Source organism: Salmo salar, chromosome 13 (genome assembly GCF_965601325.2).
Source record: "Salmo salar chromosome 13, fSalSal1, whole genome shotgun sequence".
NCBI classification, from domain to species: domain Eukaryota; kingdom Metazoa; phylum Chordata; class Actinopteri; order Salmoniformes; family Salmonidae; genus Salmo; species Salmo salar.
In genome coordinates, this window is record NC_138303.1 from 108,830,959 (window position 1) to 108,975,137 (window position 144,179).

General features: G+C 45.6%; 1 protein-coding gene across 1 annotated transcript; it reads left to right on the plus strand.

Moving 5' to 3' along the window:
* The first annotated feature begins 1,357 nt into the window (after positions 1-1,357).
* Positions 1,358-117,405, plus strand: LOC106568530 (WD repeat-containing protein 7). Its single transcript, XM_082959762.1, is given in 23 exon segments — positions 1,358-1,525; positions 1,969-2,026; positions 2,029-2,067; positions 4,854-4,930; positions 10,150-10,263; positions 16,228-16,375; positions 17,698-17,798; positions 17,801-17,948; positions 20,390-20,589; positions 26,063-26,083; positions 30,033-30,228; positions 40,510-40,724; positions 71,806-71,934; positions 72,178-72,258; positions 73,650-73,744; positions 73,865-74,085; positions 74,212-74,236; positions 74,238-74,370; positions 74,372-74,406; positions 90,046-90,068; positions 94,377-94,469; positions 110,329-110,436; positions 117,392-117,405. Coding segments are annotated over 23 exon segments (2,433 nt in total). The 5' UTR covers positions 1,358-1,366.
* The last annotated feature ends 26,774 nt before the right edge of the window (positions 117,406-144,179 follow it).

A 144,179-nucleotide genomic window follows, 5' to 3' on the forward strand; every position in this document is an offset into this window, starting at 1 on the left:
GTCTGTGCTATTGGATGAAGTTCCCATGCTGCTCGGCACCCTAACCCTCTCTGTCTGTGCTGTTAGATGAAGTTCCCATGCTGCTCGGCACCCTAACCCTATCTGTCTGTGCTGTTAGATGAAGTTCCCATGCTGCTCGGCACCCTAACCCTCTCTGTCTGTGCTGTTAGATGCAGTTCCCATGCTGCTCGGCACCCTAACCCTCTCTGTCTGTGCTGTTAGATGAAGTTCCCATGCTGCTCGGCACCCTAACCCTCTCTGTCTGTGCTGTTAGATGAAGTTCCCATGCTGCTCGGCACCCTAACCCTCTCTGTCTGTGCCGTTAGATGGAGTTCCCATGCTGCTCGGCACCCTAACCCTCTCTGTCTGTGCCGTTAGATGAAGTTCCCATGCTGCTCGGCACCCTAACCCTCTCTGTCTGTGCCGTTAGATGAAGTTCCCATGCTGCTCGGCACCCTAACCCTCTCTGTCTGTGCCGTTAGATGAAGTTCCCATGCTGCTCGGCTCCCTAACCCTCTCTGTCTGTGCCGTTAGATGGAGTTCCCATGCTGCTCGGCACCCTAACCCTCTCTGTCTGTGCCGTTAGATGGAGTTCCCATGCTGCTCGGCACCCTAACCCTCTCTGTCTGTGCCGTTAGATGGAGTTCCCATGCTGCTCGGCACCCTAACCCTCTCTGTCTGTGCCGTTAGATGAAGTTCCCATGCTGCTCGGCACCCTAACCCTCTCTGTCTGTGCCGTTAGATGAAGTTCCCATGCTGCTCGGCTCCCTAACCCTCTCTGTCTGTGCCGTTAGATGAAGTTCCCATGCTGCTCGGCACCCTAACCCTCTCTGTCTGTGCCGTTAGATGAAGTTCCCATGCTGCTCGGCACCCTAACCCTCTCTGTCTGTGCCGTTAGATGAAGTTCCCATGCTGCTCGGCACCCTAACCCTCTCTGTCTGTGCCATTAGATGAAGTTCCCATGCTGCTCAGCACCCTAACCCTCTCTGTCTGTGCTATTGGATGAAGTTCCCATGATGCTCGGCACCCTAACCCTAGTCCGCTGGTATTCCTGTCACTATTGTCATTGTGTAAGGCCGACACTCAATGTTGTTTTGGGTGACCCCCAACTATTGACCATGTATTTGTGAAGAGGTTATTGGCAAGTGTACGCTTGATATGAAACTACTCTCACTTGCAAATAGTGACTCTAATGGTGCTTCACATCAGCCACTGTTGGGGCATGATAATACCAAGACTAGTCTGCACTTCAATACTGATAATACCAAGACTAGTCTGCTCTCTCTCTGTCTCTGTCTCTGTCTGTCTCGCTCTCTCTCTCGCTCTCTCGCTCTCTCGCTCTCTCGCTCTCAGTTCAAGAGAGAACATGTCAGGAAACAGCCTGGTTTTACCCATAGTGCTGTGGGGCCGTTCGGCGCCCACTCACTGCATCTTCAGCCTGCCGGTCATGGATGACCTCACAACCATCATTACTGGCTGCCATGACGGACAGATCTGCATCTGGGACATGACCCCTGACCTCGAGGTAATATCATGACCCCTGACCTTGCTCCTACTGAACACAATCCATATCAGTTGTACTTTACTCGTAGGTACCTTACCACTCATTGTCATTCTGAAGTAGTAGTAATTAGTAATTACAGTATTACTATAAGAGAAACATCATGTAAAGTGTTGGTGGTGTGACCCCCTGTCTTCTGATTTAATGTTGTTACTGTAGTAATTAAACAGTGTTACTAATACATTTACATGTTAGTCCTTTCACAGAAGCTTTTATTACATTTTAGGGTTAAGTGCCTTTCTCAAGGGCACGTCGACTGATGTTTCACCTTGTTGGCTCAGGGATTCGAACCAGCGACCTTTTCGGTTACTGTCTCAACTTTCTTAACCTCTAGACTATCTGTCATTACCTACTACACAGGTATAAGTGGTGTTCCTTAGTGACTCTGTGTCTGGTGCTGTTCACAGATCACTTCCAGGGCCATGTTGTTCATCCACACCGCCTCCATCACCTGCCTGTCTAAAGCCCCTGCAGTGACAAGCAGTACATCGTCAGCGCATCGGAAAGTGGGTGAGGACTGAGGGCAGCAGGCCTACACCGCAGTGAGGGCAGCAGGCCTACACCGCAGTGAGGGCAGCAGGCCTACACCGCAGTGAGGGCAGCAGGCCTACACCGCAGTGAGGGCAGCAGGCCTACACCGCAGTGAGGGCAGCAGGCCTACACCGCAGTGAGGGCAGCAGGCCTACACCGCAGTGAGGGCAGCAGGCCTACACCGCAGTGAGGGCAGCAGGCCTACACCGCAGTGAGGGCAGCAGGCCTACACCGCAGTGAGGAGTGAGGGCAGCAGGCCTACACAGCAGTGAGGAGTGAGGACAGCAGGCCTATACCGCAGTGAGGAGTGAGGGCAGCAGCCCTACACCGCAGTGAGGAGTGAGGGCAGCAGCCCTACACCGCAGTGAGGAGTGAGGGCAGCAGGCCTACACCGCAGTGAGGAGTGAGGGCAGCAGGCCTACACCGCAGTGAGGAGTGAGGGCAGCAGGCCTACACCGCAGTGAGGAGTGAGGGCAGCAGCCCTACACCGCAGTGAGGAGTGAGGACCGCAGGCCTACACCGCAGTGAGGAGTGAGGGCAGCAGGCCTACACCGCAATGAGGGCAGCAGGCCTACACCGCAGTGAGGGCAGCAGGCCTACACCGCAGTGAGGAGTGAGGGCAGCAGGCCTACACCGCAGTGAGGAGTGAGGGCGGCAGGCCTACACCGCAGTGAGGAGTGAGGGCGGCAGGCCTACACCGCAGTGAGGAGTGAGGACGGCAGGCCTACACCGCAGTGAGGACGGCAGGCCTACACCGCAGTGAGGGCGGCAGGCCTACACCGCAGTGAGGGCGGCAGGCCTACACCGCAGTGAGGGCAGCAGGCCTACACCGCAGTGAGGGCAGCAGGCCTACACCGCAGTGAGGGCAGCAGGCCTACACCGCAGTGAGGGCAGCAGGCCTACACCGCAGTGAGGGCAGCAGGCCTACACCGCAGTGAGGGCAGCAGGCCTACACCGCAGTGAGGAGTGAGGGCAGCAGGCCTACACCGCAGTGAGGAATGAGGGCAGCAGGCCTACACCGCAGTGAGGAGTCAGGGCAGCAGGCCTACACCGCAGTGAGGAGTGAGGGCAGCAGTCCTACACCGCAGTGAGGAGTGAGGGCAGCAGTCCTACACCGCAGTGAGGAGTGAGGGCAGCAGGCCTACACCGCAGTGAGGAGTGAGGGCAGCAGGCCTACACCGCAGTGAGGAGTGAGGGCAGCAGGCCTACACCGCAGTGAGGAGTGAGGGCAGCAGGCCTACACCGCAGTGAGGAGTGAGGGCAGCAGGCCTACACAGCAGTGAGGGCAGCAGGCCTACACCGCAGTGAGGAGTGAGGACAGCAGGCCTACACCGCAGTGAGGAGTGAGGGCAGCAGGCCTACACCGCAGTGAGGAGTGAGGACAGCAGGCCTACACCGCAGTGAGGAGTGAGGACAGCAGGCCTACACCGCAGTGAGGAGTGAGGGCAGCAGGCCTATACCGCAGTGAGGAGTGAGGGCAGCAGCCTACACCGCAGTGAGGGCAGCAGGCCTACACCGCAGTGAGGAGTGAGGGCAGCAGGCCTACACAGCAGTGAGGAGTGAGGACCGCAGGCCTACACCACACATAATCATATTGTGTGTGTGTCATCATAATATGTGCGTGTGTCATCATAATGTGTGTGTGTGTCATCATAATGTGTGTGTGTGTCATCATAATGTGTGTGTGTGTCATCATAATGTGTGTGTGTCATCATAACGTGTGTGTGTCATCATAATGTGTGTGTGTGTCATCAAATGTGTGTGTGTGTGTCATCGTGTGTGTGTGTGTGTGTCATCGTGTGTGTGTGTGTGTCATCGTGTGTGTGTGTGTGTCATCGTGTGGGGTGGTGTGTGTGTGTCATCGTGTGTGTCATCGTGTGTGTGTGTGTTCATCATATTGTGTGTGTGTGTGTTCATCATATTGTGTGTGTGTGTGTTCATCATATTGTGTGTATGTGTGTGTCATCATATTGTGTGTATGTGTGTGTCATCATATTGTGTGCATGTGTCATCATAATGTGTGCGTGTGTCATCATAATGTGTGCGTGTGTCATCATAATGTGTGCGTGTGTCATCAGAATGTGTGTGTGTGTGTGTGTGTCATCGTGTGTGTGTGTCATCGTGTGTGTGTGTGTCATCGTGTGTGTGTGTCATCGTGTGTGTGTGTGTGTCATCGTGTGTGTGTGTGTGTCATCGTGTGTGTGTGTGTCATCGTGTGTGTGTCATTGTGTGTGTGTTCATCGTGTGTGTGTCATTGTGTGTGTGTGTGTTCATCATATTGTGTGTATGTGTGTGTCATCATATTGTGTGTATGTGTGTGTCATCATATTGTGTGTATGTGTGTGTCATCATAATGTGTTTGTGTGTGTCATCATAATGTGTGTGTGTGTGTGTCATCATAATGTGTGTGTGTGTGTCATCATAATGTGTGTGTGTGTGTCATCGTAATGTGTGTGTGTGTGTGTCTGTCATAGTGTGTGGGTGTCATCATAATGTGTGTGATCATAATGTGTGTGTGTGTGTGTGTTTGTCATAATGTGTGTGTGTGTGTGTGATCATAATGTTTGTGTGTGTGTGATCATAATGTTTGTGTGTGTGTGTCTGTGTGTGTGTGTGTGTGTGTGTGTGTGTGTGTGTGTGTGTGTGTGTGTGTGTGTGTGTGTGTGTGTGTGTGTGTGATCATAATGTGTGTGTGATCATAATGTGTCTGTCATAGTGTGTGTGTGTGTGTGATCATAATGTTTGTGTGATATATTTTCAGAGGACAGAGTGGTAGCAGTATCAGTCACCGGGATACTGAAGGTGTGGATCATCACACAGGATGTCAGCAGGATGCAGGTAGAGTGGGACTGAGTTACATCAGACACTACTGGATGTTGTTGTTATCATGCTGTTAGCTACCACACAATACTCATATTAACCAGGATGCAGGTAGAGTGGGACTGAGTTACATCAGACACTACTGGATGTTGTTGTTATCATGCTGTTAGCTACCACACAATACTCATATTAACCAGGATTTGTTCCAGATAATATCACGAGTATTGGGACTAATTAGAGTAACTGGGACACACTCAGGGGAACCAATTGTAAGGGATAAGGAGGATGGAAATGAATAATCAAGTTCAGTCACCTCTAAGTGTGTGTTTCTCTTCCTGTCCTGAGTCTAAGCCCATCTACTGTGGGGGCTGTCAGAGCATCTCCTTCTGCAACTGCAACACAGCTCTCTGCTGGGGGTCTAATCCAAGTACAGAAGGGTAAGATGAAAGATCCCATGCTCCTTGGGTCTCCCTTACTGCCCAGGTTGGAATACCCATTCACTGTGATCTGTATACCTAGTACCCTCAGTAGACCTAGTAGACCTAGTAGACCTAGTACCCCTAGTAGACCTAGTGCCCCTAGTAGACCTAGTACCCCTAGTAGACCTAGTACCCCTAGTAGACCTAGTACCCCTAGTAGACCTAGTAGACCTAGTAGACCTAGTAGACCTAGTACCCCTAGTAGACCTAGTGCCCCTAGTAGACCTAGTACCCCTAGTAGACCTAGTGCCCCTAGTAGACCTAGTAGACCTAGTGCCCCTAGTAGACCTAGTAGACCTAGTACCCCTAGTAGACCTAGTAGACCTAGTGCCCCTAGTAGACCTAGTACCCTTAGTAGACCTAGTGCCCCTAGTACCCCTAGTAGACCTAGTACCCCTAGTAGACCTAGTGCCCCTAGTAGACCTAGTACCCCTAGTAGACCTAGTAGACCTAGTACCCCTAGTAGACCTAGTAGACCTAGTGCCCCTAGTAGACCTAGTACCCCTAGTAGACCTAGTGCCCCTAGTACCCCTAGTAGACCTAGTACCCCTAGTAGACCTAGTGCCCCTAGTAGACCTAGTGCCCCTAGTAGACCTAGTGCCCCTAGTAGACCTAGTAGACCTAGTGCCCCTAGTAGACCTAGTAGACCTAGTACCCCTAGTAGACCTAGTAGACCTAGTGCCCCTAGTAGACCTAGTGCCCCTAGTAGACCTAGTACCCCTAGTAGACCTAGTACCCCTAGTAGACCTAGTGCCCCTAGTAGACCTAGTAGACCTAGTAGACCTAGTACCCCTAGTACCCCTAGTAGACCTAGTACCCCTAGTAGACCTAGTAGACCCTAGTAGACCTAGTACCCCTAGTAGACCTAGTAGACCTAGTAGACCTAGTACCCCTAGTAGACCTAGTGCCCCTAGTAGACCTAGTAGACCTAGTGCCCCTAGTAGACCTAGTAGACCTAGTACCCCTAGTAGACCTAGTACCCCTAGTAGACCTAGTGCCCCTAGTAGAGCTAGTAGACCTGGTACCCCTAGTAGACCAAGTACCCCTAGTAGACCAAGTACCCCTAGTAGACCTAGTAGACCTAGTGCCCCTAGTAGACCTAGTACCCCTAGTAGACCTAGTACCCCTAGTAGACCTAGTGCCCCTAGTAGACCTAGTAGACCTAGTGCCCCTAGTAGACCTAGTACCCCTAGTACCCCTAGTAGACCTAGTACCCCTAGTAGACCTAGTGCCCCTAGTAGACCTAGTGCCCCTAGTAGACCTAGTAGACCTAGTACCCCTAGTACCCCTAGTAGACCTAGTGCCCCTAGTAGACCTAGTAGACCTAGTGCCCCTAGTAGACCTAGTACCCCTAGTACCCCTAGTAGACCTAGTACCCCTAGTAGACCTAGTGCCCCTAGTAGACCTAGTGCCCCTAGTAGACCTAGTACCCCTAGTAGACCTAGTACCCCTAGTACCCCTAGTAGACCTAGTACCCCTAGTACCCCTAGTAAACCTAGTGCCCCTAGTAGACCTAGTGCCCCTAGTAGACCTAGTACCCCTAGTAGACCTAGTGCCCCTAGTAGACCTAGTAGACCTAGTGCCCCTAGTAGACCTAGTAGACCTAGTGCCCCTAGTAGACCTAGTAGAGCTAGTAGACCTGGTACCCCAGTAGTTTATGTGTCGGGGGGCTAGGGTCAGTCTGTTACATCTGGAGTATTTCTCTTGTCTTATCCGGTGTCCTGTGTGTATTTAAATATGCTCTCTCTAATTCTCTCTTTCTCTCTTTCTGTCTTTCTCTCGGAGGACCTGAGCCCTAGGACCATGCCTCAGGACTACCTGGTATGATGACTCCTTGCTGTCCCCAGTCCACCTGGCCGTGCTGCTGCTCCAGTTTCAACTGTTCTGCCTGCGGCTATGGAACCCTGACCTGTTCACCGGACGTGCTTGTTGCACCCTCGACAACTACTATGATTATTATTATTTGACCATGCTGGTCATTTATGAACATTTTAACATTTTAACATTTTGACCATGTTCTGCTATAATATCCACCCTGCACAGCCAGAAGAGGACTGGCCACCCCTCATAGCCTGGTTCCTCTCTAGGTTTCTTCCTAGGTTTTTGGCCTTTCTAGGGAGTTTTTCCTAGCCACCGTGCTTCTTTCACATGCTTTGCTTGCTGTTTGGGGTTTTAGGCTGGGTTTCTGTACAGCACTTTGAGAATATCAGCTGATGTACGAAGGGCTATATAAAAATAAATTTGATTTGAAATTTGATTTAGACCAAGTACCCCTAGTAGACCAAGTACCCCTAGTAGACCTAGTAGACCTAGTGCCCCTAGTAGACCTAGTACCCCTAGTACCCCTAGTAGACCTAGTACCCCTAGTAGACCTAGTGCCCCTAGTAGACCTAGTGCCCCTAGTAGACCTAGTACCCCTAGTAGACCTAGTACCCCTAGTAGACCTAGTACCCCTAGTACCCCTAGTAAACCTAGTGCCCCTAGTAGACCTAGTGCCCCTAGTAGACCTAGTAGACCTAGTACCCCTAGTAGACCTAGTGCCCCTAGTAGACCTAGTAGACCTAGTACCCCTAGTAGACCCAGTACCCTTAGTAGACCTAGTAGACCTAGTACCCCTAGTAGACCTAGTAGACCTAGTACCCCTAGTAGACCTAGTACCCTTAGTAGACCTAGTACCCCTAGTAGACCTAGTAGACCTAGTACCCCTAGTACCCCTAGTAGACCTAGTAGACCTAGTACCCCTAGTAGACCTAGTACCCCTAGTAGACCTAGTACCCCTAGTAGACCTAGTAGACCTAGTAGACCTAGTAGACCTAGTACCCCTAGTAGACCTAGTGCCCCTAGTACCCCTAGTACCCCTAGTAGACCTAGTAGACCTAGTAGACCTAGTACCCCTAGTAGACCTAGTACCCCTAGTACCCCTAGTAGACCTAGTAGACCTAGTAGACCTAGTACCCCTAGTAGACCTAGTGCCCCTAGTACCCCTAGTAGACCTAGTAGACCTAGTGCCCCTAGTAGACCTAGTGCCCCTAGTAGACCTAGTGCCCCTAGTAGAACTAGTACCCCTAGTAGAACTAGTAGACCTAGTAGACCTAGTGCCCCTAGTAGAACTAGTATACCTAGTAGACCTAGTGTCCCTAGTAGACCTAGTAGACCTAGTGCCCCTAGTAGACCTAGTGCCATCGATTATCATCAACTGGCATGGGATGCTAATATGACCAGGATTATCATCAACTAGCATGGGATGCTAATATGACTAGGATTATCGTCAAATAGCACGGGCTGCTAATGTGACTAGGATTATCATCAACTAGCATGGGTTGGTAATATGACCAGGATTATCATGAACTAGCATGGGATGTTTATATGACTAGGATTATCATCAACTAGCATGGGATGCTAATATGACTAGGATTATCATCAACTAGCATGGGATGCTAATATGACTAGGATTATCATCAACTAGCATGGGCTGCTAATATGACTAGGATTATCATCAACTAGCATGGGTTGCTAATAAGACCAGGATTATCATGAACTAGCATGGGATGTTTATATGACTGGGATTATCATCAACTAGCATGGGATGTTTATATGACTGGGATTATCATCAACTAGCATGGGATGTTTATATGACTGGGATTGTCATCATCTAGCATGGGTTGCTAATATGACTAGGATTATCATCAACTAGCATGGGTTGCTAATATGACTAGGCTTATCATCAACTAGCATGGGTTGGTAATATGATTAGGATTATCATCAACTAGCATGGGTTGCTAATATGACTAGGCTTATCATCAACTAGCATGGGTTGGTAATATGATTAGGATTAACATCAACTAGCATGGGTTGCTAATAAGACTAGGATTATTATCAACTAGTAATATGATTAGGATTGTGCCTTTAGCTACTGGCTAATGAAAGAAAGTTGGTATGAATACCAATAGAACAGGAGAGAAATAGTCTACTGGTTTCTATGTCATGGACGTAATTCCCTCCACGTTTGTATGGTCGGATTTTTACTTTGAAGCAAGGTAAGACATGCCTAATAATATGAAGTAAAACGTTCAGTTTTCAAACAATTAATTATATGTTTTCAAAACACATACTGCCCTACAGCTGTTTAGAAGTAATAAAATACTTTTTGAAACAACAAAATGCTGTCCACCCCATTTTAATAGAACATGCTCTCAATAGATAGAATGAGAGCCACTGCCAGTATCAGCTTATTTAACTAGGTAAATCAAGAACAAATTCTTATTTTCAATAACGGCCTAGGAACAGTGGGTTAACTGCCTTTTTCAGGGGCAGAATGACAGAGTTTTACCTTGTCAGCTCTGGGATTTTATCTTGCAACCTTTCGGTTATTAGTCCAAAGCTCTAACCACTAGGCTACCTGCCTCCCAGTCCTCTAACTAGATACCAAAGTGTCTTATGTTCTTAGTCAATGTTCTCTTTCTATCTTATATTGTATGTTCTGTTTGCCTGGGTGTCAATCTGTTTATGCTTTCTCGCCAAACGTGACAATGTTTGGCGTGGCAATGTGTGACAAGGACATGGCAAGATGGCACAAACAGATGTGGGACCCATCAGGCTAGTGTGTTCTGTATTTTATTTAGGAGGTGTGTAGTTTTCTGTGTATAGATTTGATTAATGTGCTGTCTGTACCTTCTCAGTTTGTTGTTATTGTTCATATTCTTTTCTTACCCTCGCCACACTGCCTCACCCCTGATCCGAGGGCGTGTGCTCCTCCAGATTGAGGAGTCTGGTGAGGGGGTAGACATGGTGGTGCTGTGCCACCCTGCCAGCGAAGTAGACATGGAGCTCTACACACCAGAGCTGCTATTCCACCAGCCAAAAGAGGCACCAGTAAGCTCAGTGCTGCAGCGTACAGATGGAGAGAGGCACACACTGGCTCTGTCCAGCAGGGGGAGCCATTAGCTCTGTTACAGATTCACTGCATGCACTCAGGTTCACAGAAGAAGCATACAGACCAGGATGGCAAGATGTGATAGTATATTGTTGTGGCACGGGGCAATTACACAACATTTAGTGCCCCATGCATAGTACGCTGGTGATTTGATCAATATCATATTTGATGTTGATGAATTTCACACTATAAATCGGTATCCTAAAATGTTACTAATATAGTCTTGCAGATGTCTTGTTGATGAAGACTGATAACTGATCTGCAATACATTGATCTGAATTCTGATTGACTCCAATGCTTTAATTTATGTATTTTATTAGCCAATCGAAATAAAATCTCCTAAACCCCGTTTGGTCAGCTGAACAGTTATTGGTTGCCTGCCCCTGTGATGTGTGCACCTCTACGATGCTGTTTTTCTGATTGGTCAGTTTCCTCATCTCACTCTGGCTCACCTGGTTCCATGCTCCTCCCACTAACATCTCCAAACCATCAATCTCCCCTCATGTAGATCTTCATGCTACTTTTTCACTGAAAATCAGATCAAGACACAGATAAGGACATCTGATACAGTTAGCCTGTTTAGCATCTGATACATTCATAACAGGTAGCCTGTTTAGCATCTGATACATTCATAACAGTTAGCCTGTTTAGCATCTGATACATTCATAACAGGTAGCCTGTTTAGCATCTGATACATTCATAACAGTTAGCCTGTTTAGCATCTGATACATTCATAACAGGTAGCCTGTTTAGCATCTGATACATTCATAACAGGTAGCCTGTTTAGCATCTGATACATTCATAACAGGTAGCCTGTTTAGCATCTGATACATTCATAACAGGTAGCCTGTTTAGCATCTGATACATTCATAACAGGTAGCCTGTTTAGCATCTGATACATTCATAACAGTTAGCCTGTTTAGCATCTGATACATTCATAACAGGTAGCCTGTTTAGCATCTGATACATTCATAACAGGTAGCCTGTTTAGCATCTGATACATTCATAACAGGTAGCCTGTTTAGCATCTGATACATTCATAACAGGTAGCCTGTTTAGCATCTGATACATTCATAACAGTTAGCCTGTTTAGCATCTGATACATTCATAACAGCTAGCCTGTTTAGCATCTGATACATTCATAAGCCGTTCTTAGTGCTGTTCTTGTGTGGCTTCTTCCCTTTCTATTCTCTAGCCTATTCCTTCTCCAACAAAACACTCCAGTGCCTTTGTCTTAAACCTTTTAGGATTGTGTTTTTAGGATTGTGTTGAACAAAACATTTTTATATGAATTAATAGATCATGTCAATCTTTGCAAGTTTTTTTGCTAATGTGTGCATGCTAGACTGTTGGTACTTTGCATTGACCCTGTGGCTGTCTGTTCAGGATGCTCAGAAACTCTCAACTGACCTCTGAACTATGACCCATACTATTAGAACTCATAGACATACATATGGCCAGAGATGAAGAGACGAAGCGAGAGGGTTTACTCCGCCCAAAATACAGTGCATTTGGAAAGTATTCAGACCCCCTTGACTTTTTCCACATTTTGTTACGTTACAGCCTTATTGTAAAATGGATTAAATATTTTTTTTATATTTTTTTCCCCCTCATAAATCTACACACAATACCCCATAATGACAGAGTGACCATTGTGTTCTTGTTCACCTCTCTGACGAAGGCCCTTCTCCCCTGATTGCTCAGTTTGGCTAGGTGGCAAACGTCTTCCATTTAAGAATGATGGAGGCCACTGTGTTCTTGGGGACCTTCGATGTTGCAGAAATGTTTTGGTACCCTTCCCCAGATCTGTGCCTTGGAGCTCTACGGACAATTCCTTCAACCTCATGACTTGGTTTTTGCTCTGACATGCACTGTCATCTGTGGGACCTTATATAGACAGGTGTGTGCCTTTCCAAATCATGTCCAATCCATTGAATTTACCACAGGTGGACTCCAATCAAGTTGTAGAAACATCTCAAGGATTATCAATGGAAACAGGATGCACCTGAGCTAAATTTAGAGTCTCATAGCAAAGGGTCTGAATACTTAACTAAATAAGGTATTTCAGTTGTATTTTTAAAAAAAAATTCTATACATTTGCAGAAATGTCTAAAACCTGTTTTCGCTTCGTTATTATGGGGTATTGTGTGTAGATTGATGAGAAAATCAATTTTAGAATAAGGCTGTAATGTAACAAAATGTGTAAAAAATGGAAGGGGTCTGAATACTTTCCGAATGCACAGTATGTCCACGTTGAGTAGATAATACGTACGACCCTGCCTCACACAGGAAGCGGCGCAGGTCCTAATCCAGGCACTTGTCATCTTCCGTCTGGATTACTGCAACTCGCTGTTGGCTGGGCTCCCTGCCTGTGCCATTAAACCGCTACAACTCATCCAGAACGCTGCAGCCCGTCTGGTGTTCAACCTTCCCAAGTTCTCTCACGTCACCCTGCTCCTCCGCTCTCTCCACTGGCTTCCAGTTGAAGCTCGCATCCGCTACAAGACCATGGTGATTGCCTACGGAGCTGTGAAGGGAACGGCACCTCCATACCTTCAGGCTCTGATCAGGCCCTACACCCAAACAAGGGCACTGCGTTCATCCACCTCTGGCCTGCTGGCCCCCCTACCTCTGAGGAAGCACAGTTCCCGCTCAGCCCAGTCAAAACTGTTCGCTGCTCTGGCACCCCAATGGTGGAACAAGCTCCCTCACGACGCCAGGACAGCGGAGTCAATCACCACCTTCCGGAGACACCTGAAACCCCACCTCTTTAAGGAATACCTAGGATAGGATAAAGTAATCCTTCTAACCCCCCCCCCCCCCCCTTAAAAGATTTAGATGCACTATTGTAAAGTGGTTGTTCCACTGGATATCATAAGGTGAATGCACCAATTTGTAAGTCGCTCTGGATAAGAGCGTCTGCTAAATGACTTAAATGTAAATGTAAATAATGAATTATTAAGGAAGTAAGGACTTTTTGTATCGGGGGCAATGAATGTCGAATTTAGTCAGGACAAAAATAATTTTCTATTTTGATACGAGAGGCTTATTGGGTCTAATTGAAGTTTTGTAATGTTTAGGTTGTTACGAGTGTACTGATATAAGTAGGACACATGACATCCCGACAACTTTGAGAAAAAACACCATCAGAGATGTCCCTGTTGAAATTCGAGATGTATCCACCAATCCGCAGAGAGGAATAGGCATGAGCTTGACAGCCCACCGTTCCTCTGACGTGGACAATAAATCCCATTGTTAGGGTGGAGACACAAGCTTCTCATCATTTTATCTAGTATCTCTGATATGTTTGTGTCCCAAATGGCACTCTATTCCCCAGTGGTGTAAAGTACTTAAGTTAGTTTTGGGGGGTATCTGTACATTATTTATATTTTTGACTACTTTCCTAAATAAAATGATGTACTTTTTACTCCGTACATTTTCCCTGAAACCCAAAAGTACTCATTACATTTTGAATGTTTAGCAGGACAGGAAAATGGTCCCATTCACGCACTTATCAAAATAACTTCCCTGGTCATGCCTACTGCCTCTGATCTGGCGGACTCACTAAACACACATGCTTCGTTTGTAAATGATGTCTCAGTGTTGTAGTGTGCTCCTGGCTATCCATAAATTTAAAACAAGAAAATGGTGTCGTCTGGTTTACTTTAATATAAGCAATTTAAAATGATTTATATTTTTACTTTTGATACTTCAGTATATTTTAAATCAAATACTTTTAGACTTTTACTCAAGTACTATTTTACTGAGTGACATTCACTTTTACTTGAGTAATTTTCTATAAAAGTATCTTTACTTTTACTCAAGTATGACAATTAGGTACTTTTGCCACCACTGCTATTCCCTACATGATCCCTGGTAAAAAAGTAGTGCACTATATAGGAAATAAGGAGCCATTGGGATGCTGCCATATTCACGCTATGAGGACCTGAGGTGCTGCTCCACTCTGCTGCTTCTCTATGTCTCTGTCTCTGTCTCTCTCTGTCTCTTTCTCTCTGTCTCTTTCTCTTTCTCTCTCTGTTTCTCCCTCTCTCTCTTATTAACTCCCATATATACCATCAATATTACATCTTATAAGCCTGTTATAATCCCTTTTTATAATAAGCCTCACGTAAACGGTAGTGAACTTCTGATGGACCCTAGTTGATTGATATTTAGGCAGTGAATAAAAAAAAAAAGTGATTTTTGTTACTCATAAAAACAATAGGGCCTTCATTTAACCGTCATCTCAGCTTCCCAGTGTTAATTTCTCTAGGAAGGAACACAATTATAGCAGAGTAAATCGGTCAAATAAAAGATCAAAGGTACAGTCCCAAGAGGCACCCTATTCCCTACGTAGTGCACTACTTTAGATCAGAGCCCTATGGAACCCTATTCCCTATATATAGTGCACTACTTTAGACCAGAGCCCAATGGGTAGTGCACTACATAGAGAAGAGGGTGCCGTTTGGGACTCGTATGGAGTCCTACCAGTGAAAGGTCAGTTAGTGGAGGACCATTAACAACATGAATAACTATCGATGTTCAGTCCTGCTAGATTTGTTAGGTAGGCAAACAAAAAACAGTCTTCCAAGTTGAGACCTCTCTTATCTTTTTTTACATGGCACCAGGTTTCTCTTCAACAATTTAGCATCTTGTCTAGCTAGCTGGTTTGTATCCAGATGATTCAGTGCCTTGCTGTCCAGAGAGCTGAGTTAGGGGATATTTTAGTATGGGAGGGGGGGTCAATTCATGTGTTGTACTGTAGGTAACCCTGTTGGTAGTTGAGTAAGCAGTCTGTTCTTCCAGCTTGGCATCCTCTTAATATCACAGTGATGTTTTATAGTGCTAAACGTTAACAGCACATCCCAATGCTCCCATGGCATGAGATCATGTCCCCCTGCAAGCCCGGCTTCCCCTTCTTATACAGAGCAGAATAGAATATTCTGGAGTTTTTAGGTCCACGGTACAACAAGACTACAGTATGCTGTCCTGCGTTTAATCCCATCATTATTAACCTTTAACATAATCCCTGTATCATTACGACGAGACCATTTACACTTTGGTATCGTCATACTGCACAAATGATGGAATTGGCATGGATATATGCCAGCATATGTTGGTCCTGTATATATATTCTACATGACTTTGTCAAAGACTGAGTGACGGCCTGAGATAATGCCATAGATATGGAACTGAACACAGAGATAATGCCATAGATATGGAACTGAACACAGTGATAATGCCATAGATATGGAACTGAACACAGAGATAATGCCATAGATATGGAACTGAACACAGAGATAATGCCATAGATATGGAACTGAACACAGAGATAATGCCATAGATATGGAACTGAACACAGTGATAATGCCATAGATATGGAACTGAACACAGAGATAATGCTATAGATATGGAACTGAACACAGAGATAATGCCATAGATATGGTACTGAACACAGAGATAATGCCATAGATATGGAACTGAACAAAGAGATAATACCGTAGATATGGAACTGAACACAGAGATAATGCCATAGATATGGAACTGAACAAAGAGATAATACCATAGAAATAATGGGTGGACTCTGGCAGCCATTGTTAGTGGAGGAGCAAACTAGGAAGTCAAATCAGGAAGTGTAGCCATCAATATGTGCTGTGATTTGTTGATTCAACTCAACTGACATTACAAGAACTCCCTTCCATTGCATGAGCCACATCAGTTAACATCATTTGAATGAACATTCTACATTACCATGGAAATTATTCAATCGCAATCTCAGGCAGCCATTGCGAGTGTACAAGGCGAGTTGCCATGGTTAGAGGTTCCAAGCCCGTTCTATTCATTCTGTTTCTATGGATAATACCAGTGTTCATTGTTCTAATGTTCTACGTTCTGTGTTCTAGTTGCTCATATGTCCCTCGGTGACATGGTTCTTCTAGAGCCGTCGGGAGCCCTTCCACAAGCTGCTGGTCCAGGGAGATTCAGCAGGACGCCTCACCCTCTGGAGCATCCCAGACACCTCGCCCCTGCGGTCTCTCTCCACTGCAGCAGGTACCATTTAGTCCACTAGGTGGCACAAGAGCCCCACATCTGTACGGATACTGTGGGTGAGAATTGGAAGGCTTTTATGCCATTGGCTGGCTAAAAACCAGTCAAATCATCCCTCCCAGTGTAGGGAATGTGTAGTCCATTATTTCCCAATGTTTTTGTTATGATATCTGCGGCCTAAAATGCTTGATTTTTTCCAGCGGCTTTATTGACATTTTGCGATGAAATGTGATTAAAAAAAAATCAATTTAAAATGTATATAAAGTAATAAAAAGTAATGTGGTCAGTTCTAGTACGATTGTACGCAAAATACATTTCTAAGACTGTGTTTAGACAGGCATTGATTCACTAATTGTTCTTAATTTTGTCCAGCAGTTCAAACCAAAAAGACTCATGATTCTTGAGCGATGAAAAAAGTGGCTGTTCCGATGTATTTATTTTTGACATGCTGTAACGATCGTCGTGCAGGAAGGAAGAAGTGGACCAAGGCGCAGCTGGGAGCGAACTCATGTTATTTATTACAGACTGAAATAACACGGTCAAAACAGAGAATAAACGTATCGCTACTGCTCCAACAAAAAGAGACAACAACCCACAAACATCGTGGGGGGAAAAGGAACTTAAATATGATTCCCCAATCAGAGGCAACTAGTGACAGCTGTCTCTGATTGGGAATCGACAGAACCCAACATAGAAATACGCCCCAAAGCAAGGCTATACCAAAAACATAGAAAATAAACTATAGAAATGCCACACCCTGACCAAAATAGAAGAGTTCACCTGGTCAGGGCGTGACACATGCCTTGCTGATTGGAAGTGACTTCCTCTTGTGTTCCAGCACAAAGTTACACGGAGTACAAAACAATTTGCTCCCACCTTCATGTAAAACATTGGAAATGGGTTTTTGCAGTCTTTAACGGTGGTTTCTGTTGACGAATAAGATGCCTTCCTGTTTATTGTTCTGTCAGTCGTCATCATCGACTTCACACGCTGACAGGGGGAAAACGTTTCACATGTGGTTCTATTGGGCTGTTTCCTTCAGTAACAGTGGTCAAAATTGCCAACACTCTTTTGATTGGACCCTTTTGAGATAAAAGTGCGGGTAATGGTCAAAATCGCGAGCTGTCGCATAATATGCATGGCTTGGTTGATTTAATTTTTTTGCGTTTGAGTTATGTGATCGTGGATTCCTGGAGGGACTGAGTGTCACATTCCTCATGATTCCTCTTCATGCCATTTCTCTGGTCTAAGCCGGGTTAGTCAGATGGGTCTGTTTGGTTCTGTATATAGATAATACTGTGTTCTCTACTTCCCTGTCCCTCCAGAGCTCCAGCTGTCCTCCACCATCTCCCTCCAGGAGGCCTTTGATAAGCTGGTTCCTCTGTCGGCGGGCATCATAGACCAGCTGAGTGTGACGCCCGGGTCGGGGGGGGGCCCATCAAGGTGACGGCCAGCGTAAACATCCCCTCCCAGGGCAGGCTGGTGTGTGGCAGAGAGGACGGAATCATCATCCTGGTCCCCGCCACACAGACCGCCATCGTACAGCTTCTGCAGGAAGAACACATGCTGCGTGGAGGTGAGGGGGTTAGTGGAGAGGAGTGTGGGGGTGTACATGCTGCGTGGAGGTGAGGGGGTTAGTGGAGAGGAGTGTGGGGGTGTACATGCTGCGTGGAGGTGAGGGGGTTAGTGGAGAGGAGTGTGGGGGTGTACATGCTGCGTGGAGGTGAGGGGGTTAGTGGAGAGGAGTGTGGGGGTGTACATGCTGCGTGGAGGTGAGGGGGTTAGTGGAGAGGAGTGTGGGGTGTACATGCTGCGTGGAGGTGAGGGGGTTAGTGGAGAGGAGTGTGGGGGTGTACATGCTGCGTGGAGGTGAGGGGGTTAGTGGAGAGGAGTGTGGGGGTGTACATGCTGCGTGGAGGTGAGGGGGTTAGTGGAGAGGAGTGTGGGGGTGTACATGCTGCGTGGAGGTGAGGGGGTTAGTGGAGAGGAGTGTGGGGGTGTACATGCTGCGTAGAGGTGAGGGGGTTAGTGGAGAGGAGTCTGGGGGTGTACATGCTGCGTAGAGGTGAGGGGGTTAGTGGAGAGGAGTCTGGGGGTGTACATGCTGCGTGTGTCTGTGGTACCTGGCTCTTACCAAACTACATTTAATTGAATGCCCTGATTGTGTCTCTGGATAAGAGCATCTGCTAAATGACTAAAATGTCTCCTCTCTCTGCAGGCTCACCGGGTTAGTGAATGTGTTACTATCTCCTCTCTCTATAGGCTGGCCCCCTCACCGTACCCTGAGGGTTAGTGACTGTGTTACTATCTCCTCTCTCTATAGGCTGGCCCCCTCACCGTACCCTGAGGGTTAGTGACTGTGTTACTATCTCCTCTCTCTATAGGCTGGCCCCCTCACCGTACCCTGAGGGTTAGTGACTGTGTTACTATCTCCTCTCTCTATAGGCTGGCCCCCTCACCGTACCCTGAGGGTTAGTGACTGTGTTACTATCTCCTCTCTCTATAGGCTGGCCCCCTCACCGTACCCTGAGGGTTAGTGACTGTGTTACTATCTCTCTCTATAGGCTGGCCCCCTCACCGTACCCTGAGGGTTAGTGACTGTGTTACTATCTCCTCTCTCTATAGGCTGGCCCCCTCACCGTACCCTGAGGGTTAGTGACTGTGTTACTATCTCCTCTCTCTATAGGCTGGCCCCCTCACCGTACCCTGAGGGTTAGTGACTGTGTTACTATCTCCTCTCTCTATAGGCTGGCCCCCTCACCGTACCCTGAGGGTTAGTGACTGTGTTACTATCTCCTCTCTCTATAGGCTGGCCCCCTCACCGTACCCTGAGGGTTAGTGACTGTGTTACTATCTCCTCTCTCTATAGGCTGGCCCCCTCACCGTACCCTGAGGGTTAGTGACTGTGTTACTATCTCCTCTCTCTATAGGCTGGCCCCCTCACCGTACCCTGAGGGTTACTGACTGTGTTACTATCTCCTCTCTCTATAGGCTGGCCCCCTCACCGTACCCTGAGGGTTAGTGACTGTGTTACTATCTCTCTCTATAGGCTGGCCCCCTCACCGCACCCTGAGGGTTAGTGACTGTGTTACTATCTCCTCTCTCTATAGGCTGGCCCCCTCACCGTACCCTGAGGGTTAGTGACTGTGTTACTATCTCCTCTCTCTATAGGCTGGCCCCCTCACCGCACCCAGAGGGTTAGTGACTGTGTTACTATCTCCTCTCTCTATAGGCTGGCCCCCTCACCGTACCCTGAGGGTTAGTGACTGTGTTACTATCTCTCTCTATAGGCTGGCCCCCTCACCGTACCCTGAGGGTTAGTGACTGTGTTACTATCTCCTCTCTCTATAGGCTGGCCCCCTCACCGTACCCTGAGGGTTAGTGACTGTGTTACTATCTCCTCTCTCTATAGGCTGGCCCCCTCACCGTACCCTGAGGGTTAGTGACTGTGTTACTATCTCTCTCTATAGGCTGGCCCCCTCACCGCACCCTGAGGGTTAGTGACTGTGTTACTATCTCCTCTCTCTATAGGCTGGCCCCCTCACCGTACCCTGAGGGTTAGTGACTGTGTTACTATCTCCTCTCTCTATAGGCTGGCCCCCTCACCATACCCTGAGGGTTAGTGACTGTGTTACTATCTCCTCTCTCTATAGGCTGGCCCCCTCACCGTACCCTGAGGGTTAGTGACTGTGTTACTATCTCCTCTCTCTATAGGCTGGCCCCCTCACCGCACCCTGAGGGTTAGTGACTGTGTTACTATCTCTCTCTCTATAGGCTGGCCCCCTCACCGTACCCTGAGGGTTAGTGACTGTGTTACTATCTCCTCTCTCTATAGGCTGGCCCCCTCACCGTACCCTGAGGGTTAGTGACTGTGTTACTATCTCCTCTCTCTATAGGCTGGCCCCCTCACCGTACCCTGAGGGTTAGTGACTGTGTTACTATCTCTCTCTCTATAGGCTGGCCCCCTCACCGTACCCTGAGGGTTAGTGACTGTGTTACTATCTCCTCTCTCTATAGGCTGGCCCCCTCACCGTACCCTGCGGGGTCACCGTAACAAAGTGACGTGCCTGCTGCACCCCCACCAGGTGTCTCCTCGCTACGACCAGCGCTCCCTGGTCTCCGGCGGTGTGGACTTCAGCGTCATCGTCTGGGACGTCTTCACTGGAGAGATGAAACACATCTTTTGTGTCCACGGAGGAGAGATCACACAGATCCTGGTCCCCACCTGAGAACAGCTGCGTGAGTCGAGCTTCACAGATATATACACAATTGAATCAAAGTGAATTGAGTCCTTTTGAATCTTCTCCCCAGCCCTCATTCTTATATGAGTGCAATTGTGTAGGTGGGACTATAGGAAAACCCCAGGAAGAGTAGCTGCTGCCAAGGCAACAGATAATGGGGATCCATAATAAATACGAAAAAATACACCTTTTATTTTATGAGTGCAATTTTGTAGGTGGGACTGGAATGAGAAGTGGACTAATGCAAATATGCAAACCCTTTGAAAATACTGTAGTGGATTTCATCGCGGCTGTCCATCAGCGGAGAGAGGAGAGGCCTCCTTCGTCATTGATTCTAGTTCTGCCCTCTGATCTCGCACAGTGTGCTGCATCCCTGCTACTTCCTGTCGCACACAGCCTCATCTCTTCCTCCCTCGGCAGCCATGCCTCCTCTGCTCTCCTGGTGTGTGTGTGTGTGTGTGTGATTGACAGGTACCATACTGATGTCCATTACATGTGAGTGGTCCACCCTGTAAGTAAGAGTGTCTGTTCTGAGAGAGAATTACCTCCGGGGATCTTAATGACCTGTTTAGTTATGCGGGAGCTTTATAGCATGTCGATCCGCCTACTTAAGGAGCCAGGCCATTTAATTGATATGTGTGAGAGGGAGAGTGGAGCAGGAGATGGGTTAGCTCCAAGGCTGGCGGGGGGGGGGGGGGAGGATCCATAATATCGGTTGTACTGCGTACACTGTAGTGAAGAGGGCACGGCAGCGCCTCTTCCCCCTCAGGAGGCTGAAAATATTGAGAATCCAAAAGGACCATGCTAAATAAGTTCTACAGCTGCACCATCGAGAGCATCTTGACTAGCTGCGTCACCGCTTGGTATGACAAATGCACCACCCTTGACCGCAAAGCGATACACAGGGTGGTGCGGAAAGCTCAGTACATCACTGGGGTCGAGCTCCCTGCCACCCGGGACTTCTATATCGGGCGATTTCAGAGGAAGGGAGGAAAAAAATTGCGAAATTATAAATAAATATATTTTTATATAGTCTACATTATTACCCTATACGTCACATTGGATTGCACCTTTTTGTATCAGGAATAAAGAAACGGTCACAAGTTATACTTCCCATTGTGTTTGATTTATCATGGCTTTAACAACATTGTAACATCTGCAGTCTTTAAAACAGAGATAATAATATAACTCTTGAATCTCAGGTCTAGAACCTATGCAAGTGCCTAGGACAATGTGGTCATGTACTGTTTTTACTTAATGTTTCTTTGTTTTGCTCGCTCGCCTCACTTTTCTGGAGGGAAAATCTGTTGAACAGTGAATCATTTTTTTTCTGGCCTTATTGTGTGTGTTATTTTACTCCAGTTGTATTCGGTGCATGTGAAATAACATTTGATTTACTCCCGCCTCCTCCTGATTGGATATTAAAGAAAGACTTCCTCTAGAGCTGAATTGAGAGCATTGTTAAACTCTCCCTGTATTTGACTCGTCCGTCTAGCCTAGACCCCTGGTGTGTACAGTAACACTGGCCTGAGTAAGCTTGTTTCTAACCCTAGTCCTGGTACAGTAACACTGGCCTGAGTAAGCTTGTTTCTAACCCTAGTCCTGGTACAGTAACTAACACTGGCCTGAGTAAGCTTGTTTCTAACCCTAGTCCTGGTACAGTAACACTGGCCTGAGTAAGCTTGTTTCTAACCCTAGTCCTGGTACAGTAACACTGGCCTGTGGTGTGGAGTGGATCGTTAATTGCCCTGCAGCAGCAGCAGGTGTGATGACAGTGATGAAGAGTGATGATTCCTATACCTCCCTCATGGTCAAGGTTTCCTGTACCTCTCTCATGGTCAAGGTTTCCTGTACCTCTCTCATGGTCAAGGTTTCCTGTACCTCTCTCATGGTCAAGGTTTCCTGTACTCTGCTTTCAGTTCCACCACACATCCTCCTGTACCACCTCCCTCCCTCCCGGTCTCCCTCCCTCCATCTCTCCCTCCCGGTCTCCCTCCATCTCTCCCTCCCTCCCAGTCTCCCTCCATCTCTCTCTCCCTCCCTCCCAGTCTCCCTCCATCTCTCTCTCCCTCCCTCCCAGTCTCCCTCCATCTCTCCCTCCCTCCCTCCCTCCCTCCCTCCCGGTCTCCCTCCATCTCTCCCTCCCTCCCTCCCTCTCTCCCTCCCTTCCCCCCAGTCTCCCTCCGTCCATCTCTCCCTCCCTCTCTCCCTCCCGGTCTCCCTCCATCTCTCCCTCCCTCCCTCTCTCCCTCCCTTCCTCCCGGTCTCCCTCCATCCATCTCTCCCTCCCTCTTTCCCTCCCTCCCAGTCTCCCTCCATCTCTCCCTCCCGGTCTCCCTCCATCTCTCCCTCCCTCCCAGTCTCCCTCCATCTCTCCCTCCCTCCCAGTCTCCCTCCATCCCGGTCTCCCTCCATCTCTCCCTCCCTCTCTCCCTCCCTCCCTCCCGGTCTCCCTCCATCTCTCCCTCCCTCTCTCCCTCCCTTCCTCCCGGTCTCCCTCTCTCCCCTCTTGTCTACCTGACAGACAAATGGGATTATTGTATTTATTTTTGGGGCAATATTTTCTGTCCTTGTACCATGCCTCTTGTACCAGAGTGTGTGTTACTGTTTGTGTGTGTGTACTTTAATAAGTCCCAGACAGATTGTGTAGTGTTTTTGACATGCTGTGCTGAGTCTCTGTCGGTAGAAAGCGCTCAAGGATGTTGCTCCTAAAGCTGGCAGCAGATCCATCTCTCTTCCTGTCTGAGTTATGTCTGTGACAGCAGCGGCGGCTGGTGATTTACTCTCAGAAGGGCCTGGGCAGCCTCCTCATCAGACCAACATTATTAAAGAACGAATGCCCCTCCAAAAACAACTTCTCGTTTTGGCATCGATATGAGTCAGAAACATTTTTTTTTTATTGTCAAAATTTACTACAAAGTGTAAATAGATCCAAAACGTAGGTTTACAAGATGATAGGGGGGAAATTATGTCACGGAATGAAGGTCACCGTAAGTTTTCCTTGGGTTGGGTTTATTTCAAACCTGCCCACAGCTGGCAGTACCCAAGTAATCATCCCTCCTGCCCACAGCTGGCAGTACCCAAGTAATCATCCCTCCTGCCCACAGCTGGCAGTACCCAAGTAATCATCCCTCCTGCCCACAGCTGGCAGTACCCAAGTAATCATCCCTCCTGCCCACAGCTGGCAGTACCCAAGTAATCATCCCTCCTGCCCACAGCTGGCAGTACCCAAGTAATCATCCCTCCTGCCCACAGCTAGCAGTACCCAAGTAATCATCCCTCCTGCCCACAGCTGGCAGTACCCAAGTAATCATCCCTCCTGCCCACAGCTGGCAGTGCCCAAGTAATCATCCCTCCTGCCCACAGCTGGCAGTGCCCAAGTAATCATCCCTCCTACCCACAGCTGGCAGTGCCCAAGTAATCATCCCTCCTACCCACAGCTGGCAGTGCCCAAGTAATCATCCCTCCTGCCCACAGCTGGCAGTGCCCAAGTAATCATCCCTCCTACCCACAGCTGGCAGTGCCCAAGTAATCATCAAAACTGCCCACAGCTGGCAGTGCCCAAGTAATCATCAAAACTGCCCACAGCTGGCAGTGCCCAAGTAATCATCAAAACTGCCCACAGCTGGCAGTGCCCAAGTAATCATCAAACCTGCTCAATCATCAAACCTGATCAATTTGGTTTAACATTCCAGCATGGCCCTTGTAATGCCAGGTTAGTGGGTTCAATTCCCGGGACCACCCATAAAGCCCCAATGAGGCTAGTTACGGACCATCAGTAAATTACACAATGTAGATGTGACTATTTTTAAATGTCAACAGCTCCAAATTTCATTGACTTAAAAAAAAAAACTAGAATTTGTAGAAATTCCTATACAAATATTGAACACATCTAATGAGACAACTAAAAGATGTGCAACTTCAACATATTGTTCCATTTCCATTTGTGTAATTTGACAATCCCTAAATATCCTCAGAGAATCCAATGTCAAACTAACTTTGCCACAGTTGTACACCAGTCAGCTGATGCTAATTGGCGAAAGAAGTTGGCTGGCACTAGCTTAACCTAGGCGACTTCAATACGGAAAATTATGCCACATCAGGAAGTTCAGCCCCCCTTTAGCATCTGCCTCGAAAAACACTAGGGTTAATTTCATTGTTGTGACCAAGGAGATATTTGTATTCCATTCTATTGTCATCAACAGTATTGAGGGGTCTGTCAGTGTTTGACCTACCATTCACACATACACATAAGATACGCACTCTACACACACGTACACACGGATGTTGTATTGTAGATATGTGGTAGTAAAGTGTCATGAAATGTAATGTCATGTAATATTTTAAATTGTACAGTGCGTTCGGGAAAGTATTCAGACCCCTTGACTTTTTCCGCATTTTGTTACGTTACAGCCTTATTCTAAACTTCATTAAATTATCATTTTTCCTCATCAATCTACACACAATACCCCGTCATTTGCAAATGTATTAAAAATAGAAAGTATTCAGAACCTTTGTATTCAGAACCTTTGTGATGAGACTTGAAATTTGAGATCAGGTGCAACCAACATCCATGATGTTTCTACAAGTTGATTGGACATGATTTGGAAAGGCACACACCTGTCTATATAAGGTCCCACAGTTGACAGTGCATGTCAGAGCAAAAACCAAGTCATGAGGTTGAAGGAATTGTCCGATTGTGTCAAGTCACAGATCTGGGGAAAGGTAGCAAAACAATTCTGCAGCATTGAAGCATCCTCAAGAACATAGTGACCTCCATCATTCTTAAGTGGAAGAAGTTTGGAACCACCAAGACTCTACCTAGAGCTGGCCACCCGGCCAAACTGAGCAATCGGGGGAGAAGGGCCTTGGTCAGGGAGGTGAACAAGAACCCGATGGTCACTCTGACAGAGCTCCAGAGTTCCTCTGTGGAGATGGGAGAACCTTCCAGAAGGACAAACATCTCTGCAGCACTGCACCAATCAGACCTTTATGATAGAGTGGTCAGACGGAAGCCACTCCTCAGTAAAAGGCACATGACAGCCCACTTGGAGTTTGCCAAAAGGCACCTAAAGGACTCTCAGACCATGAGAAACAAGATTATCTGGTCTGATGAAACCAAGATTGAAATCTTTGGCCTGAATACCAAGCGTCACGTCTGGAGGAAACCTGGCACAATCCCTTCAGTGAAGCATGGCAGCATCATTCTGTGGGGATGTTTTTCAGCGGCAGGGACTGAGAGACTAGTCAGGATCAAGGGAAAGATGAACGGAGAAAAGTACAGAGCAATCCTTGATGAAAACCTGCTCCAGAGCGCTGGGGCGAAGGTTCACCTTCCAACAGGATGACGACCCAAAGCACACAGCCAAAACAACGCAGGAGTGACTTTGGGACAAGTTGAGTGGCCCAGCCTGACCTTGGACTTGAACCCATTCGAACATCTCTGGAGATACCTGAAGATAGCTGCTCAGCGACGCTCCCCATCCAACCTGACAGAGCTTGAGAGGATCTGCAGAGAAAAATGGGAGAAACTACCAAAATACAGGTGTGCCAAGCTTGTAGCGTCATACCCAAGAAGACTCAAGGCTGTAATCGCTGCCGAAGGTGCTTCAACACCTTTGGCAGCGATTACAGCGATGTACACAGCCAATCTGTAAATAGCCCACCCAACTACCTACCTCATCCCCATATTTGTTTTTGTTTTTCTGCTCTTTTGCACACCAGTATTTCTACTTGCACATCCTCATCTGCACATCTATCACTCCAGTGTTAATTGCTAAATTGTAATTGCTTCGCCATTATGGCCTATTTTTTGCCTTATCTCCTTACTTCATTTGTTATTGACTGTACGTTTGTTTATCCCATGTGTAAACTCTGTGTTGTTGTTTTTGTCGCACTGCTTTCCTTTAGATTGGTTCTGGTCATCAATTTTTAACTACTCATTCTGCTCAAGTTCCCGGTAAGGCTGATAAAAAAAAAACACCATCTCAAGAGAAGGAAACCTACAAAATAATAGCAAGAACTCCCTCTGCAGTTTAGAAAATGCTGTCATAATGCTGTGCTGATAAACATTTACAATACATGCAGTTGTAAATGTTATCAACTGGCCTACCTGGTGAAATAAAAATGCAAAAGGTACTAAGTAAAGGGTCTGAATACTTATGTAAATGTGATATTTAAGTTGGGTTTTTTGTTGCTAAAATTTCAAAAACCTGCTTTTGCTTTATCATTATGGGGTATTGTGTGTAGATTAATGAAGAAAAAAACGATTTAATCAATTTGAGAATAAAGTTGTAACGTAACAAAATGTTGATAAAGTCAAGGGCTCTGAATACTTTACGAATGCACAATATATAACTGCCTTAATGTTGCTGGACCCCAGGAAGAGTAGCCGCTGCCTTGGCAGGAACTAATGGGGATCCATAATAAACCCCAGGAAGAGTAGCCGCTGCCTTGGCAGGAACTAATGGGGATCCATAATAAACCCCAGGAAGAGTAGCTGCTGCCTTGGCAGGAACTAATGGGGATCCATAATAAACCCCAGGAAGAGTAGCTGCTGCCTTGGCAGGAACTAATGGGGATCCATAATAAACCCCAGGAAGAGTAGCTGCTGCCTTGGCAGGAACTAATGGGGATCCATAATAAACCCCAGGAAGAGTAGCTGCTGCCTAATGACATGTTGTGTTGCCTGGATACCACAGTCTGTCCTAATGACATGTTGTGTTGCCTGGATACCACAGTCTGTCCTAATGACATGTTGTGTTGCCTGGATACCACAGTCTGTCCTAATGACATGTTGTGTTGCCTGGATACCACAGTCTGTCCTAATGACATGTTGTGTTGCCTGGATACCACAGTCTGTCCTAATGACATGTTGTCTTGCCTGGATACCACAGTCTGTCCTAATGACATGTTGTGTTGCCTGGATACCACAGTCTGTCCTAATGACATGTTGTGTTGCCTGGATACCACAGTCTGTCCTAATGACATGTTGTCTTGCCTTGATACCACAGTCTGTCCTAATGACATGTTGTGTTGCCTGGTTACCACAGTCTGTCCTAATGACATTAATCTCCCCTGTTAAAGCCTGTGACCTCTCGGTCTGTCTGTCTGTCTCTCTCACCGCCCCCTCTCTCTCTCTCTCTTGCCCCCTATAACCCCTCTCTCTCTCTGTTGCCCCCTATAACCCCTCTCTCTCTCTCTCTCTCTCTCTCTCTCTCTCTCTCTCTCTGTTGCCCCCTATAACCCCTCTCTCTCTCTCTTGCCCCCTATAACCCCTCTCTCTCTCTGTTGCCCCCTATAACCCCTCTCTCTCTCTCTGTTGCCCCTATAACCCCTCTCTCTCTCTCTCTGTTTCCCCCTATAACTCCTCTCTCTCTCTCTGTTGCCCCCTATAACCCCTCTCTCTCTCTTGCCCCCTATAACCCCTCTCTCTCTCTCTGTTGCCCCCTATAACCCCTCTCTCTCTCTCTGTTGCCCCTATAACCCCTCTCTCTCTCTCTGTTTCCCCTATAACCCCTCTCTCTCGCTCTCTGTTGCCCCCTATAACCCCTCTCTCTCTCTCTGTTGCCCCCTATAACCCCTCTGTCTCTCTGTTGCCCCCTATAACCCCTGTCTCTCTCTCTGTTGCCCCCTATAACCCCTCTCGCTCTCTGTTGCCCCCTATAACCCCTCTCTCTCTCTGTTGCCCCCTATAACCCCTCTCTCTCTCTCTCTGTTGCCCCCTATAACCCCTCTCTCTCTCTGTTGCCCCCTATAACCCCTCTCTCTCTCTCTCTGTTGCCCCCATAACCCCTCTCTCTCTCTCTCTCTCTCTCTCTCTCTCTCTGTTGCCCCCTATAACCCCTCTCTCTCTCTCTCTCTCTGTTGCCCCCTATAACCCCTCTCTCTCTCTCTGTTGCCCCTATAACCCCTCTGTCTCTCTGTTGCCCCCTATAACCCCTGTCTCTCTCTCTGTTGCCCCCTATAACCCCTCTCGCTCTCTGTTGCCCCCTATAACCCCTCTCTCTCTCTGTTGCCCCCTATAACCCCTCTCTCTCTCTCTCTGTTGCCCCCTATAACCCCTCTCTCTCTCTGTTGCCCCCTATAACCCCTCTCTCTCTCTCTCTGTTGCCCCCATAACCCCTCTCTCTCTCTCTCTCTCTCTCTCTCTCTCTCTGTTGCCCCCTATAACCCCTCTCTCTCTCTCTCTCTCTGTTGCCCCCTATAACCCCTCTCTCTCACTCTCTGTTGCCCCTATAACCCCTCTCTCTCTCTCTGTTGCCCCCTATAACCCCTCTCTCTCTCTGTTGCCCCCTATAACCCCTCTCTCTCTCTCTCTCTCTCTCTCTCTCTCTCTCTCTGTTGCCCCCTATAACCCCTCTCTCTCTCTCTGTTTCCCCCTATAACCCCTCTCGCTCTCTGTTGCCCCCTATAACCCCTCTCTCTCTCTGTTGCCCCCTATAACCCCTCTCTCTCTCTGTTGCCCCCTATAACCCCTCTCTCTCTCTCTGTTGCCCCCTATAACCCCTCTCGCTCTCAGTTGCCCCCTATAACCCCTCTCTCTCTCTCTGTTGCCCCCTATAACCCCTCTCTCTCTCTCTCTCTCTCTGTTGCCCCCTATAACCCCTCTCTCTCTCTCTCTCTCTGTTGCCCCCATAACCCCTCTCTCTCTCTCTGTTGCCCCCTATAACCCCTCTCTCTCTCTCTGTTGCCCCCTATGACCCTTCTCTCTCTCTCTGTTGCCCCCTATAACCCCTCTCTCTCTCTCTGTGTTGCCCCCCATAACCCCTCTCTCTCTCTGTGTTGCCCCCATAACCCCTCTCTCTCTCTCTCTCTCTCTCTCTCTCTCTCTCTCTCTCTCTCTCTCTGTTGCCCCCTATAACCCCTCTCTCTCTCTCTGTTGCCCCCTATAACCCCTCTCTCTCTCTCTCTGTTGCCCCCTATAACCCCTCTCTCTCTCTCTGTTGCCCCCTATGACCCCTCTCTCTCTCTCTCTGTTGCCCCCTATAACCCCTCTCTCTCTCTCTGTTGCCCCCTATGACCCCTCTCTCTCTCTCTCTCTCTCTCTGTTGCCCCCTATAACCCCTCTCTCTCTCTGTTGCCCTCTATAACCCGTCTCTCTCTCTCTGTTGCCCCCTATAACCCCTCTCTCTCTCTGTTGCCCCCTATAACCCCTCTCTCTCTCTCTCTGTTGCCCCCTATAACCCCTCTCTCTCTCTCTCTCTGTTGCCCCCTATAACCCCTCTCTCTCTCTCGCTCTCTCTCTCTCTCTGTTGCCCCCTATAACCCCTCTCTCTCTCTCTGTTGCCCCCTATAACCCCCCTCTCTCTCTCTCTCTCTCTCTCTGTTGCCCCCTATAACCCCTCTCTCTCTCTCTGTTGCCCCCTATAACCCCCCTCTCTCTCTCTCTCTCTCTCTCTCTGCTCTGCCCCTGACAGAATCGTGTTCAGAACTGTGTGTGCTCTGTGGCCAGTGACCACTCCGTGGGTCTGCTCAGCCTGCGGGAGAGGAAGTGCATCATGCTGGCGTCTCGACACCTCTTCCCCATCCAGGTCATCAAGTGGCGCCCCTGTGGTGACTTCCTGGTGGTGGGCTGCTCTGATGGCTCAGTGTATGTATCGCAGATGGACACAGGTGAGACAGAGGCGCGCACACACACACACACACACACACACACACACACACACACACACACACACACACACACACACACACACACACACAGAGAGATGGTGCGCGCAAACACACCTAGACACGCACACACACACACACGCACACATACACACACACACACACGCACACATACACACACACACACAGAGATGGTGCGCGCAAACACACCTAGACGCGCACACACACACACACACACACACACACAGAGATGGTGCGCGCAAACACACCTAGACACGCGCACACACACACATACACATGTGCGCGCGGGCGCACACACACACACACACACACACACACACACACACACACACAGAGAGACGGTGCGCGCACACACACCTAGACACGCACGCACACACACACACACAGCTAGACATGCACACACACACAGACGCGCGCGCACACACACACACACACACACACACACACACACACACACACACACACACCCCCTAACTACCTTTGACCAGGGCCCTATGGGATAGGGTGTGTTTTGGGACGCCGTGTGGTGATTTATAGAAGTGTCCATTAGGATCTTTGAGGAGGAAGCTAGTAAGCTATTAGATTGATTCTCTTCTGCCTCTCCTCCCGACGACGACAGAGCTTGGCTAAAAAACTGCCAGGGTAGCGCTATCCTTGTGTTCTTCCTCTCACTTTACCACGCCTCTTGCTCAGCGATGATCTACACACTCCCTACTCAGATGAATAATAGATAGCCTGATGCGTTTGTTTGTCCGTGCCGTCTGTATACGAGGCAGCACGTTTAGCAGTGTAAAGCAACGCAGCACTCTGAAAAACATTAGACTGATTTTAATCGCCCACACAGCAGTGGAAATAGAGATGATTTATGAGGAGGAGTGGAGTGGAACTAGCTGGTGGAGGGGGGGAAGTAGCTGATGGAGGGGGGAACTAGCTGATGGAGGGGTGGATGTAGCTGATGGAGGGGGTGGATGTAGCTGATGGAGGGGTGGATGTAGCTGATGGAGGGGTGGAAGTAGTTGATGGAGGGGTGGAAGTAGTTGATGGAGGGGTGGATGTAGCTGATGGAGGGGGGAAGTAGCTGATGGAGGGGTGGATGTAGCTGATGGAGGGGTGGATGAAGCTGATGGAGGGGTGGATGTAGCTGATGGAGGGGTGGAAGTAGCTGATGGAGGGGTGGATGTAGCTGATGGAGGGGTGGATGTAGCTGATGGAGGGGTGGAAGTAGCTGATGGAGGGGGGAACTAGCTGATGGAGGGGTGGATGTAGCTGATGGAGGGGTGGATGTAGCTGATGGAGGGGTGGAAGTAGCTGATGGAGGGGTGGAAGTAGCTGATGGAGGGGTGGATGTAGTTGATGGAGAGGTGGATGTAGTTGATGGAGGGGTGGAAGTAGCTGATGGAGGGGTGGATGTAGTTAATGGAGGGGTGGAAGTAGCTGATAGAGGGGTGGATGTAGCTGATGGAGGGGGGAAGTAGCTGATGGAGGGGTGGATGTAGCTGATGGAGGGGGTAAGTAGCTGATGAGGGGTGGAAGTAGCTGATGGAGGGATGGATGTAGCTGATGGGGGGGTGGATGTAGCTGATGGAGGGGTGGAAGTAGCTGATGGAGGAGTGGATGTAGCTGATGGAGGGGTGGATGTAGCTGATGGAGGGGGGAAGTAGCTGATGGAGGGGTGGAAGTAGCTGATGGAGGAGTGGATGTAGCTGATGGAGGGGTGGAAGTAGCTGATGGAGGGATGGATGTAGTTGATGGAAGGGTGGAAGTAGCTGGTAGAGGGGGGAAGTAGCTGATGGAGGGGGGGAAGTAGCTGATGGAGGGGTGGATGTAGCTGATGGAGGGGTGGATGTAGCTGATGGAGGGGTGGATGTAGCTGATGGAGGGGTGGATGTAGCTGATGGAGGGGTGGAAGTAGCTGATGGAGGGGTGGATGTAGCTGATGGAGGGGTGGATGTAGCTGATGGAGGGGTGGATGTAGCTGATGGAGGGGTGGATGTAGCTGATGGAGGGGTGGATGTAGCTGATGGAGGGGTGGAAGTAGCTGATGGAGGGGTGGATGTAGCTGATGGAGGGGTGGAAGTAGCTGATGGAGGGGTGGATGTAGCTGATGGAGGGGTGGATGTAGCTGATGGAGGTGTGGATGTAGCTGATGGAGGGGTGGATGTAGCTGATGGAGGGGTGGATGTAGCTGATGGAGGGGTGGAAGTAGCTGATGGAGGGGTGGAAGTAGCTGATGGAGGGGTGGATGTAGTTGATGGAGGGGTGGATGTAGCTGATGGAGGGGTGGATGTAGCTGATGGAGGGGTGGATGTAGCTGATGGAGGGGGGAAGTAGCTGATGGAGAGGGGAAGTAGCTAATGGAGGAGGGGAAGGAGCTGATGGAGCGGGGAAGGAGCTGATGGAGGAGGGGGAAGTAGCTGATGGAGGGGGAAGTAGCTGATGGAGGGGGAAGTAGCTGATGGAGGGGTGGAAGTAGCTGATGGAGGGGTGGATGTAGTTGATGGAGGGGTGGATGTAGCTGATGGAGGGGTGGATGTAGTTGATGGAGGGGTGGATGTAGCTGATGGAGGGGGGAAGTAGCTGATGGAGAGGGGGGTGTAGCTGATGGGGTGGGGAAGTAGCTAATGGAGGAGGGGAAGGAGCTGATGGAGCGGGGAAGGAGCTGATGGAGGAGGGGGAAGTAGCTGATGGAGGGGGAAGTAGCTGATGGAGGGGGGGAAGTAGCTGATAGAGGGGGGTGTAGCTGATGGAGGAGGGTAAGTAGCTGGTGGGGGGAGTAGCTGATGGAGTTGGGGAAGTAGTTGATGGAGGGGGGGAGTAGCTAATGGAGGAGGGGAAGTAGCTGATGGAGGAGGGGAAGTAGCTGATGGGGTGGGGAAGTAACTAATGGAGGAGGGAAAGGAGCTGATGGAGGGGGGAAGTAGCTGATGGAGGGGGGAAGTAGCTGATGGAGGGGGGAAGTAGCTGATGGAGGGGGGGGACGTAGCTGATGGAGGGGGGAAGTAGCTGATGGAGAGGGGAAGTAGCTAATGGAGGAGGGGAAGGAGCTGATGGAGCGGGGAAGGAGCTGATGGAGGAGGGGGAAGTAGCTGATGGAGGGGGAAGTAGCTGATGGAGGGGGAAGTAGCTGATGGAGGGGTGGAAGTAGCTGATGGAGGGGTGGATGTAGTTGATGGAGGGGTGGATGTAGCTGATGGAGGGGTGGATGTAGTTGATGGAGGGGTGGATGTAGCTGATGGAGGGGGGAAGTAGCTGATGGAGAGGGGGGTGTAGCTGATGGGGTGGGGAAGTAGCTAATGGAGGAGGGGAAGGAGCTGATGGAGCGGGGGAAGTAGCTGATAGAGGGGGGTGTAGCTGATGGAGGAGGGTAAGTAGCTGGTGGGGGGAGTAGCTGATGGAGTTGGGGAAGTAGTTGATGGAGGGGGGAGTAGCTAATGGAGGAGGGGAAGTAGCTGATGGAGGAGGGGAAGTAGCTGATGGGGTGGGGAAGTAACTAATGGAGGAGGGAAAGGAGCTGATGGAGGGGGGAAGTAGCTGATGGAGGGGGGAAGTAGCTGATGGAGGGGGGAAGTAGCTGATGGAGGGGGGAAGTAGCTGATGGAGGGGGGGACGTAGCTGATGGAGGGGGAAGTAGCTGATGGAGGGGGGAAGTAGCTGATGGAGGGGTGGACGTAGCTGATGGAGGGGGGAAGTAGCTGATGGAGGGGGGAAGTAGCTGATGGAGGGGGGAAGTAGCTGATGGAGGGGGGAAGTAGCTGATGGAGGGGGGAAGTAGCTGATTTAGGGGGGGTGTAGCTGATTGAGGGGGGGAAGTAGCTATTTGAGGGGGGAAGTAGCTAATTGAGGGGGGGAAGTAGCTAATGAAGGGGGGGAAGTAGCTGATGGAGGGGGGAGTAGCTGATGGAGGGGGGAAGTAGCTGATGGAGGAGGGGAAGTAGCTAATGGAGGGGGGAAGTTGCTGATGGAGGGGGGAAGTAGCTAATGGAGGGGGGAAGTTGCTGATGGATGGGGTGAAGTAGCTGGTGGAGGGGGGGGAAGTAGCTGATGGAGGGGGGAAGTAGTTGATGGAGGGGTGGATGTAGCTGATGGAGGGGTGGATGTAGTTGATGGAGGGGTGGATGTAGCTGATGGAGGGGTGGATGTAGCTGATGGAGGGGGGAAGTAGCTGATGGAGAGGGGGGTGTAGCTGATGGGGTGGGGAAGCAGCTAATGGAGGAGGGGAAGGAGCTGATGGAGCGGGGAAGGAGCTGATGGAGCGGGGAAGGAGCTGATGGAGCGGGGAAGGAGCTGATGGAGCGGGGAAGGAGCTGATGGAGTTGGGGAAGTAGTTGATGGAGGGGGGAGTAGCTAATGGAGGAGGGGAAGTAGCTGATGGAGGATGGGAAGTAGCTGATGGAGGGGGAAGTAGCTGATTTAGGGGGGGTGTAGCTGATTGAGGGGGGGAAGTAGCTAATTCAGGGGGGGAAGTAGCTAATTGAGGGGGGGAAGTAGCTAATTGAGGGGGGGAAGTAGCTAATGAAGGGGGGGAAGTAGCTGATGGAGGGGGGAGTAGCTGATGGAGGGGGGAAGTAGCTGATGGAGGAGGGGAAGTAGCTAATGGAGGGGGGGGTGTAGCTAATGGAGGGGGGAGGTTGCTGATGGAGGGGGGAAGTTGCTGATGGAGGGGGGAAGTAGCTAATGGAGGGGGGAAGTTGCTGATGGATGGGGGGAAGTAGCTGATGGAGGGGGGATGTAGCTGATAGAGGGGGGTGTAGCTGATAGAGGGGGGTGTAGCTGATAGAGGGGGGTGTAGCTGATGGAGGAGGGGAAGTAGCTGGTGGGGGGAGTAGCTGATGGAGTTGGGGAAGTAGTTGATGGAGGGGGGAGTAGCTAATGGAGGAGGTTGGAAGTAGCTGGTGGACGGAGGGGGAAGTAGCTGGTGGAGGGGGGAAGTAGCTGATGGATGGGGGGAGTAGGTAATGGAGGGGGGAAGTTGCTGATGGAGGGGGAAGTAGCTGATGGAGGAGGTTGGAAGTAGCTGGTGGAGGAGGGGGAAGTAGCTGGTGGAGGAGGTTGGAAGTAGCTGGTGGAGGGAGGGAAGTAGCTGATGGATGGGGGGAAGTAGCTGGTGGAGGGGGGGAAGTAGCTGGTGGAGGGGGGAAGTAGCTGGTGGAGGGGGGAAGTAGCTGGTGGATGGGGGAAGTAGCTGGTGGATGGGGGAAGTAGCTGGTGGATGGGGGAAGTAGCTGGTGGAGGGGGGGAAGTAGCTGGTGGAGGGGGGAAGTAGCTGGTGGAGGGGGGAAGTAGAAATAGCTGAGAACGAGGGAGGAGGATGGGGGGTGAGCACTTACAAAACATCTCCCTAAATGTGGAGTCTCTCTCTGCCTGTGAGTCCATTAGCTAAGCACAGTGTGTTTGTCTGCTCTTAAAGCTGGTTATGTCTTGTTGTGCTGAGTAGGACAGAAGGATGCACAGTAGCAAGCCTCCCCTACTCACTGGTCTGGGGAGAGGAAGAAACGTGGCTGGCTGTAATTTGCTGTGTGTGAGCATGTCTCTCTCTGCGTGTGTGTGTGTGTGAGAGAGACATGCGGGGTTAGCCTAAGTAATGGTCTGAGGTTTGTCTGGAAAGCCTTGAGAGGAGCTGAAGGAGTGAAGGAAACAGACAGGAAAGCTCTCCATTTAGACACAATATATTACTGACGGACAGCTAGATTTCCTCTCCTCTGTTCAGTGTCTTTCCCATAGAGATAAATAATGTATCTTCTTTGTCTTCGTCCCCCCCCAAATATCAGCTGTAATAGGCAGAGTAAAACTCACTCTCTTAGGGAGAAGATGGAGCATCATCAAAGCTGCTTACAATGGCTACAAAATGATATAAAACATCTCTGGCACCATTATCACAACAGATACACTCATGCTGGTTTCAGATTCAAAATGCTAGAGACGGGTAGAGAGACAGGCCGGTAGAGAGACGGGCCGGGTAGAGAGACGGGCCGGGTCGAGAGACGGGCCGGGTAGAGAGACGGGCCGGGTCGAGAGACGGGCCGTTAGAGAGACGGCCCGGTAGAGAGATATAGACCTCTATAATAATACAGGTCTATATAGGGGACCTACATCATATTAATAATACAGGTCTATATAGGGGACCTTCATCATATTAATAATACAGGTCTATATAGGGGACCTACATCATATTAATAATACAGGTCTATATAGGGGACCTACATAATTAATAATACAGGTCTATATAGGGGACCTTCATCACATTAATAATACAGGTCTATATAGGGGACCTACATCATATTAATAATACAGGTCTATATAGGGGACCTACATCATATTAATAATACAGGTCTATATAGGGGACCTACATAATTAATAATACAGGTCTATATAGGGGACCTACATCATATTAATAATACAGGTCTATATAGGGGACCTACATCATATTAATAATACAGGTCTATATAGGGGACCTACATCATATTAATAATACAGGTCTATATAGGGGACCTACATCATATTAATAATACAGGTCTATATAGGGGACCTACATCATATTAATAATACAGGTCTATATAGGGGACCTACATCATATTAATAATACAGGTCTATATAGGGGACCTTCATCATATTAATAATACAGGTCTATATAGGGGACCTACATCATATTAATAATACAGGTCTATATAGGGGACCTACATAATTAATAATACAGGTCTATATAGGGGACCTTCATCACATTAATAATACAGGTCTATATAGGGGACCTACATCATATTAATAATACAGGTCTATATAGGGGACCTACATCATATTAATAATACAGGTCTATATAGGGGACCTACATAATTAATAATACAGGTCTATATAGGGGACCTACATCATATTAATAATACAGGTCTATATAGGGGACCTACATCATATTAATAATACAGGTCTATATAGGGGACCTACATCATATTAATAATACAGGTCTATATAGGGGACCTACATCATATTAATAATACAGGTCTATATAGGGGACCTTCATCACATTAATAATACAGGTCTATATAGGGGACCTACATCATATTAATAATACAGGTCTATATAGGGGACCTACATCATATTATTAATACAGGTCTATATAGGGGACCTACATCATATTAATAATACAGGTCTATATAGGGGACCTACATCATATTATTAATACAGGTCTATATAGGGGACCTACATCATATTAATAATACAGGTCTATATAGGGGACCTACATAATTAATGATACAGGTCTATATAGGGGACCTACATATTAATAATACAGGTCTATATAGGGGACCTACATTATATTAATAATACAGGTCTATATAGGGGACCTACATCATATTAATAATACTGGTCTATATAGGGGACCTTCATCATATTAATAATACAGGTCTATATAGGGGACCTACATCATATTAATAATACAGGTCTATATAGGGGACCTACATCATATTAATAATACAGGTCTATATAGGGGACCTTCATCATATTAATAATACAGGTCTATATAGGGGACCTACATCATATTAATAATACAGGTCTATATAGGGGACCTACATCATATTAATAATACTGGTCTATATAGGGGACCTTCATCATATTAATAATACAGGTCTATATAGGGGACCTACATCATATTAATAATACAGGTCTATATAGGGGACCTACATCATATTAATAATACAGGTCTATATAGGGGACCTTCATCATATTAATAATACAGGTCTATATAGGGGACCTACATCATATTAATAATACAGGTCTATATAGGGGACCTACATCATATTAATAATACAGGTCTATATAGGGGACCTACATAATTAATAATACAGGTCTATATAGGGGACCTACATCATATTAATAATACAGGTCTATATAGGGGACCTACATCATATTAATAATACAGGTCTATATAGGGGACCTTCATCATATTAATAATACAGGTCTATATAGGGGACCTACATCATATTAATAATACAGGTCTATATAGGGGACCTACATCATATTAATAATACAGGTCTATATAGGGGACCTACATCATATTAATAATACAGGTCTATATAGGGGACCTACATCATATTATTAATACAGGTCTATATAGGGGACCTACATCATATTAATAATACAGGTCTATATAGGGGACCTACATCATATTAATAATACAGGTCTATATAGGGGACCTACATCATATTAATAATACAGGTCTATATAGGGGACCTTCATCATATTAATAATACAGGTCTATATCGGGGACCTACATCATATTAATAATACAGGTCTATATAGGGGACCTACATCATATTAATAATACAGGTCTATATAGGGGACCTACATCATATTAATAATACAGGTCTATATAGGGGACCTTCATCATATTAATAATACAGGTCTATATAGGGGACCTACATCATATAATACAGGTCTATATAGGGGACCTACATCATATTAATAATACAGGTCTATATAGGGGACCTACATCATATTAATAATACAGGTCTATATAGGGGACCTACATCATATTAATAATACAGGTCTATATAGGGGACCTACATCATATTATTAATACAGGTCTATATAGGGGACCTTCATCACATTAATAATACAGGTCTATATAGGGGACCTACATCATATTAATAATACAGGTCTATATAGGGGACCTACATCATATTAATAATACAGGTCTATATAGGGGACCTACATCATATTATTAATACAGGTCTATATAGGGGACCTTCATCACATTAATAATACAGGTCTATATAGGGGACCTACATCATATTAATAATACAGGTCTATATAGGGGACCTACATCATATTAATAATACAGGTCTATATAGGGGACCTACATCATATTAATAATATAGGTCTATATAGGGGACATTCATCATATTAATAATACAGGTCTATATAGGGGACCTACATCATATTAATAATATAGGTCTATATAGGGGACATTCATCATATTAATAATACAGGTCTATATAGGGGACCTACATCATATTAATAATACAGGTCTATATAGGGGACCTACATCATATTAATAATACAGGTCTATATAGGGGACCTACATAATTCATAATAATACAGGTCTATATAGGGGACCTACATCATATTAATAATACAGGTCTATATAGGGGATCTACATCATATTAATAATACAGGTCTATATAGGGGACCTTCATCATATTAATAATACAGGTCTATATAGGGGACATTCATCATATTAATAATACAGGTCTATATAGGGGACATTCATCATATTAATAATACAGGTCTATATAGGGGACCTACATCATATTAATAATACAGGTCTATATAGGGGACCTACATCATATTAATAATACAGGTCTATATAGGGGACCTACATCATATTAATAATACAGGTCTATATAGGGGACATTCATCATATAATACAGGTCTATATAGGGGACCTTCATCATATTAATGATGGATGGAGAGACTGGGCCAAACATTCCAGGAAAGATGTGCTGTGCTGGTATTGTGTGTTGTTCTGGGTGGTGTGTTGTTCTGGGTGGTGTGTTGCTCTGGGTGGTGTGTTGCTCTGGGTGGTGTGTTGTTATGGGTGGTGTGTTGCTCTGGGTGGTGTGTTGCTCTGGGTGGTGTGTTGCTCTGGGTGGCGTGTTGCTCTGGGTGGCATGTTGCTCTGGGTGGCTGTATTGTTCTGGGTGGTGTATTGTTCTGGGTGGTGTGTTCTGGGTGGTGTGTTGCTCTGGGTGGTGTTGCTATGGGTGGTGTGTTGCTCTGGGTGGTGTGTTGTTCTGGGTGGTGTGTTGCTCTGGGTGGTGTGTTCTGGGTGGTGTGTTGTTCTGGGTGGCGTGTTGCTCTGGGTGGCGTGTTGTTCTGGGTGGCGTGTTGCTCTGGGTGGCGCGTTGCTCTGGGTGGCGCGTTGCTCTGGGTGGCGTGTTGCTCTGGGTGGCGTGTTGCTCTGGGTGGCGTGTTGCTCTGGGTGGTGTGTTGTTCTGGGTGGGTACCGGAGTGGGCTGATATCTTTGGTAGTGGAGAAACAGAGTTGAGTTATAACGGCTACAGTTTTAATCAGCTTGACATTTTCAGGGCCCGGTTTCCCAAAATCATTTTTAAAGCTATGTTTTACTTAGAACCATGACACTATGGTTTTAATAATGAGCTTTGCCATAGAGCGGGACTGGGCCCTGGTCTTAAGCAAATCGCAACAGATCCCAGTAACCATCATCTCTGCCTGTTGAGCCCACGCACAATTATTTTCCTCTCTCCCGCCATCAGGTTCGTTGGACCGTTGTGTGATGGCCATCACGGCTGTAGAGATCCTGAATGCGTGTGAAGAGGTGGTGCCGGCCGCTGTGGACTCTCTGAACCGCCCTGCGGTCAACCTGAAACAGGCCATGACACGACGCAGCCTGGCTACGCTCAAGAACATGGCCACGCACAAACTACAGACCCTGGCTACCAACCTACTGGCTGCAGACACCGCAGACAAGGTACAGCACAACCCTAACCCTGACCCCTAACCCTAACCCTGACCCCTAACCCTGGCTACCAACCTACTGGCTGCAGACACCGCAGACAAGGTACAGCACAACCCTAACCCTGACCCCTAACCCTAACCCTGACCCCTAACCCTGGCTACCAACCTACTGGCTGCAGACACCGCAGACAAGGTACAGCACAACCCTAACCCTGACCCCTAACCCTGACCCCTAACCCTAACCCTGACCCCTAACCCTAACCCGTGACCCCTATCCCTGGCTAACTAGCGTTTAGAGCGTTGGGCCAGTAACCAAAAGGTTGCTGGTTCGAATCACCGAGCCGGCAAGGTGTAGTAATTGTCCGTTCTGCCCTTGAGCAAGGCAGTTAACCCCCTACAACAACTGCTACCCGGGTGCCGATGACGTGGACGTCAATTAAAGCAGCCCCCTGCACCTCTCTGATTCAGAGGGGTGGGGTTAAATGACTCCTGCACCTCCCTGATTGAGGAGTTGGGTTAAATGACTCCTGCACCTCTCTGATTCAGAGGGGTGGGGTTAAATGACTCCAGCACCTCTCTGATTCAGAGGGGTGGGGTTAAATGACTCCTGCACCACTCTGATTCAGAGGAGTGGGGTTAAATGACTCCTGCACCACTCTGATTCAGAGGACTGGGGTTAAATGACTCCTGCACCACTCTGATTCAGAGGGGTGGGGTTAAACGACTCCTGCACCTCTCTGATTCAGAGGAGTTGGGTTAAATGACTCCTGCACCACTCTGATTCAGAGGAGTTGGGTTAAATGACTCCTGCACCTCGTTGATACAGAGGAAGACATTTTGGTTGGATACATTCTGTTGTGCAACTGACTAGGTATCACTTTCCCTACTGCACTACCCCTGCCTGACCCCTAACCCTGGCTACCAACCTAGGACAGGCAGAATGGTCAGGTGGGCTGGTACAGGGCCAGGTCAGGCAGAGTGGTCAGGTGGGCTGGTACAGGGTCAGGACAGGCAGAGTGGTCAGGCGGGCTGGTACAGGGTCAGGACAGGCAGAATGGTCAGGCGGGCTGGTACAGGGTCAGGACAGACAAAGGTCAAAAACCAGGAGGACGAGAAGAAGAGAGGCTGGGATGAGACAGGAGCTGACAGGACGACCCCTGGTAAGCTTGACAAACAGACAAACAGACAACAGACAAACAGAAAACACAGGTATAAGGTACACAGGGGATAATGGGGCAGATGGGCGACACCTGGAGGGGGGTTGGGTGGAGACGAGCACAAAGACAGGTGAAAAAGGTCAGGGCGTAACTTTATGTAGCCGTAATGAAGGCTTTATGAATACATATATATGGGACCTAATACAGTGAAGTGCTACTATGAACCATTAGACCTGTATTAGATTGTGTAAATATTAGCTCTGTATGTTGGTTTATTTCACTAGACCTCCATCCAATGTTAAGTTAGAAAGCAATAAGTTCAGACTGGAGTGATTGTCCTTTAATTGGTTCATACCTGTCTCAGTTTCAAACCCTGATCAGCACTTCATCACTGTAGAAGTGCTTTCCGTCGCAATGCAACACACACACACACACACACACACACACACACACACACACACACACACACACACACACACACACACACACACACACACACACACACACACACACACACACACACACACACCCCACACACCCCACACACACACACCACTGTATAAGTGCTTTCCATCGCAATGCAACAAATCTCTCCCCCATACAGTCTCTGTGCCAGTCATCCATAGCAAAGCATTACTGGATTTTATTTAATGGTGTTTCACTTCAGATGGCGGGAGAGGGGTGGGGGGGAGACAGATGGAGGGAGAGGGGTGGAGGGGACAGATGGAGGGAGAGGCGTGGGGGAGAGACGGCTGGAGGGAGAGAGAGAGCGAGAAAGAGACGGAGAGAAAAAGAGATGCCATGCCAGGGTTTAAGCTTTTTCCCCATAGCACCACCATTAGGCCAAATTTGACAGATCGACCTAGGACAAATCAAATCAAAGTTTATTTGTCACGTGCGCCGAATACAACAGGCACCTTAGAGTGAAATGCTTACTTAAAGGCTCTAACCAATAGTGCGAAAAAAAGGTGTGTGTGTGTAGGTAAGTAAAGAAATAAAACAATTGAAAATAAGAGTAGCAAGGCTATATTCAGACACCGGTTAGTCAGGCTGATTGAGGTAGTATGTACATGTAGATATGGTTAAAGTGACTATGCATATATGATGAACAGAGAGTAGCAGTAGCGTAAAAGAGGGATTGTCGGGTGGTGGGAGGGACACAATGCAGATAGCCCGGTTAGCCAATGTGCGGGAGCACTGGTTGGTCGGGACAATTGAGGTAGTATGTACATGAATGTATAGTTAATGTATAGTTAAAGTGACTAAGTGCAATAAGATAAACAGAGAGGGGCAGGGGGAGGGCACACAATGCAAATAGTCCAGGTAGCCATTTGGTTACCTGTTCAGGAGTCTTATGGCTTGGGGGTAAAAACTGTTGAGAAGCCTTTTTGTCCTAGACTTGGCGCTCCGGTACCGCTTGCCATGCGGTAGTAGAGAGAACAGTCTATGACTGGGGAGGCTGGAGTCTTTGACAATTTTCAGGGCCTTCCTCTGACACCGCCTGGTATAGAGGTCCTGGATGGCAGGAAGCTTTGCCCCAGTGATGTACTGGGCTGTTCACACTACCCTCTGAAGTGCCTTGCGGTCGGAGGCCGAGCAGTTGCCGTACCAGGCAGTGATGCAACCGGTCAGGATGCTCTCGATGTTGCAGCTGTAGAACCTTTTGAGGATCTCTTTAGTTTCCTGAGGGGGAATAGGCTTTGTCGTGCCCTCTTCACGACTGTCTTGGTGTGTTTGGACCATTCTAATTTGTTGTTGATGTGGACACCAATGAACTTGAAGCTCTCAACCTGCTCCACTACAGCCCCGTCGATGAGAATGGGGGCGTGCTCGGTCCTCTTTTTCCTGTAGTCCACAATCATCTCCTTAGTCTTGGTTACGTTGAGGGAGAGGTTGTTATTCTGGCACCACCCGGCCAGGTCTCTGACCTCCTCCCTATAGGCTGTCTCGTCGTTGTTGGTGATCGGGCCTGCCACTGTTGTGTTGTCAGCAACCTTAATGATGGTGTTGGAGTCGTGCCTGGCCATGCAGTCGTGGGTGAACAGGGAGTACAGGAGGGGACTGAGCATGCACCCCTGGAGAGCTCCAGTGTTGAGGATCAGCATGGTGGCTGTGTTGTTACCTACCCTTACCACCTGGGGGCGGCCCGTCAGGAAGTCCAGGATCCAGTTGCAAAGGGAGGTGTTTAGTCCCAGGTTCCTTAGCTTAGCGATGAGCTTTGAGGGTACTATGGTGTTGAACGCTGAGCTGTAGTCAATGAATAGCATTCTCACATAGGTGTTCCTTTTGTCCAGGTGGGAAAGGGCAGTGTGGAGTGCAATAGAGATTGTATCATCTGTGGATCTGTTTGGGCGGTATGCAAATTGGAGTGGGTCTAGGGTTTCTGGGATAATGGTGTTGATGTGAGCCATTACCAGCCTTTCAAAGCACTTCATGGCTACGGACGTGAGTGCTACGGGTCTGTAGTCATATAGGCAGGTTGCCTTTGTGTTCTTGGGCACAAGGACTATGGTGGTCTGCTTGAAGCATGTTGGTATTACAGACTCAATCAGGGACATGTTGAAATGCCCGGCGCACACGTCCTGGTAATCTGGCCCCGCAGCTTTGTGAATGTTGACCTGTTTAAAGGTCTAACTCACGTCGGCTACGGAGAGCATGATCACACAGTCGTCCCGAACAGCTGATGCTCTCATGCAGGCCTCAGTGTTGCTTGCCTCGAAGCGAGCATAGAATTGATTTAGCTTGTCTGGTAGGCTCGTGTCACTGGGCAGCTCGCGGCTGTGCTTCCCTTTGTAGTCTGTAATAGTTTGCAAGCCCTGCCACATCTGACGAGCGTCGGAGCCGGTGTAGTATGATTCAATCTTAGCCCTGTACTGACACTTTGCCTGTTTGATGGTTTGTCGCAGGGCATAGCGGGATTTCTTGTAAGCTTCCGGGTTAGAGTCCCGCACCTTGAAAGCGGCAGCTCTACCCTTTAGCTCAGTGTGAATGTTGCCTGTAATCCATGGCTTCTGGTTGGGGTATGTACGTACAGTCACTGTGGTGACAACGTCCTCAATGCACTTATTGATAAAGCCAGTGACTGATGTGTATTCCTCAATGTCATCGGAAGAATCCCGGAACATGTTCCAGTCTGTGATAGCAAAACAGTCCTGCAGTTTAGCATCTACTTCATCTGACCATTATTTTATAGACCGAGTCATTGGTGCTTCCTGCTTTAATTTTTGCTTGTAAGCAGGAATCAGGAGGATAGAGTTGTGGTCGGATTTACCAAATGGAAGGCGAGGGAGAGCTTTGTACGCGTCTCTGTGTGTGGAGTACAGGTGATCTAGAATTTTTTTCCCTCTGGTTGCACATTTAACATGTAGAGATTTGGTAGAACTGATTTAAGTTTCCCTGCATTAAAGTCTCCGGCCACTAGGAGCACCGTGGTTTCCTGTTTGCTACTTCTTTCATCCTTACCATGCTTGCCAAATATCAGAACTCAAAATCAAACAGATCATGCAATATGCCTTTAATGTATTTTGGATAAAAAACTATTTTTTAATGATGGTGACTACTTTAAATCTTTTCCTCCAGAACCGCTGGACCGATCGGCACCATATTTTCCAAGACTCTAGGTCAAACAATATGGTGGCTATAAGCCAATGAGGTTGCATGAACGGTTCTCCCTGTCCAACAGTGCCTCCATACGATCTAACCAAACCTATACAGGTAGCCTAGTGGTTAGAGCGTTGGACTAGTAACCGGAAGGTTGCAAGATCGAATCCCCGAGCCGACAAGGTAAAAATCAGCTGCCCCTGAACAAGGCATTGAAAATTGAAAATAAGAATTTTTTCTTAACTGACTTGCCTAGTTAAATATACATTTGTGGCCTTTTACAGCGCCACCATGTGGCTGACTGAATGTGCTGCATATGTTGAGTCTTGACCGTGTGGAACATGTTTTGTTACAATACGAATATGCATGTCTGATTCGTATATAATTCTTGTGCCAGACCATGCCCATGTGAGAGTTTATTGGTCAGTAGCATATCAAGTTTCGTGCTGATTGTAGGAGTAGCGTTGTGGTTTTCACAAAATCAATCATTTCCCGCCTATTATGTGAGGGCTTGCAAATTTGACCAATCACCGCAATATTTCTGTATAAAACAGTAAAATCATTGCAATATTATCGCAATAAAACTGGCCAATCACCACGAGTACAAAAAAAAGGGCTCTCAATTTCAACCAATCACTGCACATTTACCGCATAATATGGTTCAATCAAGCCACACGTCAACAAACTATTTGCGTTGTCTGCGCAGTTTCGCAACGAATTGCCATGCAGAATATAAGCATTGCCGCAGCAAAAAAATAAAAACATTTCCCCCTGCAAATATCACCCCATAAAAGAGTGAAATCCCGTAGGGACTGCGTTTTGTTATTTACAGTCATGCAAGGTTGCAACCTCCTAGGCCTTACCATCTCAGTGGAATTTACATGTTAATTTTCCTTGATAGAAGAACCGGTATAAAAATTATCAACGGCATAAAATACAATGTTGGTTTCTGTTTCCACAAAAGAGATGGAATGAGAGAAAAACAGAGAAGGAGAAAGATCTTCACTATATATATATATTTTTTAAGCACAATCAACCTCCCTGAACTATGGTTGTGTCTGGGACCCTCTGGATTGTGCTGGGATGCAGAGCGCCACGGCTGCCTTAAGGGGAGCACTTAACAGTGGCCATTTTGAAAACCAGTCTGGTGTTTTTGAAAAGCAATGAAGGTTAGATTGCAGTGGAATGAACAGGGCAAATAGCAGGGGCTAAGCGGCTGGATGAAAAATGCATGCCTTGCTTCTGTCTCGTGGGGGTATATCTGGGCCCAGCCGCCGTCTAGCTTTCAGCCCAGCCAGCCAGGCAGGGCCCTGCCATCGAAGATATTGCTGGAGAGAGAGAGAGAGAGAGAGAGAGAGAGATAGTGAGAGTGGTTCTTCTAGACAATTAGACAGGGAAACACTCCTAACCACCTCCTCCTCCTTGGGTGTGATAACGGAGGGTCCCCAGGCTCGGCTGGAGTAGTGGAGGTGGTGTGTGTGTGTGTGTGTGTGTGTGTGTGTGCGCGTGTTGGTGCGTGTCTGTAGAGTGTTTCCCAGACCAGCAGCCTGCAGGGACCAGGGGTTAGTTAACGTGGAGCCTGGGCTCTTAGTGCTGTGGACCTGGGGGTGTTGGGATGGAGACATTGCTCTGGGTGCTACCAGGGGAAAAGATGGAATGAGAGGTAATCCTCCCTCCATCCTGTCCTCTTTTCTCACTCTCTCCATCGCTTCCTGAGATTCACACATATCCCTCAGCCTGTCAGGAGGTAGGTGCGTGTGTGTGTGCGTGCTGTGTGTGTGCGCGCTGTGCACGGGGGGTGTGTGTGGTGTGTGCGTGCGTGCGTGCTACCACTAGAAGTGGTCCTGTAGTGTTCAGTTTGTGAGAGTGAGGCGGTAGCAATGCTAAGATCCTGATTGGATCTCTTTCACATACTAAATGCATTCGGTGTACGTTTCTTTTTGGATAAAAGTGTCTTAAGTGGAATATTATTGCTTTATACATGTTCATATTATTCCGTCATGCATTAGCATATTATTGCATTATACATTATCATATTATAGTTTTTTATTATACAATATTATCATATTATTGTTTTTTTATTATACAATATTATCATATTATTGTTTTTTTATTATACAATATTATCATATTATTGTTTTTATACATGATCATATTATTGTTTTTATACATGATCATATGAGTATTTTATACATTATCATATTATTGGTTTATTATTATTATTATACATTATCATATTATTATTTTATACATTATCATATTATTGGTTTATTATTATTATACATTATCATATTATTATTTCATACATTATCATATTATTGTTTTTATTATTATTATACATTATCATATTATTGTTTTATACATTATCATATGATTATTTTATACATTATCATATTATTGTTTTTGAACATTGTCGTATTATTGCTGTATACATGATCATATTATTGTTTTATACATTATCACATTATACATGATCATATTATTATGGTATACATGGTCATATTATTGTGGTATACATTATCATATTATTGCAGTATACATGATCATATCATCGCTTTTAGACAAAACATTATCGCTTTATACATTATCACACTATTGCTGTAAACATTATCATACTATTGATATATACATTATCATAATGTTGCTTTATACATTCTGATATTATCACTTCATACATGACCATACTAGTGCTTTATACAGCACCATATTATAAGCTTTATACATGATCATATTGTCGCTTTATACATTACCGTATTAGCGTGATATACATTATCATATTATTGGTTTTATATTATCATGTTATTGTTTATACATTGTCATTATCACTTTATGCATTATCATATTGCTTTATACATGATCATATTGTTTTATACATGTTCATATTATTGCTTTATACATTGCCGTAGTAGTGTTTAAATTTTTTTTAATCATATTGCTTTCATGCATTATCATAGTATTGCTTTTTACATTATCATGGAACTGGTGCAGGTGCATCAGTGTGATACCAGGGTTCCCTTTATTTGATCATGTCTGCAGATGCTAAAAGAGGATATTGGGTAGTGGTGGTGGTAGTAGTAGTGGTAGTTATGTTGTTGGTGGTAGTAGTAGTGGTAGTAGTGGTGGTAGTAGTAGTGGTAGTTATGTTGTTGGTGGTAGTAGTAGTTTGGTGGTAGTAGTAGTGGTAGTTATGTTGTTGGTAGTAGTGGTAGTGGTGGTAGTAGTAGTGGTAGTTATGTTGTTGGTGGTAGTAGTAGTTTGGTGGTAGTAGTAGTGATGGTAACAATTGTGGTTGTAGTAGTGATGGTAGTAGTAGTAGTAGTGTTGATAGTAGTAGTAGTAGTAGTGGTGATGGTAGTAGTAGTAGTAGTAGTGGTGGTAGTAGTGGTAGTAGCTGTAGAAGTAGTGGTGGTAGTAGTAGTGGTAGTAGTGGTGATGGTGGTAGTAGTAGTAGTAGTGGTGGTAGTAGTAGTAGCAGCTGTAGTAGTAGTAGTAGTAGCTGTAGTAGTAGTAATGGTGGTAGTAGTAGTAGTAGTAGCTGTAGTAGTAGTGGTGGTAGTAGTAGCTGTAGTAGTAGTAGTAGTAGTAATGGTGGTATTAGTAGTAGTAGTAGTGGTGGTAGTAGTAGCAGCTGTACTAGTAGTAGTAGTAGTAGTAGTAGTAGTAGTAGTGGTGGTAGTGGTATTAGTAGTAGTAGTGGTGGTGGTGGTGGTGGTGGTAGTAGTAGTAGTAGTGGTGGTAGTAGTCGTAGCTGTAGTGGTGGTCGTAGCTGTAGTAGTAGTGGTGGTAGTAGTAGTAGTAGTAGTGGTGGTATTAGTGGTAGTGGTGGTAGCGGTGGTTAAGTGATATACAGTTTATACCATATACAGGGCTATTTGGAAAAATACCGACGGTATGATTTTAATACCGTAAAAAAATATATACAGTTGAAGTCGGAAGGTTACATACACTTAGGTTGGAGTCATTAAAACTCGTTTTTCAACCAGTTCACAAATTTCTTGTTAAAACAAACTATGGTTTCAGCAAGTCGGTTAGGACATCTACTTTGTGCATGACACAAGTAATTTTTCCAACAATTATTTACAGACAGATTATTTCACTTATATTTCACTGTGTCTTCCCTGTGGCTCAGTTGGTAGAGCATGGTGTTTGCAACGCCAGCATGGTGTGTGCAACGCCAGGATTGTGGGTTTGATTCCCACGGGGGGCCAGTACAAAAAAACAAACAAAAACAATGCACGAAATGAAATATATGCATTCACTACTGTAAATTTCTCTGGATAAGAGCGTCTACTAAATGACTAAAATGTAATGTAAAATGTACTGTATCACAATTCCAGTGGGTCAGAAGTTTACATACACTAAGTTGACTGTGCCTTTAAACAGCTTGGAAAATTCCAGAAAATTATGTCATGGCTTTAGAAGATTCTGATAGGCTAATTGACATCATCTGAGTCAATTGGAGGTGCACCTGTGGATGTATTTCAATGCCTACCTTCAAACTCAGTGCTTCTTAGGAAAACTACCATCATGGGAAAATCTAAAGAATTCAACCAAGACCTTGCAAATCATGCGTTTTTCTTGATTTTTTTGTTGTTATTCTGTCTCTCACTGTTCAAATAAACCAACCATTAAAATTATGGACTGATCATTTCTTTGTCAGTGGGCAAACATACAAAATCAGCAGGGGATCAAATACTTTTTTCCCTCACTGTAAGTTGCAGGGTTGCGTAACTGGGTGGAAGCCAGCTAGTGATGGCTATTTAACAGTCTGATGGCCTTGAGATATACGTTTTTCAGTCTCTTGGTCCCAGCTTTGATGCACCTGTACTGACCTCGCCTTCTGGATGATAGCGGGGTGAACAGGCCGTACCTTGGGTGGTTGATGTCCTTGATAATCTTTTTTGCCTCCCTGTGACATCAGGTGCTGTAGGTGTCCTGGAGGGCAGGTAGCTTGCCCACGGTGATGCGTTGTGCAGACCGCACCACCCTCTGGAGAGCCCTGCAGTTGCGGGCGGTGCAGTTGCTGTACCAGGCGGTGATACAGCCGGAGATACAGCCGGACAGGATGCTCTCAAATCAAATTGTATTTGTCACATGGGCCGAATACAACAAGTGTAGACCTTAAAGTGAAATGCTTACTTACAAGCCCTTAAACCAACAATGCAGTTTTAAGAAAAAGATTGTGCATCTGTAAAAGTTTGAGGGTCTTAAGGGCCAAACAAAATTTCTTCAGCCTCCTGAGTTTGAAGAGTCGCTGTTGCGCCTTCTTCACCACACTGTCTATGTGGTTGGACCATTTCAGATCATCAGTGATGTGTACGCCGAGGAAGCTTTCTACCTTCTCCACTGTGGTCCCATGGGATTTGGGCATGCTCCCTCTGCTGTTTCCTGAAGTCCACAATCAGCTCCTTTGTTTTGTTGACATTAAGTGAGAGCTTCTTTTCCTGGCACCACTCTCCCAGGGCCCTCACCTCCTCCCTGTAGGCTGTCTTGTCATTGTTGGTAATCAGGCCTACTACTGTTGTTGTCTGAAAACTTAGTGATTGAGTTGGAGGCATGCGTGGCTAAGCAGTCATGGGTGAACAGGGAGCACAGGAGGGGGCTGAGCACGCATCCTTGTGGGGCCCCTGTGTTGAGGATCAGCGAAGTGGAGGTGTTGTTTCCTACCTTCACCACCTGGGGTGGCCCGTCAGGAAGTCCAGGACCCAGTTGCACAGGGCGGGGTTCAGACCCAGGGCCCCGAGCTTAATGATGAGCTTGGAAGGTACTATGGTGTTGAATGCTGAGCTATAGTCAATGAACAGCATTCTTACATAGGTATACCTCTTGCCCAGATTTGACAAAATATATATATATCACCTTTATTTAACCAGGTAGGCCAGTTGAGAACAAGTTCTCATTTACAACTGCTACCTGGCCAACATAAAGCAAAGCAGTGCGACACAAACAACAACACCGAGTTACACATGGGATAAACAAACGTACAGTCAATAACACAATAGAAAAATCTATATACAGTGTGTGCGAATGTCGTAAGGTTAGGGAGGTAAGGTAATAAGTCAGCCATAGTGGCGAAATAATTACAATTTAGCAATTATACACTGGAGTGATATATGTGCAGAAGATGAATGTGCAAGTAGAGATTGGTGTGCAAAGGAGCAAAAAATATAATAACAATATGGGGATGAGGTAATTGGGTGGGCTAATTACAGATGGGCTGTGTACAGGTGCAATGATCGGTAAACTGCTCTGACAGCTGATGCTTAAAGTTAGTGAGGGAGAAAAAAGACTCCAGCTTCAGTGATTTTTGCAATTCGCTCCAGTCATTGGCAGCAGAGAACTGGAAGGAAAGGCGGCCAAAGGAGGAGTTGGCATTGGGGATGACCAGTGAGATATACCTGCTGGAGCGCGTGCTACGGGTTGGTGTCGCTATGGTGACCAGTGAGCTGAGATAAGGCAGGGCTTTACCTAGCAAAGACTTATAGATGACCTGGAGCCAGTGGGTTTGGTGACGAATATGAAGCGAGGGCTTGCCAACGAGAGCATACAGGTCGCAGTGGTGGGTAGTATATGGGGCTTTGGTGACAAAACAGATGGCACTGTGATAGACTACATCCAATTTGCTGAGTAGAGTGTTGGAGGCTATTTTGTAAATGACATCGCCAAAGTCAAGGATCGGTACGATAGTCAGTTTTACGAGGGTATGTTTGGCAGCCTGAGTGAAGGATGCTTTGTTGCGAAATAGGAAGCCGATTCTAGATTTAATTTGGGATTGGAGATGCTTAATGTGAGCCTGGAAGGAGAGTTTACAGTCTAACCAGACTGTTAGACTGTAAACCAGACAGTCTAACCAGATGGGATAGGGCAGTGTGCTGTGCGATGGCGAATGCATTGTCTGTGGATCTATTGGGGCGGGAATCAAATTGAAGTGGGTCTAGGGTGTCAGGTAAGGTAGAGGTGATATGATTCTTAACTAGCCTCTCAAAGCACTACATGATGACAGACGTGAGTGCTTTCTTGGGTACAGGAACAATGGTGGACATATTGAAGCAAGTGGGGACAGCAGACTGGGATAGGGAGAGATTGAATTGTCCTTAAACATTCCAGCCAGCTGGTCTGTGCATGCTCTGAGGACACGGCTAGGGATGCTGTTTAGGCTGCCTTGCAAGGGTTAAGAAGGAGAAGGAGAGCGTGGAGTCCTTGGTAGCGGGCTGCGTCGGTGGATCTGTGTTATCCTCAAAGCGTGCGACGAAGGTGTTTAGCTTGTTCAGGAGCAAGACTTCAGTCTCCGCGACGTGGCTGGTTTTCCCTTTGTAGTCCGGGATTGTCTGTAGACCCTGTAGCATACGTCTCATGTCTGAGCCGTTGAATTGCGACTCCTCTTTGTCTCTGTACTGACGTTTTGCCTGTTTGATTGCCTTACAGAGGGAATGGTTCGCACTTTCAGTTTTGCACGAATACTGCCATCTATCCACGGTTTTTGGTTTGGTTAGGTTTTAATAGTCACAGTGGGAACAACATCTCCTATACACTTCCTGGTGAACTCCGTCACCATATCCGTGTATTCGTCGATGTTATTCTCATAGGCTACCCAGAAAACATCCCAGCCGGCGTGATCAAAACAATCTTGAAGCATGGATTCCGATTGGTCAGACCAGCGTTGAATAGTCCTTAGCACGGGTACTTCCTGTTTGAGTTTCTGCCTTTTGGAAGGGAGGAGCAAAATGGAGTTGTGATCAGATTTGCCAAAGGGAGAGAGGTGGGAGGGCCTTGTAGGCATTTCGAAAAGTTGAATAGCAGTAGTCCAATGTTTTTCCAGAGCCGAGTACAACAGTCAATGTGTTGGTTGAACTTTGGTTGCGTTTTCCTCAAATTTGCTTTGTTAAAACGTCCAGCTACAATAAATGCAGCCTCAGGATATGTGGTTTCCAGTTTGCATAAAGTCTTGTGTAGTTCTTTGATGGCCGTCGTGGTATCGGCTTGAGGGGGAATATACATGGCTGTGACTATAACCGAAGAGAATCCTCTTGGGAGGTAATATGGTCAGCATTTGATTGTGACGTATTCTAGTTCGGGTGAACAAAAGGACTTGAGTTCCTGTATGCTATCACAATCACAACATGAGTAGTTGATCATGAAACATACACCACCGCCCTTCTTCTTCCCGGAGATGTCTTTATTCCTGTCTGTACTGAGAACCCAGCTGGCTGTATGGACGGGGACATTATATCCAGAGAGAGACATGTTTCTATGAAACAGAGTATGTTACAATCCTTAATGTCTCTCTGGATAGAATATTCTCGCCCTGAGCTCGTCTACTTTATTATCCAGAGACTGATCATTAGCGAGTAATATACTCGGAAGCGGTGGATGGTGTGCACGCCTCCTGAGTCGGACTAGAAGTCCACTCCCAATACCTCTTCTCCGCCGGCGACATCTTGAAGCAGTCTCTGGAATAAGGTAAATTGCCCTGGGAGGTACGAACAAAGGATCCAATTCAGGAAAGTCGTATTCCTGGTGAGTTACCGCCGCTCTGATATACAAAAGTTATTTCTGGCTGGGCTAATAATGTAAGAAATAACACAAAAAAAAAAACGAAAATACTGCAAAGTTGCTAAGGAGCTAGAAGCAGAGCTGCCATATCTGTCGGTGCTATCTTACAAGTAAGTGATGAAAAGGGCTTCCTTTTTATTTTCGGTTCCAACAGGTTGTTTGCAACTGCGTCACTCATTTTAATATTTGAGTGAGGGGCCCCTCCAGCGGTCAGGCTCATCCCCTTAAACTTCAGTGGCAAGACAAGATCCTCTGACATGCCAGTCCAAATAGCAAAGTATTTTCCCACTTTGGTTTACTTTTTTATTGTTCTTTGTTTTTTTCGTTCATTTTTAGGTTCATGATAAGCAGGCTGTTACAGTGCACAGGTTTCTTTGGTTTATATCGATGCATCATCGGGAATTTAAGGTCATAAGTCTGAATGTAAACGGACTGGGGAGTGCCATCAAGAGAAGTATGGTAATAGCAAAGATGAAACGGGAGAGAGTTGACATACTATTCTAGCAGGAAACTCACTTCTTCACTCCTGAACACGAGAAACTCAAGAAAACAGGATATAGAAATACCTTTTTCTTCTTCTTCTAAAACGGGTAGAATTTTCATCCCCAAATTCAGTTAATTTTGTGTAGGGGATTTTAACATGATTTTAAACTCAAAGTTGGACAGCACAAATCAAAATAGGAAAATGAGCCTGGTTGTTAAAAAAAACTCTATAGGATATGACAGGATTTAGGACTGCTTGATGTATGGCGTGACATCCACATGTCAAATAGGGAATATACTTTTTACTCAGCCCACAACACTGAATACTTCAGGTTAAACTACTTTTTTTTCATGTACAGTACATATAGGCACAGGTTGAAGGATTGTAGGATTGGGCAGAGTGATTTATCAGATCATAATGGAGTTTACCTTACTCCACACCTTGATAGCAAACCAAGTAATACACTATGGAGGTTTAATACAAGCATGCTGAATGACCCAGCATTCAATGAATCAATAAATACAGAATTCAATGTCTATCTGGAGAATAATGATAACGGGGAGTATCTCTGCTATTTTGTGGGATGCATCTAAGGCGGTTATTCGAGGGAATATCATAGCCACATCATCTCTCAAGAAAAAGATTAAAGCACAGAAACTGCTGAAATTACAGGAAGCTTAGAACAATCTTGGAACGATCTTGGAACGATCTCACAGTCATTTCAAAGACCCTCTTATATTACGAGAGATTTCAAAAGGTAAAAACAGGAAGTTGACCAGATTTATAGTGAAGAAGTAGAGAAACAGCTCAGGTTCCTGAAACAACGATATTATGAAACAGGCTCACCGGCAACAAAATTACTAGCGTGGAGACTCAGAAAACAACATGCACAAAATACAATTTTCAAAATAAAAGACCCCAAAACATTACATGCAAATTGGATGAAATACAGAATGCATTTGAATCATATTATACAAATCTGTATAAGCAACCAGAGAAGGCAGATGCATAGAAAATAGAGCATTTTTGTTTTTACAAAAAAAATGATGGCGCCGACAAAGATGGCCGCCTCGCTTCTAGTCCTTAGGAAACTATTCAGTATTTAGTTTTTTTATGTATTATTTCTTACATTGTTACCCCAGGAAATCTTAAGTCTTATTACATACAGCCCGGGAAGAACTATTGGATATAAGAGCAACTCACTTGATCTCCCCTCAATTGGGGACAGAGCAAAAATAATAGACTGACTTCAGAAATTACCACTGAAGAAATTAATAATGAAATATCTCATCTAAAAGTAAACAAATCTCCAGGTACTGATGGTTTCCCTTCAGAATGATTCAGAGCCTCCACAAAACAACTAACACCTCTACTTCAGGCCTGTTTTAACTGGACTCTGCAGGAGGGAGATCTTCCACCATCGTGGAGAGAAGCCATAGTATCTGTAATACCAGAAAAGAAGGAATGTAGTTCCTATAGACATATCGCAATTATTAACATGGATTATAAACAATATGAATCGATACTATATGCGTTACAGGCAAAGGCTCCCGAGTGGCGCCGAGGTCTAAGGCAATGCATTTCAGTGCAAGAGGCGTCACTACAGTCCCTGGTTCGAATCCACATCCGGCTACTGATTGAGAGTCCCATAGGGCGGTGCACAATTGGCCCCAGCGTCGTTCCGGGTTTGACTGACTTGCCTAGTTTAAATAAAATCAAAATAATAATAATAGCCAATAGAATGGTGGACATAATCCCAGAATTGATTGATGGAGATAAAACTGGTTTCATAGGAAATAGACAGACACAGAACAACATAAGGAGGACACTACATGTCATGGACCATATAACTCAGGAGAAGACAGGCTCTATATTAATCAGTCTAGATGAAGGGAAAGCATTTGATTCAGTGGGATGGGATTATCTATTCCAAATTATGGATAGATTTGGTTTCAACAAAGAAGTGATACAGTGCATCAAAACACTGTATTCATGTCCAACTGCCAAAATAAAGATTAATGGACATTTTGTCCCAAACGATAAGTTTGGGACAAAGACAAGGCTGTCACATCCTGACCATAGTAAGAGGTTATTTTTATGGTAGAGTAGGTCAGGGCGTGACGGGGGTGTTTTGTGTTTTTCTAGGTTTTGTATTTCTAGGTTTAAGTTCTAGGTTTCTATTTCTATGTTGTTTTTCTTTGGGTTGATCTCCAATTGGAGATCATATTTAAGTATTTTTTTTTTTCCTGGGGTTTGTGGGTTATTATATTTTGAGTAGTGTTTGTTTCTCTCTGCGTCACGGTTTGTTGTTTTGTCAATTCAGTTATTTATGTCTTGCAAAGTTTCACGAATTTAATAAATATGTGGAACTACAACCACGCTGCACTTTGGTCTGCTCCTTTCGACAGCCGTGACAAAGGCTGTAATCTTTCACCCACACTCTTCTCCTTGTACATCCCTGCAATTCAGGATAGCAGATTTTGTATTTTTGGTTGGTTTACTATTCTAGTGAGGGCTTCTGGTGCTACCAAGTATAGGGAAATGTGTACGTGCACGCGCACACACACGTACACACACACACACACACACGTACACACACACACACACACACACACACACACACACACACACACACACACACACACACACACACACACACACACACACACACACACCAGTAACTGCCACTGGAACGATGTCCTTGTCTTCTACTGTGCTCCCTCTTCTCATCAGGGACCACCAGGGTTTCCCAACCCTTCTCATCAGGGACCACCAGGGTTTCCCAACCCCTCTCCTCAGGGACCACCAGGGTTTCCAACCCCTCTCCTCGGGGACCACCAGGGTTTCCCAACCCCTCTCCTCGGGGACCACCAGGGTTTCCCAACCCCTCTCCTCAGAGACCACCAGGGTTTCCCAACCCCTCTCCTCAGGGACCACCAGGGTTTCCAACCCCTCTCCTCGGGGACCACCAGGGTTTCCCAACCACTCTCCTCAGGGACCACCAGGGTTTCCAACCCCTCTCCTCGGGGACCACCAGGGTTTCCCAACCCCTCTCCTCAGGGACCACCAGGGTTTCCAACCCCTCTCCTCGGGGACCACCAGGGTTTCCCAACCCCTCTCCTCGGAGACCACCAGGGTTTCCCAACCCCTCTCCTCAGGGACCACCAGGGTTTCCAACCCCTCTCCTCGGGGACCACCAGGGTTTCCCAACCCCTCTCCTCAGGGACCACCAGGGTTTCCCAACCAGGGTTTCCCTGCTTCCTCATCACAACCGTTGTCTTCAATGCATCCCAATTGGCACCCTATTCCCTACATAGTGCACTACCGTTGACCAGCGGCACATTATTCCCTACATAGTGCCATACGTTTCACCAGAGGCCCTGGTCAATAGGGTGCCATTTGGGTACATGCACTAAGTGTCTTGCCTGGTGATCAAATGGTCTGCGAGAGAGAGCCAGGAATCCAAAGGGGTCATCACCTCCCATCTCCTCTCCTCCCTTCTCTCCCCTTTACTCTCCTCCCTCTCCTCTCTCCTCCCCTCTCTCCCCTTTACTCTCCTCCCTACTCCCCTCTCTCCCCTTTACTCTCCTCCCTCTCCTCTCACCTCCCCTCTCTCTCCACCTTGCCTTCTCCTCTCTCTCTCTCTCTCTCTCTCTCTCTCTCTCTCTATCTATCTATCTATCTACACTCAGCCCAGTCCAGCCAGTCATTCTGTCAGCCCTGTCTACCTCTAATGTAGCATCATTTCCTCTGACACAGTAATTCTGCCTCTACCCGGGTGGGTTAGCTGTACCTGTGATATCTGTTGTCAATACTCTCCATTATGCCCCCTACAACACAGAACAACAAGCCCTGATGCAGCTGCTAGCCAGTCCACCTGGCCACCCACTGGGGTAATGATGGATAATGACCATCAACTGCCTTCCAATCAACCTGCCTACCTAGCCTTCACTTTGGTGTCACTATTACACCTGCACTGTCTGACTGCAAACCCACTATTCTTTGTGTTTGTGGTGGGTGGGTGGTGTAATGTGTGTGTAGTGTTTGCACTGTTGTGTTTTTGTCAGACAGAATGTTTTGTGTGGATGTTTGTTGTTGTGGAGAGAGCAGGCGGGGTGAGTGTGTGTGTGTGAGAGAGAGAGAGAGAGAGATTGTGTACTGTAGATGTTTGCATGTTTGATGTTTTGAAGAGGCCAGTTGGTAACAGAGTAGCTCTTGAGGCGTATTGATTTTGTAATGTTTCCCTGAATGCTCTTAGTCAAGGTTCAACAAAGTTTTCACTGAGCTGATTTCTCTAAGTCCAGGGTGTTAACACTACAGCCATTAGCAGCATCAAGGAGAACCCTAAGTATAGATGCACTACAGCCATTAGGAGCATCAAGGAGAACCCTAAGTATAGATGCACTACAGCCATTAGCAGCATCAAGGAGAACCCTAAGTATAGATGCACTACAGCCATTAGCAGCATCAAGGAGAACCCTAAGTATAGATGCACTACAGCCATTAGCAAAATAGATTGGTGATCTAAAAGATGGAACGCTTTTACTGTCCTGTTGAAGACTACATTTGCACCTTGCATGGCATTGACTGTGTGTGTGTGTGTGTGTGTGTGTGTGTGTGTGTGTACCAAGCGAGAGAACCAGATTAAAACCACTATCAATAGCCTTCGTCCTCCTGTCTCAGCTGAACTAGCATCAGTCAAAATCAATTGTTTACTGTACTGTATGTGGCGATGCTTTGAGTTACGGTGTGGTTTATTGATCCTGTAACACATAGACACTTCCTCTGTAGCTTGTGTGTCTGTTTCTGCCTGCTGGACTGGACTAGTCTGAGCAAGGAGGAGGAGAGTAGGGGTCCTGTGGAACAATGAGCTTTTAACAGCCTGGATCTCTGTTTACAGCTCCAGTCCTTTCCCTTCTCCTCTCACCGCTTATACCACTCTCCTCTCCTCTCCCTCCTCCTCTCCTCTCCTCCTCCTCTCCTCTCCTCTCCTCTCCTCTCCTCTCCTCTCCTCTCCTCTCCTCTGTCCCCCTGTTCTGTTCTCCCTCTCCTCTCCTCTCCTCTCCTCTCCTCTCCTCTCCTCTCCTCTCCCTCTCCTCTCCTCTCCTCTCCCATGTTCACACCACTCTACTCTGCTCTTCTCTACTTTGCTCACACTGTGGGTGTCCTGTGTGTTCTCTCTGCTCACACCACTCTGTTCTGCTCTCCCTAAAGTAGACATGGAGCTGGGCTGGCCAGTCAGTCACAACAAGGCTAGCTATGCATTTATAGTCTGTCACTGGGCTGGCCAGTCAGTCACAACAAGGCTAGCTATGTATTCATAGTCTGTGACTGGGCTGGCCAGTCAGTCACAAGAAGGCTAGCTATGTATTCATAGCCTGTCACTGGGCTGGCCAGTCAGTCACAACAATCTACCACTTATTTATAGGTTTCTATAGCAACCAAAATAGCCATCAACTGCAAGAGGAGCCTGCATTTTAGAATGGGCCAATGGTGAAGGTCCGTAAAGATGGAGGAATTCCGATATGACGTCATTGTTTTTAGCACAACCCACTGAGTTCTTAAACTACGGCGTGCAGCATGGTTCAACGTGGCAGTTAATAAGCACAATCTACCACCAGAGAATCAGATCCACCAATCAGAGCTACCTGATTCTACACAGCTAGCTACCATCATATCTACCACCAGAGAATCAGAGCTACCTGATTCTACACAGCTAGCTACCATCATATCTACCAGCAGGGAATCAGATCCACCAATCAGAGCTACCTGATTCTACACAGCTAGCTACCATCATATCTACCACCAGAGAATCAGAGCTACCTGATTCTACACAGCTAGCTACCATCATATCTACCAGCAGGGAATCAGATCCACCAATCAGAGCTACCTGATTCTACACAGCTAGCTACCATCATATCTACCAGCAGAGAATCAGAGCTACCTGATTCTACACAGCTAGTTAGCATCATATCTACCACCAGAGAATCAGAGCTACCTGATTCTACACAGCTAGCTACCATCATATCTACCACCAGAGAATCAGAGCTACCTGATTCTACACAGCTAGCTACCATCATATCTACCACCAGAGAATCAGAGCTACCTGTTTCTACACAGCTAGCTACCATCATATCTACCAGCAGGGAATCAGAGCTACCTGATTCTACACAGCTAGCTACCATCATATCTACCAGCAGGGAATCAGAGCTACCTGATTCTACACAGCTAGTTACCATCATATCTACCACCAGAGAATTAGAGCTACCTGATTCTACACAGCTAGCTAGCATCAGATCAGCCTGCCCCCTCACTCCATCACTCTCTTCCCTCTCCTCCTTTTCCTCTGTCGCCCATCATTTTGTCAGGCAGAGGTATTGGTTAAGGTGGATGGAATAAGATCATTTATTTTTCTATGTGGGTAGGGTAAGATGCAGTAGGGTATGCTTGCGCTTTCTTTTGGCCGATTGAAAAAAAAATATATATTTTTTTTTACATACAGTACCAGTCAAAAGTTTGACACACCTACTCATTGAAGGGGTTTTCTTTATTTTTACTATTTTATATATTGTAGAATATTAGTGAAGACATCAAAACTATGAAATAACACATGAAATCTATGGCATGTAGTAACCCAAAAAGTGTTGCCAAGACTGAGCAAAGCTGTCATGAAGCCAACGGGTGGCTGCTTTGAAGTGACTCTGCATTAGCAACCGATGCTAGTGGTTGCATCTTTAGATCTCCCCTCTTTCTACATTGCTAATGGATATTTTCATCTGTCACATGAAACCGCTTGTATGTGCGATGCACTTTGACAACGGCATATAGCCAAGTAGCTTTGTGCGTATCAGGGCGGCAGGTAGCCTAGTAGCCTTGTGCGTATTGCTGCGCTTATAATGTGAAGTGATAATAGTTGATCAACATTTTAAGCTAAACATTCTGCTCTGTTGCATCACTCATTGCTTTTGGGAGAATTAAAAAAAAAACATATATGTAGCCTAAGGCCTACTGGTTGTATGAATTTGGGCTCCATCGTCCCACAACTGTCCTAGAGTCTGTTTGGAATAGGCTATTTCTTTCTCGACAAGCTGACCAGTAGAATAGCTAAACTTTTCTACTATGGGTGGATAGTACAGTGGTTCCTCATGTAAAAGTTGTTATACGGTAGTATAGCATGTGGTATGCTTCCGTTTGTCATGGTACTGTATGCGTCAGTTTGTCGAAGTGCTTGCCGTTAATGCTCATTTTAACCACCAGAGGGCATCGTTCAGCATATCTACTACACTATTTGACAGCGTCAGTTTGAGATTATGCATTCCTTTAAATCTTGATGAAAAGAAATTGATTCATATTATGGTGTTTCTATTTCAAGAAAAAAATGACTGTACCCAAAATAAGTTCTTCAACGTATAAATATGGCCTGAATATTGTATCAAATATTTGTTAAAGGCCTATCGAGTAGCTGTCACGTCCTGACCACAGAAAGATGTTTTTTTCTATGGTAGTGTAGGTTAGGGCGTGACAAGTTTTTCTTCTTCTATGTTTTCTATTTCTATGTTCAGGTTCTAGTTTTGTATTTCTGTGTTGGGGTTTTGTTTGGGATGATCTCCAATAAGAGGCAGCTGGTCCTCGTTGTCTCTAATTGGAGATCATACTTAAGTAGGGTTTTTTTTCCACCTGGGTTTGTGGGAGATTATCTTTGAGTCAGTGTATGTTTCACCTCTGCATCACGGTTTGTTGTTTTTGTCATTCCGTTTATTTATGAATTGCATAGTTTCACAGTGTAAATAAAATGTGGAACGACACACACACTGCACTTTGGTCCGCTTCTCCTTACGACACCCGTGACAGAATCTCCCACCACCAAAGAACCAAGCAGTGTGGTCAGCAGGACAAATGGACTTGGGAGGAGATATTGGACGGGAAAGGACCATGGAGGCAGGCTGGGGAGTATTGCCATCCTGAAGAGGAAATTGAGGCAGTGAGAGCGGAGCGGCGATACTACGAGGCAAGTGCGAGAAGCATTTTTTTGGGGGGGCACACGGGGAGATTGGCAGAGTCAGGTTGGAGACCTGAGTCAACTCCCCGTGCTTACCGTGGGGAGCGAGTGACGAGGCAAGCACAGTGTTATGCGGTGATGCACACTGTGTCGCCAGTGCGCATTCACAGGCCGGTGTAATCTGTGCCCGCGCCTCGCATTTGTCGAGCTAGATTGAGCATCCAGCCAGGACGGTTTGTGCCAGCCATACGCTCGAGACCTCCGGTGCGCCTCCACGGCCCAGTATATCCTGTGCCTGCTTCACGTACCCGGCCTCCAGTGAGTCAATCCAGCCTGGTACGCCCTGTGCCTGCCCCTCGCACTTGCCCTGAGGTGCGTGTTACCAGTCTAGCGCCACCTGTGCCAGCCCCATGCATCAGGCCTCCAGTGCGCATTCCAAGTCCAGAGCTTCTGGCGACAGTTCCCAATCTAGAGCTTCCGGCGACAGTTCCCAGTCCAGAGCTTCCGGCGACAGTTCCCAGTCCAGAGCTTCCGGGGACAGTTCCCAGTCCAGAGCTTCCGGCGACGGCCCACTATGTATTGCCTCCAAAACTGCCGGTGAATGAGCACATCAATTTACAAAAATACTCATCATAAACGCTGATAAACTTTACAACAGTTATTGAAAGAATGATTGATATAGATACAATTATAGATCCTTAATGCAACCGCTGTGTCAGATTTCAAAATAGCTTTACGGCGAAAGCACATTGTTCAATATTCTGAGTACAGAGCTCAGCCATCAAAGCAAGCTATACAGTTACCCGCCAAGTTCTGGAGTCAAAAAAAGTCAGAAATAGTATTATAAATCTTCACTTACCTTTGCTGATCTTCGTCGGAATGCACTCCCAGGACTGCCACTTCCACAAGAAATGTTTGTTTTGTTCGATAAACTCCATATTTATGTCCAAATACCTCATTTTTGTTCACGCGTTCAGTCGAGTTATCCAAATGCGCCATGCTCGCGCATTTTGTTGAGACGAAAAGTTCAAAAAGTTATACTACAGTTTGTAGAAACGTCAAACGATGTATAGCATCAATCTTTAGGATGTTTTTATCATACATCTTCGATAATATTCCAACCGGACAAATCCTTTGTCTTCAGAAAGAAAAAAGAAAGCACCTCTCGCTGACGGCCACACACATGAATGATCTAATGGCACTCAGCCAGACACCTGGTTGAAATGACTGTCATTCCCTTCCAGGTCACAGTAGAAGCCTGTAACAACGTTCTAAAGACTGTTGGCATCTAGTGGAAGCCTTAGGAACTGCAAAATGACCCCTAAGTCACTGTAGTTTGAATAGGGAATTAATTGAAAAAACTACAAGCCTCAGATTTTCAACTTCCTGGTTGGATTTTTCTCAGGGTTTTGCCTACCATATGAGTTCTGTTATACTCACAGACATCATTCAAAAGTTTTTGAAACATCAGAGTGTTTTCTATCCGAATCTACTAATAATATGCATACCCTACCTTCTGAGCCTGAGTAGCAGGCTGTTTAATTTGGGCACGCCTTTCATCCGGACATGAAAATACTGCCCCCTACCCCTTAATTAAGTTTAAATTACACTTTCTAAACAATATTAAATATAAATGTCTTGTGTTATGTCAACTATAGTCTTCGATTAGGTTATTAGAAGGTACTTTCAAAGCGATTTTTAGTTGTCAATGTGCCCCATTGCATTGTGAAAAAAAAATATATCGTACTTAATTCATGGCATGCTTTCTTTTTATCCGAATGTTGAATAGACGTGCAGACAAATTATTTAATACCGGAAAGAATAATAATTGCCTATTCTGGAGTCATGAATACAATTAGGCTAAACAAATGAATGTTATTGCAACGGATCGGCTCTTGGAAAGCATAAGAGGCACCTTATTTCTTCAATATAATAATTCATTCAGGAGGTTAAACCTGTAGGTCTTAGGCCCGCAGTAAATTAAATTAGTAAAATTGTCATTGTTGATGAAATACGAACGCTATAGGCTAATAGGTGTTTTGGATTATTCATTATAAATAGGATTTATTTGGTTTATTTAATTTACATTCTTCATTGTAACCACAATGTCACAAATAATTGAACACACACACACACACACACACACACACACACAACACGAGCCAATTAACTTGGTCTTTATTAAAGACGATCTGTTAAAGACACAGAATGTGTCAGTGATGTATTTATTTTGGACCAAAGCCACGAATGTTTGTGTCACTCAGCTTCATGCTGACAAATAGCTTATTAAATAGGCCAAGCCTAAACCAATAAACTAAATATCCTAAATAAACAGTTTTATAAATAGATCAAATAAATTAAATAGCTCAGGTCTTGAAAATATGGGCAGCATTTTTCTCCTCCGTATCCTCGCTGGAATCACTGACGTAATGTACCGTAGTATAGCACAATCTATGTCAATGCACTGCAGTATAAACTTGCAACTTTTAATTGAAGAACCACTGTAGATTGACATAGTGATTTTGCTGTTCGTTATACATCTTGTTAGCTGAGGAAAAGTAAACGTTGACAGTTATTTTAACATCTTCAAAGTGCACATCAGAATTTCATAAGAAGGACCACGCTTCGTTGCATCCTTGAATTGCATGTTCTGAATTATGAATTACCATAATGTAAATGTGATTTTCTGTCATTCTAAGCACCGTGGGTGGACGCCTTAATCAGCTTATTCACCCAATGCATATGGAGCTGGTAAATTTCTCAAATGTCTGGTAAATTCAAATGCTGCAGGTCAGATGTCCCGGCACCACATTTTCCTGGAAACCATGGTGCGTGCGTGCGTGCGTGCGTGGTTAGTTGGTTGGTTGGTTGGTTGATGGAGAGAATCAGACATATGTCTGTCCTCTGTGCATTTGACCTTGCAGCTCTAAACCCCTGGTTAACGGGAACTGAGCGAAAATGAGAGAGAGTCCTTGTTACCCCCCCCCTTCCCCCCGTGGGTGTGTGTGTGTGTGTGTGTGTGTGTGTGTGTGTGTGTGTGTGTGTGTGTGTGTGTGTGTGTGTGTGTGTGTGTGTGTGTGTGTGTGTGTGTGCTCGCCCATCTATAGAAAGACGTTAACCCCTGCAGCTTCAGCTATGATAGAATGGGGGGACAGGGTTATGGGAAGATGGGGGAGGTGGACAGGGTTAGGAGAAGATGGGGGAGGTGGACAGGGTTAGGGGAAGATAGGGGAGGTGGACAGGGTTAGGGGAAGATAGGGGAGGTGGACAGGGTTAGGGGAAGATAGGGGAGGTGGACAGGGTTAGGAGAAGATGGGTGAGGTGGACAGGGTTAGGAGAAGATGGGGGAGGTGGTCCGGGTTAGGGGAAGATGGGGGAGAGGACAGGGTTAGGGGAAGATGGGGGAGGTGTACAGGGTTAGGGGAAGATGGGGGAGGTGGACAGGGTTAGGGGAAGATAGGGGAGGTGGACAGGGTTAGGGGAAGATGGGGGAGGTGGTCAGGGTTAGGGGAAGATGGGGAGGTGGACAGGGTTAGGGGAAGATGGGGAGGTGGACAGGGTTAGGGGAAGTTGGAGGGAGGTGGACAGGGTTAGGGAAAGATGGGGGAGGTGGACAGGGTTAGGGGAAGATGGGGGTGGTGGACAGGGTTATGGGAAGATGGGGGAGGTGGACAGGGTTAGGTTAAAGATAGGGGAGGTGGACAGGGTTAGGGGAAGATGGAGGGAGGTGGACCGGGTTAGGAGAAGATGGGGGAGGTGGACAGGGTTAGGGGAAGATAGGGGGAGGTGGACAGGGTTAGGGGAAGATAGGGGGAGGTGGACAGGGTTAGGGGAAGATAGGGGAGATGGACAGGGTTAGGGGAAGCTGGGGTGAGGTGGACAGGGTTTGGGGAAGATGGGGGGAGGTGGACAGGGTTAGGGGAAGATGGGGGAGGTGGACAGGGTTAGGGGAAGATAGCTGAGCTGGACAGGGTTAGGGGAAGATGGGGGAGGTGGACAGGGTTAGGGGAAGCTGGGGGGAGGTGGACCGGGTTAGGGGAAGCTGGGGGGAGGTGGACAGGGTTAGGGGAAGCTGGGGGGAGGTGGACAGGGGAAGATGGGGGGAGGTGGACAGGGTTAGGGGAAGATGGAGGGAGGTGGCCAGGGGAAGGTGGAGGGAGGTGGACTGGGTTAGGGGAAGATGGGGGGAGGTGGACAGGGTTAGGGGAAGATGGAGGGAGGTGGCCAGGGGAAGGTGGAGGGAGGTGGACTGGGTTAGGGGAAGCTGGGGGGAGGTGGACAGGGTTAGGGAAGCTGGGGAGAGGTGGACAGGGTTAGGGAAGCTGGGGAGAGGTGGACAGGGTTAGGGAAGCTGGGTCTGGGAAGGGTCCCTTTGTCTTGTTGTTGTAGCAGCCGTTGCCCTGTAGAGGGCAGCATTCCTCCACTACAGCAACACGGCTGCGTCCAGACATCTATTTTCATAAAGAAGCAGTTCAAAGAGAGAAAGCCTTATTAAGCTTCACTGATCAGAGCATATCAGTACTGCTGCTGCTGGATGCATTGTCCAGGGATATTTGTGCAACTTCTCTGCTGTGTGTGTGTGTGTGTGTGTGTGTGTGTGTGTGTGTGTGTGTGTGTGTGTGTGTGTGTGTGTGTGTGTGTGTGTGTGTGTGTGTGTGTGTGTGTGTGTGTGTGTGTGTGTGTGTCACAGGTGCAAGTGCAGTGTCTCACCATCAGTCAGGACACCATAAAGGCTAATTACTAAACAGGGAAGCTGTGAGCTGGGCTGGGGCCCACACACACTGTGACTGTAAGGGCGTTGCTGTAGCTTGGCTGTAGCTTCCTTCAGTAGCCAGCACCAGCAGAGGAAATATCCAGTGACACACACACACACACACACACACACCACACACACAGGCGTCTCACGGCTGCCTGGAGAAGCAGACAGCTGTCGAACAATTGAGCACGGCGCACGGTCAGTGGCTTTGATTGGCTGTTCCCTCATCAAACGGACAGTAAAGATGGTTGGACCACCAGTAGGACAAAGGAGCAGTGCTGCTGGCGTGCAGGTGTTAGGAGTCACTTCCCTCCTGGTGAAGTCAGCCACACAAGGCCCTTTATAACCGGTTAAAACACCTCATGAAACACCACCAACCCACCACGTTGACTACTCTTTAAAATCAACAATATTACTGTAAATTCTGCATTTTCTACTCAAAACAAATAGTTTCCAATGACTGTTTTTTTTCACCATGTACATCTCTATCTTACAATGTGCTACTTTATGTTGACAGTCCCGTAATACATCATCTCTTGCATATAGACCCTGCGATAGACTAGTGTCCTGTCCAGGGGGTGTCCTGGTATACCAAGCTGCTACAGAAACAGGAGATAGACTAGTGTCCTATCCAGGGGGTGTCCTGGTATACCAAGCTGCTACAGTAACAGGAGATAGACTAGTGTCTTGTCCAGGGGGTGTACTGGTACATCAAGCTGCTACAGAAACAGGAGATTGACTAGAGTCCTATACAGGGGGTATACTGATACACCAAGCTGCTACAGAAACAGGTGATAGACTAGTGTCCTGTCCAGGGGGTGTACTGGTACATCAAGCTGCTACAGAAACAGGAGATAGACTAGTGTCCTATCCAGGGGGTGTACTGGTACACCAAGCTGCTACAGAATCAGGGGATAGACAAGTGTCCTGTCCAGGGGGTGTACTGGTACATCAAGCTGCCTCACACTACAGAAACAGGAGATAGACTAGTGTCCTGTCCAGGGGGTGTCCTGGTACACCAAGCTGCTACAGAAACAGGAGATAGACTAGTGTCCTGTCCAGGGGGTGTAATGGTACACCAAGCTGCTACAGAAACAGGAGATAGACTAGTGTCCTGTCCAGGGGGTGTACTGGTACACCAAGCTGCTACAGAAACAGGAGATAGACTAGTGTCCTGTCCAGGGGGTGTACTGGTATACCAAGCTGCTACAGAAACAGGAGATAGACTAGTGTCTTGTCCAGGGGGTGTACTGGTACATCAAGCTGCTACAGAAACAGGAGATAGACTAGAGTCCTATACAGGGGGTATACTGATACACCAAGCTGCTACAGAAACAGGTGATAGACTAGTGTCCTGTCCAGGGGGTGTACTGGTACATCAAGCTGCTACAGAAACAGGAGATAGACTAGTGTCCTATCCAGGGGGTGTACTGGTACACCAAGCTGCTACAGAATCAGGGGATAGACAAGTGTCCTGTCCAGGGGGTGTACTGGTACATCAAGCTGCCTCACACTACAGAAACAGGAGATAGACTAGTGTCCTGTCCAGGGGGTGTCCTGGTACACCAAGCTGCTACAGAAACAGGAGATAGACTAGTGTCCTGTCCAGGGGGTGTAATGGTACACCAAGCTGCTACAGAAACAGCAGATAGACTAGTGTCCTGTCCAGGGGGTGTACTGGTACACCAAGCTGCTATAGAAACAGGAGATAGACTAGTGTCCTGTCCAGGGGGTGTACTGGTATACCAAGCTGCTACAGAAACAGGAGATAGACTAGTGTCCTGTCCAGGGGGTGTACTGGTACATCAAGCTGCCTCACACTACAGAAACAGGAGATAGACTAGTGTCCTGTCCAGGGGGTGTCCTGGTACACCAAGCTGCTACAGAAACAGGAGATAGACTAGTGTCCTGTCCAGGGGGTGTAATGGTACACCAAGCTGCTACAGAAACAGGAGATAGACTAGTGTCCTGTCTAGGGGGTGTACTGGTACATCAAGCTGCTACAGAAACAGGAGATAGACTAGTGTCCTGTCCAGGGGGTGTACTGGTACACCAAGCTGCTACAGAATCAGGAGATAGACTAGTGTCCTGTCCAGGGGGTGTACTGGTACATCAAGCTGCCTCACACTACAGAAACAATTCCTGCTCCTATGAGCTAAGGCTCTCTCTCTCTCCTGTCTGTCCGTCTGTCCGCCCGTCCATCCGTCCGTCCGTCTGTCCGTGGCTTTGTCATTGGGAGGTGTAAACTAGTTAGTCTGTTAACTGTGTGTTTGTGTCCTCTTCTCTCCTGTAGCTGTTAGGACTCCCTCTGTCCACCCCTCCTCTCCCCTATACGCCAGGCCCAGCCTTACTCTGGCTTACTCTGTGATCACTGTTGCATACACAGCATTGCCCATTGAAGGCACTTAAAGGCCATTGAGCACGGGGACAGTGCTGACCCTCAGTGTGCTAATTGTCAGAGATAGACCTTACTGTGATGTCTATTGAGCCTTCCCTCCCTCCCGGACAGAGCAGATGCAGGATGGGGAGGGAGGAGGGGGGGGTGAGAGGGTTGTTTGAAGGGGCTAGGGGACCCAACAACAGCAGCCACTTTCTCTCTCTCTCTCTCTCTTTCTCTCTCTCTCTCTCTCTCTCTCTCTCTCTCTCTCTCTCTCTCCTCTCTCTCTCTCTCTCTCTCTCTCTCTCTCTCTCTCTCTCTCTCTCTCTCTCCTCTCTCTCTCTCTCTCTCTCTCTCTCTCAATTCAAGGGGCGTTATTGGCATGGGAAACATATGTTAACATTGCCAAAGCAAGTGAAGTAGATAATATACAAAAGGGAAATAAACGATAAAAATTAACAGTAAACATTACACTCACAGAAGTTCCAAAAGAATAAAGACATTTCAAATGTCATATTATGTATTTATACAGTGTTGTAATTATCTACAAATGGTTAAATTACAAAAGGGAAAATAAATAAGTATTGTATTTACAATGGTGTTTGTTCTTCACTGGTTGACCTTTTCTTGTGACAACAGGTCACAAATATTGCTGCTGTGATGGCACACTGTGGTATTTCACCCAGTAGATATGGGAGTTTATCAAAACCGATTTGTTTTCGAGTTCTTTGTGGATCTGTGTAATCTGAGGGAAATATGTCTCTCTACCATGGTCATACATTTGGCAGGAGGTTAGGAAGTGCAGCTCAGTTTCCACCTCATTTTGTGGGCAGTATGCACATAGCCTGTCTTCTCTTGAGAGCCAGGTCTGCCTACGTCGGCCTTTCTCAATAGCAAGGCTATGCTCACTGAGTCTGTACATAGTCAAATCTTTCCTTAAGTTTGGGTCAATCACAGTGGTCAGGTATTCTGCCACTGTGTTCTCTCTGTTTAGGGCCAAATAGCATTTTAGTTTGCTCTGTTTTTTTGTTAATTCTTTCCGGTGTGTCAAGTAATTATATTTTTGTTTTCTCATGATTTGGTTGAGTCTAATTGTGTTTCTGTCCTGGTCTCTCTCAATTCAAGGGGCTGTATTGGCATGGAAAACATATGTTAACATTGCCAAAGCAAGTGAAGTAGATAATATACAATAGCGAAATAAACAATAAAAATGAACAGTAAACATTACAATCACAGAAGTTCCAAAAGAATAAAGACATTTTACCTGTCATATTATGTATATGTACAGTGTTGTAATGATGTGCAAACGGTTAAAGTACAACAGGGAAAATAAATAAATATAAATATGGGTTGTATTTACAATGGTGTTTGTTCTTCACTGGTTGCTCTTTTCTTGTGGCAACAGGTCACAAATCTTGACGCTGTGTCTCTCTCTCTCTCTCTCTCTCTCTCTCTCTCTCTCTCTCTCTCTCTCTCTCTCTAGAAAGGAGGAAAATAATGTTCTAAGGGTCCAGTCATTGCAGCTCTGGTTCATTTCTATGTTAACATCCTTACCTATGCAAAGTGTGTAGTGCATGGGGCCTTCAAATTGAATTACAATTGAATAGGGATTAGCATGTTTTGCAAATGAGACTTGCTGTGGTTAGAAAACAGAATGAGATTCAATGAAAGGCTTGGGGACATTGGAGGTGAAATATACCAGGTTGTTACAGAACCTGATGACTAAACCTGAATCTAAAACAGATGGACAATGAGACTGACTGGGGAGTGGCAGCATTTTGCTCCTGAATCCAGACACAGTGAATGGAAGGGAAACGTGGGGATTATTGAAATAGCAAGGCTATGTCAAAGAGTTGATGAACATGCGCATATCGAGTTTGAAGAAAAAAGACCTCCATAGAATAACATTATTCCACATTTGTTACACGGAAAATACAGTATATCTGAGTTTTCTTCTATTTAATATACAACATTAATAAGAGAGCCTTGTCAGAATATCATAGAATCCCATCCGTCTTCCAAATCCATCCTTTAATCTCTCCTCTGTAGCATGATGTACTACAGTACCCATAATGCTTTGTGGAAGATATCTGGTCATGTCTTAGTTAAGACACTACTGTGATGGTGTGCCTTCTCCTTATCAATACATCGGTCTTTGTGTTTCCCAGGGTAACCTGCAGAAGTACTCCAACAACAGTCTGTTGGTGCAGGCCAGGAAGACCAATCTGACAGACCCTGACATGCATGTCCTGTTCTTGGACGTGGAGTCGGTGATCATCCAGCTGCTGACGGAGGAGGCCCAGCGGCCTAACCCCACCCTGGTCTCCCCTGAGACCTTCCAGGAGGCCCAGCGGCCCCAACCCCACCCTGGTCTCCCCTGAGACCCTCCAGGAGGCCCAGCGGCCCAACCCCACCCTGGTCTCCCCTGAGACCTTCCAGGAGGCCCAGCGGCCCCAATCCCACCCTGGTCTCCCCTGAGACCTTCCAGGAGGCCCAGCGGCCCCAACCCCACCCTGGTCTCCCCTGAGACCCTCCAGGAGGCCCAGCGGCCCAACCCCACCCTGGTCTCCCCTGAGACCCTCCAGAAGGCCCAGGGAGCAGCTGACAAGGTCTTCCAACAGGTGAAGGATGGATGGATGCTCGGTCCTGCTAGGTTGTGACTGGAATGGCACCCTATGTCCTGTATAGTGCACTACTTCTGGCTAGAGTCTTCCTGTTCCTTGTCGATGGCTCTACTTCTGGCCAGAGTCTTTCTGTTCCTTGTAGAGGGCTCTACTTCTGGCCAGAGTCTTCCTGTTCCTTGTAGAGGGCTCTACTTCTGGCCAGTCTTCCTGTTCCTTGTAGAGGGCTCTACTTCTGGCTAGAGTCTTCCTGTTCCTTGTAGAGGGCTCTACTTCTGGCCAGAGTCTTCCTATTCCTTGTCGAGGGCTCTACTTCTGGCTAGAGTCTTCCTGTTCCTTATAGAGGGCTCTACTTCTGGCCAGAGTCTTCCTATTCCTTGTCAGGGGTTCTACTTCTGGCTAGAGTCTTCCTGTTCCTTATAGAGGGCTCTACTTCTGGCTAGAGTCTTCCTGTTCCTTGTCGAGGGCTCTACTTCTGGAGTAGGTAGTGTACTGTACTCCTATATAGGGAATGGGTAGTGTACTACTATATAGGGAATGGGTAGTGTACTACTATGTAGGGAATGGGTAGTGTACTACTATGTAGGGAATGGGTAGTGTACTGTACTACTATATAGGGAATGGGGAGTGTACTACTATATAGGGAATGGGTAGTGTACTGTACTACTATATAGGGAATGGGGAGTGTCCTGTACTACTATATAGGGAATGGGTAGTGTACTACTATATAGGGAATGTGTAGTGTCCTGTACTACTATATAGGGAATGGGTAGTGTCCTGTACTACTATATAGGGAATGGGTAGTGTCCTGTACTACTATATAGGGAATGGGTAGTGTCCTGTACTACTATATAGGGAATGGGTAGTGTACTACTATATAGGGAATGGGTAGTGTACTGTACTCCTATATAGGTAACAATAATATCTGTTATTACCATGACCTTTCAGATACAGTAACAATAATATCTGTTATTACCATGACCTTTCAGATACAGTAACAATATTATCAGTTATTACCATGACCTTTCAGATACAGTAACAATAATATCAGTTATTACCATGACCTTTCAGATACAGTAACAATATTATCAGTTATTACCATGACCTTTCAGATACAGTAACAATATTATCAGTTATTACCATGACCTTTCAGATACAGTAACAATATCAGTTATTACCATGACCTTTCAGATACAGTAACAATAATATCTGTTATTACCATGACCTTTCAGATACAGTAACAATATCAGTTATTACCATGACCTTTCAGATACAGTAACAATTATCAGTTATTACCATGACCTTTCAGATACAGTAACAAGCCCCACTAATTATTATTTTCTCTATTTTTCTACATTACTGAGTGTCGGCCGTTTTGTCATCTCCAACAGGTGAAGGAGACAATGAAGGAGACCATTAAGGAGCATCTCCTGGATGAAGACGAGGAGGAAGAGGTCGTTAGCATAGAGGCTAGAGAAACAGGCCAGTAACCAAAGGGTCGCCGGTTCGAATCCTAGATCCGACAAGAAATCTGGTGGGGACTGAGCCAAAAATTGGTGGGTTATAAGCAAAAAGACAGTGAAATATTAGTTTTCTTCTAGATGAGGAGACGGAAAGAGAAGTCTAAGTCTCTGTCTCTGTTGGAGTATAACCTGACTATGGACACGGCCAAACTGTTCATGTCCTGTCTCCACGCTTGGGGCCTCAACGGACCACTGGACGAGGTGTGTCTGAGCAGACTGGGCATGCTCAGACCCCACTGCCCATTATCTTTCGGTCTCATATCCCATGGAGGACAGATGTCTCTCATGCTGCCCACCTTTACAGGTAAGATTTGTAAGACTTTCTGAATTTATTAGCTGATCAATTTTTGTTGAAATAAAGAATAAAATCAGAGTTTTCTGTTTTCAGAATCGATACTAATCTATTAACTCCTCCGTATTAATTCAGGAGTCCCTGCTGCGTCAGATGGCCCTGTCCACAGGCAGGAAGTTGTCCCTGTCAGAGATGGTGGGTAAAGGGACGTACAGAGTGTCCCGGGCCATGACCACCCAGCACCTGCTCTCTGTCATCTCATTGGCTAACACCCTGATGGGCATGACCAATGCCACCTTTCGTGGGAGAACATATGAAGAAGGCACCTGTCAGGTACGCAGAATGAATGCACACACACACACACACACACACACACACACACACACACACACACACACACACACACACACACACACACACACACACACACACACACACACACACACACACACACAGAGAGAGAGAGAGAGATCCGGCCTACAGGCACAGAGATCCAGCTCAAGGGTACACACACACACACACACACACACACACACACACACACACACACACACACACACACACACACACACACACACACACACACAGAGAGAGAGATCCGGCCTACAGGCACAGAGATCCAGCTCAAGGGTACACACACACACACACACACACACACACACACACACACACACACTGCTAAATAGTTAATCAAATGGCTACCTGGACAACCTCCATTGACCTTTTTTTGCACCGTCTCTATGTACCCACACTGGACTCTACCCACACTGGGCCCTACCCACACTGGACTCTACCCACACTGGACTCTACCCACACTGGACTCTACCCACACTGGGCCCTACCCACACTGGACTCTACCCACACTGGGCCCTACCCACACTGGACTCTACCCACACTGGACTCTACCCACACTGGACTCCACACACTGGGCCCTACCCACACTGGACTCTACCCACACTGGACTCTACCCACACTGGACTCTACCCACACACTCTCACCCATACTTACACCGACACCCCAACACACAAATAAAATGTTATTTGTCACGTGCTTTGTAAACAATAAGTGTGAAATGCCCTACTGACGGGTCCTTCCCAACAAAGCAGAGAGAAAAAAATAGAGAACTAATAGAAAAGTAATAATAATACACAATAAACAAGGTACCAGTACTGAGTCAATGTGCTGGGGTACCAGTACTGAGTCGATGTGCAGGGGTACCAGTACTGAGTCGATGTGCAGGGGTACCAGTACTGAGTCGATGTGCAGGGGTACCAGTACTGAGTCGATGTGCAGGGGTACCAGTACTGAGTCTGTGTGCAGGGGTACCAGTACTGAGTCGATGTGCGTTGGTACCAGTACCGAGTCGATGTGCAGGGGTACCAGTAACGAGTCAATGTGCGTTGGTACCAGTACCGAGTCGATGTGCTGGGGTACCAGTAACGAGTCGATGTGCTGGGGTACCAGTACTGAGTCGGTGTGCAGGGGTACCAGTACTGAGTCGATGTGCGTTGGTACCAGTACTGAGTCGATGTGCTGGGGTACCAGTAACGAGTCGATGTGCTGGGGTACCAGTAACGAGTCGATGTGCTGGGGTACCAGTAACGAGTCGATGTGCTGGGGTACCAGTAACGAGTCGATGTGCAGGGGTACCAGTACTGAGTCGATGTGCAGGGGTACCAGTACTGAGTCGATGTGCAGGGGTACCAGTACTGAGTCGATGTGCAGGGGTACCAGTACTGAGTCGATGTGCGTTGGTACCAGTACTGAGTCGATGTGCTGGGGTACCAGTAACGAGTCGATGTGCAGGGGTACCAGTACTGAGTCGATGTGCAGGGGTACGAGGTAATTGAGGTAGATATGTGCATATACTGTAGGTATGGATAAAGTGACTAGGGAATAGGATAGATAATAAACAGTAGCAGCAATGTATGTGGTTAGTCAAAAAAAAGTAAGTGCCAAAAGCGTCAATGCAGATAGTCTGGGTAGTTATTTGGTTAACTGGTTAACTATTTAAGTATTTAACTAACTATTTAGCTGTTTTTTGGCTTGGGGGTAGAAGCTGTTCAGGGTCCTGACATGTTGTTCGGTACCGCTTGCCAGGCTACTGCTTGGGTGGCCGGAGTCTTTGACAATTTTTAGGGCCTTCCTCCGACACCGCCTGGTATAGAGATCCTGAAAGAGTCCAATGCATAATGAGTGGATCCTCAGTCTTAGCCTGGTGGTCTATTGTTTACTTGTATGTCTCCTCAGAGACCTACTGTAGGGGCTAGAGCCCAGTCTATAATACATCCAGGCCCCATGGCTGCTGTGGGCCCTTGGCCTGGTGTGGGGTGCCTTGAGGTGGGGATGATTGCTCCACAGGCTGGGGGGGTCTTTCTGGGCAGTATTGAGGAGTTTTCCAGACTTAGTTTGCTATTTGTACAGAGAGCAGAGAGAGAGAGGAGAGGATGTGGTCTGATTGTAAGATGTGTACTAGGCCTACTAAGTCCCGTAGGGAGCTGAATGATTTAACATGCTGCAGCTGAAATGCCAGATACAGGATGACAATTTCATGAAGTCTGTCGACGGCCGTCCCGGCGCCCTTTGATGTGTTTGTGTTATTATCCTACATAAAACAGGGGAGCGAACGAAAAGACAGACTCGCTTCATATAGAGGGGCGGACTGAGAAAAGTCCACACAAAACGTATTCTCTGCCAGCCATATAATTGGTCCAAGCCAGTCCTCAATATTTCAAATCATTGTTTTTTTCATGTTGCCATCGTAGATTTATGTTCTAGAATAGATTCCTTCTAGAATAGATTCGGTGTTCCTTCTCGACTAGTTAGAAGTAAAGCAGAAGCTCCAGAACTTGATGCCACAGGTCTCCCAGCTTCCAGAAAGCCCATTCTACAACACATTAACCCCCAGCCATGGTCTAATGCTTTCAAACACACGTCTGTCCATATAAAATAGTAGCTTTAATAACAACCCACTGACATAAATTAATCTAAGTCAGTAGACTTCGTGCACATTGTAGTACACATCTTAACTTAGTAGGCCTAAGTACACATCTTATCTAGTAGGCCTAGTACACATCACATCTTAGTAGGCCTAGTACACATCACATCTTAGTAGGCCTAGTACACATCTTATCTTAGTAGGCCTAGTACACATCTTGGTAAGCCTAGTACACATCTTAGTAGGCCTAGTACACATCTTATCTTAGTAGGCCTAGTACACATCACATCTTAGTAGGCCTAGTACACATCACATCTTAGTAGGCCTAGTACACATCTTAGTAGGTCTAGTACACATCACATCTTAGTAGGCCTAGTACACATCACATCTTAGTAGGCCTAGTATACATCTTATCTTAGTAGGCCTAGTACACATCACATCTTAGTAGGCCTAGTACACATCTTATCTTAGTAGGCCTAGTACACATCTTGGTAAGCCTAGTACACATCTTGGTAAGCCTAGTACACATCTTAGTAGGCCTAGTACACATCTTATCTTAGTAGGCCTAGTACACATCTTATCTTAGTATGCCTAGTACACATCTTATCTTAGTATGCCTAGTACACATCTTAGTAGGCATAGTACACATCTTGGTAAGCCTAGTACACATCTTAGTAGGCCTAGTACACATCTTATCTTAGTAGGCCTAGTACACATCTTATCTTAGTAGGCCTAGTACACATCTTATCTTAGTAGGCCTAGTACACATCTTAGTAGGACTGGTACACATCACATCTTAACAGCTTAGATTTTGATGGACTTTCCACCCTTTAAGATGGTCGGTGTTAGAGGAGTGCATTTCCCTGTTTATGTCCCAAATGGCTGTCACGGTTGTTGTCGGTGAAGGAGGACCAATACGCAGCAGGTACGTGTATGCTCATCTTGATTTTTATTAACTACAAAAATGAACATACAAAATAACAAAACGAAACGAACGAACAACTACAAACAGTCTGGTAAAGCATACGGCTTACACACAGAACAATCACCCACAAATAACACATACAAACACACCCTAATATATGGGACTCTCAATCAAAGGCTGATAGACAACACCTGCCTTCAACTGAGAGTCCCAACCCCAATCAACCAAACATAGAAACACACACACTAGACTAACCATAGAATTAACTAAACATAAACCAAAACCCGGAAATACTAAATCAAACACCCTTTACACAAACACACCACCCCGAACCACATAAAACAAATACCCCCTGCCACGCCCTGACCAAACTATAAAACAATTAACCTTATATACTGGCCAGGACGTGACAATGGCACCCTATTTCCTACATAGTGCACTATGTAACCTTATGGGCCCTGGTCAAAAGTAGTGCACTGAATTTGGAATAGGGTGCCATTTAGGATGCATGACTCTGTCTGGCCTGGCCTATGTGTGATAAACAGTGGATGAGCCCTAAATTAAATCTATGGTCTGATAGAAGTATTTTGCAGCTCTCTCCTAGCGAAGCATTGAACAAACTATTTTTATACAGACTGGATCAATAGACCCTGGTCGCTCTAAAAGGTTTCTATCTTGTTTCTATCCCAACATTTTTAGTAAATGTGTCCGTACCGTGATGAATAGGAATTCAGCCTCAGGCTGATCAGCCACACTTTCTCCTGCAGCTAGCTAGCCCCAGAGAAAGACTGCCCTTGGCTGTCTAATGCAGCTAGCTAGCCCCAGAGAAAGACTTCCCTTGGCTGTCTACTACAGCTAGCTAGCCCCAGAGAAAGACTTCCCTTGGCTGTCTACTGCAGCTAGCTAGCCCCAGAGAAAGACTGCCCTTGGCTGTCTACTGCAGCTAGCTAGCCCCAGAGAAAGACTGCCCTTGGCTGTCTACTACAGCTAGCTAGCCCCAGAGAAAGACTGCCCTTGGCTGTCTACTACAACTAGCTAGCCCCAGAGAAAGACTGCCCTTGGCTGTCTACTACAACTAGCTAGCCCCAGAGAAAGACTGCCCTTGGCTGTCTACTACAGCTAGCTAGCCCCAGAGAAAGACTGCCCTTGGCTGTCTACTACAGCTAGCTAGCCCCAGAGAAAGACTGCCCTTGGCTGTCTACCAGCTAGCTAGCCCCAGAGAAAGACTGCCCTTGGCTGTCTACTACAGCTAGCTAGCCCCAGAGAAAGACTGCCCTTGGCTGTCTACTACAGCTAGCTAGCCCCAGAGAAAGACTGCCCTTGGCTGTCTACTGCAGCTAGCTAGCCCCAGAGAAAGACTGCCCTTGGCTGTCTACAGCTAGCTAGCCCCAGAGAAAGACTGCCCTTGGCTGTCTACTACAGCTAGCTACCCTCAGAGGCTGGTCAGATAGACTATACTTGGCTGTCTACTACAGCTAGCTACCCTCAGAGGCTGGTCAGATAGACTATACTTGGCTGTCTACTACAACTAGCTAGCCTCAGAGGCTGGTCAGACTATACTTTGCGGTCTACTACAACTAGCTAGCCTCAGAGGCTGGTCAGATAGACTATGCATGGCTGTCTACTACAGATAGCTAGCCTCAGAGGCTCAGGGAGAATAGTCAACTGGGATCATACTAAAAAGTCAGAAATAGACAAAAGAAATGAAGTGATCCAAGTTTAAATATAAATACAGACTTCAGTATTGGTGGTACTGTTTTCTGGGACCGGATATTGTTGACAGTTCTCAGTCATTCTATTTTATGGGGACCCATAGTGGACATAGGGGTCTCATTGCTGGACCTAACAAGGGTAGAGCGGACTGAAAGAAAGACCTAACTTGGATAGAGAGGACTGAAAGAAGGACCTAATTGGGGTAGAGAGGACTAAAAGAAGGACCTAACTAGGATAGAGAGGACTGAAAGAAGGACCTAACTGGGGTATAGAGGACTGAAAGAAGGACCTAACTTGGGTAGAGAGGACTGAAAGAAGGACCTAACTTGGGTAGAGAGGACTGAAAGAAGGACCTAACTTGGGTAGAGAGGACTGAAAGAAGGACCTAACTTGGGTAGAGAGGACTGAAAGAAGCTCCTAACTTGGGTAGAGAGGACTGAAAGAAGGACATAACTGGGGTTGAGAGGACTAAAAGAAGGACCTAACTGGGGTAGAGAGGACTGAAAGAAGGACATAACTTGGGTAGAGAGAACTGAAAGAAGAGTGGCTCTTCCTGCTCTTCCTGCTAGAAAGATAGATAGATACAGTGCCTTCAGAAAATATTCATACCCCTTGGCTTATTCCACATTTTGTTGTGTTAAGTAATTTCTATGGGCTGCTTATTCTTTAACATTATTTGGTGCTGTGTCTGACGCCTGTTTCTATCAGCGCTCTCTTTCAGCATGATGCAGTGCACCTGTTTTCATCGCTCGGACTCTTAGTAACTACCCGTGGTCCTGAATCAATAGTTAGGCCTATGTGTGGCTGAATTTATTCCCGCCACTGTGTGAGTTTGACTATTGTCTCCTTTGGAAGTGTTTCTGTGAAAGGATTAATGGTTTCTATTGGCCTTATACATCACGGTGGTGTATGAATGCATTTCTGATGGGTTATAGAGTAGCCTAAACACTGTAATTATCACAAGATGTTAGATTATGTTTTTTCTTTCTCCTTGGCTTGGTTACCCTGTGATTTACACTCACCATTACTGTTATACTGTATCAAATCAAAGTTTATTTGTCACGTGCGCCGAATACAACAAGTGTAGACCTTACAGTGAAATGCTTACTTACAGGCTCTAACCAATAGTGCAAAAAAAGGTATTAGGTGAACAATAGGTTAGTAAAGAAATAAAAACAACAGTAAAAAAGACAGTGAAAAATAACAGTAGCGAGGCTTTATACAGTAGCGAGGCTATAACAGTAGCGAGGCTATAACAGTAGCGAGGCTACATACAGACACCGGTTAGTCAGGCTGATTGAGGTAGTATGTACATGTAGATATGGTTAAAGTAACTATGCATATATCACGGCGCCGGAGAAGATGGCTGACGTTTTACGTGTTCCTAACCGAATGTGTTTTTTGTTCGTTTTTTTTTGTGTTTGTAACTTATTTTTGAACTTATTCTGTACATAATGTTGCTGCTACCGTCTCTTATGACCGAAAATAACTTCTGGACATCAGAACAGCGATTACTCACCACGGACTGGCAGAAGCTGTTTTTTCCTTTAACGTGTCCGACGAGCCCGATGTGAAGGACATAGTGCTTTCCCGGGAACAGGCCCAAATCCCCATCATTTGCATGAAGAGAAGATGGAGAAAAAGAGGACGGAGGTCGGGCTGCCTTCTGAGAATTCGTAGGCGATCGAATAAACCCCCACTGCGAGCATGCTCTGACCAACTGGCAAGTGTCTTCACTGGCATTTTCAACCTCTCCCTGTCCGAGTCTGTAATAACAACATGTTTTTTATTTCAATTTAAAGTTTCATTAACTTTTCTTGTTTTTCAATCAACCAACAAAAAACACATTCCACATTCACATATGTGGCAGACATAAATAATAAAATATAAAACAAAACAAACTTGTAGCAGCACTATCAGCCTTTCTTATTGGCTATTTCCAGCCTTAGCTAAGATGACGAGCAAATCATTCGTTTTTACAGCACCTTACACAACATGTATCTGCTCATTTCCCTAATCACCCCATTCACTCTGTCCAATTTGAAATATAGTTGAGTAGTGGAGACCAGAGTCTATCAAACCTGGGATGTCTCTTGCGAAGGTCATACGTGAGCTTTTCAAGAGGAATAAAGTCAACAATCTGGTCAATCCACATTTTAAATATAGGAGAAGTATTAGAAGCCCACAATAGAAGAATACATTTCTTAGCAAAGTATGTGATAGTCATGAACAGACTTTCTCTCTCAGGATCAAGAACAAAGTCTTGCTGGGCATTAAGAAGATAGAGACATGGGTTCATATCAAACTGTACATCTAGTATTTTCTGTGCAGCAGTATGTATAGATTGCCAAAATCTGGAAATCTCTCTAGAACTCCAAAATACATACATATGCAGTGCGTTGCAAAAGTATTCACCCCCCTAGTCCAAATTGGTGAAGTGAAATTAATAAAATAACTTGTTTCAAAAAGAATAAATAACGGAAAAATGGTGCGTGCATATGTATTCACCCCCTTTGCTATGAAGCACCTAAATAAGATCTGGTGCAGCCAATTACCTTCAGAAGTTACATAATTATCTAAATAAAGTCCACCTGTGTGCAATCTACATGTCACATGATCTGTCACATAATCTCAGTATATATACACCTGTTCTGAAAGGCCCCAGAGTCTGCAACATCACTAAGCAAGGGGCACCACCAAGCAAGCGGCACTATGAAGACCAAGGAGCTCTCCAAACAGGTCAGGGACAAAGTTGTGGAGAAGTACAGATCAGGGTTGGGTTATAAAAAAATATCTGAAACTTTGAACATACCACGGAGCACCATTAAATCCATTATTAAAAAATTGAAAGAATATGGCACCACAACAAACCTGCCAAGAGATGGCCGCCCACCAAAACACACGGACCAGGCAAGGAGGGCATTAATCAGAGAGGCAACAAAGAGACCAAAGATGACCCTGAATGAGCTGCAAAGATCCACAGTGGAGATTGGAGTATCTGTCCATAGGACCACTTTAAGCCTTACACTCCACAGAGCTGGGTTTTATGGAAGAGTGGCCAGAAAAAAAGCCATTGATTAAAGAAAAAAATAAGCAAACACGTTTGGTGTTCGCCAAAAGGCATGTGAGAGACTCAAACATATGGAAGAAGGTACTCTGGTCAGATGAGACTAAAATGTAGCTTTTTGGCCATCAAGGAAAACACTATGTCTGGCGCAAACCCAACCCCTCTCATCACACCGAGAACACCATCCTCACAGTGAAGCATGGTGGTGGCAGCATCATGCTGTGGGGATGTTTTTCATCGGCAGGGACTGGGAAACTGGTCAGAATTGAAGGAATGATGGATGGCGCTAAATACAGGGAAATTCTTGAGAGAAACCTGTTTCAGTCTTCCAGAGATTTGAGACTGGGACGGAGGTTCACCTTCCAGCAGGACAATGACCCTAAGCATACTGCTAAAGCAACACTCGAGTGGTTTAAGGGGAAACATTTAAATGTCTTGGAATGGCCTAGTCAAAGCCCAGACCTCAACACAATTGAGAATCTGTGGTATGACTTCAAGATTGCTGTACACCAGCGGAGCCAATCCAACTTGAAGGAGCTGGAGCAGTTTTGCCTTGAAGAATGGGCAAAAATCCTAGTGGCTAGATGTGCCAAACTTATAGACACATACCCCAAGAGACTTGCAGCTGTAATTACTGCAAAAGGTGGCTCTACAAAGTATTGACTTTGGGGGGGGGAATAGTTATGCACGCTCAAGTTTTCATTTTTTTGGTCTTATTTCTTGTTTGAATCACAAGACAAAATATTTTGCATCTTCAAAGTGGTAGGCATCTTGTGTAAATCAAATGATACAACCCCCCCCCCCAAAAAAAAAAATATATATTTTAATTCCAGGTTGTAAGGCAACAAAATAGGAAAAATGCCAAGGGGGGTGAATACTTTTGCAAGCCACTGTAGGTTCCACTTTCAGACGTAGCTATTTTACAATCAGGAGAAATGTCTGTATTCATTCTATGGATTCTCACTGGGGTGTAATAAAATGTGTTTAAAAAAAATGTGTAATTAGATTCTTTCAGTATACCCTCTAGCAAACATCCACCCATAACTCATCACTGATAGTCAGACAAAGGTCATTTTCCCAGATTATTTTCAAATGAGGAAAGGAGTAGATAGATATATGATATAATGGAAGTAAATTAGGAAATTAGGAATAATCTAATTTGAAGATATAAAAAAAATGATCTTGGAATATTGAATTCATTGCAGAGCTCTTGAAAGGATTTCAATGTAGTGGTTTTCTGATGAAACAGGTCTGAAAAGGTCCTGATTCCTAGAGGATGCCAAAGATGAAAATTGGCATCACTCAGGGCTTTTGGCAAGTCTGGGTTGCATACTATAGGCGAGTGAGAACATATTTGGGAGAAAATGCCAAGGTATTTCTTACAGTCCCTCCATGCTAGTAGGGTGCTGTAAATCACAAAGGTGTAGGCTATGTTGCCCACTTCACTAAAGTTATTAATGAACATAATTGAGTTTAGGGGCAATGAACCACCTCTTGTCTGTTTGTGATCCATGTTGGCATGTTGCGGATTTGGGTAGACCAGTAGTACAATTGAAGGGAGGGAAGGGAAAGACCACCCTTAGATTCAGGTTTCGATAGAGTGGATGTTTTTTATTGCCCATATAAATTTGGTGATGCTTTGGTTAGTTGTTTTGAAAAAGGAAACTGGGAGATAGCATGGGAGCATCTGAAATAAATAGTTCAGTCTAGGGAGGATGTTCATACGGATTACATTAATTCTTCCTACTAAGCTAATTGGGAGGGAGATCCAGGTTTGGAGATCGTTCTTGATTCGATCCAGGAGTGGAAGATAATTTTCCTTGAAAAGGCTATTCAGATCTGGTGTTATGAAGATCCAAGCTATTGAAACCCCTGTGTCTTCCATTGGAATGGACATAGTGTCTTCATAGAGCTGGTGAGTGTAATATTGAGAGGGTAGACAGTGGATTTGTTCAAATTTATCTTATAACCTGAAAACTTGCCATACTGAGCAATTGTGTGTAAAAAGTGAGGGAGGGATTTCTCAGGGTTGGATATGTAGAGCAAGACATCATCCGCGTAGAGCAAAATGTTGTGCTGCAGGCCTTGCTCCTTATCAACTCTGCCAGAGGCTCCGCCCCCAACAAGTAGAGCAGGGAGGGGACAGCGGGCACCCTTGTCTTGTGCCCCGTCCCAAAGGGAATCTGTCAGAGTTCAGTCCATTAGTAGTCACCATGGCATTTGGATGAGAGTATAGTGATTTGATCCATTTAATAAAGTTTGGGCCCATATTGAACTTTTCTAAGACTGAGAACAGAAAGCTCCAATCCATCCTGTCGAACGCCTTCTCAGCATCCAGTGAAGCCAGCAGGACAGGGGTCTTCTGTGCGTTTACTTGATCAATAATATCAAAAAGACAGCGAATGTTATCAGAAGAGTATCTGTCTCTAATAAATCCAATTTGGTCCGCTTTTATTATTTTGGGAAGAAGAGTGTTTAGTCATTTGGCAAGACATTTTGTAATTATTTTGTAGTCGAAATCCAACAAGCTTATGGGCCGGAAGGACGAGAAGGATAGAGGGTCCTTGTCTTTTTTGAGCAACACTGTAATGCGAGCTGTGTGCATTGAGTCTGGGAGAACTCAGTTTTTGCAAAAATCCTCCAGCATTGGCATGAAATAGGGCTAAGCTGGGGCCAAAAAGCTTTAAAGAACTCTCTGGGGAATCCATCTGGGCCTGGGGACTTATTAGGTGGCATGGAGGTAATTGCCTCCAGGACCTCCTCAGGAGTGAAGGGGGAGTTGAGATCTTCTTGGTCGGTCTCTGATAATTTAGGTAGCGAGAGTCCCTCTAGGAAGGAGTGGAGTTCTGCCTCTGTGTGTTTTCTCTCAGAGGTATATAGTTTGCAGTAAAAATCATGAAAAGTTAAATTGATCTTTTTGGGGTCATATGTGACCTCGTTCTCTGCTGTTCGGATAGCCATGATTGTATGCTCGAACTGCTCTTTTTTTAATTGGTAAGCAAGCAATCTACTCGGCCTATTGCTATACTCATGGTATTTCTGTTTAGTAAAGAAAACTTCTTTTTTTTATCTCCCGAGTATAGCTCAAATTCAGTTTGGCTTTGGCTGCTTTAAGTTGACTCCAGGAGGTGCTGTCTGGGGATTGTTTATGTACTTTTTCACAGCATTCCAGCTCCCTCTCAAGATCTAGCCTATGTGCTTCCATTGCTTTTTTCTTAGAGGAACCATATGCAATTAGATGACCTCTTATTGTGGCTTTTGCAGCGTCCCACATTGTGGCCGGAGAAACAGGAGAATCTTTGTTGTCTTGTGTGTAGTTGTCTATCCATGTAGTTACCAATGTATGGAATGCTTCATTTGATAACATGGAGGTGTTGAATTTCCAGCTCTTTGACCTCGGGATGTTTTTGCAGAGGTCAAAGCGGAGGTGGACAAAGGCGTGATCTCAAAGTGCTATGGGTCCGATTGTACACGTGGCTGAATTTATGAAACTCTTTGGGATAAAAATGTAATCTATACGGGTGTAGGTGTTATGGACATTAGAGTAGTATGTATAGTCCATAGATGAGCTATTAGTCTCTCTCCAGATATCTATCAGTCCCATCTCTTTAGTAAGAGACTTCAACATCTTTGCAGATCTAGGATTTGTGGTGGGGACTTGAGATGATTTGTCTAGGGTTGGGTTAAGGGTACAATTAAAATCTCCGGCCACCACTCCAAAGGAAACACAATGCTCATTGAACAGGGTTATCATTTTTTACATGAAAGCAGGAGTATCTGTGTTAGGGGCGTATATGTTTAAGATAGTAATTGGTTGTCCATCCAGTGACCCAGTTATCAAAATAAATCTCCCCTCCAGATCAGATATGTTTTTGTCAATTATGAATGGAACATTCTTATGGATAAGTATGGCTGTACCTCTACTGTTTGATTTGAAAGATGAGAAATACACCTGTCCCACCCAAGCTCTGCGGAGTTTGGAATGGTCGGCATCACAGAGGTGTGTCTCTTGTCTGCTTTTTCCTTTTTTAGAGAACATAGTATCTTTTTCCGTTTTATTGCACGACCTAGACCATAGCAGTTCCATGTCAATAGATTTAAGGTACTAGTCATCGAACAGTAATCGAACTTTAGTGCAAGTCATCTCTGGGTAAAGGCGGATAATAGTTACAGCTGCGTTCACATAAAAGGAAAATAAATGGTGTACATAAAATAACAATCTCTGAACACCCAAACAACTCGACATATCCCGTTGGATCTATTATATATCCCCTGCTCAGTCTCAATTATGTGTTCCGAAAAAAAAAGAAAAAAAAACGGGAACAGTTAGCAACGCACAACGTCTCCCCCTCCCCACCAAAGACATGCCTCATCCTCTCTGCCCCACATTGAGTAAATGATAACGTAGCCCCCGTCCAGACCACATTAAAAGAGGTAGAAAATAAAATCAATAGCCCAGCCTACATATACCTCCCCCAAGGGACATAGGAAACCACAAGCAATAATAGCAACAAAAAAAGGGAAATAAAAGTAGGCTGAAACGTTAGTAGGCCTAGGTTAGGCTATAGAGCCTATCCCTCTCAGCTAAAGGAAAATAAATATAGATTAGACGACTATAATGACATTTAGCGGGGCGGGTGGGTCTTTGGACGGCGGCTATATGTTGTCTTACCTCCTTTAGTAATAACAGTAATCGCATTTAGTCATTGGTCCATTTCTCATTGACCAGGATTGTCTTTCAAAAAACGTTTTGCCTCTTCGGGAGTTTTGAAGTGTCGCAGGGCTCCTTGGTGAAGAATCCTGATCTCGTTTGGGTATTTGAATCCCCTAAAGATGCCTCGGTCAATTGAGTATTTCTTCACCTCGTCAAACTCTCGGCGCTTTCGGCGTATTCCAGCTGACAGTTCCTGGTGTAAAGTGAGTTTGGCGTTTCCCACTGTAATGGTGTTGATTTTCGCCGCCTGTAGGACTCGTTCCTCAGGAAACGTATGGTGATTGGGCGCGGTGGTTGTCTGGCTGCTGGTGGGGGCCTCAATGCTCGGTGAGCTCTCTCGAGTTCTATGGGCCTGTCGGTGGACAGGTGGAGCCACTCGGGAGGTTTGTCTTGCAGGTAGCGGATCAGTGGCATGTTTCCCTCTTCTTTTTCACCCAGATTTAATAGAACACAATTATTCCTTCGCCCCCTGTTTTCCAGGTCCTCTGTTTTCTCTTCCAGATGCTCTATTTTCTTTTTAGCATATGCTATTGTTTCCATGGCGTCTGTCAATAAGTTTTCCATGGATAGGATTCACCCCTCTGCCTTGTCCAGGCGCCCCGCGTTTATGGTTATCTTGTTGTTGATGTCTGGCAAAGCATTTTCTAGGATTGCCCCCTATCGCACTGAGCTGAGAGTTAATGGCATCTAATTTGATGTTGAGTTCTGTACGTTGGGATCTCAGCTCAGAAAGGATGTCTCCGACAGAATGCCGAGGTTGGCAGTTTTTAGGCCTCGGGAGGGGACGGGTTCCCTTGCTCCTGGCTAATGGCGCTAGATTTTTCTGAAGCTAGCTGTTTCTTGGAGGCTTTTTCCTTGGCTGTTGCTCGAGTCCGGGTAAAAATGTCACTTGTAACATCGCCTTTTTTAGCCGCCATGACTTTTTGACTTAAGCTAATGGAGTTTTAACTTGAAGTGGAGGTAAGATTAAGAATTGGAAACTACTTGTGCGGAGCTCTTAGTTCTTGCGGGCATCTCATTCAAGGGTTACGTGATCCCCTCAAAACAACATGTTTTAAGCAGACCACCATAGTCCCTGTGCCCAAGAACACTAAGGTAACCTGCCTAAATGACTACCGACCTGTAGCACTCATGTATGTTGCCATGATGTGCTTTGAAAGGCTGGTAATGGCTCACATCAACACCATTATCCCAGAAACCCTAGACCCACTCCAATTTGCATACCGCCCTAACACTTCACACCGCCCTTTCTCACCTGGACAAAAGGAACACCTAAGTGAGAATGCTATTCATTGACTACAGCTCAGCATTCAATACCATAGTGCCCTCCAAGCTCATCACTAAGCTAAGGACCCTGGGACTAAACACCTCCCTCTGCAACTGGATCCTGGACTTCCTGACGGCCGCCCCCAAGTGGTAAGTGTAGGTAACAACACATCCGCCACACTCAACACAGGGGCCCCTCAGGGGTGGGTGCTCAGTCCCCTCCTGTACTCCCTGTTCACTCATGACTGCACGGCCAGGCACGATTCCTACACCATCATTAAGTTTGCCGATGACACAACAGTGGTAGACCTGATCACCGACAACGACGAGACAACCTACAGGGAGGAGGTCAGAGACCTGGCCGTGTGGTGCCAGGACAACAACCTCTCCCTCAACGTGATCAAGACAAAGGAGTTGATTGTGGACTACAGGAAAAGGAGGACCGTGCACACCCCCATTCTCATCGATGAGGCTGAAGTGGAGCAGGTTGAGAGCTTCAAGTTCCTTGGTGTCCACATCACCAACAAACTAACATGGTCCAGGCACACCAAGACTGTCATGAAGAGGGCACGACAAAACCTATTCCCCCTCAGGAGACTGAAAAGATTTGGCATGGATCCTCAGATAATCAAAAAAGTTCTACAGCTGCTACATCGAGAGCATCCTGACTTGTTGCATCGCTGCCTGGTATGGCAACTGCTCGGCCTCCGACCGCATGGCACTACAGAGTGTAGCGTGAACGGCCCAGTACATCACTGGGGCCAAGCTTCCTGCCATCCAGGACCTCTACACCAGGCGGTGTCAGAGGAAGGCCCTAAAAGTATTTCACTGTAAGGTTGTAATCGGCGCATGTGACTAATAACATTGGATTTGATTTGATGTCACCGCAGCCCGACTCACGGCTCAGGCCTGTGTTGTCTTTGTGAACGGCATCCCGAAGCACGGCTCAGGTCTGTCTGTTGTGTGCTGTCTCTGTGAGCTGCATCCCGAAGCACGGCTCAGGTCTGTCTGTTGTGTGCTGTCTCTGTGAGCTGCATCCCGAAGCACGGCTCAGGTCTGTCTGTTGTGTGCTGTCTCTGTGAGCTGCATCCCGAAGCACGGCTCAGGTCTGTCTGTTGTGTGCTGTCTCTGTGAGCTGCATCCCGAAGCACGGCTCAGGTCTGTCTGTTGTGTGCTGTCTCTGTGAGCTGCATCCCGAAGCACGGCTCAGGTCTGTCTGTTGTGTGCTGTCTCTGTGAGCTGCATCCCGAAGCACGGCTCAGGTCTGTCTGTTGTGTGCTGTCTCTGTGAGCTGCATCCCGAAGCACGGCTCAGGTCTGTCTGTTGTGTCCGTGTGCTGTCTCTGTGAGCTGCATCCCGAAGCACGGCTCAGGTCTGTCTGTTGTGTGCTGTCTCTGTGAGCTGCATCCCGAAGCACGGCTCAGGTCTGTCTGTTGTGTCCGTGTGCTTTCTCTGTGTGCTGAAACACGGCTCAGGCCTGTTTAGATTGATTTTATCTAAAAGCATTGCTTCTCCTGCACTAGAATGGTCCGACTACACAATATAAAATCGGGTGCATTAAGTGAAGCTCTGTTTATGTTATTTTCTTGATTTTTTTTATAAAATTTGATATGACGTATTGGAAATGTTTTCCCCAACTGAAGGCCTATGTCCAATAGTCAAGGGTCGTCACTGCATATAACACATAACAAAAACAAAGGACGACATTGTCTTAGCTATAGAGCGGGACTCCCTCAGTACATCAGTGATCTGAACTTTTACTCCTAAACTGTGTTAGGTGATGGTGATGCCAGATATTGGTGATGCCAGATATCTTGCTGGCCCTGATGTTGTCCTCAGCTCAACTACTCTGCAGTGGGGTAAAGTACTTCGGTAAAAATACTTTAAAGTATTACTTAAGTCGTTTTTTTGGGGGGTATCTGTACTTTACTATTTATATTTATGACAACTTTTACTTTTACTTCACTACTTTCCTAAAGAACATAATGTACTTTTTACTCCATACATTTTCCCTGGCACCCAAAAGTACTCGTTACATTTTAAATGTTTAGCAGGACAGAAAAGGTCCAATTTACACACTTATCAAAAGAACATCCCTGGCCATTCCGTATACTGCCTCTGATCTGGCGAATTCACTAAACACAAATGCTTTGTTTGTAAATTATGTCTGAGTGTTGGAGTGTGCCCCTGGCTATCAATAAATGAAAAATTGTGCCGTCTGGTTTGCTTAATGTATTCATACTTTTACTTTTGATACTTAAGTATATTTAAAACCAAATACTTGTAGACTTTTACTCAAGTAATATTTTACTGGGTGACTTTGACCTTTTACTTGAGTCATTTTCAATTAAGGTATCTTTACTTTTACTCAAGTATGACAATTAGGTACTTTTTCCACCACTGCATCTTTGTAGCCTGTAGTACTTCTCCACAATGTAGCGCCCACTTGGGTGATACCTCTGCAGCCGCTACAGCGCTAAAAGCTCACCACACATCAGTCCAGAGTAGTAGTCATGCTCACTACACGCTCCATGCCATTTCCACAATGCAGTCAGGTCTCATTGATTAAGAAGCAGCCGATGCTGAGATGTCTCTTTTTAAATGCAGACATTAGCTAGACAAACCAGACAAGTCAACCTGCCATCAGTCCTACATCTCTGTGGGTAAAAACAACCAGATACTGTATATTCAATCAACAACTCAATGAGCTAAATAAAAATAATAATATGTACTCAATGTACAAAGCTCTCTGTTTAAGCTGCCTCATGGCGCCATGGCAACCACAGTGGCTTGTCTTTAACGTTAAAGACCAAAGACTTCTCTTTCTGTGCCAAACTTCACTCTCACTAACTTTGCTCTGCTCTTTACTCTCCCAAGAGAATAACTTGTTTTTCCCGAGAAAACGTTTCAACGTTTTTCCCTCCAGACACAGGAATTGTAATATCCCAGGATCACAGGCAACCTGTTAGTGTTAGATGTTAGACACAGTAGCACATATAGTCTATTTGTATCAAGGCTTTAGCTAACAAGAGAGATCTGCTATACTCTTCCTTTGCTTCGTTAGTCCAAATGCAACAGGTGCAGTCAGCAGAATGGAACGGGCGCTGAGCACTTTTCAAAGGGGAGACTGTGGGCTGTAAGGTTCACAGGGGAGGCTAACAGTTAAAGATCCAATGCAGCCGTTATTATCTTAATATTAACTCATTTCTGGGTAACAATTAAGTACCTTACTGTGACGAACATTTGAACATCTTGGCCATGTTCTGTTATAATCTCCACCCGGCACAGCCAGAAGAGGACTGGCCACCCCTCATAGCCTGGTTCCTCTCTAGGTTTCTTCCAAGGTTTTGGCCTTTCTAGGGAGTCTTTCCTAGCCACCGTGCTTCTACACCTGCATTGCTTGCTGTTTGGGGTTTTAGGCTGGGTTTCTGGACAGCACTTTGTGACATCAGCTGATGTAAGAAGGGCTTTATAAATACATTTGATTGATTGATTGTTTTCAATCAAAATGGTCAAAAAGAATGATGGTGATGTCACCAGGCAGGTCCAAACTCCATCCCACCAAAACAGGCAAACATTTCAGGTGGTCTTTTCAAATAGCTCTTACACTAAAAGGGCATTATCATAATTTTCACAGTATTATTCCAACCTCATAGTGTGGAAATAATGTATGTATATAACATTGGAAATCACGTTTTTTTGACTACACTGGGCCTTTAACACATTAGCGTCTGTATGTATATGTGCGTTAAGGTGTATCTGGCCCTGGTGATTCAGTCAGGAAGGGAGGAAACCCTGGTAGGATAAGCACTGCAGTTTGGGAGAGCTGCAGGTGTTATGGGTAGGGCTCTGTGCTTTGGTTCATTCTATCACATAACATGGATTTTAACCTTAATTTAAAGCTTTTTCATCAAACTTTCCCCTTTTATTTTTGTCAGATTGTCCAGCACCATCCGCTGACAATTGTAAAAGAAATAAAAAAAAGTGTAGTACAAATTTCTGTAAAAAGCTTAAAATAAAGGTTTGAATCCAGGTCATGGGACATGATCAACCAAAACAGAGAGCTTTAGTTATAGGCAGTAATGATTTGGCTCCTTCTTTAACATTGTGGGCCGAGAAAAAATATATTTCTTAATTTCAACTAATAGACAGATACAACAGAACAGCCCACATCCGAACATGTACTTACCCTAAATGAAAAGGGGAATTGAGAAAGTTTGTATAATCTGTGTTTCCTTTAGGATTTTTTTCAGCAGCGGTGGCCCCAGTCATAGACTGTTCTCTCTACTACCGCATGGCAAGCGGTACCGGAGTGCCAAGTCTAGGACAAAAAGGCTTCTCAACAGTTTTTACCCCCAAGCCATAAGACTCCTGAACAGGTAATCAAATGGCTACCTGGACTATTTGCATTATGTGCCCCCCCAACCCCTCTTTTTACGCTGCTGCTACTCTCTGTTTATCATATATGCATAGTCACTTTAACTATACATTCATGTACATATTACCTCAATTGGGTCGACCAACCAGTGCTCCCGCACAGCGGCTAACCGGGCTATCTGCATTGTGTCCCTCCCACCACCCACCAACCCCTCTTTTACGCTACTGCTACTCTCTGTTTATCATATATGCATAGTCACTTTAACCATATCTACATGTACATACTACCTCAATCAGCCTGACTAACCGGTGTCTGTATGTAGCCTCGCTACTGTATATAGCCTGTCTTTTTACTGTTGTTTTATTTCTTTACCTACCTATTGTTAACCTAATTAATACCTTTTTTGCACTATTGGTTAGAGCCTGTAAGTAAGCATTTCACTGTAAGGTCCACACCTGTTGTATTCAGCGCACGTGACAAATAAACTTTGATACGATTTTTTTTGAAGAACGACTGAAAATGTCACTTCTGGAGACTTTTTAAAAAGCCGTTCTACTCTAAAATGCATGAAAATGAAATTATGTTGACACCATCTGAAATATAACTGATGCTCGCCAGGAGGAGCCAGCGGTGTCTGTTCACTCGTGGCTCTCATTCACACCACTGCTCCGCTCTGTATGCTACAAATATACCTTGTCACTCTGCTCTTAAAGAATACTGTGAGATTTGGGCAATTAAACACTTTTTCTACTTCCCCAGAGTCAGATTTACTCATGGATACCGTTATGTCTTTGCGTGCAGTTTGAAGGAAGTGGAAGGCAGTTTTTCACAAGCCATTTCTATGTAGTATTAGCACAATGACTGGAAGTCTAAGGGAACAGCTAGCATGCTGGACGTTTCCCCATAGACTTCCAGTCATTCTGCTAACGCTAGGTAGCAACTTCCTTCAAACTGCACGTGGAGACATAAACATGGTATCCATGAGTTCATCTGATTCTGGGTAAGTTGATAAAAGGGCTTGATTGACAAAATCTCGCACTGTCCCCTTAAACGTTCCGCCGCTGCTAAATGCACATTGGGGAAACACTGATAGGAATGATTTGTTGTTATTCATAACCTCTCTGTCTGCACGCACACACACACACACACACACACACACACACACACACACACACCACACACACACACACAAACTACCCCCCCCCGCTAAGCTTGTTTATTCTACACAGCACATGGAGACAACATTTCAAGGTTCTCTCTGTTAAATATTTGATGGTGTCTTTGTGGTGTTTTGTTCTCCAGGCCTCCTAGACCCCCGAGCCCCTGAGACCCCCAAAAAGACTGCAGCACCCCCTCAGGTCTCCAGTCCGGCCATGCAGGGACAGATCAAACAAGGTAACTACAAACGACTGTTTTCCCCTCTGGGCCGTACTGGGAGAACTACTGATGAACAGGCAGGCAGCAGGCCCTGTGAGCCTCAGAGATCAATGAGAGGCCTCCTCCTGGCCTGTCAATCTCAGTGTGAGTCCCAAATGGTAGCTTATTCCCTATATAGTGCACTACTTTTGACCAAAGCACTATATAGGGAATAGGTATGGGCTATGGTTAAGGTTGCATCATTCTGGCCCCAAATTCCTTGGTTTTCCAGAAATCCTGGTGGTAATATTCCTGGAATTACGAGGGAATAAGGAGAAAATATGTGGATCCTCCAACTAGGATTTGTGGAATACCAGGGAATTTTTGCAAAGTTACCATAATTTTGCAATCCTAGCTTTGGTCAATAGTAGTGCACTATATAGGGAATAGGATGCCGTCTGAGACGCAACCCCCTAGAGTACCTCATAGTCATTACCCACAGCACTAAACTAAGGGGACAGAGCACTTTAGTCGACAATATAGTACATTTACAGTGCAGCTAACTTTACTTATTAACCTAGCCAGGCGTCTGTGCTCCACAGCAGTCCTGTCTGTCTGCATTTATATTTAAATTTGTGATATTTATCAGATGCTCTTATCCAGAGCCACTTATTCTCTAGTGTTACGTTGACCTGTTAGGTTGACCTGTTAGGTTGACCTGTTAGATTGACCTGTTAGATTGACCTGTTAGATTGACCTGTTAGGTTGACCTGTTAGGTTGACCTGTTAGATTGACCTGTTAGGTTGACCTGTTAGATTGACCTGTTAGGTTGAGGTTGACCTGTTAGGTTGACCTGTTAGGTTGATCTGTTAGATTGATCTGTTAGATTGACCTGTTAGGTTGACCTGTTAGGTTGATCTGTTAGATTGATCTGTTAGATTGACCTGTTAGATTGACCTGTTAGGTTGACCTGTTAGGTTGACCTGTTAGATTGACCTGTTAGGTTGACCTGTTAGGTTGAGGTTGACCTGTTAGATTGACCTGTTAGGTTGACCTGTTAGGTTGACCTGTTAGGTTGAGGTTGACCTGTTAGATTGACCTGTTAGGTTGACCTGTTAGGTTGAGGTTGACCTGTTAGATTGACCTGTTAGGTTGACCTGTTAGGTTGAGGTTGACCTGTTAGATTGACCTGTTAGGTTGACCTGTTAGATTGACCTGTTAGGTTGACCTGTTAGGTTGACCTGTTAGATTGACCTGTTAGGTTGAGGTTGACCTGTTAGGTTGACCTGTTAGGTTGAGGTTGATCTGTTAGGTTGACCTGTTAGATTGACCTGTTAGATTGACCTGTTAGGTTGACCTGTTAGATTGACCTGTTAGGTTGACCTGTTAGGTTGAGATTGACCTGTTAGGTTGACCTGTTAGATTGACCTGTTAGGTTGACCTGTTAGGTTGAGATTGACCTGTTAGGTTGACCTGTTAGATTGACCTGTTAGGTTGACCTGTTAGGTTGACCTGTTAGGTTGACCTGTTAGGTTGACCTGTTAGATTGACCTGTTAGGTTGAGGTTGACCTGTTAGGTTGACCTGTTAGGCTGATCTGTTAGATTGATCTGTTAGATTGACCTGTTAGGTTGACCTGTTAGGTTGATCTGTTAGATTGATCTGTTAGATTGACCTGTTAGGTTGACCTGTTAGGTTGACCTGTTAGGTTGACCTGTTAGATTGACCTGTTAGATTGACCTGTTAGGTTGACCTGTTAGGTTGACCTGTTAGGTTGAGGTTGACCTGTTAGGTTGACCTGTTAGGTTGACCTGTTAGGTTGAGGTTGACCTGTTAGATTGACCTGTTAGGTTGACCTGTTAGGTTGAGGTTGACCTGTTAGATTGACCTGTTAGGTTGACCTGTTAGATTGACCTGTTAGGTTGACCTGTTAGATTGACCTGTTAGGTTGACCTGTTAGGTTGACCTGTTAGATTGACCTGTTAGGTTGACCTGTTAGGTTGAGGTTGACCTGTTAGATTGACCTGTTAGATTGACCTGTTAGATTGACCTGTTAGGTTGACCTGTTAGGTTGACCTGTTAGATTGACCTGTTAGGGTGAGGTTGATCTGTTAGGTTGACCTGCTAGATTGACCTGTTAGATTGACCTGTTAGGTTGACCTGTTAGATTGACCTGTTAGGTTGACCTGTTAGGTTGAGATTGACCTGTTAGGTTGACCTGTTAGGTTGATCTGTTAGGTTGACCTGTTAGGTTGACCTGTTAGGTTGACCTGTTAGATTGACCTGTTAGGTTGACCTGTTAGGTTGACCTGTTAGGTTGACCTGTTAGGTTGAGGTTGACCTGTTAGGTTGACCTGTTAGGTTGAGGTTGACCTGTTAGATTGACCTGTTAGATTGACCTGTTAGGTTGACCTGTTAGGTTGAGGTTGACCTGTTAGATTGACCTGTTAGGTTGACCTGTTAGATTGACCTGTTAGGTTGACCTGTTAGATTGACCTGTTAGGTTGATCTGTTAGATTGATCTGTTAGATTGACCTGTTAGATTGACCTGTTAGGTTGACCTGTTAGGTTGACCTGTTAGATTGACCTGTTAGATTGACCTGTTAGGTTGACCTGTTAGGTTGAGGTTGACCTGTTAGATTGACCTGTTAGGTTGACCTGTTAGGTTGACCTGTTAGGTTGAGGTTGACCTGTTAGATTGACCTGTTAGGTTGACCTGTTAGGTTGAGGTTGACCTGTTAGATTGACCTGTTAGGTTGACCTGTTAGGTTGAGGTTGACCTGTTAGATTGACCTGTTAGGTTGACCTGTTAGGTTGACCTGTTAGGTTGACCTGTTAGGTTGACCTGTTAGATTGACCTGTTAGGTTGACCTGTTAGGTTGAGGTTGACCTGTTAGATTGACCTGTTAGGTTGACCTGTTAGATTGACCTGTTAGGTTGACCTGTTAGGTTGACCTGTTAGATTAACCTGTTAGGTTGAGGTTGACCTGTTAGGTTGACCTGTTAGGTTGAGGTTGATCTGTTAGGTTGACCTGTTAGGTTGACCTGTTAGATTGACCTGTTAGGTTGACCTGTTAGGTTGAGATTGACCTGTTAGGTTGACCTGTTAGATTGACCTGTTAGGTTGACCTGTTAGGTTGAGATTGACCTGTTAGGTTGACCTGTTAGATTGACCTGTTAGGTTGACCTGTTAGGTTGACCTGTTAGGTTGAGATTGACCTGTTAGGTTGATCTGTTAGATTGACCTGTTAGATTGACCTGTTGGGTTGACCTGTTAGGTTGACCTGTTAGATTGACCTGTTAGGTTGAGGTTGACCTGTTAGGTTGACCTGTTAGGCTGATCTGTTAGATTGATCTGTTAGATTGACCTGTTAGGTTGACCTGTTAGATTGACCTGTTAGGTTGACCTGTTAGGTTGACCTGTTAGGTTGAGGTTGACCTGTTAGATTGACCTGTTAGGTTGACCTGTTAGGTTGAGGTTGACCTGTTAGATTGACCTGTTAGGTTGACCTGTTAGGTTGAGGTTGACCTGTTAGATTGACCTGTTAGGTTGACCTGTTAGATTGACCTGTTAGGTTGACCTGTTAGGTTGAGGTTGACCTGTTAGATTGACCTGTTAGGTTGACCTGTTAGGTTGAGGTTGACCTGTTAGGTTGACCTGTTAGGTTGACCTGTTAGGTTGACCTGTTAGGTTGACCTGTTAGGTTGACCTGTTAGATTGACCTGTTAGGTTGACCTGTTAGGTTGAGGTTGACCTGTTAGATTGACCTGTTAGGTTGACCTGTTAGATTGACCTGTTAGGTTGACCTGTTAGGTTGACCTGTTAGATTAACCTGTTAGGTTGAGGTTGACCTGTTAGGTTGACCTGTTAGGTTGAGGTTGATCTGTTAGGTTGACCTGTTAGGTTGATCTGTTAGATTGACCTGTTAGGTTGACCTGTTAGGTTGAGATTGACCTGTTAGGTTGACCTGTTAGATTGACCTGTTAGGTTGACCTGTTAGGTTGAGATTGACCTGTTAGGTTGACCTGTTAGATTGACCTGTTAGGTTGACCTGTTAGGTTGACCTGTTAGGTTGAGATTGACCTGTTAGGTTGATCTGTTAGATTGACCTGTTAGATTGACCTGTTGGGTTGACCTGTTAGGTTGACCTGTTAGATTGACCTGTTAGGTTGAGGTTGACCTGTTAGGTTGACCTGTTAGGCTGATCTGTTAGATTGATCTGTTAGATTGACCTGTTAGGTTGACCTGTTAGATTGACCTGTTAGGTTGACCTGTTAGGTTGACCTGTTAGGTTGAGGTTGACCTGTTAGATTGACCTGTTAGGTTGACCTGTTAGGTTGAGGTTGACCTGTTAGATTGACCTGTTAGGTTGACCTGTTAGGTTGAGGTTGACCTGTTAGATTGACCTGTTAGGTTGACCTGTTAGATTGACCTGTTAGGTTGACCTGTTAGGTTGACCTGTTAGGTTGACCTGTTAGGTTGACCTGTTAGATAGGTGAAAGATATGATCCCTTATTGATGTCACTTGTTAAACCTTCTTCAAACAGTGTAGGTGAAGGGGAGGAGACCGGTTAAAGAAGGATTTTTAAGCCTTGAGACAATTGCGACATGGATTGTGTATGAGTGCCATTCAGAGGGTGAATGGGCAAGACAAAATATTGAAGTGCCTTTGAACGGGGTATGGTAGTAGGTGCCAGGAACACCGGTTTGAGTGTGTCAAGAACTGCAACGCTGCTGGGTTTTTCACGCTCAACAGTTTCCCGTGTGTATCAAGACTGGTCCACCACCCAAAGGCCAACTTGACACAACTGTGGGAAGCATTGGTCGTCAACATGGGCCAGCGTCCCTATGGAACGCTTTCGACACCTTGTAGAGTCCATGCCCTGACGAATTGAGGCTGTCACTGAGGGCAAAAGGGGATGCAGCTCAGTATTAGGAAGGTGAAAGAGAACACACAACTTCCTTTGAGATCTAAATGTATAGGATGTTTTACCTTTTTGGAAAGTTACATTTACTTTAGGTGGGGACAACATTCAATGAACAATGTTTTGCACACCCAGTGTATGAAAAATGTTGATCATAATGTCTACTCTATTAAAGCATCTTTGATGTGATAATATAAATCTATTATTATTATGAAGATTATTATTTTTTAATTTACCCTCTAAAATATTTCCGAAATGTAATGTATATTTGATCTCTTAAGAATTTTCTTTAACTTGAGAAGATTGCAGAAAAATGTTAATTTGCGGAGGAGGAGGCCTTCCTTATTAATTACTTAACATCATATTAATAAATTGTATTAAATCTATAACAGTCTTGACTGATCATGGCCCTGCTTGACAGGTCTGTCCTATCATAACATATTACCATTTAATGTAGAAATTACCTTAATTGCATGCGTATGAGCAACATTCTTACTAACGACGACCCAACTAACATCTAACTGGGGGGGGGGGGGGGGTCTGTCAGGATCTGTCAGCGTGCGCGCGCACACACAGTTGAAGTAGGAAGTTTACATACACTTAGGTTGGAGTCATTAAAACTTGTTTTTCAACCACTCCACAAATTTCTTGTTAACAAACTATAGTTTTGGCAAGTCGGTTAGGACATCAACTTTGTGCATGACACAAGTCATTTTTCCAACAATTGTTTACAGACAGATCCTTTGACATCATTTGAGTCAATTGGAGTTGTGGATGTATTTCAAGGCCTACCTTCAAACTCAGTGCCTCTTTGCTTGACATCATGGAAAAATCAAAAGAAATCAGCCAAGACCTCAGAAAGAAATTGTAGACCTCCACAAGTCTGGTTCATCCTTGGGAGCAATTTCCAAACGCCTGAAGGTACCACGTTCATCTGTACAAACAATAGTACGCAAGTATAAACACCATGGGACCACACAGCCGTCATACCGCTCAGGAAGGAGACGCGTTCTGTCTCCTAAAGTGCAAATCAATCCCAGAACAACAGCAAAGGACCTTGTGAAGATGCTGGAGGAAACAGCTACAAAAGTATCTATATCCACAGTAAAATGAGTCCTATATCGACATAACCTGAAAGGCCGCTCAGCAAGGAAGAAGCCACTGATCCAAAACCACCATAAAAAAGCCAGACTAACTGCACATGGGGACAAAGATCGTACTTTTTGGAGAAATGTCCTCTTGTCTGATGAAACAAAAATAGAACTGTTTGGCCATAATGACCATCGTTATGTTTGGAGGAAAAAGGGGGAGGCTTGCAAGCCGAAGAACTCCATCCCGACCATGAAGCACGGGTGTGGCAGCATCATGTTGTGGGGGTGCTTTGCTGCAGGAGGGACTGGTGCACTTCACAAAATAGATGACAACATGATGGAAAATTATGTGGATATATTGAAGCAACATCTCAAGACATCAGTCAGGAAGTTAAAGCTTGGTAGCAAATGGTTCTTTCAAATGGACAATGACCCCAAGCATACTTTCAAAGTTGTGGCAAAATGGCTCAAGGACAACGAAGTCAAGGTATTGGAGTGCCCATCACAAAGCCCTGACCTCAATCCCATAGAAAATTTGTGGGCAGAACTGAAAAAGCGTGTGCAAGCAAGGAGGCCTACACACCTGACTCAGTTACACCAGCTCTGTCAGGAGGAAAGGGCCAAAATTCACCCAACTTATTGTGGGAAGCTTGTGGAAGGCTACAATTTAAACAATTTAAAGGCAATGCTACCAAATACTAATTGAGTGTATGTAAACTTCTGACCCACTGGGAATGTGATGAAAGAATTAAAAGCTGAAATAAATCATTCTCTCTACTATTGTTTTGACATTTCACATTCTTTAAACGAAGTGGTGATCCTAACTGACCTAAAACAGGGAATTTTTACTTGGATTAAATGTCAGGAATTGTGAAAAATTGAGTTTAAATGTATATGGCTAAGGTGTATGTAAACTTCCTACTTCGACTGTGTGTATACTGGTCTCCATGCAGATGTCGTGTCCATCCGGACAAAAGCCAGTTGAACAAACAACAACGTTTACCCACACACACACACACACACACACACACACACACACACACACACACACACCACACGTGTCCACCATTAGCGTTCAGAGCCCATTGTTACACCATAATAGTGCCTGGACTCATTGGTTTTCACTTAATGCATACCATGTGCTTATTCTAATTGAGAGGAAGTGTCCTGTAGTGACCTGCTAAATCACTGTCATCCTCACATTGTTCCGACACTCTGGCCATAAGGGCCCTCTTCCGCTCATTCATATGCTAATAGCTTCTGCCTTTTTACCCCTTCTAACCAATGTAATGTGTGTGAGTTTAGGCACTGACATGTCAATCCAAAGGCCACTTGTTTATTTTACTGGCTGTACGTGGCAAATGGTTTCACAAAACAAACAGAATAAAATTATAGACAATTAAAAAAATACAATGTTGCTATATTTTTTGCAAATGGTCCGTTTGATTACCTCAGATGTTTGCCAGTAAAACAAACACAGTGTGTTTCCTTCTTTGTGGCTATATACTATTTTATTATTATTATATAGTATCTGTCCCCAATACATAGTATTATAATATAGTATCTGTCTCCGATACATAGCATTATTATTATATAGTATCTGTCTCTGATACATAGTATTATTATTATATAGTATCTGTCTCCAATACATAGTATTATTATTATATAGTATCTGTCCCCAATACATAGTATTATAATATAGTATCTGTCTCCGATACATAGCATTATTATTATATAGTATCTGTCTCCGATACATAGTATTATTATTATATAGTATCTGTCTCCAATACATAGTATTATTATCTAGTATCTGTCTCCAATACATAGTATTATTATTATTATCTAGTATCTGTCTCCAATACATAGTATTATTATCTAGTATCTGTCTCCGATACATAGTATTGTTATTATATAGTATCTGTCTCCGATACATAGTATTATTATTATATAGTATCTGTCTCTGATACATAGTATTATTATTATATAGTATCTGTCTCCAATACATAGTATTATTATCTAGTATTTGTCTCCAATACATAGTATTATTATTATTATCTAGTATCTGTCTCCGATACATAGTATTATTATTGTATAGTATCTGTCTCCAATACATAGTATTATTATTATCTAGTATCTGTCTCCGATACATAGTATTATTATTATATAGTATCTGTCTCCGATACATAGTATTATTATTATCTAGTATCTGTCTCCGATACATAGTATTATTATTATATAGTATCTGTCTCCAATACATAGTATTATTATTATATAGTATCTGTCTCCGATACATAGTATTATTATTATATAGTATCTGTCTCTGATACATAGTATTATTATTATATAGTATCTGTCTCCGATACATAGTATTATTATTATATAGTATCTGTCTCCAATACATAGTATTATTATTATCTAGTATCTGTCTCCGATACACTGTACAGTATATTGATTCTCAATGGTTCTTTTGGTTTGAGGAGATAATGAAAGTTACTCAAAGCGTGGAGAGAGGTTGTTTTTCCTTCCTCCGCTCGTTTCCTGCTCTATTGATCTGAACGGCTTGTGAAAACTGTTCAACGCTTGTATTATTAAGTGTTCTTTAATGGAGTCGTTCTTTTAAATCCGGTGCCAAGATAAAGGCTTGGTATCTGTGTCCCAATTGGCACCCTTTTCCCTATTTAGGGCACTACTTTAGACCAGAAAATACAAAGGGAATAGGGTGCCATGGGGGACACATTGTGTGTGTTCTGAACAGCGTGGTACGAGGCAAAGCAGCAGCTTGTTGTTTAAGGAGGGCTGTGGAGAAATAAATAATGTCAAACTGTCACACAGCCATTAAGACTGTCACACAGCCATTAAGGAACATAAAAGGGCTTATAACCCTTATGTACCAAGACGTTTAGCCGCCAACTTTACCATACCGCCAACTTTACCATACCGCCAACTTTTTGCCGCCTTTTCTTTATCGAAAAGGGGTCGCTGGTAACAAAGCCTGTACTTTTATTTCCGACAAGCGACCTAGTCATGATTGTGGTAAAGTTCTGCCTATGGCTTAGTATGAAATGTAGCTGTAATGCTGAGGCGGCATTGACACCCACTACCGCCCTATTCTCTTGAGGGTTGCTAGACAGCGCCTGTTACTAGGCTGTTAACATCCCATCATAGCCCACCACATGCACTGTTTTCTAACCACTACTGGATGGATCCATAATGAATTACTGTGGGAATAAATATCACTGAATGACACACATATTGGAATAAAGTAGGCTAATGATGTTGAAGGCATCAAATTGTTTCTTTGGAGTTGTCAATTTATTCATTGTCTTTTGTTTGTAGCGCTCCTGTTAATGTGGAGTAAGGACATGCACCTGATTATGCATAGAAGCAGGCCTAGGCTACCTGGCCTGCGCTCAAATGTAGGCTTATAGATCTGCCCATTTGGGGATCTGATACTGTTTCTAATTGGCTTAACTCACCATCACTGTGGAACTTCTCAAAGTGTTCTTAAAGCATCAGACAAGCTCAGTAGCCTAAATACATTTGATTTTATTAAAACAGATAGGATGTGTCTATATAGGAAAAAATACAGGTTACATTTTTTTTTTCATAATCTATGGGTTCGAAAGAACAGATAACCAAGATTTTTTGTTTGTTTGTCGAGGACAGCCCTACACTACTTTGAGACAAGCTTGGGGAATCGTCTTGATAAATTAATCAATGTCAGATTTTTCTTTTCACAGAATCTCCGTTTCGATATTGGTTAGGCTACAATTAGCCTGTGGAAATGTCAGCTAAGTTGAGGTGAGTGCTGCTCATGATCATCTTGTCTAGGTGGGTCATTGATTATCACTGATCAGAACAGTTTGCCAGCATGTTATGTAGCTTAACAAGTGGACTATTTAGCCCTAAAGTCACCAAGTAGCCTAGGTCTACTCCCTACCAACAACCAACAGCCAAAATCAAAAGTCTGATAATCTATGCTATAATGTAGCCTAAATGCTACATGCTATAATGTAGCCTAAATGCTACATGCTATAATGTAGCCTAAATGCTACATGCTATAATGTAGCCTAAATGCTACATGCTATAATGTAGCCTAAATCAAGTGCTGATCCATCACTGATCAGAAACATTTAGCATGCTGTAATGTAGCCTAAATCAAGAGTAGGCCTATTATTTTGCTCGATCGCATATAGGCAACTCCAAAAGCCTTTGGAGGTTGTGAAATATGAACACAAGACTTTTGAAAATAGAAATTTCTATTATTTTCTTTTGATCATTATGAAGATAAGACCCTCACTCCCTAACGAAGTGGAGTGAGGGTCTTATCCGGATGCTGGAGTGAGTGGTCGTGCTGCACCTCGCTCCGCGGGTAATATTACATTTCATTACATTACATTACATTGGAACGATTTGATTAGTGTATTGTTAGCTAGCTGCATAGTTGTATCTGCTGTCTTTGTATCAAGGATAAAGGTGTAGCTCTGAGGAACTAACAAGGTTAGCTAGCCAGCTGTGTTCGTTCGTTCGCGCCATTTTCCGAAACGGCGTCAACACGATAACACCACAGCCACTGCTAGCAAGCCAACTTTACCAATTAGCAGTACTGTAGAAACTATATACATTACAACTTAACGATTTGACTAGTGTAATGTTAGCTAGCTACATAGTTGTCTTTGTATCAAGATAAAGGCGTAGTACAGAGTAACTATCAAGGTTAGCTAGCCAGCTTCATTTTCTAAAAGTCTACAATGCGCCCACTGCTAGCTAGCTAACCCTACCAGCTAGCTGTATCATTTTTAGTCAATAAGATTTTTGCAACATAAGCTTAACTTTCTGAACATTTGAGATGTGTAGTCCACTTGTGTAACTAGCAGGACTGACTTTGTGTTAGCTAGCCAACGTTTAATTACTTCTGCGTTATGAAAGGAACTAGACACGGACACAAATGATCATTTGGCAGCTTGTTGTTACCAAGTATTGGTGCTAACCGTGTGTTATAGGATGCTAGCATGCTAGTTAGCTAGTTAGCTATGGCGTCATAGGACACGGTGCACTAGGTGGGTTTTCACGGAAGAATACTGTACCAAGTTAGCTAGCGGAATAAACTAAGTTTGAGCCTGGAAACATTGAACCACTGTAGTTTACATCAATTTTAATTTCTAGTGGTAGCTAGAAAAGTTATATTTTAGTGTTTTAGTGTTTCAGTGAATTGTTAGTGAGGGAGGCCCTGCTCTCTCGCTTCCCCAGTTGTTTAGTTAATTTTAAAGGCCAATCTCCTTTGCATTAGCGTAGCCTCTCCTGTAACCTATCAACTATGTGTCGGTCTATCCCTGTTCTCTCCTCTCTGCACAGGCCATACAAACGCTTCACATCGCGTGGCCGCTGCCACTTTAACCTAGTGGTCCCAGCGCGCACGACCCACGTGGAGTTCCAGGTCTCCGGCAGCCTCTGGAACTGCAGGTCTGCGGCCAACAAGGCAGAGTTCATCTCAGCCTATGCTACCCTCCAGTCCCTCAACTTCTTGGCGCTGACGGAAACATGGATTACCACAGAAAACACTGCTACTCCTACTGCTCTCTCCTCGTCTGACCACGTGTTCTCGCACACCCCGAGAGCATCTGGCCAGCGGGGTGGTGGCACTGGAATCCTCATCTCTCCCAAGTGGACATTCTCTCTTTCTCCCCTGACCCATCTGTCTATCGCCTCCTTTGAATTCCATGCTGTCACAATCACTAGCCCATTCAAGCTTAACATCCTTACCATTTATCGCCCTCCAGGTTCCCTTGGAGAGTTCATCAATGAGCTTGACGTCTTGATAAGTTCCTTTCCTGAGGATGGCTCACCCCTCACAGTTCTGGGTGACTTTAACCTCCCTACGTCTACCTTTGAGTCATTTCTCTCTGCCTCCTTCTTTCCACTCCTCTCCTCTTTTGACCTCACCCTCTCACCGTCCCCCCCTACTCACAATGCAGGCAATACGCTTGACCTCATCTTCACTAGATGCTGTTCTTCTACTAATCTCACTGCAACTCCCCTCCAAGTCTCCGATCACTACCTTGTATCCTTTTCCCTCTCGCTCTCCTCCAACACTACTCACTCTGCCCCTACTCAGATGGTATTGCGCCGTCGCAACCTTCGCTCTCTCTCTCCTGCTACTCTCTCCTTTTCCATCCTATCATCTCTTCCCTCTGCTCAATCCTTCTCCAACCAATCTCCTGATTCTGCCTCCTCAACCCTCCTCTCCTCCCTTTCTGCATCCTTTGACTCTCTATGTCCCCTATCCTCCCGACCGGCTCGGTCCTCCCCTCCTGCTCCGTGGCTTGACGACTCATTGCGAGCTCACAGAACAGGGCTCCGGGCAGCCGAGTGGAAATGGAGGAAAACTAGCCTCCCTGCGGACCTGGCATCTTTTCACTCCCTCCTTTCTACATTTTCCTCCTCTGTTTCTGCTGCTAAAGCCACTTTCTACCACTCTAACTTCCAAGCATCTGCATCTAACCCTAGGAAGCTCTTTGCCACCTTCTCCTCCCTCCTGAATCCTCCTCCCCCTCCCCCCCCTCCTCCCTCTCTGCGGATGACTTCGTCAACCATTTTGAAAAGAAGGTCGACGACACCGCTGGTCCTGCTCACACTGCCCTACCCTATACTTTGACCTCTTTCTCCCCTCTCTCTCCAGATGAAATCTTGCGTCTTGTGACGGCCGGCCGCCCAACAACCTGCCCGCTTGACCCTATCCCCTCCTCTCTTCTCCAGACCATTTCCGGAGACCTTCTCCCTTACCTCACCTCGCTCATCAACTCATCCTTGACCGCTGGCTACGTCCCTTCCGTCTTCAAGAGAGCGAGAGTTGCACCCCTTCTCAAAAAACCTACACTCGATCCCTCCGATGTCAACTACAGACCAGTATCCCTTCTTTCTTTTCTCTCCAAATCTCTTGAACGTGCCGTCCATGGCCAGCTCTCCTGCTATCTCTCTCAGAATGACCTTCTCGATCCAAATCAGTCAGGTTTCAAGGCTGGTCATTCAACTGAGACTGCTCTTCTTTGTGTCACAGAGGCTCTCCGCACTGCTAAAGCTAACTCTCTCTCCTCTGCTCTCGTCCTTCTAGACCTATCTGCTGCCTTTGATACTGTGAACCATCAGATCCTCCTCTCCACCCTCTCCGAGTTGGGTATCTCCGGCGCGGCTCACTCTTGGATTGCGTCCTACCTGACAGGTCGCTCCTACCAGGTGGCGTGGCGAGAATCCGTCTCCGCACCACGTGCTCTCACCACTGGTGTCCCCCAGGGCTCAGTTCTAGGCCCTCTCCTATTCTCGCTATACACCAAGTCACTTGGCTCTGTCATATCCTCACATGGTCTCTCCTATCATTGCTACGCAGACAACACACAATTAATCTTCTCCTTTCCCCCTTCTGATAACCAGGTGGCGAATCGCATCTCTGCATGTCTGGCAGACATATCAGTGTGGATGACGGATCACCACCTCAAGCTGAACCTCGGCAAGACGGAGCTGCTCTTCCTCCCGGGGAAGGACTGCCCTTTCCAAGATCTCGCCATCACGGTGGACAACTCCATTGTGTCCTCCTCCCAGAGTGCTAAGAGCCTCGGCGTGACCCTGTACAACACCCTATCGTTCTCCGCTAACATCAAGGCGGTGACCCGATCCTGTAGGTTCATGCTATACAACATTCGCAGAGTACGACCCTGCCTTACACAGGAAGCGGCGCAGGTCCTAATCCAGGCACTTGTCATCTCCCGTCTCCCGACATTAAACCCCTACAACTCATCCAGAACGGCGCAGCCCGTCTGGTGTTCAACCTTCCGAAGTTCTCTCACGTCACCCCGCTCCTCCGCACACTCCACTGGCTTCCAGTTGAAGCTCGCATCTGCTACAAGACCATGGTGCTTGCCTACGGAGCTGTGAGGGGAACGGCACCTCCATACCTTCAGGCTCTGATCAGGCCCTACACCCAAACAAGGGCACTGCGTTCATCCACCTCTGGCCTGCTGGCCCCCCTACCTCTGCGGAAGCACAGTTCCCACTCAGCCCAGTCAGAACTGTTCGCTGCTCTGGCACCCCAATGGTGGAACAAGCTCCCTCACGACGCCAGGACAGCGGAGTCAATCACCACCTTCCGTAGACACCTGAAACCCCACCTCTTTAAGGAATACCTGGGATAGGATATAGTAATCCTTCTAACCCCCCCCCCCCTCAAAAAAATATATAGATGTACTATTGTAAAGTGGTTGTTCCACTGGATATCTTAAGGTGAATGCACCAATTTGTAAGTCGCTCTGGATAAGAGCGTCTGCTAAATAACATAAATGTAAACGTAAACGAAAGAGATGAAACGTGGATCAAAAAAGTGACTTTTTTCAAGATATCGTACAGAGGATCATCCAGGCGAGATTTTTTTTCCTTTGTACGATGGGAAAAAGAGCAGATTCTAAGGTTTCTAGAGCACATAGTCACCTACAAAAATCTCTAAAAGGGGAAGGCACTTTTTGTTTGTTTGTTATGTGACAGCAGTTCCACACGTTCCCGTTAGCCCTCAAGTTGTGCCGGAAAAAAACATTATTTTGTTTTTTATTCTGTTATATTCCATTATATTCTTACTATACAATATTTGTGTGTTGACTTTGATCAGGGCAGGAGAATTTAAGTGTGTCTTGTCTGTTTATTGAACGAAATATCTATTGTTTCCGTGTGCATGGCACAGTGTAGAATACAGGCTGCACAGACCAGTAACTTCAATAAACAACATATATATATATATATATATATATATATATATATATATATATATATATATATATATATATATATATATATAATATATATATATATATATATATATATATTTTATAATGTATTTTATAATGTATTTTCAAAAGAAAACTATATATATATATATATATATATATATATAGTTTTCTTTTGAAAATACATTTAATTAGTCTTATAATGATTGTTGAACTAATAAATTCCTTTTTTTTCCTTCCTGATGGTGTATTTTCAATGAATTTATAAAAATAGACGCACATCCACATCTGCACAGCCCTCCCTCTCTTAACCTGAGCATGGGTTAGGGTCAGGGTTAGGGTTAGGGTCAGGGTTAGGGTTAGGGTTAGGGTCAGGGTCAGGGTTGGGGTCAGGGTTAGGGTTAGGGTCAGGGTCAGGGTTAGGGTCAGGGTCAGGGTTAGGGTTAGCATGTCCACGGGATGTAGGAAAGGCTTATGTTGTAAAAATGAGACTGTTTTGAAGGAGGGTCATATAAACATTAGCTTTCTTTTTTCCCCCCCGGGCGACATGACATGAATCCTGTATGATAAGTGTATTAGAGAGGGAGGCCAGGAGAACCCTGTCCTAACCCTAGGTCACTGTGTCGCTCTGTGACTACTGTCCTAACCCCTAACCCTAGGTCACTGTGTCGCTCTGTGACTACTGTCCTAACCCCTAACCCTAGGTCACTGTGTCGCTCTGTGACTACTGTCCTAACCCCTAACCCTAGGTCACTGTGTCGCTCTGTGACTACTGTCCTAACCCCTAACCCTAGGTCACTGTGTCACTCTGTGACTACTGTCCTAACCCCTAACCCTAGGTCACTGTGTCGCTCTGTGACTACTGTCCTAACCCCTAACTCTAGGTCACTGTGTCGCTCTGTGACTACTGTCCTAACCCCTAACCCTAGGTCACTGTGTCGCTCTGACTACTGTCCTAACCCCTAACCCTAGGTCACTGTGTCACTCTGTGACTACTGTCCTAACCCCTAACCCTAGGTCACTGTGTTGCTCTATGACTACTGTCCTAACCCCTAACCCTAGGTCACTGTGTCGCTCTGTGTGACCTTGCGGCTGCTGTTTTAACCCCTGCAGGTTGGAGCCAGCTGGCTGCTATGCACTGTGTGATGCTGCCTGACCTGCTGGGCCTGGACAAGTTCAGACCACCTCTACTGGAGATGTTGGCAGGACTGCTGTCTAGAGGTAATACACTGCACTGTCAGGACTGCTGTCAGGACTGCTGTCTAGAGGTAATACACTGCACTGTCAGGACTGCTGTCTAGAGGTAATACACTGCACTGTCAGGACTGCTGTCTAGCGGTAATACACTGCACTGTCAGGACTGCTGTCTAGAGGTAATACACTGCACTGTCAGGACTGCTGTCTAGAGGTAATACACTGCACTGTCAGGACCGCTGTCTGGAGGTAATAGGGGGGGGGGGGGCGCTGACTTCTCGCTAACCGCTTGGCTGGCTGGCTGGTTGATGGCTTGCTAACCTTTTCTCTTAGTCAGAGAGAGCGCAGGACTAGTGGGGCTGATAGGGCTGGGGCCGGCAACTGCTATGTGGGATATAAATGACTGGATGGCCTCGACTCCCTGCCCCAGCCTCCACGGCACGGTTTCTGTTGAACATCCAGCTTTAAAGGGACGGAGGTGGGAGTAGAATAGAGGAGGTTGGTTGCTACAGCTGGGTGTATAATTGGTCTCAGATCCCTGGCTGACAGAACAGTGTGAGGGAAATGACCAGGCTGGGGTCTCTGGGTCAGAGTGGTAGATGAGAAGGAACCAGGTCTGACAGTGCTGTGTGGTAGCTAGCCAGGCTGGGTCAGTGATAGCCAGACTGGGTCAGAGCTAGCCAGGCTGGGTCAGTGATAGATGAGTAGGGTTAGCTCTCTGGTTCTAATGGCCCTCACACCTCTCCTCCTCAACCTTTACACACTCTGTAATGAAAGCCACAATTTGATAACCCTCTTCTCTGTGTGTGTCTGTACAGTCGTGGCCAAAAGTTTTGAGAATGACACAAATATTAATTTTCACAAATTCTGCTGCCTCAGTTTGTATGATGGCATTTTGCATATACTCCAGAATGTTATGAAGAGTGATCAGATGAATTGCAATTAATTGCAAAGTCCCTCTTTGCCATGCAAATGAGCTGAATCCCCAAAAAACAATTCCACTGCATTTCAGCCCTGCCACAAAAGAACCAGCTGACATCATGTAAGTGATTCTCTCGTTAACACGGGTATGAGTGTTGACGAGGACAAGGCTGGAGATCACTCTGTCATGCTGATTGAGTTCGAATATCAGACTGGAAGCTTCAAAAGGAGGGTGGTGCTTGGAATCATTGTTCTTCCTCTGTCAACCATGGTTACCTGCAAGGAAACACGTGCCGTCATGATTGCTTAGCACAAAAAGGGCTTCACAGGCAAGGATATTGCTGCCAGTAAGATATCAACCATATATCGGCACATCAAGAACTTCAAGGAGAGCGGTTCAATTGTTGTGAAGAAGGCTTCATGGTGCCCAAGTAAGTCCAGCAAGCGCCAGGACCATCTCCTACAGTTGATTCAGCTGCGGGATCGGGCACCACCAGTACAGAGCTTGCTCAGGAATGGCCGCAGGCGGGTGTGAGTGCATCTGCACGCACAGTGAGGCAAAGACTTTTGGAGGATGGCCTGGTGTCAAGAAGGGCAGCAAAGAAGCCACTTCTCTCCAGGAAAAACATCAGGGACAGACTGATATTCTGCAAAAGGTACAGGGATTGGACTGCTGAGGACTGGGGTAAAGTCATTTTCTCTGATGAATCCCCTTTCCGATTGTTTGGGGCTTCCGGAAAAAAGCTTGTCCAGAGAAGACAAGGTGAGCGCTACCATCAGTCCTGTGTCATGCCAACAGCAAAGCATCCTGAGACCATTCATGTGTGGGGTTGCTTCTCAGCTAAGGGAGTGCCGAGAGCAACTTCTCCCAACCATCTAGGAACAGTTTGGTGACGAACAATTTCTTTTCCAGCATGATGGAGCACCTTGCCATAAGGCAAAAGTGATAAAAAGTGGCTCAGGGAACAAAACATTGATATTTTGGGTCCATGGCCAGGAAACTCCCCAGACCTTAATCCCATTGAGAACGTGTGGTCAATCCTCAAGAGGCAGGTGGACAAACAAAACCCCACAAATTCTGACAAACTCCAAGCATTAATTATGCAAGAATGGGCTGCCATCAGTCAGGATGTGGCCCAGAAGTTAATTGACAGCATGCCAGGGTGGATTGCAGAGGTCTTGAAAAAGAAGGGTCAACATTACAAATATTGACTCTTTGCATCAACTTCATGTAATTGTCAATAAAAGCCTTTGACACTTATGAAGTGCTTGTAATTATACTTTAGTATTCCATAGTAACATCTGACAAAAATATCTAAAGACACTGAAGCAGCAAACTTTGTGGAAATTAATATTTATGTAATTCTCAAAACTTTTGGCCATGACTGTATACGCAGAAAAAGCTTATTTCTCTCAAATTTGGTGAACACATCTGTTTACATCCCTGTTAGTGAGGATTTCTCCTTTGCCAAGATAATCATCCACCTGACAGGTGTGGCGTATCAAGAAACTGATTAAACAGCATTATCATTACACAGGTGCACCTTGTGCTGGGGACAATAAAAGGCCACTCTAAAATGTGCAGTTTTGTCACAACAAAATGCATGCTGACTGCAGGAATGTCCACCAGAGCTGTTTTTAATTCTTTTTTTTAACCTTTATTTAACTAGGCAAGTCAGATGTGAACCCATTCTGTTGTAGATAATTTAAAGTTAAGCCACCCCCCAACGTTGTTTTAGAGAATTTGGCAACTGGCCTCACAACTGCAGACCACGTGTAACCACGCCAACCCAGGACCTCCACATCCGGCTTCTGATTGTCAGACCAGCCACCCGGACAGATGATGAAACTGTGGGTTTTGCACAACTGAATAGTTTCCGCACAAACTGTCAGAAACTGTCTCAGGGAAGATCATCTGAGTGCTCGTCATCCTCATCATGGTCTTTACCTGATGGCAGTTCGGCGTTGCTACCGACTTCACCTGAAACATTTCTGACCTTCAATGGACACTGGCATGCTGGAGAAGTGTGCTCTTCACGGATGAATCCCGGTTTCAACTGTACCGGGCAAATGGCAGACCGTGTATGGTGTCGTGTGGGCGAGCAGTTTGCTGATTTCAAAGTTGTGAACGGAGTGCCCCATGGAGGCGGTGGGGTTATGGTATGGGCAGGCATAAGCTACGGACAACGAACTCCATTGCATTTTGTCGATGGCAATTTGGCAATTTTGATGTTCAGAGATACCGTGATGAGATCTTGAGGCCCATTGTCGTGGCATTTATCCGCCACCATAACCTCATGTTTCAGCATGATAATGCATAGCCCCATGTCGCAAAGATCTGTACACATTTCCTGGAAGCTTAAAAGTCCCAGTTATTCCATGGCCTGCATACTCAGACATGTCATCCATTGAGCATGTGTGGGATGCTCTGGATCGACATGTATGACAGCGTGTTCCAGTTCTCGCCAATATTCAGCTACTTCACACAGCCATTGAAGAGGAGTGGGACAACACTTCACAGACTACAATCAACAGCCTGATCCACACTGTGAAGGAGATGTGTCGCGCTGCATGAGGCAAATGGTGGTCACACCAGATACTGACTGGTTTTCTGATCCACACCCCAACAGATGCATATCTGTATTCCAAGTCATGTGAACTCTATTGACTAGGACCTAATGAATTGATTTCAACTGATTGACTTCCTGATATGAACCGGAACTCAGTAAAATCTTAGAAATTGTTGCATGTTGCGTAATATTTTTGTTTAGTGTAATATGATGTGTATCTAATATCTGTGTTATATAATATCATATGTTGTGTAAGTTTCGTCATCGGCCCCCTCCATTTTGTGTAGAATTGCAGGAAATTAGCTTTAAAACAGCTAAGTGTTGTCTCATCGGCCAAGAGGAGATCCTCTATAACGTATGGTCGGAGATGACAGCGTTGGCCAAGCCCCCTGTGTGTGTGTGTGTGTGTGTGTGTGTGTGTGTGTGTGTGTGTGTGTGTGTGTATAAATATACCAGTCAACAATGTGCTTATTTGAGCTGTTTTTGTGACATTATATGCTAGCTTGAAAAATGGGTGTGTGATTATTTCTGGCTGGGTACTCTCCTGACATAATCTAATGTTTTGCTTTTGCTGTAAAGCCTTTTTGAAATTGGACAATGTGGTTAGATTAACGAGAGGCTTGTCTTTAAAATGGTGTAAAATAGTCATATGTTTGAGAAATTGTACTTATAGTTGACAGGGGGCAGCTCTAGCAGGGCAGAAATTTGATGAACTTGTTGGAAAGTTGGCATCCTATGACGGTGCCGCATTGAAAGTCACTGAGCTCTTCAGCAAGGCCATTCTACTGTCAATGTTTGTCTATGGAGATTGCATGGCTGTGAGAAATATATTAATTGGATTTCCGTGGGGCCGCGGAAATTGTAGACTAAAGGGTTCAAAGGAAGCTTGAAGGCAGTGGAAGTCTGTAGGCTCTTACAAAATTCTTTAGGAGGAAATCTGTGTGTCATTTTGTTCAACATGTATTTTTATAGACATAACACACTGCAATTTACAGAGAGAGTTGCAAACACTTGTTGAAATTCTTTCACTAATTTGACATATGTTGTTCTCTCTTTTTCTCTTGAAGGAAAAGTCACCCGAAAAAATATATTTTGGAATTCGTTTCATTGGTCCATTGTTGACATAGTTCCAAAATGTTTTACAATAAAATGTACAAGATATGTAACTTTCAAAATACAGAAATCATTCCTGTATGATGCATCCAGAACCTAATTGAGCACCTGTTCTGTTTCTGAAAAAGTGCCCATTAAACACTGTTTGATTTTAAATGTAACCTTTCATTTTAAAAATGATGTATTCAATCATTTCACTGTGTAGTTCGTATGATGTACGAGAGGTCACCAAAATAGAGCTTGTTTGGCGAAAACAATTCTTAACCCGGACCCCTGGGATACTGGCTGGCTACATTTTCTATGTGCTTGTGGACAACACTGGGCAGCTCTGACTGAGGTTTGCTATAGAATATGAATGTGACTGGCTGTATCCCCACACATAAACACACAGGCTCATAGATCCGGCTTGAAGGAGCATCTTTCTTAAAAGATTATGTACGCAGGCAAACACACACAGCGTAGACTTACGTGAGCTGACTTGGTCCACATACTGGGGCAGGTATGGGACCCACAGGTCGATGTTGTCCTTCCTGCCTGACTGACCAATCCTTCGCAGCTCAGCCAGAAGCAGGACCTGGGCCGCCTCTCTCACCTGGAGAGAGAAGCACAGAGATTAGACACACAACATACATATATATAGTACCAGTCAAACTTATTTTTCTTTCATGGCTACCCGGAAGATTGAAAAGACAGGCTGAGTGGGTGGGGAGCTTATATTCATGAGCTCGCCTTGACAAAAGTTTGGACTCACATACTCATTCAAGGGTTTTTCTTTATTTTTACTATTTTCTACATTGTAGAATAATAGTGAAGGCATCACAACTATGAAATAACACATATGGAATCATGTAGTAACCAAAAAAAGTGTTAAACAAATCAAAATATTTTGCCTTTGCCTTGATGACAGCTTTGCACCCTCTTGGTAGTGTATATGGAAGTAGTTTAGTGCCAACATTTTGTTAAATATGGGTAAAATAAAAAATTCCTGATCTTTCTTATATATCTCATATATAGGACAGACACTTTAAAAGAAACTTCCTTTTATTCATTTTTTTGACCATCTGTTTTTCCCTTGTATGAATCTGTTATTCAATGCGCTTCTATGGGCTAATAGCAGTAAGACCAAATTCAATGTTTCATCAAATCAAAAAATATAGATTATGCCTAAAGGGGTCCTAAAATTCAAAATCAAATAACTATGTGATTCTTAGTGTATGACCATCTTAAAACAAATCCATATGTTAGCTTTATTTATAAAGTTATACTTACTGTTGAGAGATGGAATAGGTGCCTTTTGGAAGTGGTTGTGCGTCAGCTGTCACTCAATTATCTCATGTCAGCAACATTGTTTTAGATCGGTAAGTTAGTCGAGCGCTCAGCTATCTAAACTTGTAGTAAGCATGGTCGAATTACCGCCCGGGGTGGGGCCCATTGATCATCAGTTATCATATGACAATCTTCAAACGTTTGCCTCCACCCTATGGCAAAATGTGTAGAATTGCAGGAAATTAACTATAAAACTAAATTGTTTTTCTCTTCGCTGTCACGAGGCTTGGGCCGCTAAAATGTTTTCCTCACAAAGTGTGTTGGGGGAGGGCCCTCATGATGACTTTTGTTTTTTTCTTGTGGCCCCCACCCCCATCAAGGTTTCCCATCCCTTACATACTGTAGACGGACCAGGTGAATCCAGGTGAAAGCTTTGACACCTTATTGATGTCACTATTTAAATCCACTTCAATCACTGTAGATGAACACACAATACTTTATAATGACAGTGAAAACATGTTTTTAGAAATGTTTGTAAATGTATTATCTCATTTACATAAGTATTCACACCCTTGAGTCAATACATGTTAGAATCACCTTTTGCAGCGATTACAGCTGTGAGTCTTTCTGGGTAAGTCTCTAAGGGCTTTGCACACCTGGATTGTACAACATGCACATTATTTTTTTTATTTAATTCTGCCATTTTTAAGTCTTGCAATAGATTTTCAAGATGATTTAAGTCAAAATTGTAACTTGGCCATATGAGGAACATTATATATGTATATTTTGCCTTGTGTTTTAGGTTATTGTTCTGCTGAAAAGTGAATTTGTCTCCCAGTGTATGTTGTGAAGCAGATTGAACTAGGTTTTCCTCTAGGATTTTGCATATTCTGTTTCTTTTTTATCCTAAACAAATTCCATAGTCCTTGCTGATGACAAGCAGCCCCCACCATGCTTGAAAAATATGAAGAGTGGTACTCAGTGATATGTTGTATTGGATTTGGCCAAAACATACCCGGCTGAAAATGAATGTAGAGCCGACAGCCGGCGCTAGTGGAAAACACCGGCTGGCTTTCCTTCATCTGTTTCTATGTGTTCTCATTTCTTTACAGCACCGTCCAACTAACACTGTTGATTCCTAGTTCCTCTTTGTCCGTCAGACCAAAAGCCGTGGGGTGGAGTGGTTGTGAGCTCTTACACAAGAAAGAAGGAGAAAAATAATGAAAGAAAGGGTGCAGAGCACGGAGAGAAAGAATGGATTGGCCATAGGAGCGGCTGATCGAGGCCTTTTGAATTGAGCGTCTGTGGCGTGGGCGTTGAGACAGGGAGGGATTTGTGAGTGTGTGTGTGGAGAGGGATTTGTTTGTTTACGCACAGCTCTGCTATTGACCACACAGGTCAGATGTCACTGAAAGTGGGCAGAATCAAAAGAAGCCAGGTTTCACAGCATCAGAGCTTCTCTGTGAGAACACCGAGAGAGTGTCTTACTGTAATGCATGGAAACCCTGTAAGAGATGCACACAGTGGTGTGTGTGTTTGTGTGTGTGTGTGTGTGTGTGTGTGTGTGCGTGTGTGTGTGTGTGTGTGTGTGTGTGTGTGTGAGAGAGAGTGAGAGAAGGTGGCCTCACTGTGTTATTGAGCTGCTGAACTGTCCCCTTACGAAGATATGTCATGTTGAGACATGTCATTCAAACATGTAGGAAAACAGGTAGACGGAGCTGCAGTACACACACACACTTCCTGTTTGGAGATGTAAGACACGGTTCTGGGAGAATAATGTGAGGGTGTGAGTGTCTGCTATGTGATGTGATGGTGTGAGTGTCTGCTATGTGATGTGATGGTGTGAGTGTCTGCTATGCGATGTGATGGTGTGAGTGTCTGCTATGTGATGTGATGGTGTGAGTGTCTGCTATGTGATGTGATGGTGTGAGTGTCTGCTATGCGATGTGATGGTGTGAGTGTCTGCTATGTGATGTGATGGTGTGAGTGTCTGCTATGTGATGTGAGGGTGTGAGTGTCTGCTATGCGATGTGATGATGTGAGTGTCTGCTATGTGATGTGATGGTGTGAGTGTCTGCTATGTGATGTGATGGTGTGAGTGTCTGCTATGTGATGTGAGGGTGTGAGTGTCTGCTATGTGATGTGAGTGTCTGCTATGTGATGTGAGGGTGTGAGTGTCTGCTATGTGATGTGATGGTGTGAGTGTCTGCTATGTGATGTGAGGGTGTGAGTGTCTGCTATGCGATGTGATGATGTGAGTGTCTGCTATGTGATGTGATGGTGTGAGTGTCTGCTATGTGATGTGATGGTGTGAGTGTCTGCTATGTGATGTGAGGGTGTGAGTGTCTGCTATGTGATGTGAGTGTCTGCTATGTGATGTGAGGGTGTGAGTGTCTGCTATGTGATGTGAGTGTCTACTATGTGATGTGATGGTTTGAGTGTCTGCTATGTGATGTGAGGGTGTGAGTGTCTGCTATGTGATGTGATGGTGTGAGTGTCTGCTATGTGATGTGAGGGTGTGAGTGTCTGCTATGTGATGTGAGGGTGTGAGTGTCTGCTATGTGATGTGATGGTGTGAGTGTCTGCTATGTGATGTGATGGTGTGAGTGTCTGCTATGCGATGTGATGGTGTGAGTGTCTGCTCTGCGATGTGATGGTGTGAGTGTCTGCTATGCGATGTGATGGTGTGAGTGTCTGCTATGCGATGTGATGGTGTGAGTGTCTGCTATGTGATGTGATGGTGTGAGTGTCTGCTATGTGATGTGATGGTGTGAGTGTCTGCTATGTGATGTGATGGTGTGAGTGTCTGCTATGCACTTGATGGTGTGAGTGTCTGCTATGCGATGTGATGGTGTGAGTGTCTGCTATGCGATGTGAGTGGACGTGCCTCTCAAAGCATTAACCAATTAGCCCCATCCCAGCCTTTAGCCTGGCCCTGTTATCAGGCTTTATTTACTGCCTAAAGAAATTAGACAAAGTAATGAAACAAGCCCAGCCCAGCCCAGCACATAGAGTTCTGTTCTCACTAGAGGTGTGCAGAGTAGTCGGACAAAACAAGTATCGTAACGGATATGGGCAGTTTTCTGGATACGATTATGATCAGAGTATGTTTTGTAATTATCCGTAAATCGGATTTCCGGGTTCCAGCAAGCATCTTTCTCATGTCAGTCAGTCACAGAGTTTGTAAACCATACTGTAATGTCTTTGAGTCACTCATGTACGTGGCCTAAATAACTCTGTAAACAGACAGGCAAACGAGCTGCTGCTCTGACTGGATAGAGTGAAGCTGTTTTTCTCCGCCGACTCGATTCATCATTTCATCACTTTTTCCCGGCATGTTTTCGGTCTGATCATTTAGAAAGTTGTATTCCTGGTCGTAATGTTGGTAAGTTGACGTTCCTCTCATATCCAATAGTTCTTCCCGGCTGTATGTAATACGACTTATCACTACACCCAATGAAAACAATGCATAACCCAAAAAAACGAAAACAAAATTGCTTATCTATTTAACAACTACACTAACAAAACATGATGGACATCTTGAAGCATATGGAGATAGCAGACTGGGATAGGGATAGAATGAATATGTCCGTAAACATTCTAGCCAGCTGGTCTGCGCATGCTCTGAGGACGCGGCTAGGGATGCCGATCTGGGCCGGCGGCCTTGCGAGGGTTAACACGCTTAAATGTCTTACTCACATCGGCCACGGAGAAGGAGAGCCCACAGTCCTTGGTAGCGGGCTGTGTCGGTGGCACTGTGTTATCCTCAAAGTGAGCGGAGAAGGTGTTTAGCTTGTCCGGAAGCAAGACGTCGTGTCCAGTCCGTGGCTGGTTTTCCTTTTGTAGTCCGTGATTGTCTGTAGACCCTGCCACATACATCTCGTGTCTGAGCCGATAAAATGCGACTCCACTTTGACTCTATACTGACATTTTGCCTGTTTGATTACCTTACGGAGGGAATGGTTCGCACTGCTTGCATTCGGCCATAAATCCCAGTCACCTTGCCACGGTTAAATGCGATGGTTTGCACTTTTGGTTTATCGCGAATGCTGACACTTCCTGTTTGAGTTTCCGCCTATAGGAAGGAAGGGAGGAGCAAAATGGAGTCGTGATCAGATTTGCCGAAGGGATGGCAGGGGAGGGCATTGTAGGCATCCAGAAAGTTGGAGTAGCAGTGGTCGAGTGTTTTAGCAGCGTGAGTACTACAGTCAATGTGTTGATAGAACTTTGGTAGCCTTTTCCTCAAATTTGCTTTGTTAAAATCCCCAGCTACAATAAATGCGGCCTCAGGATATATGTTTTACAGTTTGCATAAAGTCCAGTGAAGTTCCTTGAGGGCTGTCGTGGTATCGGCTTGAGGGGAATATATGAAAATTTGTTCTCAACTAGCTTACCTGGTTAACCTGTTGGGGCTAGGGGGCAGTATTTTCACGGCTGGATAAAAAAACGTACCCGATTTAATCTGGTTACTAATCCTACCCAGTAACTAGAATATGCATATACTTATTATATATGGATAGAAAACACCCTAAAGTTTCTAAAACTGTTTGAATGGTGTCTGTGAGTATAACAGAACTCATTTGGCAGGCAAAACCCTGAGACAGATTCTGACAGGAAGTGGATACCTGATGTGTTGAATTACCTTTAAGCCTATGCCATTGAAACACACAGGGGCTTATTAATGTTTTGGCACTTCCTATTGCTTCCACTAGATGTCACCAGCCTTTACAAAGGGTTTTGAGTCTTCTACTGTGAGATCTGACCAAACAAGAGCCTTGGAACGGTGATGGCCGATTAGACTCTGGCGCGTGAGGTCATGTTGGGTACCCTCGTTCCAATACGTTTTAAAAGAGAATGCATTCGTCCACCTTGAATATTATTCATGTCTGGTTAACTTCTTTCAAAATTTTTCAAACATACAACTATCTTACACCCTTTGAAAGATAAACATCTCCTTAATCTAACCACGTTGTCCGATTTCAAAAAGGTTTTACGGCGAAAGCATAAAGTTAGATTATGTTAGGAGAGTACATTGACAATAGCTGTGTGTAATGTTTTGTCAATTCAAAGACAGGCGTCACCAAACCATAAAACCAGCTAAAATTATGCACTAACCTTTTACAATCTCCATCAGATGACACTCCTAGGACATTATGTTAGACAATGCATGCATTTTTAGTTCTATCAAGTTCATATTTATATCCAAAAACAGCGTTTTACTATGGCATTGATGTTGAGGAAATCGTTTCCCTCCAATAACCGGCAGTCAAGTCAGCACCACAAATTAAATAATTAAAATTAGAAAACATTGGTAAAATATTATATTGTCATTTAAAGAATTATAGATTTACATCTCTTGAACGCAATCAACTTGCCAGATTTAAAAATAACCTTACTGGGAAATCACACTTTGCAATAATCTGAGCACTGCGCCCAGAAAAATATGCTTTGCTATACAGACAAACGGCCATGTTGGAGAGATCTAAAATCGAAAATACTATGTAAATAATCCATTACCTTTGATTCTCTCCATCAGATGTCACTTCCAGGAATCCCAGGTCCATAACGAATGTAGTTTTGTTCAAAAAAGCTCATCATTTATATCCAAAAAGCTCCGTGTTGTTAGCACATGATCTAAGCCAGCCGGACTTCTCGTCATGAACGAGGGGAAAAAATATATTTACGTTCGTTCAAACATGTCAAACGTTGTATAGCATAAATCATTAGTGCCTTTTTTAACAAGAACATGAATAATATTCAAGGTGGACGAATGCATTCTCTTTTATAACGTATTGGAACGAGGGTACCCAACATGAACTCGCGCGCCAGAGTCTAATCGGCCATCACCGTTCCATGGCTCTTGTTCGGTCAGATCTCACAGTAAAAGGCTCAAAACACTTTGTAAAGGCTGGTGACATCTAGTGGAAGCAATAGGAAGTGCCAAAACATTAATCAACCCCTGTGTGTTTCAATGGCATAGGCTTAAAGGTCATTCAACACATCAGGTATCCACTTCCTGTCAGAAAATGTCTCAGGGTTTTGCCTGCCAAATGAGTTCTGTTATACTCACAGACACCATTCAAACAGTTTTAGAAACTTTAGGGTGTTTTCTATCCATATATAATAAGTATATGCATATTCTAGTTACTGGGTAGGATTAGTAACCAGATTAAATCGGGTACGTTTTTTTATCCAGCCGTGAAAATACTGCCCCCTAGCCCCAACAGGTTAAATAAAGGTGAAAAAAATAAATAATAATAAATAAAAAATACACGGCTGTGTCTATAACCGAAGAGAATCCTCTTAGGAGGTAATATGGTCGGCATTTGATTGTGACGTATTCTAGTTCGGGTGAACAAAAGGACTTGAGTTCCTGTATGCTATCACAATCACAACATGAGTAGTTAATCATGAAACATACACCCTCGCCCTTCTTCTTCCCATAGAGATATTTATTCCTGTCTGCGCGATGAACTGAGAATCCAACTGGCTGAACGGACTCAGACAGTTTGTCCCGAGAGAGCCATGTTTCCGTGAAACAGAGTATGTTACAATCCCTGATGTCTGTCTGGAAGGAGATCCTCGCCCTGAGCTTGTCAACTTTATTATCCAGAGACGGAACATTAACGAGTAATATACTCAGAAGTGTTGGGTGGTGTGCAAGCTTCCTGAGTAGGACTAGAAGTCCACTCCGAGTACCTCTTTTCTGCCGGCATTGTTTTGAATCAGCCTCTGGGATCAGTTGAATTGCCCTGCCCTGAACAAAGGATCCAGTTCGGGAAAGTCGTATTCCTGGTCGTAATGCTGGTGAGTTACTGCCGCTCTGATATCCAAAAGTTCTTCCCGGGTGTATGTAATAACACAAACCATTTCCTGGGCTAACATTATAAAAAATAACACATCAAAAAACGAAATAATTCAATGTTTCCTAAAAGATACGAATACGAGTATGGTGATGTCAGTACATTCCTAGTACTCACCACTAAAATTAATTGTCAGGTTTTAGGAACCTAACTGCATTAAAACAATGTTTGTTTGTGTATCATATCTAGTTGTTGACAGAGGCATACAGTGATTTGGTGTGAGAACAGACCAGAGGATAGGGGTTAACTTGTTCCCTCTCACTTATCTCAACGTTTGGAGCCTCCAGACAGAAACAGAAAAACAGACAGAAACAAAGTAGAGTTGCCACTGAGCCAGACTCCCCCCCCCCTTCTGTCTCTGTGTCCTTTCCTAGAAACAGGTCTAGTAGGGGCTGAAGCCATCCCAGGGTCATGTAACATAATTCATTTATTTTCAGCAGAGAGAGACTGTGTATTTGTTACTTTCAGAGCTCCATAAATAGAAGACATGGAGGTTGAAGTTAGGAGCAGGTTTTATTTGCCTGCTTGCCTGCGCCCCAGGGCTGAATAATTAATGCAGACAGAGTGGAAACCCCCAGGGTGGGCGGGAGCAGGATCCTCCTCCCTCCATCCCTCCATCCATCCATCCATCCATCCATCCATCCCTTTACATTTCTCTCAACCAGCCCACAGAGGACCTCTGTCTTCCCAGCATCCACCCAGCTTCTCAAAACTCACCAGTGTGTGTTTCTGTATGTGTGGTTGTGTGTGTGTGTGTGTTGCTGTGGAGCATCTCATCTCTTTGCCGAGGAGCTGCCAGGCCACACTGACGGGAGAGAGAGGGACCGGCTCTAGGTCGCTCTGGGGAACAGCTGCCATGGCAACGGACCCTCGCTGGTCAGTCTAGTGTTACCACAGGGTAGGAGAGAGGGAGGGAGGGAGGGAGGGAGGGAGGGATAGAGAGAGGGAAGGAGGTAAGGAGGGAGGGCGGGCGAGCGGGCGGGAGAGAGAGAGAGAGAGAGGAGGGGAGTGCTGTGGGGCTGACCTCGGCAGGGGTACAAGGTTGTAGGGGTCAGTGAATCCGATCCCTCTTTGTTTGCCTCTGCTGCGCTGAACACTTCTCTCTCTGCTGCTCCGGGGGGGGGGTCTGTGTGTGTGTGTGTGTGTGTGTGTGTGTGTGTGTGTGTGTGTGTGTGTGTGTGTGTGTGTGTGTGTGTTATCTATGTCAGCACTGTGAGCCTGCTCAGCTTCAAGCTGTTATTTTGACTGATGAATATCTGATAGAAATCACACACCACTCTGATCAATAAGCGCCTCATCAGAACTAATCAATGTTTATTATTTGTTTATTTACACATTGTTGTCCAGATATGAATTACATCCAGCTGGCTCTTCTAGTGCTGGTTGAAATCGTTTCCAAAACGTCTCCCTGTAAACTCAATCATTTGGATTGGTGTCTATTGTAATCTATCTATTGTAATCTATCTATTGTAATCTATCTATTGTAATCTACATATTGTAATCTATTGTAATCTATCTATTGTAATCTATTGTAATCTATCTATTGTAATCTATCTATTGCAAATCTAGCTATTGCAATCTAACTATTGCAATCTAGCTTTTACAATCTACTGTATTTTACAATCTATCTATTACAATCTACTGTATTTTACAATCTAGCTATTACAATCTACTGTATATTACAATCTAGCTATTACAATCTACTGTATTTTAGTCTATCTATTACAGTCTATCTATTACAATCTACTGTATTTTGCAATCTACTGTATTTTACAATCTAGCTATTACAATCTACTGTATTTTACATTCTATCTATTACAATCTATCTTTTACAATCTATCTATTACAATCTACTGTATTTTACAATCTATCTTTTACAATCTACTGTATTTTGCAATCTACTGTATTTTACAATCTATCTATTACAATCTACTGTATTTTACAATCTATCTATTACAATCTACTGTCTTTTACAATCTATCAATTACAATCTATATTTTAAATCAAATCAAATCAAATCAAATTTATTTTTATATAGCCCTTCGTACATCAGCTGATATTCTCAAAGTGCTGTACAGAAACCCAGCCTAAAACCCCAAACAGCAAGCAAAGCATGTGAAAGAAGCACGGTGGCTAGGAAAAACTCCCTAGGAAAAACTCCCTAGAAAGGCCAAAAACCTAGGAAGAAACCTAGAGAGGAACCAGGCTATGAGGGGTGGCCAGTCCTCTTCTGGCTGTGCAGGGTGGATATTATAACAGAACATGGTCAAGATGTTAAAATGTTAAAATGTTCATAAATGACCAGCATGGTCAAATAATAATAATCATAGTAGTTGTCGAGGGTGCAACAAGCACGTCCGGTGAACAGGTCAGGGTTCCATAGCCGCAGGCAGAACAGTTGAAACTGGAGCAGCAGCACGGCCAGGTGGACTGGGGACAGCAAGGAGTCATCATACCAGGTAGTCCTGAGGCATGGTCCTAGGGCTCAGGTCCTCCGAGAGAAAGACAGAAAGAGAGAAAGAGAGAATTAGAGAGAGCATATTTAAATACACACAGGACACCGGATAAGACAAGAGAAATACTCCAGATGTAACAGACTGACCCTAGCCCCCCGACACATAAACTACTGCAGCATAAATACTGGAGGCTGAGACAGGAGGGATCAGAAGACACTGTGGCCCCATCCGATGATACCCCCGGACAGGGCCAAACAGGCAGATTTTACAATCTATCTCTGTGTATTTCTTTGGTATAGTAAAGGAGGATACATATGCAAAAAGCCTCAATACATTTTTAGACAAGCACCACAGCTTATACAGCTAGATGTATATCTTTGCTTAGTTGTTGGTGAGTTTGGACATTTACAAGCGAATGTGAACGAGAGACATTGTGCAAATGAACAAAGTTTTGAGGCATGCTTGTCTGAAGCAAGAAGAGTATTGGATCTCAGGCAGAATGCTTATACGCTATGTCTGTGTGGCGTCTGAAGTCGCTAGGGCAACTGGCCTCTCTTACAACAATAAAAAGATTGCAGTTTTGAAACTGTTCATAAACTACAGTCGACTGTGGTATTTTGGACGCAGTAAAATTGCAGAACAACTGCAGTGTGTACTGCACTCTAACTGTAGTTACAATGCAAAATTACTGCAGTAAAAGCCTCTGTTTTTCAGAAGGGCTGAAAAACAGAGACGATAAAAAATAAATAAAAAAACGCAAGGAAATCAAGATAGCAGTGGCAGCTGTACAGATAACTCAGAATTCACGCAGGGTAAAAACATTATTTTGTGTGTATTTTGTAAACGTATATCTAAAATATGCTTCTTATTATAATTTCTGCTCGGCATCAGACAGATTTTGTGCTTCAGTTGCACTTTTGAACTGCGGTGAGATTTCATGACGGGGAATTGTGTCAACAGACTGACGTGGACCTACTCTTTCTCCAGGAACTAACCAGTTTATTTTTCCTCCGTTAAAATGCAAGATTAACGTCAAGCGAAGCATTTGGAAATGTAGTCAGGCTACATTCTAACTATGATAGGCCTAAACATTAGAAATAGGACGGCCTTCCATCGTTTTTTTTGCAACAAACCCCCAAAAATACCTTGCTTTTTCATTTTAAGTTCATTTAGGCTACTTGTGTGGCTGTTAGCCAAATAGCGTTGCACTTCTGTTGTCATCTGATGAAAATGAAGCTATTTTCTGTCGAATGTGTTTGCACTGATGTATTTTCTGTGAAGGGAAACTATAGCTGCACGTCCCTGATCAATGTATTGAAGCAACAAAAAACAAAAACACTATTGACTTTCAATATAAAACATGACCTCTGTCAATACACAGCTGGACTCACCTGTTCCTGCTTTCTACCTGTTGTGCAATTTACAAACACTTGACTTGATCAACCGTTCTGGGGAACTAATTTACCTTCATAATGTAGAATAATGTGACAGGTGAAATGAGGATCTCAGTCTGCTTTATCTCCTGCAGGTATTAACGTAAAAAGAAAATAGCTACAAATATTAAAATGTATTGGAAAAACTTAAAATAAATAGTTTCACTGGTATTGGAAAAACCATGTCGTGGCTATTTCCAAATACCCCGGTGTACGGTGTATATACAGTGTACTACCCAAGCCTACTGTTAATTCTCTTCTCCTAAACTTTAGTCCTCCTCTGCACTTAAACAGATCTATGACAGTGGTAAGGTCACAGAGGCACAGTGGTGTACATAAGTGCCCATGCTGAGAGAAACACACACACACACACACACACACACACACACACACACACACACACACACACACACACACACACACACACACACACACACACACACACACACACACACACACACACACACACACACACACATTCATACATACATACACAAACCCATGCTGGGAGAAGAGAACGAAACTAAAGCAATGAATAACTGACCTTTTACCAGGAGGACAATTTACAAGAGCAGAAAAGGATGTTGTTGATATGGTTTGAAACCAGAACCATTGAATTAGTTGTTATTGGTGAAATGTTAACCGAAAGGTGAATGTTGAGTTCTCATTTTGATCCATTTTTGATCCAGTTTATATGTGTGTGTGTGTATATATATATATATATATATATATATATATATATATATATATATATATATATATAAATATATATATATATATATATATATATATATATATATTATACATAGTACAGGGAATGTCAAAGCATTTATATTTTTGTTAAGATAGTCTTGGAGATGAATGGGTTGTTATGGTTATAGTGACATGAGATTTGTGTTGCAGGTTAATGCAGTATGTATGCATCTACCATCCAGGCACTAGTCTTTGTCTCTACTGACAATATCAACACATTCAGTATCCAGCTTGATATGTTATTAAACCAGTCCTGTCTGCTCCTAAAGGTCCCAGTATATAGCTTGATATGTTATTAAACCAGTCCTGTCTGCTCATAAAGGTCCCAGTATATAGCTTGATATGTTATTAAACCAGTCCTGTCTGCTCCTAAAGGTCCCAGTATATAGCTTGGTATGTTATTAAACCAGTCCTGTCTGCTCCTAAAGGTCCCAGTATATAGCTTGATATGTTATTAAACCAGTCCTGTCTGCTCCTAAAGGTCCCAGTATATAGCTTGGTATGTTATTAAACCAGTCCTGTCTGCTCCTAAAGGTCCCAGTATATAGCTTGGTATGTTATTAAACCAGTCCTGTCTGCTCCTAAAGGTCCCAGTATATAGCTTGGTATGTTATTAAACCAGTCCTGTCTGCTCCTAAAGGTCCCAGTATATAGCTTGGTATGTTATTAAACCAGTCCTGTCTGTTATTAAACCAGTCCTGTCTGTTACTAAAGGTCCCAGTATCCAGCTTGGTACGTTATTAGATGTTATTAGATGAGCTTCAATGCCATACAACTCTCCTTCCGTGGCCTCCAACTGCATTTAAATACAAGTAAAACTAAATGCATGCGCTTCAACGATCGCTGCCTGCACCTGCCTGCCCGTCCAGCATCACTACTCTGCACGGTTCTGACTTACAATATGTGGACAACTACAAATACCTGGGTGTCTGGTTAGACTGTAAACTCTCCTTCCAGACTCACATCAAACATCTCCAATCCAAAGTTAAATCTAGAATTGGCTTCCTATTTCGCAACAAAACATCTTTCACTCATGCTGCCAAACATACCCTCGTCAAACTGACCATCCTACCGATCCTCGACTTCGGCGATGTCATTTACAAAATAGCCTCCAATACCCTACTCAATAAATTGGATGCAGTCTATCACAGTGCCATCCGTTTTGTCACCAAAGCCCCATATACTACCCACCACTGCGACCTGTATGCTCTCGTTGGCTGGCCCTCGCTTCATACTCCTCGCCAAACCCACTGGCTGCAGGTCATCTACAAGACCCTGCTAGGTAAAGTTCCCCCTTATCTCAGCTCACTGGTCACCATAGCAGCACCCACCTGTAGCACGCGCTCCACCAGGTATATCTCACTTGTCACCCCCAAAGCCAATTCCTCCTTCGGCCGCCTCTCCTTCCAGTTCTCTGCTGCCAATGACTGGAACGAACTACAAAAATCTCTGAAACTGGAAACACTTATATCCCTCACTAGCTTTAAGCACCAGCTGTCAGAGCAGCTCACAGATTACTGCACCTATAATTTAGCCCAAACAACTACCTCTTCCCCTACTGTATTTATTTATTTATTTAGCTCCTTTGCACCCCATTATTTATATTTCTACTTTGCACTTTCTTCCACTGCAAATCTACCATTCCAGTGTTTTACTTGCTATATTGTATTTACTTTGCCACCATGGCCTTTTTTGCCTTTACCTCCCTTATCTCACCTCATTTCAAATCAAATCAAATCAAATTTATTTATATAGCCCTTCTTACATCAGCTGATATCTCAAAGTGCTGTACAGAAACCCAGCCTAAAACCCCAAACAGCAAGCAATGCAGGTGTAGAAGCACGGAAACCTAGAGAGGAACCAGGCTATGAGGGGTGGCCAGTCCTCTTCTTGTTGTGCCGGGTGGAGATTATAACAGAACATGGCCAAGATGTTCAAATGTTCATAAATGACCAGCATTGTCAAATAATAATAATCATAGTAGTTGTCGAGGGTGCAACAAGTCAGTAACACAAGAGTAAGTGTCAGTTGGCTTTTTCATAGCCGATCTTTGAGAGTATCTCTACCGCTCCTGCTGTCTCCAGAGAGTTGAAAACAGCAGGTCTGGGACAGGTCAGGGTTCATTTCCTCACATTGTATATAGACTTATTTTTCTACCATATTATTGACTGTATGTTTGTTTTACTCCATGTGTAACTCTGTATTGTTGTATGTGTCAAACTTCTTTGCTTTATCTTGGCCAGGTCGCAATTGTAAATGAGAACTTGTTCTCAACTTGCCTACCTGGTTAAATAAAGGTGAAATAAATAATAAAAAAATTAAACCAGTCCTGTCGGTTACTAATGCGTTGCCATCACCACCCTGACCACCATCACTACCCTGACCACCATCACCACCCTGACAACCATCACCACCCTGACCACCCTCACCCCACCACCCTAACCACCATCACCACCCTGACCACCCTCACCCCACCACCCTGACCACCATCACCACCCTGACCACCCTCACCCCACCACCCTGACTACCATCACCACCCTGACCACCCACCATCACCACCCTAACCACCATCACCACCCTGACCACCATCACCACCCTCACCAACCTGACTACCATCACCACCATCACCCACCACCATCACCACCCTGACCACCATCACCATCATCACCACCACCACCACCCTGACCACCATCACCACCCATCACCACCCTGACCACCATCACCACCCTGACCACCATCACCACCCTGACCACCATCACCACCCTGACCACCAGCACCACCACCCTAACCACCATCACCACCCTGACCACCACCACCACCACCATCACCACCCTAACCACCATCACCACCACCACCCTGACCACCACCACCACCACCATCACCACCCTAACCACCACCACCACCATCACCACCCTAACCACCACCACCCTGACCACCAGCACCACCACCCTGACCATCACCACCACCACCCTGACCACCATCACCACCCTGACCACCACCCCCCTGACCACCACCACCACCACCATCACCACCCTAACCACCACCACCACCATCACCACCCTAACCACCACCACCCTGACCACCAGCACCACCACCCTGACCATCACCACCACCACCCTGACCACCATCACCACCCTGACCACCACCACCCTGACCACCACCACCACCACCCTGACATCACCACCACCCTGACCACCACCACCACCCTGACATCACCACCACCCATCAACCCCCTAACCACCAACACCACCCTGACCACCATCACCACCCATCAACCCCCTAACCACCAACACCACCCTGACCATCATCACCACCAGCCTGACCACCACCACCACCAGCCTGACCACCAGCACCACCAGCCTGACCACCACCACCACCACCCTTACCACCATCACCACCACCACCCTGACCACCACCACCACCACCACCACCATCACCACCCTAACCACCACCACCCTGACCACCACCACCACCACCACCATCACCACCCTAACCACCACCACCACCATCACCACCCTAACCACCACCAGCCTGACCACCACCACCACCACCCTTACCACCATCACCACCACCACCCTGACCACCACCACCACCACCATCACCACCCTAACCACCACCACCCTGACCACCACCACCACCACCACCACCACCATCACCACCCTAACCACCACCACCACCATCACCACCCTAACCACCACCACCCTGACCACCACCACCACCCTGCCCCACCACCACCCTGACATCACCACCACCCTGACCACCACCACCACCCTGACCACCATCACCTTGCTATAACAACGTTGTTCCTCTCAAGGCCACTGGTCTAGTGTTGGCAGGAGAATAAGAGTTGTGTGCTCTCTCTCTCTCTCTCTCTCTCTCTCTCTCTCTCTCTCTCTCTGTGTGTGTTATCCAGAGATTACTGTGAGTGCTGCCTCTACCTCTCCACAGCCTTTGTGTCTCAGCTACTGAATGCTTCTACAAGGCCAGCCAAGCCACTGGAGGGAGGGAGAGAGAGAGAGGTGGGTGGAAGAAGATAGGTAGCAAGTCACTCTCTTACGGGCTGAATAACGTTGAGAATTCCTGGCTGCACTTAGCCCCCCCCCTCTCCGTTATTGCCATGAGTATATATCATTATTTATTTATTTATTTTTATTTCACCTTTATTTAACCAGGTAGGCAAGTTGAGAACAAGTTCTCATTTACAATTGCGACCTGACCAAGATAAAGCAAAGCAGTTTGACACATACAACAATACAGAGTTACACATGGAGTAAAACAAACATACAGTCAATAATATAGTAGAAAAATAAGTCTATATACAATGTGAGCAAATGAGGTGAGATAAGGGAGGTAAAGGCAAAAAAGACCATGGTGGCGAAGTAAATACAATATAGCAAGTAAAACACTGGAATGGTACATTTGCAGTGGAAGAAAGTGCAAAGTAGAAATAGAAATAATGGGGTGTAAAGGAGCAAAATAAATAAATAAATACAGTAGGGGAAGAGCTAGTTGTTTGGGCTAAATTATAGATGGGCTGCAGTAATCAGTGAGCTGCTCTGACAGCTGGTGCTTAAAGCTAGTGAGGGAGATAAGTGTTTCCAGTTTCAGAGATTTTTGTAGTTCGTTCCAGTCATTGGCAGCAGAGAACTGGAAGGAGAGGCGGCCGAAGGAGGAATTGGCTTTGGGGGTGACCAATGAGATATACCTGCTGGAGTGGGTGCTACAGGTGGGTGCTGCTATGGTGACCAGCGAGCTGAGATAAGGGGGGACTTTACCTAGCAGGGTCTTGTAGATGACCTGGAGGCAGTGGGTTTGGCGAGGAGTATGAAGCGAGAGCCAGCCTACGAGAGCGTACAGGTCGCAGTGGTGGGTAGTATATGGGGCTTTGGTGACAAAACGGATGGCACTGTGATAGACTGCATCCAATTTATTGAGTAGGGTATTGGAGGCTATTTTGTAAATGACATCGCCGAAGTCGAGGATCGGTAGGATGGTCAGTTTTACGAGGGTATGTTTGACAGCATGAGTGAAAGATGCTTTGTTGCAAAATAGGAAGCAAATTCTAGATTTAACTTTGGATTGGAGATGTTTGATGTGAGTCTGGAAGGAGAGTTTACAGTCTAACCAGACACCTAGGTATTTGTAGTTGTCCACATATTCTAAGTCAGAATCGTCCATGGTAGTGATGCTGGACGGGCGGGCAGGTGCAGGCAGCGATCGGTTGAAGAGTATGCATTTAGTTTTACTTATATTTAAGAGCAGTTGGAGGCCACGTAAGGAGAGTTGTATGGCATTGAAGTTTGTCTGGAGAGTTGTTAACACAGTGTCCAAAGAAGGGCCAGAAGTATACAGAATGGTGTCATCTGCGTAGAGGTGGATCAGAGACTCACCAGCAGCAAGAGCGACATCATTGATGTATACAGAGAAGAGAGTCGGCCCAAGAATTGAACCCTGTGGCACCCCCATAGAGACTGCCAGAGGTCCGGACAACAGGCCCTCCGATTTGACACACTGAACTCTATCAGAGAAGTAGTTGGTGAACCAGGCGAGGCAATCATTTGAGAAACCAAGACTATTGAGTCTGCCGATGAGGATGTGGTGATTGACAGAGTCGAAAGCCTTGGCCAGGTCAATGAATACGGCTGCACAGTATTGTTTCTTATTGATGGTGGTTAAGATATCGTTTAGGACCTTGAGCGTGGCTGAGGTGCACCCATGACCAGCTCTGAAACCAGATTGCATAGCGGAGAAGGTGCGGTGGGATTCGAAATGGTCGGTAATCTGTTTGCTGACTTGGCTTTCGAAGACCTTAGAAAGGCAGGGTAGGATAGATATAGGTCTGTAGCAGTTTGGGTCTAGAGTGTCCCCCCCTTGAAGAGGGGGATGACGGCGGCTGCTTTCCAATCTTTGGGAATCTCAGACGATATGAAAGAGAGGTTGAACAGGCTAGTAATAGGGGTTGCAACAATTTCGGCAGATAATTTTAGAAAAAAAGGGTCCAGATTGTCTAGCCCGGCTGATTTGTAGGTTTTGCAGCTCTTTCAGAACATCAGCTGACTGGATTTGGGAGAAGGAGAAATGGGGAAGGCTTGGGCGAGTTGCTGTGGGGGGTGCAGTGCTGTTGACCGGGGTAGGGGTAGCCAGGTGGAAAGCATGGCCAGCCATAGAAAAATGCTTATTGAAATTCTCAATTATAGTGGATTTATCGGTGGTGACAGAGTTTCGTATTCTCAGTGCAGTGGGCAGCTGGGAGGAGGTGCTCTTATTCTCCATGGACTTTACAGTGTCCCAGAACTTTTTTGAGTTTGTGTGGCAGGAAGAAAATTTCAGCTTGAAAAAGCTAGCCTTGGCTTTTCTAACTGTCTTTGTATATTGTTTCTAACTTCCCTGAAAAGTTGCATATCACGGGGGCTGTTTGATGCTAATGCAGAACGCCACAGGATGTTTTTGTTTTGGTTAAGGGCAGTCAGGTCTGGAGAGAACCAAGGGCTATATCTGTTCCTGGTTCTACATTTCTTGAATGTGGCATGCTTATTTAAGATGGTGAGGAAGGCATTTAAAAAAAATAACCAGGCATCCTCTACTGACAGGATGAGGTCAATATCCTTCCAGGATACCTGGGACAGGTCGATTAGAAAGGCCTGCTCGCTGAAGTGTTTCAGGGAGCGTTTGACAGTGATGAGTGGAGGTCGTTTGGTCGCTGACCCATTACGGATGCAGGCAGTGATCGCTGAGATCTTGGTTGAAAACAGCAGAGGTGTATTTAGAGGGCAAGTTGGTTAGGATGATATCTATGAGGGTGCCCGTGTTTACGGCTTTGGGGTGGTACCTGGTAGGTTCATTGGTCATTTGTGTGAGATTGAGGGCATCAAGCTTAGATTGTAGGATGGCTGGGGTGTTAAGCATGTCCCAGTTTAGGTCACCTAGCAGCACGTGCTGTAAAGAAGGATGGGAGGCAATCAGTTCACATATGGTCTCCAGAGCACAGCTGTGGGCAGAGGGTGGTCTATAGCAGGCAGCAACGGTGAGAGACTTGTTTTTAGAGAGGTGGATTTTTAAAAGTAGAAGTTAAAATTGTTTGGGTACAGACCTGGATAGTAGCACAGAACTCTGCAGGCTATCTTTGCAGTAAATTGCAACACCGCCCCCTTTGGCCGTTCTATCTTGTCTGAAAATGTTGTAGTTAGGGATGTAGATTTCAGAGTTTTTTGGTGGTCTTCCATAGCCAGGATTCAGACATGGCTAGGACATCAGGGTTGGCAGAGTGTGCTAAAGCAGTGAATAAAACAAACTTAGGGAGGAGGCTTCTAATGTTAACATGTATGAAACCAAGGCTATTATAATACCTCTTCCTGGTATTACGGTTAACACCGCCGGGTCAGACAAACGTTTAGAGTCAAATGCAGTAAACCATTGCAGTGAAAAACACCACTTCATTAGCATCAATGTTGGCCTGGTTATCCACAGCCACACAGATTTTATGTGTTAACATGTACTACTTTCAGAGTGTCATTAAGTATGGAAACCAAATTTTACCCTACTTCCTATATAGCGCACAACTTGATACCAGTGTCCTACCTGTGACACAGCCTAATAATCTAGGTTTCTAAAACTTGATGAGCCTGCTTACTGTTGTTACTCCTGAGCTGACTCAAATCTAGTTGTAATTGTTCAGTTCCAGGGAGGTTCTGCACTGCAGTAGCCCAGCAGCACCTAACATAAACCTTAACCCAAAAACCTAAACCTAAAACTAACCCTAATTCTAACACTAACACTAATTGTAACCTTAACCCCTCACTCAATGGCTTCCTGCTGTACATGAAGAAGCAAAGTAGACACCGTTTAGAGCTGTGGCACCCTATTCCCTATGGGTCCTGTTCAACAGTAGTGCACCCTATTCCCTATGGGCCCTGGTCAACAGTAGTGCACCCTATTCCCTATGGGCCCTGTTCAACAGTAGTGCACCCTATTCCCTATGGACCCTGTTCAACAGTAGTGCACCCTATTCCCTATGGGTCCTGTTCAACAGTAGTGCACCCTATTCCCTATGGGTCCTGTTCAACAGTAGTGCACCCTATTCCCTATGGGCCCTGGTCAACAGTAGTGCACCCTATTCCCTATGGGCCCTGTTCAACAGTAGTGCACCCTATTCCCTATGGACCCTGTTCAACAGTAGTGCACCCTATTCCCTATGGGTCCTGTTCAACAGTAGTGCACCCTATTCCCTATGGGTCCTGTTCAACAGTAGTGCACCCTATTCCCTATGGGTCCTGTTCAACAGTAGTGCACCCTATTCCCTATGGGTCCTGTTCAACAGTAGTGCACCCTATTCCCTATGGGTCCTGTTCAACAGTAGTGCACCCTATTCCCTATGGGTCCTGGTCAACAGTAGTGTACCCTATTCCCTATGGGCCCTGGTCAACAGTAGTGCACCCTATTCCCTATGGGTCCTGTTCAACAGTAGTGCACCCTATTCCCTATGGGCCCTGGTCAACAGTAGTGCACCCTATTCCCTATGGGTCCTGTTCAACAGTAGTGCACCCTATTCCCTATGGGCCCTGTTCAACAGTAGTGTACCCTATTCCCTATGGGTCCTGTTCAACAGTAGTGTACCCTATTCCCTATGGGCCCTGGTCAACAGTAGTGCACCCTATTCCCTATGGGTCCTGTTCAACAGTAGTGCACCCTATTCCCTATGGGTCCTGTTCAACAGTAGTGCACCCTATTCCCTATGGGTCCTGGTCAACAGTAGTGTACCCTATTCCCTATGGGTCCTGGTCAACAGTAGTGCACCCTATTCCCTATGGGTCCTGGTCAACAGTAGTGCACCCTATTCCCTATGGGTCCTGTTCAACAGTAGTGCACCCTATTCCCTATGGGTCCTGTTCAACAGTAGTGCACCCTATTCCCTATGGGTCCTGTTCAACAGTAGTGCACCCTATTCCCTATGGGTCCTGTTCAACAGTAGTGCACCCTATTCCCTATGGGTCCTGGTCAACAGTAGTGTACCCTATTCCCTATGGGTCCTGGTCAACAGTAGTGCACCCTATTCCCTATGGGTCCTGGTCAACAGTAGTGCACCCTATTCCCTATGGGTCCTGTTCAACAGTAGTGCACCCTATTCCCTATGGGCCCTGGTCAACAGTAGTGCACCCTATTCCCTGTGGGTCCTGTTCAACAGTAGTGTACCCTATTCCCTATGGGTCCTGTTCAACAGTAGTGCACCCTATTCCCTATGGGCCCTGTTCAACAGTAGTGTACCCTATTCCCTATGAGCCCTGGTCAACAGTAGTGCACTGTGTAGGGAATAGGGAGCCATTTAGGACACAGTGGAGAACTGTTAATAAAGGAAGCTGTCAGTCTGGAGATGTTGCTGCTTCCTGTTACCACGCTGTAAGGATGGGAGGGTGGGTGTTTTTTTTGTGTGTGTGTGTGTGTGTGTGTGTGTGTGTGTGTGTGTGTGTGTGTGTGTGTGTGTGTGTGTGTGTGTGTGTGTGTGTGTGTGTGTGTGTGTGTGTGTGTGTGTGTGTGTGTGTGTGTGTGTGTGTGTGAGAGAGTCTTGGTGTGTGTGTGTGTGTGAGAGTCTTGGTGTGTGTGTGTGTGTGTTGCAGTGGGAGGATGGGCTGCCCTCCGCAGCATTGAGAACCAAACACTGTCCATCTGATTGAAAACCCCCACAGATTTTCCTTCTGCAAAACACAAGGCTCCTTCTTTCCTTCTCTCTCCTTTCTTTCTCTCTTTCTGGTCCTTGTTTCGCTCTTTCTCTCTGTATGCCTGCCTCTCTTCTCCCTCCTTTTGTTTTTCTTGTATTTTTCTTGTGTGCCTGTGTGTGTTTTGGTGGGTGTGAGAAAGCCGACAGCCTGTGTTTGTAATGCAATCGGGGAGCTGGCCCTGGATCGATAAGCATGGTGCTGGGGGAATTAATGTGAGGCCGGCAGGCTGTCTATCATACAGAGCGAGAGAGGGAGGGGAGGGAGGGAGGGAAGGAGAGAGAGGGGAGGGAGGGAGGGAGGGAGAGAGAGGGGAGGGGATGGATGGAGGGAGGGAGGGAGGGGGAGGGAGGGAGGGGGGGGCGGAGAGAGAGAGAGGGGGGAGAGGGAGGGAGGGAGAGGGGAGGGAGAGAGAGGGGAGGGGATGGATGGAGGGAGGGGGAGGGAGGGAGGGGGAGGGAGAGGGGAGGGAGAGAGAGAGAGGGGGGAGAGGGAGGGAGGGAGGGAGGGAGGGGGGAGAGAGAGGGGAGGGGAGGGGGAGGGAGAGAGGGAGGGAGGGGAGGGAGGGAGGGGAGGGGTGGGGGGTTAGAGCACTGGGCAAAAGGAAAACCATCCACATCATATGTGTGTGATTCCACAGTGTATCAGTAAAGAGATCATTAAAAAAATAGTTTGTTATATAGAAACAGCAGTAGAGCATCTCCTCCTCCTCTCCCCTCCTCTCCTCCTCATTTCATCTCCTTCTCATCTCCTCCTCTACTCTCCTCCTCTTCTCCTCTCGCCGCTCTTCCCCTCCTCTCCTCCTCTACTCTCCTCTCCTCCTCTCCTCTCCTCCTCTACTCTCCTCCTCTTCTCATCTCCTCCTCTTCTCCTCTCCTCCTCTCCTCATCTCCTCATCTACTCTCCTCTCCTCCTCTTCTCATCTCCTCCTCTCCTCCTCTCCTCGTCTTCTCATCTCCTCTTCTCCTCCTCTACTCTCCTCTCCTCATCTCCTCCTCTACTCTCCTCCTCTTCTCATCTCCTCCTCTTCTCATCTCCTCCTCTTCTCTCCCCCTCCTCTCCTTCTCTTCTCTTCTCATCTCCTCCTCTCCTCCTCTTCTCTTCTCCTCCTCTCCTCTCCTCTCCTCCTCTTCTCTTCTCCTCCTCTCCTCTCCTCCTCTTCTCTTCTCCTCCTCTCCTCTCCTCCTCTTCTGTTCTCCTCCTCTCCTCTCCTCCTCTACTCTCCTCTCCTCGTCTTCTCATCTCCTCCTCTCCTTCTCCTTTCCTCCTCTCCTCTCTTCTCTTCTCCTCCTCTCCTCTCTTCTCCCCTCTAGTGTAAAATCATCCTGTAGTCCTAGCAGGTGTGCAGGGAGGCCTGCTGTCCAAGGTCTCAGTGATTGGTGGATTTTTTTCCTCCTCTCCATGATGTATAGGCTTCTACTACGAGACGGTTTATTGCATTCAAACGTACAGCAAGAGACAAAGACCAAAGTTGGTTTGACTGAACGGCCCAGCGGTGCGATTTCACCCCAAAATAATTGCTGACGAAGGATAGTCATTTTTCCAAGTGTGTGATAGAGGGGAGAAATCATAATGGAAAATACATGTCCAATAATTGTGGTATTGCTTTTGAAAAACGAGCGCTCAGATGTGAGACGGTGATGCTGTGACACTAGTCTACCACGGTATAAAAAGCTAATGAAAACATAGCATGTTGCACTGTTGGGTAGATACATTTATACGAAAGCTTATTTCTAGCAAGAAAAACATATTGTGTTTGGTTGTAAATACATTTAAATGATGCTCAGTTTAGCTTCCCTAATCGTACGACCTTGTTTTTACAAGGTTGAATTACCAACAATTAATCTATGGCCATTTTTGATCCTCTGATGAACACAATTCCACCTGAAAAACAACAACCACTTCAGATGAAAGTTTGGTATATCCGCTCCTCACGCCTCCATTTTGAAGGGGGAATTGTGGTCTCTGTCTGACGCCCTGTACCTTCCTCTGTCTGACTGGCCCTCTACCTTCCTCTGTCTGACTGGCCCTCTACCTTCCTCTGTCTGACTGGCCCTCTACCTTCCTCTGTCTGACTGGCCCTCTACCTTCCTCTGTCTGACTGGCCCTCTACCTTCCTCTTTCTGACTGGCCCTGTACTTTCCTCTGTCTGACTGGCCCTCTACCTTCCTCTGCCTGACTGGCCCTGTACTTTCCTCTGTCTGACTGGCCCTCTACCTTCCTCTGTCTGACTGGCCCTCTACCTTCCTCTGTCTGACTGGCCCTCTACTTTCCTCTGTCTGACTGGCCCTGTACTTTCCTCTGTCTGACTGGCCCTCTACCTTCCTCTGTCTGACTGGCCCTCTATCTTCCTCTGTCTGACTGGCCCTCTACCTTCCTCTGTCTGACTGGCCCTCTACCTTCCTCTGTCTGACTGGCCCTCTACCTTCCTCTGTCTGACTGGCCCTCTACCTTCCTCTGTCTGACTGGCCCTCTATCTTCCTCTGTCTGACTGGCCCTCTACCTTCCTCTGTCTGACTGGCCCTCTACCTTCCTCTGTCTGACTGGCCCTCTACCTTCCTCTGTCTGACTGGCCCTCTACTTTCCTCTGTCTGACTGGCCCTCTACCTTCCTCTGTCTGACTGGCCCTCTACCTTCCTCTGACTGCAGCCCCCCTGCCTGCCTCTCTCTGACTGCAGCCTCCTACCTGACTCTCTCCTTTCTAGCTGCTCTCTGTCTCGCCTGCTCTCTGTCTCGCCTGCTCTCTGTCTCGCTTGCTCTCTGTCTCGCCAGCTCTCTGTCTCGCCTGCTCTCTGTCTCGCCTGCTCTCTGTCTCGCTTGCTCTCTGTCTCGCTGGCTGGTACTCTCTGGCCTCACAGCAGGCCTCCTCTTCTTTCAGACTGGCCCTGTCCCCTTTTCTCTGCCCTTCTTCCTTTCCTCCCAGCTCCCCGGTCAGTGAGCGGAGCGCGGCTCATTTCTGGCCCCACCTGAGTCACATCCAGCCTTTTGACCCCAGCTCTGTAGCGGTGAAAGGCGGGTGAATTGGAACATGGAGAGACTTGATTCCCCGCTGACCGCGGAACAATAAGCACCAGAGGACTGAGATCTGGCTGGGTGATAAGCACTAGAACTCTCTCAACTACACACACGCACAGACCGACTCACTCTCTCTCTCGTCTCCTCTCTATCTCTGCTCTCTACCTCTCCTCTCCACCTCTCCTCTCCACCTCTCCTCTCCTCTCCTCTCCTCTCCTCTCCTCTCCTCTCCTCTCCTCTCCTCTCCTCTCCTCTCCTCTCCTCTCCTCTCCTCTCCTCTCCTCTCCTCTCCTCTGACTTCTAGATGTAGAAGACCTCTGTTTTACTACATCTAGCTGGTAGTGAAAAAAATAACCCGTTTCTCTTTAAATATGTCAGTGGTCAATGGGGAGGTTAATTGAAACATAAAGGAACATGTTCTCTGTGAGCCCGGGATTAATCAATCTGATCCCTGATACACACACACACACACTCTAACACCCTCACTTCATCAAATGTAATTGGAGGAAAGTTGTCGATATGGCAACAAAAGTGCCTGCTCAACGAGCGCAAGGCACAGAATCCAGCAGACTTGTGTGTGTGTGTGTGTGTGTGTGTGTGTGTGTGTGTGTGTGTGTGTGTGTGTGTGTGTGTGTGTGTGTGTGGTGGTGAGGTTTCATCAGGAGACACTGTCTGTGTTCACTCTACCCTTGCTACAACTGAGTTCATTAGGACAAACCTTAGAAAAAAACGTGTCAAAAGATTCTCCAACCCAACACAAAACAACCGTTGCTTATTGCACGAGCTCAGATAGGACCTTCCCATTTCAGACTCGTGAATATGGCCCTTATCTTAAATCAAATACTATCTGTCTGGTAGTTCATTAAGAGGTACTGACGAGCTAAATCTGTTTCTGTGCCTCCATAAAGGAGGAGAGGAAGGAAAATATGGGAGAGGAGAGTAGGGGAGTATCTCAATTGCACACTCCTCGTGTCCTCTCTCCTCGCCTCCTTCTCAGGCCCCTCCTCTCCTCTCTGACCTTCTCATCCAATGGGTTTTTGAGAAGGAGGTGAGGGGAGAGGACGTGATGAGTCTGCAATTGAGATTCACCCAAGGAGAAAGGAGTGGTGTTTAGCTTCATTAATTAACGCTAGCAGAGATGAGCTCGTTCTCACCTTTAAGCACCATTGATTCATTGTCCAGATCTTAATGAAACGTGTAATTTAATAGGTAATTCCAGGATAAGGGCTAAATGAACCAGCTGAATAGAAACGGGTGTAATGGTAAGGGGTTAAGTTAATAAAGGGACCTATAATAACGCTGCCATGGGGCCTGGCATGTAGCCAAGTGGTTCGAGTGTTGGGTCAGTATCCGAAAGGTTGCTGGATCGAATCCCTGAGCTGACAAGGTTAAAAAAAAAATCTGTCGTTCTGCCCCTGAACAAGGCAGTTAACCCATTGTTCCCCCAGTAGGCCATCATTGTAAATAAGAATTTGTTCTTAGCTGACTTGCTTAGTTAAATAAAGGTTAATGAGATACTTAACCAAGGGACACAAATGAACCAGGAAAAATGTGTGACATTGCTTGTGGCAGGAAGGAGGGGGAAGGGTGCGGCAGTTTGTTGTGTGTCTGTCCTGATTGGTTAGTTCCTGACTGTCACCCAGAGCAGCAGCAGTGGTGGACATTTGTATCAAATTCTGTCTTCTTCTGTGTGTGTGTGCACACTGTGGGTATCATATGTTTCTTAAATTGTTTTCATTAAAATAGATTTAATTATGCTGTTTTTCTAATGGACACAAAATGCTCCATAATGTCTGTGATTATTTCTTTTTCTTCAAATTTTTACAAATTAATAAAAAGGAAATAACTAAAATATAGTATTGCATAAGTATTCACCCCCTTTGTTTAGGCAAGCCTTAATTACACTGAACCAAAAATATAAACACAACTTGTAAAGTGTTGGTCACATGTTTCATGAGCTGATATAAAAGATCTCAGAAATGTTCCATACGCACAAAAGGCTTATTTCTCTCAAATTTTGGGCAGAAATGTGTTTTACATCCGGTTTCAACTGTATCGGGCAAATGGCTGACACCATGTATGGCATCGTGTGGGCGAGCGGTTTGCTGATGTCAAAGTTGTGAACAGAGTGCCCCATGTTGGTAGTGGGGTTATGGTATGGGCAGGCATAAGCTACGGACAACAAACTCCATTGCATTTTATCGATGGCAATTTAAATGCACAGAGATACCTGTCACATCTGCTCCTGCTACACCCTCAGGTGTAGCAGGAGCAGAGGGTTACTCCCCCTGTACACTCTCTCTCTCCCTCCACGTCCCTCTCTGTGTGATTGTGTGGTTGGAGACAGGTGTGCTGGAGTCAGAGCAGATCCCTACCAGCTGCAACCCGTTCCATAATCAAGACCTCTACAAATACTCAGTCCTGCCACTTCCACTCTGCCAGATTGTAATCTCTGCTCAGTCAGTCCATGATTCTAGCCATTTATGATTATTCAAGATCCTGTTACTCTGTTGTGCCTGTTTCCCTGCCTGACACTGTTTATCCTCTCATTGCAGTTTACCGCTCTGTCTCTGGCTCCTGTTTCCTGTTCCACATCTCACCACCCAATTACCTTCCTCTGGATTTCACTCACCACCACTACATTGGATTCCCCTCAGGACCTGTTTACCCTGTTCTACTCGGCTAACTCCAACCTCAGTCTCCACATCTGGTTTTTCTGCAACTCATCCGAGCTTCCCCAGATCTGCACTCCATATCTCCCTGTGTAACAATAAATATTTTGGTTCCTCCCTGTTTCCGCGTCTGAGTCTGCTCTTGGGTTCCCCTGTGTCGGTCCGCTTAACGATACCGTGACGAGATCCCGAGGCCCATTGTCGTGCCATTCATCCCACCGCCATCACCTCATGTTTCAGCATTGTGGTGTGTTTTCATATAAGCCCTTGGTCTTCTAACCACACCTGCACACTGTTTTTTAAAATGTGTTTTTATCTGTATTATTGTCTATCCCTTTGTTTTTTTGGTGCAAATAAACCTCAACTTAAACTGTCACAAGGATCTGTACACAGTTCCTGGAATCTGAACATTTCCCATGTCTTCCATGGCCTGCATACTCACCAGACATGTCACCCAGGTTTATTTGAGCATGTTTAGGATGCTCTGGATTGACTTTTATGACAGCGTGTTCCAGTTCCCGCCAATATCCAGCAACTTTGCACAGCCATTAAAGAGGAGTGGGACAACATTCCACAAGTCACAATCAACACCCTGATTTACATTTACATTTTAGCCATTTAGCAGACGCTCTTATCCAGAGCGACTTACAAATTGGTGCATTCACCTATAATATCCAGTGGAACAACCACTTTACAATAGTGCATCTAAATCTTTTAAGGGGGGGGGTTAGAAGGATTACCTTATCCTAACCCAGGTATTCCTTGAAGAGGTGGGGTTTCAGGTGTCTCCGGAAGGTGGTGATTGACTCCGCTGTCCTGGCGTCGTGAGGGAGCTTGTTCCACCATTGGGGTGCCAGAGCAGCGAACAGTTTTGACTGGGCTGAGCGGGAACTGTGCTTCCTCAGAGGTAGGGAGGCGAGCAGGCCAGAGGTGGATGAACGGAGTGCCCTTGTTTGGGTGTAGGGCCTGATCAGAGCCTGAAGGTACGGAGGTGCCGT